The following is a 124,700-nucleotide window of genomic DNA, read 5'->3' as shown; positions in this document are numbered from 1 at the left end:
TTAGCTGAATAATAATAAAAAAAAAAATAATAATAAAAACATTACATACTAATAATTAAAGATAACATTTGACTACAATCTTTACACAACAGAAATGAGATCGCTCAAATAAATCAAAAATTAAATTAAAACAATGTACATTATGCTTGGATAAAAAAATAACATCAAACATTTTTTCTTTAGGCTTATTGGTACTTTTATCTGGCTGAATAATAATTTCTTCAGTTGGTAATTTAAAAAAAATATATTTATCAAATAATCATCATGAATACAACAGTATAATGTTTATACAATTATTATAATTTATAATATTGGACGGATTCAACCGATAGAAAACACTGAATATTTTGTATTTCTAAAAGTAGAAAACACAGCCATGTCTTATAATAATTGCTTACAATAAAGTAAAAAAGGGGGAATAAAAATGTATACAAGAATATATCTAAAGCAATGTAGGTTCCTGTAAATATAATAATCTTTTTGATTTATGAACAATTATTCTGTTTTATCCACAAGTGTATAATATTAAAAATTGTAGGTATAATAATACTATATTATAATATAATATATTAGCTGTTTTAGAATGCAAGCCATTACAGCAGTTATATTTATTGTTGTATTATTGTTTTTAATCATAATTCATGTTTAAAACTTTTCTGAAAAGGTAAAAAGTAAAAATGAAGAAGACAATGATCTAATGGAATAGTTTAACACATACATTGTCTACAGAACTTGATTTACATATTATACTATAAAACTATGTGGTTAAAATAGAAAGAGCTTCCTAATATTATTATAATTATTTTATGTGCACTACCTCTGTATCACATAGGTTTGGAAATTGTTGTTAGTATACAGTTCTTAACGCCTTTTATAAACTAAGTACCTATATAACATAAATTGAATGGGCTCAAAAAATTGAAAAGTACATTGTGTGTTAGTTATACTAAGTTATTATGATTGGGAAAAAATATTAAAAATGTTATAAAAATTAACGTTTGAAAAAAAATTAACAAATTATTCATTCAAAAAATACTACTCATTGACAACAGTTTGATAAGACTTAAAAATTATAAATAAAAAAAAAACTAATAATAATAATGTGTTGTCAGATGCACAATAAACAGGGTTCGCCACACGTTCAGTGCATCTTATTAACTGTCTCTTTAGCGGAGTAAGGCACATTTGCATATTATCTCTGCCATTTAGATGTCTATTGTTTGTAAAAGCATATGTAGCTGTCTGAACACATTGCCCAAGTTACCCTGGACTGTTTGCCTCTTCAGTACAAATGACCTAATATCCATAAGTATGTTTTGACACTTGCGACATTTGTTGTATCTGTAAATAACAAATGGTCAGTATGATTGGATATATAGCTAAAATAAAGTCAATGGGCTAAGGAAAAACAAAATAATATGATAAGTTAGAAAACATAAAAATATTTTGAATACAATACATCTTTACTGATGAGTTGACATAATGGTCCCTAATATTTTAAATTAATTAAACAATTGATATAAAGTTGTACTAATATAAGGTACATAGAATGATAACATATACTCAATTTTATTTATCAACTATTAAGGTAGTAATATTCATATTAACATTTATTTTTAAGTATATACAATATGCATATTATATGCATTTACTGTTATACAAAAGGAGTGTAGTTATAATATTTATTCATGTGTACAAACATTATCTTACATATTACATGAGTTTATAGGCTCATAAGAATAAAATGAAGATAAATTCACATCATACTATCTTACTTTTGAAAAAAAAAAATGTTACCAACCTTTCTTCTTGCATTATATCAACACCTATTGCAGAAGGTGGTCTTTGTATATTAGTCTTTATGACTGGCATAAAATACTGCAGTATGTCTCTTATGGCTTTGAAACTCACATTTATGAATCTGAAAATCAAAATTAAATTAAAACTTAAAGAGATTAATATAAAATAAACATTAACTAGGCTATAAGGTGGTTAAATGTATCATACATAAACTGCATGTTTTATATTTTTTAATACATTTAATCATTTCCAATATTTATAAAACTGAAATTCAAACCAATATCTCATAGGAAATACGTTAAATCTTAAATGTCTTTTGAATTGTAAGAAAATCCAAAAATGATTTAGTTTATGCATTAACTAAGAAAAGTAAGCAAAATTTTAATGAAATAATCTTATTTAATTCATTTAAGATTGGATACAATTTTAAAGGACCTAGTCATTAAAAATATAATCCTTTACTACTAAGTACTTACGCTTCATTGCCACTTTGAATCAAATCTGATATTGAAGGAAGAAGCATACTGCAAACATCTAGACACCAAAGATTTCTGAAATAAACAAGTACAATATAAAATAAAATTAAACACATTTTAACACAGTGGTATACACATGAGAGGTGTTTAGGTATTTGATATCTCTCCTTTATCAGTTTTTTCATTATATATATATATATATTTTTTTTTTTGTATTTAATTTGACATAAACAATTTATACATTTTTTACACAATGAGTTTATATGCTGAGAGTAATTTAAAGACATGCAAGTTGTGAATAAGCAGCCACCCATTAGTGACTCTTGTCTATTCATTATATTAAAAATAAAAATGATCAATGTTTTATATGACTAATAATTTTAATCTAGATAAAAATTAAATATTTATTTAACAAAAGTAATTAATATATAATTGTGTTGAAATTTTAAAAACCTCTACAAATTTATACACACTATTGTCACTGTCTTTGAATAAAAATACATACCAATTGTCTAAGTATGAAATTATATTCTGTTTTAGATAGTGCAATATATTGCAGAATAGTGGATTCTATATAATATTTATATATACAGTATTAACTATTTATATTTATTTATATATTTATAGAATTATAATCCATGAAGTAAGAGAACGTGTCATGGACGGACAAAAATTGGTTCTGTTTGTTTAGAACAATAAAATGTTAATATACGATTATAATATGTTTTACTAACTTAACAATTACATTTATTTTTTATTTTTGTAATGAAAATAAGTAACTAACAGTATTTTAATTAATAAAAGTAATAAATTTCTATTGATAGTATTGAATAAGTTTGAACGAAAATCACACGTCTACAGGCATAATAATATTAGATTTTGATAATGCCAAATAAAGCAAAAAATTATTAGTGTAATTTACATAATTAATTTAAAATTTATTACATAGTCATTAAAAATTAACTAAAAGCTAGATTCTTAAAGAGCCCATAATACTTTGAAAGTTTTGTCATCTCTATAATTTGATTTTTTAAATTCATTTTTTATGTCACTAATAACTAAATAATTCTATTATTGATTTTTAATTAAATCTGTTTTTAACTAGATCAAATAAAAATTAAAACTAATAAGCAATAATTTATGTTAATAAATTTTTATTGTTTCTTTGATAATGATGAAGAATTTGAATCTTTAATTTCATGCTAATCATCATCTTATTTAAAACATTTATTGAGAATAATGCTAAACAATAAACATTGTTTGCATTTGCTGAATGACAGTAATAGGCACAACCAACTTTGATATTAAATACACTACAATCTGGCCAATGTTTTATTGGTTTTTTTTTTTTTTGTAAGTGATTCCTACAAATATTATTTGATATGTACATACAAGTCGTTCAATGATATTTTAATTTTTCAATTTTTAAGATTTCTTTTTTTTTTTTTATCTAAATTTTTTTAGTTTCACAACAAATATACTTAAATATGATATATAGCTAACATATTAAATTAAAAAATAATATCAAAAGAATAAAATCAATTTTTTAAATATAACTTTAATGTAATTCTTTCAATTTCCCCATAAAAATGACTCCCTCTATAGAAAACTTCTGTATACACCACTGTTTAGAAATAATACTAAAATGTAAAATTTATAATTTACGGGCGTTGTGTAATAATAGAAATGAGATCTGATATGACAGCATCATCATTCATAGAAACAGCTGAATTCACAGCACTCTAAAACAATAATTTTATTTATTAGTATACATATATACATTAAGGTATACATTATTATAAACCTTAAAATTTTTGTTAGTCCATAACGTCTGTATAATATTAAGATAACGTTGTCTTTCCTTGAGCACACTCATGGTAGACTTATGATTTTTTGAAAGAATTTCTACTATATCTTCTTCATCATACATGATATTATTTAAACTCTAAAAATAAAAATAAATAAATTAAATATCATTTTTTTTTTTTTGTAAATTAAATACTCATATTATTACTGTTTACAAATAGTTGAAATAGTATATTACACATTACTTTTATTATATTGATTAAAATAAAAGTCGAAAATTGTATTAAATGATTAAAAAAGACATTAAACTAATGTGTAATATTGAATGACAAATTTTGTTTTAAAGTTTTAAAACATAATTTAATACTTTTCAACTTTTTATGTAATAAAAAATTTCGCACATTTCTACAAACATTTTTTAAATCCCCAAAATCATCTAGGGGAAGTTCAAATTTCTTTGAGATGATATCAGTCTTTTTATGTTCCGGTGTAACTAAGAAATCATCAGCCAACAGCCGTTTATGTTGAGGCAATGATGTAATTTCATCTGGGATTATTTTTCTTTGAGATTGAGGTGATGTGTACTTATGTCCATAAGCAAAATGATCTAAAATATTTAAAAAAAATTTATAGTTTTGTAAAAAAATATATACACAAAATTATTTTTTAACCATTTTGTCTAAAGACTGGTAAAGATGATGGACGTTTAGTTAAGCTTTCATTAACTACATTAGAAGATACACTACGCATTGAAACTGACGATGTTATATAAGGATTATGTCTTTTTTCAGATATCTCAACACTATCAGGTGTTGATATAGGAGTTGGTAAATCAGGAGTATGGTAATCACCAGAACTCTCAAACTGAGGTAACTGAAATGAATCGCAAGGAGTAGAATCCACAGATGAAGTTTCAGCTTCTGAATAACTGTTTTGCATTAATCCTTGAGAGAGGTCTAGTTAATAAAAATATAAATTTAAAAATTTAAATTACAATATAGCATAAAATATATAAGAATAATTTACCAATGCTATGTTTTTTTTCCTCTAATTTTGCAGAAATTGATTGATTTCTATTTGCTAAAAATTAAAATATATATTTAGCTTTTATTTTTTATTTATCAATTGTTTTATCTTACCTTCAGCAGTAAATAAATTATTGGAATTATCTGTAAAAATATGTTAACATAATTATTGATATAATTATTAAATACAATATAAATATTTATATTACCATCTTCAGATAACGGTGAAAATGGAGGTGGACTTCTATTTACTGAAAATTACACAAAATATTTAGTAAAAAAAATGTTATATAAACCATGCACTAAAATAAAAATGCTTTCAAACAGATTAAATATATTATTCAGTATTTAGAACAATAATTTAAAATTGTAAGTATATTATATTTATTTTCTTTGAATTTAAAATACATTTTTATTGAAATTTATTTCTTCATTCATTTATTGTTTGTTTATCAAGATTTAATATTTACTTGCAGACGTATCAGATTTTAAACAAATATTTAACAAGCGATCATCGTGCAAGACAACAAATAAATTCACTAAGATTAAATTTTGTTTGTCATCTAAATTACTATTGTATTTTAAATTTATGAAAAGTAATGATTTATTTACAAATAGACATTATATTTATATACATTCAATAACATGATAAACAGCAAAAATTGATTTTTGCTAAATACTGAATATATATATATATTTATTTGCAACTTTTGAATTAACATAATTTGTAAGTTTTTCAATTTATAGATACAGATAAAAATGTTAATATATATTATGTACTTGACAATTTTATACATTATATATAAATACCATTTTTAAATGATACATAATATGAAAAACATCTAAGTAAATAATGCACACAAACACATAAAAATGCTTAAGTGAATGTCAATATAAACATTTATAATAAAATCAATGATACAACATTAATTATTACAGTCTATAATACATAAACTTAAAAGTAAAGCAAAACTCGTTTTAAATTTCTTATGATATATTTAAACTGCTTAAATGTTTTAAGTTATAATTAGGGCTAGCCTTTTAATGCTAAATGTGTTATTTTTTAGATGCTCTTACGCCATGCATTCTATATACATAATTAATTTCATATAACAGATACTTTTCTAAAATAAAACTTTTATTTTGTAATTTTTGCATTTATCAATGTTTGTCAATTTTAAGAGCACTTAAACTATTTTATTATTTTTAAGTGTACATATCAAAACATTATAGGAGCTTTTAGCTTAAAAAATATTGCTTTTATAATACAGTAAGAGTTTACTAATCTAACTTTAGTGGAACCAGAGGTTGTCAAATTATTACCAATACAAAAATATGTTTGTTTATATTTTTAATTTATAATTTGTAAATTAATCAATTTATCAGATGACAAATTAAGAACTAACGAGTGACTGAAGTATTAAAGTGCATTTATTTATATTTGATCAGATGTATATTAAGTGTTTCCAAACCATATCATTTATGAACCTGTTAAGTAAGTATATTATCTTTTCAAATAATAAAAATTAAAATTAAATATATACGGTATGATATATTAATGAAATAAAATTTTTCAAATCAAATTTATCATACTTGAGAAAGAGTAGGGAAAAAAGTGTTGGATTATTGAGATTTCCAGACTGTCAGGCTAACGAGTTTCAAACTAAAGAGCTCTTACTGTATTTGCTTTAATATTTTTTTCAATTAGGTATTTTACATATGTACCAAATGTCAATTTTTATAAATAATATTCAATTTATTTATATATCTCTAGAGATTATTAGATATGTCTTACTAAGACATTAGTTTAGTTAGAATAAAAAAGTGTTAAAAATGCCAAAAGTTCAACAGTTGTTTTTTTCTAATTTGCGTGGTTGGTGTGCAAAAATGTTGGTCATTTTTTAAGCATTATTGCGTCGAAAAGCTATTTTTTATTTTTAAATATTTATTGATAGTTTTTAGGGCATTTAAATTTGATCCCTAAATTAAACAAGTAAAATTTGTAGATAATTACAAACATTAAAATAAATAGACATACTTACATATTCTACTTGGTTTAAATGCTAAATAATAATTTATAATATTATTAATTTTTTGTTTACATAAAAAATACCATTAGATAAAATAACTATACTTACAAGTTCTATTTGGCTTGAACACTGAATGGTAATCATGAACGTTATTAATTACAGTTTGATTTTCATCATCAAAATCAGTTTCGCTTTCATCAATTAATTTCATATTAGTTCTAAAAAATTATATAAATAAAAATATATAGGTAATAATCAATTTAAAATGAATACTTTTATAGAAAATAAATATTGAAAGCTAACATGATTCACAATGCCATAAATACATATTAGAAAACTTTCAAATTTGTTATTTTTTTTAAGTATTGTTTGTCATTTTTTTTTTTTTTTTTTTTTTTTAATTTTTTTTTTTTTTTTAACAATTTAATTTCAACTTTTTAGAAAGTGTTTCAACTTATAAACAATGCTATATCAACTTAAATCATAAATTAACTATTTGAGCTGATTCATATTATAGTTTAAAATAAATTAGTTTACCATTATAAATATTTCAAAATTTATAGTTCCAGTTGGATAAATTTCTTCTAATAATTTAACTTTTATTCAAGAGCACAACAATTAGCTGTTAAAAGAATAATAATTTGTAATTTATGAATGTTTTACATGCAAGGTACAATACTATTTCTTTAAATAAACGCTGATGGAGAATTGTCAGTACAATAGAATCGTTGATCACAAAGTTAAAATCAAAGATTAAATAACTAAATAATCGCTTGGAGCAACTAACAACTTAATATAAAACATTTTAAGCATCTAATCAAATATGTCTGCATGGGTTTCAGCATTGCCTAATAGAGTTTATTTAAAATAATTTCTCTACATATTATTTTTGTTTAATAATACCAGCATGAAAAAAGACCAAAAAAATTAACTAACAAGACCAACATAAGTTATTTCAGTTTTAAAATATGTATATATTTTTGACTTTTGCTTATGTTTAAAACTGAAATAGCCAAAAACTGATAGCTGAATTTCAAACTGTCAAAATAATTTTAAAAAGCATGTTTAAATCAAATAACATTTAAAAAATAAGTTTATCATTTAAAATTTTCAAAAACTAAATAAAAATAGTTTAAAAACAAATAAATTATTTATACTTACTTAGGTTTAATCATTTCTCGTGTTTTCTGTTTATTAAAACTTTTTCGAACACCAGTATCTCTTGTAAACATTGTATTAGTCTTTGATGACTTATCAGGTGGTGAAAATTGATTTTTAAACGGATATTCTTCAGGTAAATTTATTAACCATGTTGAAACATCTGTCAATAAATGTGAAGCACCGACCTATAAATATTAAATATTTTAAATTGTTTACATAAAATCTTCATAGAACATAAATTATAGACATTTAAAAAAATTAAATCAACATCTAATACAATAGAAATTTCAAATACACATTTATCTATGTACTTAACCATATATTTATTGTATTAAAAGTTTACACTTAAAATATTTAATAACTTACAATTCGATTATCTTTTACGACTAACTCGTTCATATTTCCCCATTTTACAACCACTGAATCACATACTCTGGTTGGTTCTACACCATATACCCCAAGGTAATCATTACCACCTCCATATAGAACATCTCCTTTGTCATTAAATTGTAAACATCTAGAGAAAACAATTTTAATCATTATAAACAATAAATGTTTTCCAATTAAAAAAATAAAATAAAATAAAACATGCTTAGTAAAATTAGTATTAATAATAATATACCTAATTATAGATTTTTCTGTATCTATTTGAGAAATAATACTAAATCGCTCCAAATCTAATATATTAATTTTATTATCTGTACCACTACTAGCTAATAAAAAGACTAATGGATGAAATTGAATTGATGTTACAGCTCCTTTATGTAGTTTATCAAAAACATGTATCATGCGTCCAACTCTCAAATCCCATATCTATAAAATAAATAGCATGAGTAAAATAGTTTTAATACTAATACATCAATAATCATACTAATAAAATAGTTATAATAAGAAAATATAAAAAATACAGTAAATTAAACTGAACTTGGAACTATTAAATAACTGTTAACACATTTTGATTTCAAATTACATTTTTTACTATTTGTTTATTGTTATTATTAGCAATATATTTAATACTTTATCGTGAGTTTATAATATAAATCTAGATTTAATTTTATGAAATACAATATATTTCATATAATTATATTAATAATATCCAATAACTAACCTTAACACATCCATCTTCATCTCCAGAAGCAATCCATAAACCATCTGGACTGTACTTTAAACTAGATATAGATGCTTCATGACCTTTATACATTCCTATACAATGTGAATATCGATAATCCCACAACTGTAAAAACAAATATGTTAATACATTATGCTATTTAACATATTTAATATAAGTACTTATTACTTAATTATTAAAACTATACCTTAACATTGGTATCTTTTGAACCCGTTACAAAATATGAAGATGAAGCAAAAGGAAAAAAATCTAATTTTGTAACAGCTGACTTATGTCCACTAAATGTTTTAACCTTTTTTCCTTTAGTTAAGTCCCATACTTTTAATCCGCCTGTTTGGCTACCGGCACCCACTAAATATTCAGATGGATCAAATTGTACACATTCAATTGGAGTTACATGACCACATAAGCTCTAAATACATGAAAATTGTTTAAACAAATATTTATTTTTTTACATAAACATAAGATACTTGAACTTTTTATTGAATTATAACACATAACATTTTAATAGAAACAATTATTACCATAAAACATGTTTCACTGTCAACTTTCCACAAGTTTACTTTGTTATCTGCACCACCAGTAGCTAATACTAATCCACTCTTTTGACCAAGAGCCAAACAAGTAACATTTGCATTATGTGCAGCAAATTCTTCTATATAAATACAAAAATTAATACAGCTATTGTTTATAAAATTATTTTATCATGAAGTTTTAATTAAACCAATATAGATGTATACAAATAGAATAAAAAAGTTTATGATAGGTACTCATCTCAATTATACCTCACTTGATAGTAAGTCACAATTAATTAATCATTTCAAATTAAATACATTATTTAGAAAACAATTTTGAATGGAATCTATATTAGTTGTGATATTTAAAAAAATTTTAAAATCTTAGTAAAACTTCCGTTAATGATCATTATTTGATAATTATTTTATTATCATCCGTATATAATAATAATTATCTTATTTTCTATCAATTATTATGAAAAAATAATTGCATATAGCAGGCATTTTAAGTAACAGTCAAAATATTAGTATCCAAAATAATAAAATGTTAAATTAATTTTATATCATTTATAATTATTTATCAGTTTATAGTTATTCTATCAATCATTTACACTGAAAAAATATACATGATGAATCTGTATGTTTTATTTTTCATTAGTGTTCAATATCAATTGACAAAGTCTCAATGTGCATAGTTTCAATGGTGTTTAAATAAAATAAAAAAAAAACTAATAAACCACAAATATAACAGAAAAAACCAAGCTGTTAGATTTTCACAAAAACTAAAATAAATTGAGAAAACTGTAAACTTAAGAATTTAAGCCACTAAAGAAAAAAAAATGACAATTTTTAAATCATATGAATTCAACAATAATTATGAAATGAAAATTATAAATGTCAGTAAAAAATTAATTTACAGTTATTATTCTTCAAAAAAAAGGGAAAAGTTGGAAACCGCTTAACTATACAATACATTTTGAATGTAAGTACCTCATTAATAGTAAGTCACTATAATGGATGGGTTAAATTTGAAATCAATGATAAATAATGCCATATGGAAAAAATTATGAGTAAAGACATCTGTTAGCCTAGTGCCCTAGTACATATAACCTATAACCTGGTTATAAAATATATACAAGTATATTTTATGTTGTATTTATATTGTTAATTAAGTATAATTTATTTTACCATTAGTAATGTGGTAGATACCATTGTTTTTGCCAAAAACATTATGTTTGAAAATGTTATTACCCATAAATAATTTTCCGAAATTAAAAAAAAAAAAAAAAATAACCAAAATTATTATTCACAACTTATTTATCAAATTGCATAGAAATTTTATAAAATAAAAACTTTTCTATATACTTATTAGAATTTTTGATTAAAGTATAATCTTGTTATGAGAAACCTGATATTTAATTTTCAAAATGTTTGACTTATTACAAAATTATTAATTGACTTTGATAGAAAAAAATTTTTAAATTATTTTAAACATCTTGAATAGAATCGAAAATTTTTGAAAATTATTATGTATAGAAAATCATTATTAAAACATTTGGTGAAAAATTTAAATATTTACGGTTATTGGTTTTTTAATTACAGCAAAATATCAAAAATCATTTGAAGAGAAATAATTATTTTACGGGTGAATATATCCAATGTTTTCAAAAATTTTTACTTCAAACACTCATACAAAAATAATTTGAAATTTTTGTATAAAATGTGAAAATTTAAAAGAAAAATGTCGAGATTTTTAATTGGTAAATGAACAGCTTATGAGAAACTTTGAACTACATTTCAAGCATTTTTACCTAGCAAATAATTTTTTATCAATTTTTATACTCAACAAAAAAATTTAATTGTCTATAAATAGCTCAAAGAGTTAAAATATTTTGAAAATGATGTCATGTATAAATAATGATTACATTTGGTGAAAACATTAAGAATCTAGTATACAGTTATTCATTTTCGAGATATATCAAAAAATTAAAATCGATTTAGTCGAACATTGGATTTACGTAATAATGTCCATTTTTCCATAATTCTTTTTTTGTATTTCCTTATTATTTCAATAAACACTTAAAATTTTTAGATCTAATTAGCTCTTAGACAGTGGCGTAAATTGGGCAGTGCAAATCTACCAAATTTGTTTGTTAAACAAGTATGTACAAAATTATGGTTGTCGTGATTGTGTCTTTTTTTTGTATTAATAATTACGCCCTTCCGTTATTATTATTAATATTGTAATTGTGATAATGTAATATTATAATTTCTTTTCTTTATAGATTGTTATCAACAATTTTACCGCATTACCGCCAAAATAGTATGTTATCAGTTATCACTTAGACAGGGTTTTAGTGTCTTACTCAGATCTAAGGAATCTTAAATGAGTTTGCATATTTTTCAATTAATCATTCAAAACATAACTAAATAATATAAAAATTTGTTTCATAGTACTAGAAGTGTAAAGCAATTATTTTTACTTTGCATATTTTGCATATTGCACTCTTTTTTCCTTTTAGGTGCATTTTTTATTATATTTGGATTTAAAATACATACTTCACATATTTTGTTTAAAAAAAAATTTGAAACAATATGTGACAATAATGTTTTATACGTACTATACAATATTTAATATTAATTTTCTAGAAATTGAAAAAATAGAGTAAAATTATTAAATAATAATTTAGCTATTACATGTTTTCCCAATGATTTGTGTATTGTAAAACATAGTCGGTCGATAAGGAATACACAGAATACAGTCAGTTTATGTCAATTCGTCTGTTGGTATCGTATGTGCTTTTGTCTAACGTTAATATAATTAGTATAATATTCTTGACTGATACAGTTATTTTGTCGTAAAAATTTAATTAAAAATCTCTTATATAATAATAAATAAATTTGTAATTTTTGGTTTCTTAATGAATAATAAAATATTAATAAGGGCGTAAATGCATGCATATTTTAAGGTTTTTTAGAAAATGAAATTTCTAGCCCTTGTTACTACCATTCCATTATTTTTCATATTTTGTATTGTATAAAGTCTAAAGTCTAAACTCTAAATCTTTTAATATTTTACATTTTTTTTCATGATTTTAGTGTATATAAAAAATACATAAGTATTTAGAATTTAAATAGATGAAATGTTTAAAATTCATGAAGTATTTAATTGGTTTTTGTATTATACTAATAGAACTAATAGCACAACATTAATAAATGTAATTAAACAAATACTTTTAAAAAACTATTTAAAAATTGAAGATATACATGGCCAATTTTATGATGAGGCAGCTGCCACGCATGACAAATAGAATAGAGTAAAAGCTTAGAATCCTTGAATTAAATCTGCTAGCATTCTGTGTATACTTCAATGCTCGTATATTTATCTCTAGTTGATCTCACAAAATAATTATTTCTCATATAAGAACATAAGAAATATTTTTGATGGCTTACAATTCTTACACAATTTTATAAAAGTATTGTTCAAACATAATGTAATCTATGAATTTATATGCTCAAACACATCTAAAGTAAATGGTACAAAAAGTTTTAAAAAGTTATGTGAAACAAGATGGAATTGCGGCACCAATGCTTTGAAATCAGTTTATTTAAACTTAAGTAAGATTATTGAAACACTAGAATGTATATATATGACCATGAAGCACTTTCAGGAGGTGAAGCCAATAATGTTATGAATAATTTATTAAATTTTGAATTACTATTTTTTTTATTATTTAAAAAAAAAAAATGTTTTTGAACAAACTCACATGCCATCAAAATATTTGCAGTCCACAAATGTTAACTATTCTATAGCTATTCTAAAAATGACTATGGGGCAAGAACAGTTTAATAGTTAAGTTATTTTACAACTTTAAAAAATGTATATAAATATTGACATAACATATAACGTGAGGTCTATAACTCAAAAAGAGTCAAAATATTTAAAAAATTATATTATTTTTTAATTTTAATATTTATAGCATGCATCACAGTTGTTTTGAATTCTTATAAGAATTAACTTTTTAAATTTTTAATGGTATATAACTATACAACTTTTCAGTATACAAATTTAATAAATGCATTTTTTTTTAGTATGTATATATTATATATTTGGTAATTTTTTTTTAAACTTAAACAAAGTGATGAATGTATTGATTTTACAATATTTTTTTTTTTTTGTTTGTGTACACACAAAAAGTAGTAAATAATATGCTTTGATTTTCAACTTTGAGAATTATTTAGAAAGCATAATAAATTTTAAGGAAAACTAGAAATTGTATACTCTTTTAGCAAAAAAATTTCTTATAATTTTATTACTAATGACCATAAGTACTAGAAATGTTTAAGAAATTTTTAATTAATCATTTTATACTTAGAATATTTTGACTCTTTTTGGGCTATTTATAAACAATTAATTTTTTTTTTGTTTTATATAAAAGTTGGTAAAAATTATTTGTAGGATAAAAATAGTTAAAATTTAAAAACAAAGTTCTTCATGAACTGTTCTTATAGATAAACAAAAATATTTAAAATATATAGCACAATTTATTTTTATTAGCATTTGAAGGTCAAATTTTGACAAAATCACAAAAAATTGCTAAGAGTTTGAACTTTAAAATGTATAAAATATGTTATTACTTATTATTAATGCATATTTAAACCACGAATAATATTTATTATTTTATTATAATTCAAAAACATTATTTATGGGTACATAGAACTTTAGAAAATTATACATTATATACACAATAACATTTTCAAATGCATTGCTTTTGACAAAAATTCAACTTATTTTATCATAAATATTAACATAAATCAGTACTTAGTGATATAATATGTTCATAGAACATCTCCATTCAGAGTAATTTGTCGAATAAAATTAAACATCATCAAATTTAGATTTAATTATGTAGATTTTTAATAGATTTATCCATCACAATGACCCACCAGACAACTACTGTATAGCATAACAGTACCCTATTATCAACCTTTTTTTAAATTTTCATGCACTCTATAAAGCAATGATTTAGAGGTATTTCACTTCTATCTAAGGTTATCTCTATATAATGGTCATCTATAAATAGAGGTCATTTTTTTGATACTTTTGGTGACTATTACATAGAAGTTTTACTATACAACAAAAACTTATAAAAAAAATAATATATATACATATAATTGAAAAAAATGAGAATTTTCAGTATGTAATACAATATTTTTTTTTTGCGTTACAGATATATAGTAATATCATGAACCAAACATTACAAGATTTAAAAAAATATATTTTAACTTTTAAAAATATTATTTAACATTTCTTTTCAAAATAAGAACAATTTTATATAAATGTAAAATGTAATTAATTATTATTTGGCTCATAATAAGTCAGTCTCATACATTTTGTTTTATCTATACTTATAATAGTTATACTTACGTAATTTGCAAATATGTTTGTTTGGGTTTGCCATTTTAAATACATGTACTCTGAAAAATTAAAATTGAATAAATAGTTTTTTTTTATTTAAATCATATAATTTATTGCAAAAATTCTAAAATTTTAAATATCAATTGAATTTTGATTTGTAAAAACACATGTAATTCATGTAATTTACAATTTTCATAAAAATTATATTTTATTCATACATTACTAAGTAAATATTTGGTTAATATAATAATGTGTTAATTTAAATTAATATATATTAAAATTTAAATAATTTATTTAAGATTATATTAAATTAATTTAATGATGGTTCTTTTTATTATGATTTACTATTAATAATTTCAGTAAATCAAAAAAAACTCTCTTCAAATTACTTAAGTATAAAATGTTAAAAAGATTTCCAATGAGTATTACTAGGAATCAATTATTATTTAGAGTTCAAATTTTATAAATGTTAAGAAAAAACTATACAAATTTTGTTATTAATAAGAATCTATACATTTTTCTACACTAAAAATGTATATTTAGGTGATCTGAATGTTTAAATTATTCTTTATTACTTATTAATAATCTATTTTAAATATTTGATGATTTTTACTTTTTTTTAGTTAATGAACAACTTCTGTAAATGCATTACCTATTGAATTAATAGTTTTTTTTCTGAAGACATTTTAAATACAATCTTTTATAATAAGTTTTAATTTTAAATTTAATTTAAGAACTATTAAATCTAGTTCTTTTAAAACGCATAAGATATTATTTTATAAATAACAATATAATTGCAAAAAATTCATATTTATTACGATTAAAAGAATAATATAATAGGAAGTAAAATCATGTTAGTCTTTAAATAACTTCAGTAAAAACTTGGTTCTGTATAACTTTCAGAGGCGGATTTATCTTTTTTTACGGCTCTAGGCACCAAAAATTTGCCGCCCTTACAATAGATGAACAATTATTGAACACATTACCGCAACCATATACCATACATAATATAGAAAAATATAAAATATAAAATTAACAACTACAAAACACTACAAAATTTACCGTCCCCCTCAAATTTTGCAACCCTAGGCCTACAGTGCCTACAGTGCCTAATAGGAAATCTGCCTCTGATAACTTTGATAAATGTTGAATAGGTAATTAATTTTATAATTAATTAATATTAGTAAGTAATAGAAAAACATTTTGTAAATTGATAACATATACTATTAGCTTAAGTACTATTAACATATTGCTATTAGGTATAATAAAACACTTGTTACCAAATTTAATAATAATAATCAATTAAATTTAAACAAGCTCAGCAAACATTAAAATAATAATTAATAACTGAACACCATAAATAAGAAATGTTCTATAGTAGATCATTTATGTTGAAGTGAAAATACTGAAATTTTTTTTATACCTACTTAGTTTTGTTAAGTATACAAAATAATATCACAACAATTTTATTTTTTATAACATAAAATGTAAAAATTAAACATTAAAAAGATTAATGACTTGAAAAATATAAATTTATAATTATCATAAATTCAAAGAGAATTATTATTATATATTTAATTATTATACTATGCAAATAGTTTAAGTTAATTAATAAACAAAAATTGATAGTAACTAACAAATGTTAACAGTTTTTATTTGTTTTTTATACTATTAATAAAAGTTTAGGTATAATATTAGTAATACAATAATGAAAAATGTATAATAATTTATTATTTAATAATATTAATAATATTATAATTGATTATACTATTCCTAATATCAATTTATTGATTATTTTTATCAACAAAAACACATATTCTATTGTAGTAGAAATGTACACATGTAAGGTATGTGTTTATTACTATTTTTTTTTTTGTGTTTAGTAATATTAATATGTAAGGTTTAATGAATAATGTGATAGAAAAAATAAATACTAGAAAATAATATTTTAAGAAACATTTAGAAACTAAGATTTTTATTTAAATTTGAATATTTCATAGATAATAAAAAAGTTAAGAAAGTTTTGTTATCACATAACAACTAAAGTTTTTAATTCATTTTATCGTATAATAATATTAATTTAAATAAGTATGCAAATAATAAATTATGTATGATAATTAAAATTTACTATTTATATGATTATTTAACTCTATAATTTCAATTTCAGACATGGATTTAAAAAAATTCTATAAGTTAAAATTTTTTTCTGCAAAATATGTGCAAGCAGATTAAATATTTTGTTAAAATGTTTATCAAAATTTTCATTGTTAGCTCATTCCTTTATTTAATTCATTAAAAGTTAATTTTATGGAGTCTACCATTATTTCATTGAGAATTTAGTATTAGTTTCTAATTATGAGTTTTAAAAGTGATTATTTATGTTAAGTTAATAATTAATATTTCAAATGTTTAAAAGTTTTTTTGAGTTTTGGAGTTTTATGATCTATATTCTGCACTTTTTTTTTTTGTCTTTTATGAGAAACTTATCTTAAATCTTTTTCTCAAGACTATTTCTTTGTTTATCAAAAAATTTATCTAACCATATTGATTATATATAAAATAGAGTATTTATTTTATTTTTGACCCTAACAACGTTTCTAAACATACGTGATGTACTAGTGTGTTAAGTTTATTTAACTCGTTTATTTCATAACTAGGTAAAAAATGTCTTAAACTTACATTTGCAGAGTGTCGCATAAACATAAATTCGATTGAATATAGTCAAACGATGGATACAAAAGCAGCCCGAGTAGTTGGTAAAGACTTTGACCGCGATTTTGAACGTCGTTTGGATTGACGTTGCTTCTTACACGAGGAAAGGCTGGAAAAAGGTCAGCGAATTCGACTACCACGGATAACTGCTGCAGCTGTGCGTAATTAAAAATTGTATTTTGGCGTTTAGCATTGCCGTTATAATGGTGCACTCGTCCAGTCAATGTTTTGGTTTTTTTTTTTTTTTGATAATGACAACGATGATAAGAAATTTGCTCCGTTTACAGTGATTACGTTTTATCAGTGGTTTGTCAGACGCGCAATCCCATGAAACTCAACCGTACAATAAATCACCACCACCCTCCCACCATTATACCCCACCGAAGATCGGTATGACCGTAATAGTGTAATACTATGTCTGTGTGTAGGACGTAGGTCATGGGTACAAAACAAAATTAAAAATGTACAAAACTTAACTACGAACTAATCTGAATAACCGACGACTGATGTTCTGTATTTCTGTGGCAGTGTGGGCAGTCGTGTGCACGACGTCCGTTTTTCTGTTCACTGTGTTGCCGTGACAATAACAATAAATAAATAATACCTAACAATATTAATATATTGTATGAAAACATGTACAGTATGTCACACTACCGCAATGCCGCCGTTAGGACTGCACGCAGATTTAAGGTCACCACACACGAGTACGTGATCACAGGTGTCGGTTACTTAAAAGTTAAAAGTAATTAGGTATACGAAGTAAAACGTATTCTTTTGAACGATAATGATATCAAATATTGAAATATGTATTAATATTGTCTACAGTTTCCTTTTGACCGCAAAATATTATTAACCGTAGTATCGTGTACCTACATTAACGACGTATAAACGATGTAGAACACTTAATCGTTCGATGAGATTACCTCCAACTATAGTGTTTATTTTTTTAAATGGCCATCAAACACGTTTTGACCGTATACAATGAATATTATGTTGAACTATAATCTATTACACATCACAAACGTCCCAATGAATGTCATCGTACCTATGGTACTATTAGTACTTTTACTTTAGTACGTCCTCGATCAGCGGATAATAAATAAATTACCGGCTTGGATATAATTGTAAATAATAATTAGATATGAACGGTATAAATCCACACTTTATTTATATTCTAATGGAATGTAATAATTAATATGATTTTTTTTTTTAGATGTCTGCAATGGTAAAAAAAGCTTGTTCATCAAAATAAAATATTTTTAAAAACATAACCATGTGTACCGTATTATCGTACTTATGTATTCACTTTTCTAAATTTATGTATGAATATAATTTATAATTATAAAATTTAGATATAACAGTCCAAGATAAATACTTAAACTATTCAACCTTAATTCTATTCAGAGCCAGGGTAATGCCTTTTAGGGGAACAACACAGAGCTGTTGCTCCACAATGTGGTTAATTTTTTAAAAATATTAATTGTTTTAGTCAATTCATTACTTCATTTACTTATTTCTTACAATTAATATTAATAATATTATATTTTAGATTATGAACTATTGTGCTGAGCATTGAATGTATTGATTTTATTTTTATTTTTTTGTATATAAATACCTACACAAAAAGTTGATGATAAAATGCGATTATTAATTAATCTATTTATTATTTATTTTCAAAAATAGGAATGGTTTTGTATATCAGATTGGATTTGGTTTTTACTTTAAAGAACTAAAGAAGACAAACTTAGAAATTCCGAGTAAGTACTTTTTTTTATAATTGAGAAAAACAAACAAAAATTAAGGGAAAACAGGAATTTTTACGGAAATCCAATTTTTGACAAAATCATTTTGTTTTTTTTTGACGTAACTCTAAAACAAATAACTGTTGATACCTAAATTATCCTAACTTTCACCAAATGTTAATATTATTGTTTTCTATTTATAGTAAAATTTTCAAAATATTTTGGCGATATTTAAAATATTTATAGGCATAAGAAATTTTCTTTTTTTTTAGTTTTTTTTTTTATAAATATCGAATAAAAATTATTTGCTGAGTAGAAACATTTGAACATTTAATCTAAGGCTCCTTATAATATGTTGTTAATTTTTCAATTCAAAAATATTAAAAATGTATACTAACAATATTTTTTTATAAGCATTTAAAGTTAAAATTTTTACAATACCATTGGAATTACAAAAATTAGTAAATTTACTTGTAAGTTAGAAATTCATAAAAACTTTTTTTTTTGTATTTAAATTTTAAAAATTTAATACATGATCTTTTATAAATATTTTATACTTTAACCATAAAATCAAAAAAAATGTATTAAGACAATTATTTTTTATAGACATTTTAAGTTTCAACTTAGTCGAAATTATGTATTTGAATTATAAATAACGATATTTTAATCATTTTGTTATAACTAAATAACACTATCAATGGAAACTTAAACTTTTATGTATAATATATAATATATAAATATAATATATATTAGAAATATTAATGACTAATATTCCCTCAATTTTTTCTACTACTATAGTAAGCAATAATAATTCTTGTTCGATGTAATTATAGGTAGTTATGAATGTTATGATACTAAGTTATTACCAATTATTTTTGACCATTAAAATGAGTAGAATCTAATTTATTGGAAATTGAAATTAAAATGGAAAATTATATCATAGTCCACGATATTAATATATATATATATATATACTCAGAATGACGGGATGACTATCGATAAGATTCAAAGAAAGAATAATCTATATATACGCATTAATTAAAGTTTGAATAATTTATTAGATATATTGTACATATTTTATGCATGGTTAGTTTTTAAAGTATTGTTTTACTTGTAAAACAATTATGAATACCGTGAACATCTATTTTATAAAGTCTATAATAGATATCAGTTTATACTTTATAGTTTATGCAGTCAATAATCTAAAGTGCAATTACAATATATAATATATTGTGCAAATTGGTGAGATTATATTATACTCAATAATATTTTAGTATTTACCAATTTATAAACTTTTTGGTTAATTTAAGACACCTATATGCCTATAAATTACATTATATTTGATGGTGCTTGATAGATTACTAATGTGTACGACTTTCTATTTACTAATTTTTCTAAGCACATTCAAATGTGTAACTGTTATCTAAGTACATGCCTCAACGGTTTTCATCAAGATAATAAAAACAATTTTTTACTATACTAAAGTATTAAATTAACCTCCATCCCTCTTGACGTTTTGTCAAAAATATTTGATACCAATATTAAAATTAAATAAGTCTTTAAAAAACAGATAAATGAATAGTGCATAGTACATAAAGTACATTGTAGTAATCGTATATACAATGTAATTTAATTCTATACTGCATTCAGCAGATTTATAGATCATAGTGAAGTAGTATAATATGCTATAATGATTGTTAAGATATTAAATTATTCCATATTATGTTCGGGTGCACTTAGTGTTATAATTTAAAGGCTTAAACTATGAATATGACTATATAATTACAGCATGATTAAAATTTTAAATAAACATTAAATAATTTCATTTGTGAAACAAATGACATAAGATAAGTACCTATCTAATTATTTTTTTATCTATAATATACACGCAGTATTGGCGTATTGCTCGTAATTATTATAAATATATTATGAGTTATATCTTGCATGTTTATATATTATTTTAATTTATAGTATATTAGTAAGTAAATATAGTATTTAATAGTCAATTATATTGTCTACGGTTTAAATATTGGTCTTTAATGGTGACGACAATATTATAATACCTATAAATAATAAATATTACGATCTCATAAATTATAATTGGTATACTTAAAAATTAATTAATATTAAATATGAGCTAATTTATTACAGTAGTATAAAGTATTGATACAATGAAAGTCAATCTGTAATTATAATACAAATATAGTGTTATTAGTTATTACGTCTTATTATGTTTACGTGCCTATACAACATAATCATTTATCATAAACAATAATGTTAATTTATAATTTTCTTACTATGATCAGTATGATCATTGAATAAAAGTAATATATTTCTCACCGATCTATATCAGATTGGTTAGCAAAATAGTTTAATTTTGTAGACAGAGTTCGTAGTCATCATTTCATACATGTAACATGTATGCGTTTTATAAAAATTAAACAAAACATAAATTATAAAAACACTGGAGACTAAACACGAGAGAGCATAGTGATATCAAAACAATATTTATTAAGGTTAACTAATATAAGCACCTAATTATAACAGGAAATATTTAATATTAAGTTTTTTGCACGAGTCTAACAGGTAAAACCATACAACAATATACACCTACATTAGTTACTTTTTTTTCTACATTGTAGGAAAAATAATAGATGTTATAACTCGTGAAAGTTCTTATTTGTACGACAACAAAAATAAGACACCCAATGTGAAATATAATTACATATATAACGATGATAACAATTAGATATCTGTGGTAATTCCAAATCTTATTTAGTAAAATGTGTTGTGTTTAGAAATAATCAACAAACCGTAAAAACTGTAACTAAACTTTGTAATTTTATTTAGTAAATTATATTTCAATTAGGTTTAGTCGGTGCAGCCGTACAGGTACCTACTCTTTTGTTTACTTATAAGTCATGACTGTAATTTTCTACTAAAATATTAAGTTTCTGACAACATAACATACACATGCAAATATCGTATACATTTATTGTTATTAATTATTATTGAGTAGGTATTCAATGTATTTTTTTATTTACCAAGGTCTGATATCGATGTAAAATTAAGATAAATATTAACTTACAGAAAAACAGATTTCAATCACATCAACTAATTAGGTAATATATTTATAGCTTATGTAATTTAGTGAAAACTGATTTTAACTGAATAATGTATTTTTATGACAAAGTATTTCAACTCTATCACTATACATATGTAGATTTTAACAAGAACTAACAAGTAACGTGTATCAAAAATACTACGTAGGGGGTATTCATATATAAAATCCATTTACATAATCTATATCCATATAATATTTGTGTAGAAAATTCCATTATCCTACCTATGGTAGCAGTTATCATTTTTTTTTTTTACTACAATACAATAAAGTTCTTCTATTTTATACATTATATTCTTTTTTTATATAAATATTTATTAATAAATAATTCTATAAAATATAGATAAATTATAATAAATACAAGTACAATATAATGACTATTGTGAAACTGATTGCTCTCTCAAACTTAAATCATATAATTTGTGTGCTACCATCATCACTCATAAATCTATGACTAAAATATTAACTACTTATCTACAAAATTTTACATAAATATAAATGCATAACTATACGCATTTGCATTATTATGTATTACTCATCAGTCATTAGTCATCACTAGGGCTCGGAAGTTGATGCATTTTGCAATTTTTAATTTTTTTTTTTTACTTTTTAAGTCATTTTTTGTCATTTACAGGTCCTATTTTCCTTTTTAATTCAATTTTTGTATTTATAATTAGATTTTGTTAACTGACATCTTTACACGCATAGTTTTTGTTTTACACAAACTGTATATAAGTACCTACATAAAATTTGTATTTTACTACACAAGTTGTATACGGGTTAGGTAAAGATAAAGATTCGATAGAATAAGGCAATTGCTATACTATACTACTATACTTTTGACAGTATAAATATGCTTTAATGGTACAATGTAATAATGTTGAGTAATTTTTTATTATTATTCATTGCTATTCTTTAAAAAAAAAATACATATTTTTACTAATTTTAAACAAATATTTATAATTTTCTAGGTAATTTTTTAATGCTTTTAAAGTCATCATCTTCCAAGCCTTTCTCATCACACACTAATACCACAAATTCCACATAATGTTGTTCTTATTCTTATATCTGTATAAAAATATTCAAAATATAAAAACACAATTTATTTTCCAAAATCGGTTAAAATCATGATTATTTAATAATTTTGTGTAATTTCTATTAATAAATTTATAAGATCTTCAATTTTTATATTGAAGGTTTGAAAATTTAATACAATATACTGATCATAAATAGTTTAAACACAATTATTTTTATAAACATTCGAAATTCAAATTTGAATGAAATCACATAATTAAATAATGAATAATGATCATTATTTTTAAAAACATTTGTGTGGGGACTTAGAACTCTCCATTTCTCGCTACGTGTGTAATATATGCCAACTAGCCAACCTTAACGAAAACATTCAATTATTTTTTATGAACATTCTTATGGTGGATTGTATTGTAGCCTGTAGGTACATTTTATTGTTTATTTAAATATAATATATTCTATCACGGTTCGTTAATATAAGTACCATTAAACCATTTCTACTGCAACAACTAATACCTACCTAGTGTTAATCTGATTTATTTTTATAGTGCCAATAGCTAATAGCTCCATCTATAGTACGATACCCCGAATGCATTATGTAATACCTGTGTATTGATTTTATATTTTATAGAAAGACCGTAAAGCCATATTAATAAAGAAAGAATATTATATAATATTTTATACGACAATAGCCAAAACTTCGAATTTAAATTAACTCATAATTCACTTTTATAATATTTTGTGGTGGCAGAGGATAGAGAACTTTTCAAAACATTTATCTTAAGCCTTAAAAAATAGTTCAAAATACGCTTATGATATTAGGGTAAATAAGACGTGATATGTTAGACTCATGTTGTAACTGTAGACCTCTGACCTACTATAATAATAATTTAATAATCAAAACTATACCTAAGTGCCTATAGATATACATTAGTACAATTTTTTTCCAATATTTTTAAATTGTAGGTTGGTATTCCTAATTCGAGCTTTTACGAAGAACCTTACATTAAATTTTCATTATTAGTGAGTTATAAGCAAAGGTAAAAAATTCAATAATGCTCTATACATTTAAACTAATATATTAAAAAACTATAATAATTATGATAAAAATATTAAAAATGCAAAGTGTTTAATATAATTTTTAAATCTTAAAAATTTAACATGCATTGTAAATAGAAAAATATTATTATTATTTTAATGCAAATTTGACGATTTATTTATTAAATCGATTATACCTAATAACACCAAGTTTGATTTATTTTTGTTTAGTTATCATAAAAGTATTACTATATTAAATTTCCCAGTTACTTACCTATATATTGCATAAAAATTCAAATTAGATCAATTTTAATTATTTGTGTTGACAGAAGAATTTATATAGGTAAGACGTAATAAACTATTTTTTGAATCAAAATGTTTAAAATGCTCAATTCTATTAAAAATGAAAATTTTAAATAATACAAAATTAAATTTGACATGTCCATTTAACAAGACATGAAACAATTTTTTACTAAAATACTAATAAATATTTCTAGGGAAAAAACATTAAAATCCTTCTAGCTCTTATTATAAGCAGATAGGTAAATTTAAGATATACAAGTGGATTGAAGTACTTCTGATATCCCAAAAAATGTTGGCCAACTTCTTAAAATTTTTAAAAAATTCGATTTTTAAATAATATATTTAAAATTTTAAATATAAATCCTCAACAAAAAACATTTCTTCAAGATATAAAATAATATTTTTATTCAAATAAATAACAAGTTTAAAAAATAATCGATAATAATAAAAATATTTTTATTTTTTTTAAATTATGGTTTTGTATGAACTTAAATTATGTAAGCAAATATATTTTCCACATTATAATGCTTTTTGAAGAAATGAGTTTTTAACTTTAAAAGAAATGTTCTGTATACTACAATTTATTAATAAAGTATTTGTTCCAATATTTGTTTATGATTTAAATAATTAAATAGGCTAATATTTAAATATTTTTAGTGCAGTTGTTTTTTTTCTTATAAATTATTGTTTATACAAATTATTTTAACGTAATAAATTCAAAATATTTTTCTATGTAACAACTGTTATCTTGATTATTGCATAAAATGGTTTTACGTATTACTAAATGATAATAAATAGAAATTAGAATATTTTAATGTGAAGGTTATACGTTATGTCTGTAATATATTTTCAGTACCTATAGGCTATAGTAGACAATATAGTAACTACTAACTACCTAATAATTTAGTACCTATACCTGTTTAATGCTTACATTAATTAACTAAATCTACAACTGACTATATGAAAAATGTGGTTAGGTTTTCATATAGTATGTACAATATATAACTGTACCTATAAGTGCCTATATATTATTATAACTTATAATACTGGGCTAAACGTTTTATTTTATATGGTAATATAACTTCAAACATACCAATATTTATTAATAAATAATTTATAAGTTAATTTGTTAAATATTAATATAACCTATCAATACATATGTTAATTTTTATTATAGATTTCGCCAATTAAACATACAAACATAATATTACATACCTACGTGTACTGTACGTATTTAAGTAGGTAGGTATTTCACAGTGTAATGTGTATGTAGGTATTATAATACAATCTTCCTTTTTTGTGTGACTATAAAATATAGAATATTATGCATAGGTATGCCTCAATTATATAGATATTAGATAATAGATACATTTAACATTTTACCTATTTTATTTATTTTTTTTATTAGTTTTTGAAAACAGCAGTATATATTAGTTAGATACTTTATTTTATGTAAATATGGTTGAAATTTATAAACATTGTCCAAAAGGCCACGAGTTACTAAAGTTATTATTATAATTTATTGTGTTTCAATATTTGATTATGATTATATTTCCTGCCTCTTATTGATAGTTCGAAGTTTTACCTAAATATTTCTAATATACATAAAATACTATATAGCTGTGATTAGTTCTGTTAACAATTTTTTTTTTCAATAACTGCGTTTATAATATTACAATCTTTTACAATTATACGTGTATATATTATAAATATATATACATATATGACTAAATAATTGCACCTTAACCATTGTACAGTGAACATCAGACGACTTCAGTTCACATTATTAACATCTTGTTTACTATTTAACAAATATATTGACTATTAAATTCGTTTCTATTATTATCATTTGCAAAACTGATTAGATCCATAACAAACAATATAATATACCATAAGATCATCTATATAACTTTTTTAAGCATAAGATTGCATATAAGCTAAATTAATTCTAAAAGTTTAAATATAATAGTAATAATATAATAACCTAGTTGGTTATAAATGTTATACAATTTTTAAAGAAAATAAAATAAGAGGATGATAACATAACAATTATCATTGTTAAAAATGAAAAAAGTTAGAAAAACTATGTTCTATATTTTTCTACTTTAACATTTTAACCATATAAACATTATCTGGTTTTAATATATCTTTTTTTAGCTTATGCCTTATATTAATTATCATGTATAATAGCTAATAATAGCCAATAGGTGTATCGTAGTTTATAATTTATAAACAATTCTTAATTGTGCAAAAATATTGCCGTCTAACATTGAATATATTATAATATGTATAAACTATATTGTGTATTTGTGTATAATACTACAATACCTACGTGGCTAGTACCAATTACCTATTTAAGTTTTCTGTTTGTGGATCTATATGCCTGCCGGCTATTGATCGGGCCGGCTTTAGTAGTAGTAAATATTATATAATATGCACGTAGTCACATGACTCATTATTAACAATGAAAAGGTATAATATTTATTGTTAGGTAAAGAGTCAAACGATGATGTTATAAAACTATAACGCAATTACACCTGACAAAAACGATATCTGGTAGGGCTGTATATTATGTCTAATATGGAGTTAAAGTAAATATAAAATATTACTGTAAAACAGTATGCATGTTGGTATAAATTGTAAAAAAAAGATCATTAATAAATATATTATCCATTGTCATAATATATACCAGTATTATTATTGATTTGAAGACATATTTTGATACAAAAGGATTCAGCACATAAGGCCATCATATGAATTATGAATTAATCCATATCTAAGATAAAAATTGATGTAAATAAAAAAATTATATTACAATATATTTGATGTATTAACTCAATAAAGTAAAAAAAAAAAAATTTAATATAATAATAAATACAATTAATTAAATATAAATATTTATTTATAAAATAAAATTAATAAAATACATACAATTTTCACCAAATAATATATTTTCTATACACACTATAATTTTATAAGTATTTCGACTCCTTTTATTGAAAATTTATAAATTATTTTAAAGTTAAAAATGTATTAAATATTTAATTTTTATAACTTTAAGGCTTGAAAATTTAACACAAAGTTCCTTAAGAGTAATTCGTACTGATAACCAAAAAATTTTAACAAATATATTAACACATTTTTTTCAAAAATATTATAAATTTAAATTGGAAGAAATTAAATATTTAAACAATGAATAACAATTTATTTTAGTTACTTCACTATAATTTAAAAATATTAGACGTGGATACTAGAAATTCTTAACATACATTATTATATTTTAAGTACAACAACATTATATACTTTTAATATTTTTGGTAAAAATTAATTCAAGCTATTGTATTATTTTAATAGTTAAGTAAATTACTTTAATAGAAAATAGAAATATATTAAGTATTATTAGCGACTGGCAGTCTTCGCTTAGAATCGTTTTTCGTATGCAATTATTTATTAATGAATTCAATTTTAACACATTTATTACAATGACTTATCTACTTAATGACGAAGGGCATTCTGACGCTTATACCAGTCATACAGCAAAGCGATTACCTGATTTTCCTCTTCTTATATATTACTACCTATTAAAATAGTTTATTTTACTAATAATACTACGATAAGTAGGTTTATTTAATTTTGAAAATATTGCATTTATTTAATCAGTATTAATATTTATAGAAGTATATATCAGTATAATTATATAATTAACATATTAAACTATTATTATTTATATCTATTTAATATCGTTTTACCGTAATATCTACAATGTGAATAAGCTTATAGCATTTTTTGGCAATAGCTTAAAATTAATCTAAATATTTTGAAAATGCCATTGCGTGTAGCAAAATATAATGGTACACGTATGAAAATTTCAAGTCTTCATGAATAATATTTTGAATTTTAACAAAAAATGTTTATCGTTTAATAATCTAATTTTATCCAAATTTTGAGTTCAAATGTCTTTGAAAAAAATCTTACTAATATGACATACCTATCTTTATTTTTTTCAATATAGTTATAATAACAACTTATGAGGAATTTGTTTTTGAATTACAATTTTGTAACCAAATGATAAAATCAATTTCGTCAAAAGCTGGCTTTGTGTAAAAATTCCCGTGTTCACTATTAATAACAAAAAAATAAAAACGATCGGGAATTATTTTCACATTCATTAGAATAGATATTGAAGTTTAAAAAAATGGCTTCAGAAATATATTACTAAAAAAAAAAATAAGTAGGTACATTATTGTAAAGTCAATACTTTTCTCCTAATCAAAAACATTAATTGTGTTTATAAATTATAATATATACCTAGGTAATTATAATATATTAATACCTTATATACATAGGTATATTAAATATATATATATATATGTTTTTTTTATATAGCATTATTATACACTATAGTAATTTGTAACATTATCAATAGTAGATACCTACTCAATGTACTTTTATTAGTCAATTACTTAATGTATTAAATGTAACACTATTAATAAAAATTATGATTATTCATTAAAAAAATTAACTTTATAATATATTTTATACCTATAGATACGTTACCTATATAAATTATTTTTTTCTTAATTCGTTACACATGTTATTTACAAGTCCTATAATGGCTATAACTCTTAAAACATCATTATAATTAAATGTTTAATATTTTCCGTACATGATATGTGTTTATAATGTTTATATGATATTATTATTTATTAGGTATATTAGACAATAATTTATATTAGATAACAGTATTTAACCGGACGTATCATCCTGAGCAAATTTATATTGGCATGTCAATTGGTCATTTTAGAATCTTCTTCAGTCCATCAATTATCATAACTAATTTTCAGAACAGTCGCGTATTTGTGAATACATAGGGGTAAATGAGGAATTTATGTCTCCTTCACAACATATAAATAATACCTAACATCTTTATTTCTTCAGTATGAAATCAATTGTAAACTTGTATTCATGTTTAAAAATTTTAATCAATTCAGATTCTGTTGTCTTGAAATTTTTTATTTTAAGTAATTTAATCTATGAAAAATACCGAAAGTTACATAAGATTATATCAAAAAATAATAATATCATTTCTAGTCGATAATTGTATTAAAATATAAATATAAAAATAAAATAATAATATTAAAATTATTAATAAAGGTATTATAATTTAATTAATTAAAATAACTTAAAACCTATATGAGAATATAATTAATGACATTTTATAGTAAATATCAAAGTTTAAGGTTTTTTATTTTTTATCATACCGTGACAAGTTGAAAAATATTAAAAATAGTATTCTAATATAAACATTTATCAATCAAGAAATAATGAAATTCTAAAGAACAATCACAACATTATTTATCTGTTCAGTACTTTGAATTTTGAGTAGGTACCTACTATATTCATAGGTTGATAAACTGTAGCAAATAGTCAATATTTAATATGAACATAAATAGGTAGCCTGGGACCTATTCGTTTCCGTCAGCTATTGTTTTTACCGAATAAAAAAAAAAAAAATCGATTTCCTTTTCCATCAATTTTATTTCTACTATTCAGGATATTCACCTCGCGTTAGGAGGTAAAATATATTTGGTTTTATTAAATGAAATTTATTTCATTTAAAATCTTAAATCATATTACCAAATAAATTTACTATATTTTAAAGGTGCGTATAATGTTAATAAAAGGACTTAGTGGAGTGATGAATCAAAATTGATGATTCGGCTCATTAACATTTTGAGAAAATAGAGCACTACCAAAATCCATTAAACATCCGCGAAATTACGGATCAAGCCAGTCAGGTCATCAAATGCCGACAGGTTATCTGTCTCGTAACTGATATAAATGATGGAGTACATATAATGTTAAAAATAAAAAAAAAAATCTAAAATATCGTTTTGTGGTTATTTTCTCTAGATGTAATAAACTAATAAATAATAATACAAAAATCAAAACCTAGAATATTAATTGTATGAACATAAGTAAATTCTTCTACAACATTAAAAATATAGGTTATAAATTTTAATATCTATTTTTTTTCTTTGGCCAGATAAAGAACAATTAAAAAATATTTTGGTCTACACTTTTACAAATGATCTGGTTTCGTTTATGCAATTAAAATAAATCATGATGTCTTAGTATTTTTTTTTTAAATAATGTTGCTATATGGGTACAACTGTATTTTTTATTTTTTTTAATTGTCATGCAAAAATTACTTATCAAAAATAAAGTAGGTAACGTCTTTTTTATTGTTTTGAAATTTTTGCACAGATATCAGCATATACCTACGACCTACATAAAATATTGATCCGTAATCATTAAAAAAGCTAGCGTAGGTACCATCAATGCGTGGTATTTACTCTATGCTTTTAAATTATGTCGTTATACATATTATGATATTTACACCCTAACTGTATAACAATAAGCAAGAGTATATTATAATCTTGCGTATAATTTTTGAAATTCTATTTATGATTAAAAGTTTTTTCATTACTTACCTTTGTACTTTGACACTTTGAGTTACTAGCGAAAAGCAAACTTATGCATACCTACAGTCTAATTAGCCTATATAATATTATCTACCTATTCGTATTTTGTATAGTCACAGTTACGAACGGTTATGTAAATATAAAATAGTATATAAACCTAATAGGTATACGTTTATAAAAGATTATTAAACTACGCATAATAATAGCTCTATTAAACAGTAGAAATAATTTTTAAATAATATATATACATTTTAAACACAATCTATCCATTAAAAAAGCATCAAGACTCAGTTACTATTGTGCAGTTGGCACAATAGTACAATACTGTTTATTTAATTATTAATACTTATCTCGTAATATAATAATATAGCATTGTGTAAATACACTTGCTCGTTTTATAATTATCTTTCTTATCGATTTTTTTTTTTATACTATTTCTCTTTTCGATATTTCGATATAATGTTTACATTGCGATTACACTTTTAATGTTTATTGTGTATACAATCGACATGTATCGACTAGAGTCTAGACTATTTATCCATATTACTGAAAATATCATACCATCAAACAAATCGTTGTGTGAGATGTAAATTTGTATTATATATAGTCTACACTGGTGTGGACCAACGCAAAGTTACAAAATTCAACGTTAAATACCTATATAAAACCTAGCAAACAAAAAAATATTATAACATAATATATCACTATATTAGCTCTACTAGTTATTACTAATTACCATTTATATATACATATGTATAAGTATAACTGTATAAGTAATGATAAATCATTAATACTGAAGTAAGTAGTTATCTGTTAATCATTATTGTTTTAATTATACAGATACTAAATAAGGATATATAATAGGTAATAAGTAATAACACTCTGAACACGATAGTTCATAAATCGCAATCATGCAAAACCTACTGCAATAGACATTATTTTATTATAGGTATAGGTACTGGGTATGATGTATAGTATATTGCTTAAATGTTATTTTATTTTTTCTGTACATAGAATAAACATCAGTAAGGTCTTTCAGTTCGTGGACTGAATAATCTTTCAAGCATCCTACAAAAAACGTTCGTTCGAATTTTATCTTATTTACAACAATCTCTAAATCCTAATTAAACACAATTTAGATATGATTACAGTTTCAATAAAACTATTTTTTATATTATGGTCCATAGAGTGTCTACCTAATTAATTTAATTTATCACATAATTTATAATTTAATACAGATTTAATTATATGTTTAAATTCCGATAATATTTTTCTTAAGCGTGAAATTGTAGACAGATCGTTTCGATCAATTTAGATTACGAATTATTTTACAGAGAGCGGGAGCTGAAAAAAATGTTTCGCTAAAATTAGGCGTGTAGCACCTTATACTACATAACATTATAATTTTATTTTTCAGTCAACCTGCACTCATTAGAAAGTAAAATACTAATACTAAAATGTGAATGTTACGTAAAGTCAAAATATACCTAATAAATATACAAATATTATCATAAACTATACAGCATTATATATGTATACCTAATATATAAATATAATAGATATGTTGTATATTTTACTGTCTACATAATATATTATGTGTATTTGAAATATTAAATCATTATAATTTAAATTTAAAACAATAATTAACTGAAACGAATACTATAAAAAAGTAATTGTACCTACATTACTCTGGTTTCAGTGTGCTATAAGCATTTGAAATAATTGGCATGAAAATAAAATAATAATATAATTAAAAAAGCACCACAGATAATATAAATATTAATATATATTTTTAAACATCTGTGAAAAGTACTTGTAAGTTATATTATCAACTGTCGAATGACAACATTTTAAGCTGCGATAGCCGATAATTTTCTCTAAATCATTCGCAGGCCCCGAAGACGTGATTTCCGGGGGACTTATGTTCTAAACTGATAATTTTATTCACGATAAGTATTAAATTTGTGGATTTGAATAAGATATTGGCGGGACGCGTTGACCTCGTCTCGAAAAATCGTCGTGTGTCGAGTAGGAGGTAGTAATCGAGAAAAAAAATGATTTAAATAATCGTCAGTAATAGGTGCGGTAGGTAGCGTAGTACAAAAAATGTTTACCGAACAGACTGAACACAACTCACCTATAAGTATTACCTATGGTTTACCGTAAGACGTAAGTTGTGGGTACCCTTGAAACGATTATACCACGCTAATGGAGTAATGACTAATCGGACCTTAGGGGGAGCAGTAATTGACGGTAGAGACAACGGTCGCGGCTCTATTGGCCCGCGGTAGATCAGTTGGCTCTAGTCCCCTTTCGTTTTGCTAATCAATTTGTAATGTTATCAGTGTCCGTGATTTTCCTTCGAAAATCGGAATTGCCTTATTTCTCGTTGTCGATATTCATTATTCAATACTCATAGGTCACCTCGAAGAAAAATGAATAAATTATAATAATGTTTGTTTAGCGTCCTTTCCGTAGTTCTGCCGCGAAAAAAGAATTGTATCGTGATTAAAATACGATGATGGCAATGGGTGTGTACATTAAAGATCGATGCGATACCGAATTTATCATATGGCTTGTAACCGACTACTAAACGATCAAAAGAACTCAAGAAACAAACAAATCAAATCATACCTGTCGAGTAAGTCGTACACTTTTTGATAAATCTTTGGCAATTTCTGAATAGTTAGGCGCATATAAGTAATAAAACATAAAGTGATTACAACTCAGTTTCTGTCCATTATTTAATAGTTACTACATAGGTTTAAGGATAATTTTTAGTTTTATTAATATCGTTTTTACTACTCATAATACCTATTCAGGCCTTTATTTTAAAATATAATTACTGAAATTAATACTTTTATGTATAACAGCATAGAGGAAATTATTAATTTTAAATAATCAATGCCTGTTTTTTTTTTTATGCTTAATCTATATAATTATGAATTAGAAATAATAGCTTAATCTATGTAGTTTGAAATTAACAACATAAGTAAATTTTTTTAAACATACATGTTATGTATTTAAATTGTGGTGTTTGTACTTCTTCAAAATAAATATTAAAATAATATTGAAAATTTATATTACAAAAAATACAATTCACTTAAGTATTTATGTTAAATTTAACTTTCTACATTCTATTTAATGACTAATGAAGTCAATATTGTAGAATTGTGTCGAGAAATTTATCTATTTTCTGGTATTATTGAATCAAATTAGTTAAATAAAATAATGTAATAATTGTACCTATTATGTACAAGGTATATACACTATAAACTTAATAAATTATTAATTTACCAAAATTAATAAAATGCTTAAATAAACAAGTAACACTTTTAGACATTTTTATTAGAACCAAGTATAATGTTTCTGTATTGTATAGCAACATTATGTAAATCTTACATAGCTATAATTAATAATTGAATGTCTTATTGTTAAATAGTATTTTATTAACTAAATATTTTCATATAGTTTGAATATTGGATAATTGACTACAGTTGAGTATATTTAATACTATTTTGAATAAATTTACATACATTTTATTTTGATTTTCTTTAAATATTTTTAAATATTTCAGCAATTAAGCCATATTTTTTACATAAATGTTCTTTTGCTTTCTTTTTTTTACTTTATTAATAATGCAAATATTTATGAATACATAAAACATAGACAGGAATTCAATTAAAAGGCATTTTTAGAAACATAATTTTATCTACAAACTACAAAGGTCATAACCTTAAGATGACACTAATAAATAAATATAAAACTTTATATTTAAAGTTCTAAGGTTGGCCTAACTTTTAAATCAATTAGTTTTAATAATATTTATGATATTGATAATTTAATAACTATGTGTTTCAACAACAAAATTTTAAATACATATTTACTTTGAGCTATCTTATTGACTTCTTTACAAAAAAAAAAAATCTCATTAGGTAACATTTTTTTTATTAAATACTTACCAATAGCACAAAAATAATTATATATATATGATAAAAAAACATTTAATTTATCAATTACATATCCTCAGTCAACAATTTCAAACTTATAAAGTCATAAGCATTAGTACTCACAAATCTTATCAGTAGGGACTGGATTTTAATTTAAGAGAAAAGTTAATAATTATTTAATCATTATTTTTTTTTATAAATTTATAATTGACAAATATTTAACTGGAAATTGATAAAAATTATATATTTAGTATAATAAATTTACAGTAGGAATGCAAATATTATTTTTTAATTAATTACATAATTTATATATTTTTATTATTAGAATTTTACTACTAATTTATCATTTTTATTAAAATATGTTTATTGTACCAATAACATTCTTTGTTTGGAATTGCTGTCATTGTTATTATGTGAAAAAAAAAATATAAGACAATGTACATTTTGAAATTTTTGATGTTCTGTAATTTTCCATAAATGTTAGAATATCCACTTAATAAAATAATTAATAAATTATACTTATTCAGTATTGAATTAAGTTGGCACTTTGGTCTTAACTATTTTATTCCTTAGTACATTTAATAATAAAGTTATGATTTTATAGTTTAATAAATTTCAATAATTGTTTAAAAACATATTAATTTAGTCTAAAATGTATAAATTATCTATAACTTTAAGATTTAAATGCGCATCCAGAACAGCTATTTATAAATGAATTTGTCAAGTTATTGCCAAATTATTATTGTTATTTTGTTCACATGTATGTGTATTTTGTTTATGATTATCATATTGGTAAATTGCCAAAATGTCAGAATATATTGTTATACTCTACAAATTTTAGAATGTTAAATGTAATTTTTAATTATTTGTAGAAATTGTTTTAAATACTGTTTATACGATTCAACAATATTTAAAGTTATGATAAAGTTAATTAATTAATAATAATTGAATAGGCACCTAAGTGCTTAATATTTTTAAATTACATAAATTATATAATATAAAAGTAAAATAATAAAATTTAATTTATCTAAATAGAACTTTATTTTTGATAAGCTTAAAAATTATAATAGTGATTGTTTAGTAAGTTATTATTTTTTTACTAAAATTGTGAGTTAGAAACAAAACTTATTATACTTTTGTGTGTTAATCATATTTCAAACAATAACTTATTCCAGTTTATATGAATATTTTAAATTGATTAACCTCTTTAAGTCATGTATGAATATATTTATTTTTACACCATTTTGAATATTAATTGTGTAGAAGTACTAGTACTTACATGTTTTGATGAATATTTATTAAATTGAAAACTTAACATTAATGTAAATTTTCTTTTGATCGTTGTTAATGTTATTTTAATAGTTGTACTAAAAGTTTAGTAATGCATCATTAATGTATACATAATTGTCAACAACTTTTACACATTTAATATAATTAATTTAAATTTGTTTATATTTAAAATCTTATAATAATAATAATAATATAATATAAATGTATATCATTTATTTATCCAATTATAATAATAAGAAAAAATATTGTAATAAGCTTTTAACTTTAATTAAAATATCAAGAGTATTTATTTTTAATATAATTAATTATCAAAATTAGTGTTTCTAATTAATCTATTTAGTTTTTTAAAATAATAACTATATTATAACAGTATAAAATTGATTGGTACTTTACATAGACCATTATTTAATAATTTAATATTTATAATATTATTGTATCTAATAATAAGGTATTAAAATATATATCTAAAAATATGATGTTGATTGTTTAATTCTAATCTTTCATAATTATTGAAAAAAAATTAATAAGGAACTTACCAAAATTTGGTTCTGGCTAAATGTAATAAAAAGAAATAATTACAAATAAAAGTATTTCATATAAATATTAACTAAATGAATAATTCTAAATAAATGTTTATCTATGTATAATAAAGAGGAAAACAGAAATTCAGATAAAGAATGTATAATTTATTAGTGGTCAAAGGTCATTTAAGATAATATTAGTTTGGTTCATAATTATTTTATTATTTATTATACATTTTAGTTTTGATAGTACATTCGTGTCACTAACACCTATAGGCAACAGCAATGCTCGCTTATCAAATTCTATTAGAATAACTTGTGTCTTTTAATATTTTATTTTAAAAAAAAATAATTATTTTAAAAATATTTTTATTTTTTAAAAATGATCAAATTCAAGTTAAAAAGAAAGATATCCAATGTGTCAATAAACATGGCTTCAGTGTGGAAACGGCTTCAAAGAGTGAATAAAAGAGCAACAAAATTTCAATTTACACTATCATATCATCAAATAATATGTGAAACTACTTCTAAATGGTAAGGAATTTTTTTTTTTTTGTAAAGCTGATTTTCTTATTTTATGACATACTTAAATTGTTAATCATTTATATGATATTTTTTTTTATTAAATCAAAATTAATTTATTTGTATTACATTTTACAGTTGAATTAATATATATATTATTAAACTGTTATAATTTAAAGCTTTAAAATACAACTTAAGAACTTATTAAAAGCTGCTATTTTATTTAAAAATACTACTATATTATTTTTTATATATATATATTTATGAAATGAACAGTTTTGAAATGCTTAATATTTCAAATTATTTGTTTTTTGATTTATAATAAATGCTTTGAATTTATTTTGTATTGTACCATATTATTTTAGGACTCCAAACAAATTGGTTGTAGTGCTAAGTCGCAGAAGCCGTCGTTTTGTTAGTGAAGCATTACCATGGGAACCTACAATGAGAGACCCATTAAGAGGAGTAGTGATATGGCCAGTTCCAGAAAATAAACAGCTGTCCGTAACATTATTTAAAGACCCTCGGAGTAATGAGCATGAAGACAAAGAATGGACTTTTGCTATTGAAGATGTAAGTAATTAGTAACAAGGTATTTTCAGCTATACTGTTATATTTAATGCAAGATTTGTTAATTATTATTATTTTTTTTTTAATATTTTTAATAAATGATGTTATAGTACTTTATTGTTATTCAATATATAGACTCAGTACAATAGTTGAGTATAAACAATAATCAATACATTTGAATTTTATGAAAAAAAATAATTATGTTTCTTTAGGTAGTTTTTTTCATTTAATTGATCTTAGGATTGAAGTCCTTGTTTGATCGCCAGTTTGGTTAAATTTTTAATAGAGTATTTGTAGCTTATGTAATTTAGAAGTAAGGTGGTATTTATTTTTAAACAGTTGCTGCTTACTCAGAGAGATGTTACCTATAAACTAAATCTACAACGGCATATATTGAAATCATGACAAGTCAGTTAAATTATTCCTTCATTGAGTATTAATAATGTTAGTCATCAATGTTATAGGAAAGTACAATTAAAAATTGAATTTTCCTTTGTTCTAGTTAAATATATGTAAAATTAAGTCATTTATTAAATAGGAAATAAGTAGAAAATGAGTTGTGGTGGTTGTTTATTTGTTCGTATATTTTTATTTAATTTTTTAATTTTTTAAATTTTTAAATAAAACTTTAGAAAGTACAAATGTTATAACTATTATTATTAATCTTTTGTAAAAGTGTAACTGCTTATATAGTGTAGTTTTAAAATGTTATTATTTAGTAAATATTTTTTTAATGAATTGAGAGGGTGAGAATTACTTATTTTACAAAATTAAAAAATCAAAAATGTAACACAATTTTTATTTTTATACAAGTCTTAAATAATATTAAATATTTTAGAACTCTTTTGTACTAAAATAAAAAATGTTTTAGATAGTTTGAAAAAAAAAATGAAAACAATGAGATAATAATCCTACAATTATAATTAATAAAATAATATTATCGGGTTATTTTTGTAATCCAGATAATATGGTAATAATGGAAATATATCGACATAATTATTTTTATACAATAAGAGAAATGTGAAATAAATAAACATAAGACAATAATTTAAGGTAAAAGTATTTTTATTTTATAAATGTATGTTAAATACAATCATTCTTTATTTTAAAAAATTTAAAGATTTCTACTGTTAGTATATCTTGAGAGAGGTAAAATGATACTTTTGTCCATCTCAAATTTATTCTACTGAAGAATAAAACATAAATTTCATCAATGTTTTAATTAATATGCGTGATGACATCCATGTATAATTCTTCAAAAAATGAACTTTGCTTACAACTTTCTTTTTAAATACTGTTTTACATTCTGTATATAATGTATTGATAATTTATTTTAAATATTTTTTCTTATAGGTGAGTAATTTAGGAAAACATCGACAAATAGCAGTTGCTGTGTTAAATATGAAAAAATATGCTAGTGTAGATTCTACGCAAAGCCAAATAACATTGGTATTTAAACCTACTTCAAAAAAAATAACTTCTGCATCTCTTGAAATGACTATTACAAGTGTATTCTTAAGAGAAGGAAAAGCTACGTAAGTTATTTATAATAATTACAAAATATTATATTTAATTAAGTTTCTAAGTTCTTTTAATTTTGTTTTTTTTTGTAACTATTCTTCAAAGATTTTTTATTGTTTCTTAAATATCCTTTTAATTTCTTGCTTTAAGTTATAATTTCACTAAAAGTATTTAGATATTTTTCCACTATGATCTTTAAAATTCCATTCAGTGTTCAGGACACATTTTTTTGTATTGATTATTAATTACACTAATTTTATTCTCCTAAAATATTCTCATAAGGGTTAACCTTATTATTGCAACCTACAAGTTAAGAGATTATTGTTTTATTAGTGTAGTATCTAAAAGTTATTTATTTATGTGTTTGTCTTATTAATTATAACTAGGACTTGAAACTTGATGACTTAAAATTTTTTAAAAAAATAAGCATAAAATGAAATGAAAATTTTTATTTTTACCATAAAAATTGATAAATATTATTTTGATACAAATAATAGTTATAAATGAATTAAATAAAACTACATATTATTTACAACAATTAATTATTCTTTTTTTGTAGGTAGGTATTAAAAAAAAAATATTGATACACGCTACTTTTTGTAAAATTTCTACTTAAGTTTAATTTCTTGTGTTTTTTAAACTAATCTGTAACAAAAAAAAAAAAAAAACATGCTATTTTAATTAAAGTAAAATATTTTATGTAATAATTTTTTATATATATTTTTTTAAGTGATGAAGATATGATGAGTATGGCTAGTCTTCTTAGTACAAATAATAGTGATATTGCACCCCTTGAAGATTTTGATGAAGAGGATATTGAAGGTAGTTTATTATTTAGATAGTTTTTATTATTTATGTATATATATATAAATATATATTTATTTATACTTTTTATTTTATTGTTTTTCTAGACTCTTCATTCAAACAGAATATGAACGATGTATCATTTATGACTAATAAAATTGAACTTTTAACAAATAGTTTAAGTGATCCTGAAATTATTAATAATTCTGTTGGTATGTTGTCTATTGGGATAGTATTTTAATATAGAAGTTAAATATTATATTTGTTTGTCTTACCAGGAGATGATTCTTCACGACCAGAAGATTTGTCAGAGAATACTAAACATTTTAATTTATCAATCAACGATAATTCAAATTCTGAAAATAGTTCTACATGTAATAATCTTCCTTACATGTAAGACAATAAACAGATGTATATTATTAAAATACTAATTATTATTATTTTTTATATTATACCGTGAGCAGAGTAGTAAACCAACATTTATGTGGTACCACCATTCTTCTCCACTTACATTAACTTTAAATTCTTATAACTCAAAAACTACTTGTCCAAATTTCGATTTTTATGTATTGAAATATTCTGAGAAATATTTTGCTTCAAAATATAGATTAAAAATATGATAAAGATGTTAAAAAATATTGTTGTATTTTGACTGTAAATTATGTAAGAAAAATATTTTCAAAAACATAAATAGATTTTGAAATAGTGAGTGTTGTTTGATTAAAGAATCACTGTATATAGGTGATATCATTTCCTAGAGTAATTTAAAAACTACATACATTATTAAAAATTGTAAAGTGTATAAAAAATAAATTTTATTAATCAGTTTTTTTTTATGTATTTTAAAGAAATAATTCTGGTTCTGGAGAAAGCATGAAGAACACTCGACCATCATTAAAACCATTAAACTTAAAAGATGTAAGTAAAATATATTTGAAAAACCATGTACATTTATCAATTACATCGTTTATAAGTATTTGAGTTGTTTTTGAAATATAATATAGTATTTATAATAATTTTTTAGGTTCATACTGATAGTTCTTCTAAAGGTATAGAAACTACTACACCTGGTCAAGATTTACTTGAATGGTGTAAAGACATAACCAAAGGATATCCTGGTGTAAAAGTTACCAACCTTACAACTTCTTGGAGAAATGGTCTTGCTTTTTGTGCTATAATTCATTACTTCCGTCCTGATATTCTGTAAGATAATTTAAAATTATTTATATTCTGTTTTTATTCAATGATAATTTGTGAACACTTAAAGAACCTCAGCATAACAGGGTTAACAGACTTTTAAAAAATTCTACCTAAAAAGTTTTAAACGTTTTTATAAGAAAATGTGCAAATTAAAAAATGAAAAGATATTTCAATTTATTTTTAAAATGGTGACTTAAAATATCACTTTTAATTTTTATATGTGAATATAATCCTTTCTATTATTAATATTCATGTTGTGAAAAGAACTTAAGCTTAATTTATATTAATGGAACTTTAATATTCACTGAAGATAGTTGATATATATATATTGTATGACAGAGTAGAGCAATAAATTTAAACATATAAATATTAACAGACAGATATACTAAATGGATAACATAAAATAGATTAAAAAAAAATCAATTATACTAAACTATATGTTACGAGAATTATGATAACAGTGATAGTGATATTAAAGACTTAATTAAACAAATGGTAACTATTATAACTGTGAGATATTTGAAACTATAGATTATAATTTAATGTCCAGATTTTGTATCCAATCAATTTTATCCCTATTAGCTGTATGAATAATCATTTAGAGTACCTTTGAATGCGTGGATTGGGCATTCAGTTGCTATATGGAAGATTGTTTGTGTATCGTATCCATAGTCACAGGAAGAAGTGTAGTATATAGTTTCCATTTGTACATCATGTGTGCACCTTTTGAAATATTACTTATCTATTTTGAGAACTTTAAATCTATGATATAGCTTCTAACTCATAAAAATTGTTTATCACCGTTTTTTTTTTTAAATTTTAGTGAATTTGATGCACTGAAACCGCATGATATTAGAGGAAACTGTAAAGCTGCTTTTGATGCCGGAGAACAGTTGGGTATATCCCGTGTTATTGAACCTTCTGATATGGGCGTTCTTACGATACCCGATAAATTAGCTGTTATGACATATTTATATCAATTAAGAGCTCATTTTACTGGTAAAAACTAATAGTTGGTTTTTAAACATAACTATGCATTAATACTAATTTAAATTTGTTTTAGGTCATGAGTTAGAAGTTCAGCAAATTGGTAAAACAGCAGATGAATCGTCATATATGATAGGCCGATTTAATAATCCTGACAGAGATATATCTTTTAAATTATTTGAAAAAGAGATTTTTAGGACTAATGATTCTAATGATACAGACCAAAATTCGTTTGGAGATAATAAAAAGTAAGATTTTTAAGCAAATAAATATTTTTTTATTCACAATTTCACTAACTATCTTAATATACTACTTTTTAGTAAAAAAGATAATATTGTTGATGATTTAAACAATGGTTATTCCTCGATTACATCTACAAAAGATAATATTACAGATAAAATCTTAAATGGTTCAAAAAGTATTTTTGATAAAGTATTATCTCCATCTAAAGAAAAATCACCTTTTCCAAAGGTATGTTTAAAAAATATTTTTAGAATTACATCCCACAATGCATTTCAAAATTTAAAACATTTTAATAGGTGAAATCGTCAAAATCATCTCAGATAACTAAGAGGCAACTTACCGATCCTTTAACTTCTGATGATGACACGTATGATAATATTAAATTATTCTGTAAATATATAAACATATTAATTTTATATTAAAAATTTCAGATTATCTCTAGTTTCTAGTGAAAGAAGTAAAAAATTAACTAGATCTTTATCAACAATTGAGGTACTATGTTTTATTTCTAACAAAAATATTTAAATTTAAATGTGATTGTATTTTATTTAGAGCTTAAAAAGTTCAAGTTCAGGTGACAAGACTAGTGAACCAAAGTCATTACAGGAAACCTATAAAAACCATGTTTCCTCTAAACAGGTATATTTATATCTATAATGTTAAATAACAGTTTTATATTTACTCATATTGTGTATTTTAAAATAACATTTATTTAAAGGTTTTAATGATGTTTTTTGATTGATAGATAATTTCCTCTTAAAATAGACAGTATTTTATAAGTATTTGTGCTTAACACATTTCATTAAAAATATAAATTCATTTATGTGATTTTTTTTACATACACCACGTAGTTTCTCTTTAATGGAAATATGAAAGTTCAAATGATTATTTAAAAAATAATATTAAAGTCTCTATATTCAACATGGTTATATTTGATTTTATATAGATGAGATAATAATTATCTCTAATTTTCTATAATTACTAATAATATGATGAATACTTAACTTGGGCGTTGTTTATAAAAATTAGATAAAAACTAGATTAATACCCAAATTATAAAATAATTTCATTGAAAATCGTATTTTTAATAAAAATGTCAATGACAATTTAGTTCAGATTGACTGTAAAAATATAAATATTAAGAAACATTAGTAAGAAAATACGAGAGCATACATTAATATTCCCTAAGCCATTAAATTTGATAATTAAGATTTATATTTGAATAACTCAAAACAAATTTTAGCCGAATTTATTTCCTTATACAATGTAGCAAAATAAATATGCAAATGCGTTAAATTCACAACCCTTATCTTTTATTCCTAAAAGTTTACAAAGTATAACATTTTCTTTAAAAGTAAGTTTCAGTACTCTTGTTCAGAATCATCTTAAGTGAATAAAACCCCTTACTTGATGTTCACAATGTGTTACTTTTTTAAATAATATATTATTTTGAATATTTAAAATTTAAAATTTACTAAGATACCTATAACCTATTTTGATGATTAATTTTGCTAATTATTAATTATAGTTTTTATTGATATGATTGAGTGTTGCATGATTTTTATTTGTAAATGTGTAGAAAATAACTACTAATCGTCACATTGAGCTTAGAGAAAGAGCTCGTCAGCTTGTAGAACAAGCTCGCCGAGAAGCTGCTAGACGATCTGTACCTCAAATACCTAGTCAGGTTAGTGTAAATAACATTAATTTTTTTTCATCCCTTGCATATTTGAAAGTTTCATAATCTTTTAATCATAAATAAATATATAAATATTTGATTTTATAAAACTAAAATTATATCTAATAAATATATATCAATTATGTTAGTTTTAAATTATTTAACATGGTATTTAATTTATTTTTCTCAGAATGAAGAAGAAAGGCAGCAGCAATTAAGAGATCGTGCCAAAAAATTAATAGCTGAGGCACGTAAAAATATTAACGTTTCAACCTCGTCATCACCAATCACAAGCCTAAATAATGGAAGTGCTAGAAGTTCAGTATCTCCAGTTTCAGACAGATCTCAAACTAGTTTGTTTAACCTTGACAAGGTACAATTTAATCTTTATAATTTATAATTATAACTATTAAATATATTAACCATTATAATTTATAATTTCTTTTACATATTTTGAATAGTCATATGAGTCTAGTAAGAATAGCAGTAATTTAGCTTTAGATTCAAGTAGCCCTCAAAAACTACAATCTTTCACATCTTTATTGGATGCAAAATCTGTATCAAAAGAAGTAAGATATAAAAAATAAATACTGTTATACACTGATTTTATATTTATTGGTTGGTTTTCCTTGTTATATGCTAATAGAGTTTTAAGAATGAAATCAACTATATTCAAAATGAAATGGAATCTTTAGAACGTGAACAAAAACAAATTGATTGTCAAGCAGATGAATTGGAAGTAGAACTAAGAAGAGTTATGAATACCGGTAAAGAAACAAAATATATTTATTAACTTAAAATTATATTGAATGATTAACATGGTTTTTTTATTTGCTATAGGAAATGATCGTGAACGAGAAGAATTTTTGATGACAGAATGGTTTACACTTGTTAATAAAAAAAATGCATTATTACGTCGCCAAATGCAATTAAACATTTTGTAAGTTGTCTAGGATTAAGTTAATTTAAAATAATTTACTTATTTAGTATTATTTTAAACCCTATCTATAATCATGATTATTATTAAAAAAATGTCTATTTGGATATATATTTGAGCTAATAATAATCAATTTCTTTTAAAAGTTAAAAAATATACAGACAATAATTAATAATACCTTAAAAAATTAGCTAAACATATAATATTTATGTTATCATCAGTCTTAAATATTATTCTATAATTTAATATAATTATTTAAGTATTTACATTAAAATCAAATAAATAATTTATCTAAATAATGTATTAAGAACTAATTATTTTATACAATTCCAGATTGTGAGTTGTTAAAGTATTTACACTATTAATAAATTAAAGTGGGTACTAAAATCTTTATTATTACTTGAAGTATAAATTATGAACATAATATTATATTATAATAAATAACAGATAAAATTTTATATAATTAATTTATAGTATTTTCAATTAAGTACATATTATATTATATTAAAGACAGTTACATTCATTATTCAATATTTTATCACATTAAATACTAGAATCAAAGTATATTAAAAGTTATTAATTTTTAATTGTATTAATGTAACGTGGCTAGATACATTAATCCAATTCAGATGGACCTATCACTTTATAATTGATTAGAAATTCTGTTACATTGGATGTAACATGTAAATCTCCGGCAAAACTAATTTCTCTACTTCAATTTCAAAACTTCCAATTATATCACATCAAAATTGAAACATAATTATATGTTTGTAATAAAGGTGTTTGTCATTAAATTATTATGAAATCATATCATTTTCACCTTCTTTGGAGCTTATTAGTTATTTATATAATATTTAATGAACATATCGTTTGTATCAAAAAAGATTTTCTGTCCCTGAGTTGAACTATCCATTGACTAGCATTTAAAAAAAAAAAGTTTATTAATCAAAAAATTAATATTTGTAATGCAATTTATTAAATAAAATGTATGCTTTAAATTATTTATGGTATTATGTTAATACAATGGATATTTTAAACATTCATACATCATATTATATATTATGACAACCAATAGTGTATTTTAAAAATTAAATGACAATAATGGTGAACAAATTTATTTCTGATGAATAACAATTTTTTTATGTTATTTTACTTTTAATTATTGGTTTCTGTTTATAATTATAAATTATATAACTTAGGATAGTTAACAACTATGCTATTGAATTAATTTTGAACTAGTTTTCAAAAAGTGGACTACATGATTACTTATTTTATAGAGAAAAAGAAGACGATTTAGAAAGAAGATACCAATTACTTATAGGAGAACTTAGAAGTATAATTGCAATTGAAGGTATGATTAAACTAATATTCTGTAAAAGTGGTTCAAGTAATAAGTTAAATTAATTTCTAGATTGGCAAAAGACAGAAGAGCAAAGACGTCGTGAGAATTTATTATTAGCAGAACTAGTGACTATTGTCAATAAACGGGATGAGTTAGTACATCATTTAGATTCCCAAGAAAGAGCGTAAGTAGTATTTATGAAATTTTAAGAAATTTATTTAGTGAAATTATAAATAAAGTAATATTAAAAATGTATTTTCTTTTTTTTATCAGAATTGAAGAAGATGATAAAATTGTAAGGGATCTCAATCGATCTGGTCTGATTCATCAAAATAAAAACTGTGTTATTCAGTAATACATATTATACATTAATTATACGAATAATTATATTGATATTTTAAATAGTGAAATCCTCCTATATCTTGTGAAAATTGTTATATTTTGCAATTTAATTCTTTAAATTCTTTAATTTTTTTTTTTATCTATGTTTAAGTATTTATTGTTTTCATTAAGTATACTGTATACTATTATCTTCGGAATAACTTACATAACTTAATACTGTGAATTGTTTTATTTGAACTGCACCAATTTCTGTTTGATGTTTTAAAATAGATTTTATGATATTCTTATGACATTTAGAATATTTTTTTTTAGCAAACATCTAGTTTGGGTATTTTTGTTTAACAACAAATATTGCTTGTTTAATACTTTTAAACATTGAATATACTCATACATAGTATGTTCATATATATTATGACATCTTAATCATAAATTTGAATTATAATTCTACTTACATCAAATTATATTATATTCGTAATATTTTTTTTGTTATTGTTTTCAATAAATTAATTTAGCTTAGGTTTATTAAAATTATCTAGTCAGTAGTCCTATTTGATTTGAATTAAATTATAGCCATTTAATATCATTTAGTTTTAATATTTATTCAGTCAAGTTTGAAAAATGAGGTTTGCTCAATGATGTATTTTTGTTTTATACTTAATTACTAACAATCCATGATTTTCTGTAATACCACTTTTTTTTTTTTACCATTACTTATACATATTATACTATACTATGTTCGTTTTAATAACTGTGTATTGCATTACATCTCTGACTAAATATTATTTCCTAAAATCAGTAAAAGCTTTATACTGGTCAAATATTAATTTAAAAAAAGACTGTTGTTTGTTAAATGTGATTCTAAATCACATTTAAAAGTTATTTTAATTTAATAAGATTATAGTGGGTAAAATATTATTTATTCATCACACTTTTTAATTATTGAAAAACCTTTCTTGTTTGATTTTACTCAATGCATTTTTGTGTGGTAGAGTTATTCTCTTCTACTAAACAATTGTGTTAGTGGGCTGTGTCCAGTATCATTTTAATCTAATATTTTTTTTAAGAAAATAATTAGAAAATTGGATAAATTAATCATTTAATTCAATTTTTTTTCTTATTTTATTTTTATTACTATTCCTTATTTGATTCAATTTTTTTTAAATTTAGAGTTTTACCTAATCATTTGATGTTAAACATGATTTATTAAAATTTTTATTTAGTCAGGTAAGATTTGTAAATATATAAATATTTTTCGTCTTAAAATTGTGCTACTTATATTATTAATCGACTTCAAAATACAATATTTTTTGTTTCATCACTACTGAATAGAATTATTAATTGACATACCACAAAAATGTGTTTGCTAATCATAGCTTGTATTTATCACTTAAAAATTTTATAATTTATAAGAAATAAAACTAAACATATAATTTTTAGACAGTAAATATTCTTGAGTTGCATAATTGGTCTGTAATTAATGTAATAAACAGACATTTAAAATTTAAAAAAAAATCAAATGATTTTAAATTAGTATAATAGTGAAATAAATTATAATATTATGCAAAAAAATGTTTGTATTAACAAATTTATTAGATATATTTAGATAAGCATTTGGTTTTATTTTTTATATTAAGATATCATTAGGTTAACTACTAACATCAGTATTGTAATTAAAATATATTAAAATTATTTTATTTAATACAAATATTTAAGAAATTTTTGAATTAAATATGATATCAGATAACTTTAATAGTTTTACTATTGATTTACTGATTTAGTTACTAAAAGTTATGTCAAGAATATGGTTAATGCATAATAAAATTTTTTTAGTTTTAATTTCCCTAATAATGTAAAACCAGATCCAAATGACTATAGCCTATAGGGCTAAAAATTTATTATGTCTAAATCCTAACATAAGTTTAAAGTAAGTTCTAATAAATTCAATTTTGATTCTATAATAATGTAAATTTTGATACATTTTAATGTCTTTTTGCTCTTTTTTTAAAAAAAATTTCTGGCAATTAAAACTAACATTTAATAAATTATTTTTTTGGCTGTCTCCCAATATGTGGTCTACTAGAATTGACATGGTTATTATTACTTGGTTAAATATTATAACATTGTAGTAACCAGTTTAGAGACCAGCACGGATAGGCATGTGTGGTATAAATAAAAATATTAAATAATAATATGTAATAACAATGATAGATAATGATGATATGGTACGACCTGTCGCTAATGAAGCTACGGGAAACCATCCATAGTCAAATATAATATAATAATAATTGATATAAATTAGTAAAATACAAACAAAAAATTTAATACTACGTACCTAGTAATAATATAATATCGATAATTTTTATAATATTACCACACTATGATTTTACAAAAATTGAAAACAAAAAAATTTTACTTGCAATATAGGTTATATAAAATATCAAAAAAGTATAATAAAATAAGTATAATTATTATTTATTATTCATTATACACAAAGTATAATTTCATATCTTTTAGAAAATTTTTCAGTTCAAATTTAAAAAAAATAAGTTGTTTCACTATAAACCACACTAAACCGACTACATGTTATTATCTGTTACCTACATGATAAAATATGTATCATGAAAAATTAAGATAAAACATAATATACCATGTAATTTGTAGGTAATAAACTAATAAATAATAATGAAGCGGGATTCCCTGTTATAAGTAGATATAACACATAACATTGGTAGACCTCATACTATACTCATATTTATAGTTAGGTATGACGCAAAACAGAGGTAGACCGCATATTGGGAGACGGCCATTTTTTTCATAATTCATCTTATATATTCAATACGGTCTGCACACATATCACACAAATTCATACTAAATTATAAGTTATAATTTTTTGATTTAAAATATTTTACGCTTAAAATTTTTGTATCTTTTAAATTATCATTAGTGTATTCCTACTTACAATATATTTTACACTGATTTGTTTTGAGAGTAAGTGCGTTAATAAATTCACACCTCTATAAAATTAAAATGTTACTTTTTTTATAAAAACTGTTTTTAAGTGTACGGATACTTGATTTAATAAGATTGTATTTTTAAGGCCAAATGCTAAATATTTAGTACTTTTTTGTCAAAGATACTGGTTTCGATTTATTCAAGCATTTAAATAATACAAATCAGAGTTTGTCACTTTTATTTTAAAATATCATACAAATTAAATTCTTTTTTTAAACATAAGTCATAACCACGATATGTATCTAATAGACTATTTTATTGTATTTTAATAGTATACCTACCTAATATATAAACGTTGGCTGACCGGGATCGAGGATATCGCGTTGTTAACGTAATTCACAAGCTCAACAAACTATTGAACGATAAAATCGATTTAAAAAAACAATGTTGATTCACTGACAAGGCGGCAAACAATAACGTTACTCGCGACTAAAAAAAAATAAACTTTAAAGAAAACATTTAGTTATGTATGAACTCTTGATAATTTATTATATTTCTTTTTAAAATATTAAAACGATACAGATGCCTGTTATTACTTATTAGTTTATATTTTCAAAAATAAATCAATGCTTTTGACGTAAGCATGCGCAGAATTTCAGGTCAGGCGTACCTACTTAACTTATGTAGTATGCAGGTATCTAAACGCTTTTAGTGAATTTTCTGTTGAGTGTTGATTGTTATGTTTGTTACGTAGGTAGATAATCGACTATTAATATACAATAATAATAATATTATATATTTCGTGCAAAAAATAAAAAATACAATAGTCTACACATGAAACTTTTCGTTACCTACCTAAGAAGAATAGAAAAACTACAAACTGCCGTGTAAGCATTACGCTCGTGGTGGAGATGAAATTTGAAAAGTTTAATCATGATACTATTTATTAGATAGGTACTAATTTACTGCTGTTAGTTGTTACATTAATAATATTATAATATCATGTGACTTGTAAGTTATCGGTATCGACGTGCAGCCCGATAGCCGTCTTGAAAACAATAAATTAAAAATTAATATAGTCTTAGCAAGCACAACCGTACGCCCGCGAAGTCTCATTCGTCCAATTCACCGTCATCTTCGTGATATGTTTTATTCATTATACGTCGTATACACACATGTAAATATATGTGTTTCGTCTAGACGGAGACGACGGTGTGTGTGTTGAAAATTAGTGGGTAAAATGGGTATATGAGTAATACCAGCATGACTTTCGTGTACCTATGAGTGTGTACAAGTCATTTATAATGTTTATTAGTTATTACTATACATATTATACTATTTACATTATATCGTGTTGTACACTATATAATATCATTTTGTGGAATACATACGTCGTGGATTAAGGACGTGTATGGTTGCCGTAACGCAACGACGAATAAAATCATACAAATAAGTAATAACAAACATCAAACGACAACGCTGTCACAGAGGACTCGGTCGGTTATTATTGTGGTTTTACAGTCGTTTTTCTAATCGCGCGATGGTGTGGAGGGAACGGGGAGGGGGATCACGCAGCGGGTCGACAGCCACTACTACTGCCGTTGAACACTTCCCGGTTTCCGTCCGATACCACGCGCATTGCGCAACCGCAACGCGCCACCAGACCGTCCCCGCCGCGATACCGTCGACCAGATACCTCGTCGACCGTACCGCTCGGCGGCGGTGGCGACCGCGACCGTGCTACAGGTCGGCCATATCTCCTTCTCCAACCTTACCGCGACACCGATTGATAACCGCCACCACCCCAACCCCCCTCTCAGCAGCGATACAAACTCGTGCTTGCGCTCTCCACGGACCACGATCACCTGGCGCCCGTCCCCCGCCCCGCTTCCCTACTGCGTACGACTTATGTTTTCGGACCGTTTGTCGTCGGGCCCGTCGGAGACTCCGTCGCCATTTCGGTTTGCCGCAATACACGAAAGAAAAGCTAAAAGAATCTGCCGTTTCTGTCGATCACCGTCGTCCGTCTTCGACGTGCGAGAATCGTTCGGGTGCGCGAGACCAAAAAGGCTCAATGACCTAGTTCATCAACCTTGGCACATCGACGCGTTATCTGTTTTCGTGTGTGTGTTTTCCTAAACGCGCGCGTGCGCGTCGTCCGGCCGTCCGTCGACCCCTTCTCCGTTCCTAAACAACAATAATAATAATAATAATAATAGTAATAATAACAATATTGTTTTATATCCGTTCGCGGCCGATAAGAACTTCGGGAATCCACTACCCTTGTCTCCGGGGACTTTGTCCAAGCATCGATCAGCAGCGGCTCGTCGTCGTCGACCTCTCTGTTGTCCAGCTTCCGCAGTTTCCCTGGATCGACCATGGACGGCACCGAACGAGGTAAGATGTCTTATGCTCATCACATAGTTGTACCTCTACATACCATCTTGAGAATATTCATGTCATACCCTTTGGTAAGATGGAAGTGTGCGCGATGACGACGTGATATCCACGATCGGTGTAAGGAATCGTAGTACACGTCATTTGCATCCCATATCGGAAATATTTTAAAATCCTCGGTTGTGAATTTCGTACGTAATGCTGTGTTTCACGTAGTTTTAAGTGTACTCTACGATGGTCAATGCTTTGAGTATAGTTTTTTTTCATTTTTCATCTACTTTATATGACATAGCCTACGTATACACCTAATGTTAACTATATTATTGTAAGTTCATCTAGTTTATTATGATTCACATGATCCGTTAATTCAAGCTACCATGATAAATGCATACAGTATAATATGCTTCCGTTAAGTAATTTTGACTACTATTTAAAGACTTGAGGTACCTATTTACTTATTTTTGTGTTTTTATAAATGTTCAAATTGTACCTACTTATAATATCAACAGTTTTTATTTTTTACTATCAAACTTTAACCTGCTTTAACCCTGTACCTAGGTGTTTAATAACTGTTTTAGTACTTTATATGTTTTATTGTTTGCCAAATTTAAATATAATCCATTGTCATCTTTTGTTTGGCTAAGTAATTACCCATTTCAGTAAGATATTATATAAATAATAGCAACTATTTTAACAGCTAACAGTTACTATTATGATAACATTTAATTAATGAATTTATGTTTATAAAAAATGTAATTTAATATTGCTACAACAAGTTAATAGCCCATGTTTCTGTATACATAAATAGTAAATACTAAACAACTGATAACTGATAGTACCTATAAAAATTTTTATTCTTACCAGACTACATAACATTATTATCTCTAGTAGTTATGATAGTGAATTATTGGACACCTATGTCCTATAATCGTGGTATCTTAATACATATGATTAATATTTATCGAGGTACTCATTTGATATTTTATAAAAGAAAAATTGTTTATCTCCTCAATGATAGTAACGTCATTGGGTCATTTTTAATTTTTGATATACTCAGTATTAAAACATTAAAACCTGTAGTTCAAGTTTCTAAACTTTGTTATTTAGATAAGTTATATAAAAGATTAAAATAAATGTATAGGTATCTAAATTTATAAAAATAATTAATTAATTAAAACTTGAGTTTGAACACATTAACTACATATATTTCAGTATATTTGTGTGTTTATTGCAAAAATTAATGTTTTAAAAATTGAATAGTTAAAATATCAATTTGATAATGTACAGTTTACACATTCATATAAAGTAATATTTAAAAAAACCAATAGTTTGATTGTAATGCTAAATAAATTGTTATGCATTGAATGATAAGGTAGATGACCTCAATTGGCGTCATTCATAGTGAATGTAAAGAAATAGAAATATACTTGTAAATACTGTGTATTTTATTCTGTTAACAAGTTGAACTATATTTATTAATTTATTAAATTGAAAAAATATAACTTAAATATTTTTATTTATAGAAACCAATTTTGTTTTATAATTATATGTAACAAAAAGTTCAAATCTTTTAAGTAACTATTAAGACATTAAAGTAATAAGATATACTTGAAAATAAATTACATATTATAGTATTTAAAAATATCTTTATATTTGAATAAATAAAACAGTTTTTATTTTTAATTGAAGTATCATAACAAATTTGTCAATAACTTTGTCACTATCAGCTTTTATATGAGATTTACATAAAATTGTCATTAAATCTTCAATGCAATTTTGAATCATGGTTTAAAAAAATGCCTATTATTTTCATTAATTTGAACTTTGAAAAGAAAAGTATATATTGCCAACTCACTGGTTGGTCATGTAATACCAATAAACACTAAATAAATGTGGAAATATATTCTGTTATTTTTTATTAATTAAGAATTGTTTAGTTTTCTAAATACTTTGAGAATCATTAACAGATTTATTTAAATCATAAAGCTACAATTATTGATTCATTTTATAGTTTAATTTTGATACATACATAATTGTAATATATAATAAGTAAATAAATAGGTGGCACAGACCTGAATTTTAATTGGTGCCTACAATATTTTTGATTCTTTTCTTTAATTTGGCCATTCTCTTAGTAAGTCAATTAATTTAAATAAATTATTATAAATGATTCTTCATTAGTTAATTTTGATATTTTAATATTTATGTATATTTATAATTTTAATAACATGCACCATTTATTTAAATTATCAAATGTATGAATAACTGAATCTAAATCAAATATGAACTTATTTACTTTTTTATTACCATAAATTAATTAGTTAATTATTTTCTTTTTAAAATTTTTCATTATATTTAGGTATATTTAATAATTTACCTACTATATTATTTATTTGTTAATTAAATAAAACAAAATGTTAAAAATAAATAATAATCAATAATGATATAATATTTACAGTGAATAATAGATACATCAATTTTTCAATACATATAAAATACATTTAATTGTATAGCTCATGTACTGTATACTAATGGTCATTAATTTTATTACGTCATTTAGTATTACAACACAATATAAATCAGTAATAAACTTTCAACTCCTAAAAAGTATTTTTTAAATGGTTTTGATTTTTGATTTTTAGAATTATGCAATAATTTTTAGGTATTTTGATATAGTCACCAAATTTTACACTTATATTAAAAAAAAATATTTTACTTATATAATTTTATTTATTTTTTTTTGTATAAACAATATTATTGAACATGATATTTTACTATAGATTTCAGTAACAATTACATTTTATTTAATAAAATCAGATAAAGATATAAAATACAATTCCCTAATTCTAAAACTAAAAGTTTATGGCTCAAATTACAAAATGTCAGAAGGTAACTCATACACAACTGGTATACACACTTGTGAATTATGAGTAAATATTTAACAAACTAAAATACAACCTTTTAATATATTAACCTATGATAATATTTTGGTAGGTATTTAAATTATAGTGTTACTAAAATAGTGCAATATATCTAACTGTATTTTTATGAAATAAAATAATATAATATTTGAAAATCTTTTAACCAAATAGGCAATTTATCAAATTATAATTATTATTTTTTTCCCTCATAAAATCATAAAATAATCAAACAATTTTTTTTTAATATCTATAATAGCAATATATGCTATTGCTCATTAGTAATTACTAATTTCCATTTAAACTATTAAATCCTTTTAAAATTCTTATGATTTTTACTATGTATTAACTATTAACAGATATTACTTAACTTAACGCTTTTCACAATGGTTAAAATCTATTTGTTGGTAATATTTATTTTTAAATATGTTTTGTTAATTATTGATATTAATATTAATAATAATAATATTTTATTAACGGAATAAAATTCCAATTTACAATAATAAAAAAATAATGACAGTTGCATAGGTGTGTGTTATACTAACACTGTTGAAATTACTCTATTCATTATACAATTTATCTTGACGAGTATAATGCTAAATATTAAAGATAGTGATAATAGATGTAAATACTAACACAATTTATTTTTAAATATGCTTGTAGCCTGTAGGTTACTTTACTCAAAATAAAGTGTTTGTACCTACAAGGCTACAAACATAACTTTAATAATATTATTACTGAATAAAAATTAATTTATTTTAAAAGAAAATTCAACTCCAATAAAATTAATATTTAATGCCAATTCTTGAATATATATACTAGCGAGTCTTAATATAACTTTCCGGTTAGACAAAACAAATCACCAGTTTACCAAGTGTTTCAAGGTAAAACACTCATGCAAGTTTCTCATATTAATAGATAGTTATTTATAGCTATTAATCATCTCTCCAATCAGTATTTAGAATTTATTATATTTACATAATACTATGTGTCTATTGTTAAGAAATAAGATAAATTATGTTTGTTGTCTGTTGATAGCTGTGTCAATCTCTCAGATCTCTGCTGATAAGACAATTTTCATCACTTTTTATTACTTATTAAATTATATAAAATAGAGAAATGAGAATAAGCATATTATGTTATACAATAATTATTAATTAGTTGATATATCACTGTGTATTAGATTATATAAATATAAATGTACATTATCATCGATTTGTACTCACATATCTACTATTCCTTCTTATAATATATAACATATACTACACAAATATAATATATACTACACATTAATCTTTAATTTTAATTTTATCAAATTGAGGGTATTTCTTTTATCTTTTTAATATTGTATTATCTGTTTTCTATAGATCCAAACATCACGCGTACATAAATTTTTTAAACCTAACAATAGGCTTAACCATGATAGAGGTTGGCAAGACAAAAAACTAAGTTATACCCTTATTTTTCACAGTTTATATACTACTGATTGATGCTAGGTACTATATAGTTATGAACCTTGTAGTCACTGAATAGTTATGATTAACTTCTTCTATATAATTATAATATGTTACCTATTTATTAAATAATAGTATATCAAAATATTATGAAGTATATTGTACACATATTGAGTTTAATTCTTTTAAATTAGATCAAATTGTATGTAAAAGAAGATTGATTCAATTATGATAGAATATTTGATTAGTTTGTTAGGTGTTTAAAACACAGACTTAAACTGTGGATACTTGAATGTACTTTGCTTGAATAAATATTTAATTACATTGGTATTTTGACATTTAATATGAACGTATTGAATTAATTAGCAATCATTTATTTAGCATCAGTAACGTCGAACGTCGAATCTAGTTTGGTATAATAATTTGGTTTAGTGGGACGTGTTATAATTTATATATTAAAATTCGAAGTCCAAAATCATTAATCATTATTAATTATTGTATTCTTATAACGTCATTAAATGTATTCAAAACGTATTTGATTAAAAATCAATAGTTGGAAAACGGGAAAAAACGCGGTGTGTGCGAGTAAATACAAATACGAATACGAATTACGTCAAGTCGCGTTGTTGCGAAATGTTTACACAGGTGGCGCATATAAGACGTCGGGAAAAACATTCATTCCTTTTTTATTTTATTATTTCGGGCAATGCAAATTACACGGGTAGGAGTAATCGTCGTCGTCGTCGTCGAAGGGTTACGGGTTCGTTGGGGAGGGGTGGGGGCGATGGTGATTGAAGGTGCATAAAGGTGGTCGGAGGGTTGGTTGACGAAGTATGACGTAACAGATAGTCGTGACAAACTTCCGAAAGTCTCGTGAAAAGAAGCTGCTCAAACATTAAAGACGACATCAAAGTGTCGGCGCCGGCGGTGGCGCCCGTAAACGCGACAACAAGTGTAACAATAATCACAATAATAATAATAATAATAATCAGTAGTGACGACGACGTTTCTCGCGTCGCTTTGATGATGTCGATCGGCGAATGTGGTAGGGCGCGGCGGCGAGGTTTCGTCTCGGGCCGCCGATCGAGCGGCGGCGTGCTTATTTGGTTGCCGTCCGTCGCGGCGCGTACCTACTCGCCGCCGTGCTGCTGCCGCTGTCGCGCCGTCGTCACTGCACGTTTGCCACCGCCGCCACCGCCGACGCCACCGATTCTCCGGCGTGTGCGTGCCTCTCGCGCCAAAACTGTGTCACTGGGTGGGCAGAGGTGTACGTCGGTCGTAACACAGTCGGCAGTCACATATCGGCGTGCGTCGGCCCGTTCGCGTGATCAGTGGGTCGTCCGCGGCGGTCCGGAGAACAGTCGCTCTTGCAGCACGGCACCGTCGTCGATCGCGGCACGATAACATATCGGTCGTATCGCGTAGCGTTTTGCGATTCCGTCGAGACCGCGCGCGCGTGCAGCGATACCGCCGCCGGTTTTTTGTCGCCCGTTCGCGCCGCCGTCGTCCGCGGTCTGTGGCCGCGAGGGCGTGCGTCTCCCGCGCGTGGCCAGCGCAGTACCGGCCGGCTAGAAGAGCGGTACTCGAACGACAACATGTTCAAGAAAGATAAACCCATGATGTCCGTGTCGGCCATCATACAGAGCAGGGCCGCGCACCACTGGGACAGAGGTAAAAAACGCGGCGTCTCGTATACATATAGGCAGTACGTCCTGCAGTGCAGTTTTTTAATAACATATACCTACCTGGCACCTGCCTACGTCTTATAATACGTATAAATCGTTTCCGATCTGTTTATAGATTTAAGTCTGTTCCCGTCAAAAATAATTTTATCGCGGGTAATAACACTTGCAGTGACCTAACCTACCTGTTAAATAAAGCGATCCGTTTGCGCGTTACCGGTTCGACGAAACGTTCGCGGTATATTACCACGGGTGTTGTAAAAACGTGTAATCCCCTCGTTTTTTATTCTTCCCCTATATTATTTCGTATCACGATTTATCGCGTATCATATAGAATTTCGTGTGGTACAAATATTAACGTTTGTGTATCATCGGGTGGGGCATTGACGTCGTTCACGAATCGGATATTATTTGACGTTTTTTTATAGGTGCCTACCGACGTGCCATTCGTGATATCTTCGTATGTATACCTGTATGTACCACAAAAGACTTCGCGGCTGTATTTGTGCTGCGCGGATTTGTTTCATACCGCTGTCGTATATATAACGGTCGAACGTAGCCGCCGGCTCCCCTGTCGGTTCGAAATGGGGAAAAATAGTCTACGTATTATTTATTTACCAAATGCGTGTAAGGCAAGATGAGAATAATATTCAGCTGTGCAATCAAACCGTTCGATGAGTTACGACAGTTACGTTGGAATTTTACTAAAGGACAGAGACATTTGTCTGAACTGCAGGATCGTTTGTTTTTCTTGTCTTCGACGCGACGTCAGCTCTCTTCGATTTTCGTTATGCCCACAGTTTAGGTGGGGTTTTTCCTGCGTTCCATTCGCTGTTTGTAATCGCAACAATATTTCAATCATAATTTTCTGTGGACTACTCAGATTGTATATATTGTTTGTCCTAGGGTGATATGTTAAATGTAATGGTGTTCTACATTTTAGAATTATTAACCTTCGAGTGATATATAGCATATATTGGATTTGGATAGACAGGATAATTGATAATTTCCCCAATGATTTAATGAACAGAGTTGTTGTCGTATGTTAATGGCCATCCAGGGTTGCCTATCGTTTTGATTATTATGAGATGAATTATTATTTTTGTGTGAAAATGGCTTAATTGACAAATCTAATTGCTTATAATAGAAAGCAACTAAATTTACCTTGTCAATAGTTTTTAATTTTTGGTTTTGAAGTTACATTAATTTTATAATAGTTGTTTATTTTTTTCGTAAGCATATTATTTTATAAAATATAAGCATACATATTTGCATTATATGTCGAGTAATTATTTTTATACGCTGCATAAAGAAACTTTAATAATTCTTATTTTTTAACTATAAGCTTACTAAAATCGATACTTACAAGCACAATACAATAATAGTAATAATAATGTATTTATAAGGATATAAAATCGTTGTGAGGGTTCTTTTCATCACCATGCATAATACACAATACATATTTTTGTTCACTCGGTTCATCTATATCGTACTACTCGTGTATAGGAATTTTATATTTCCAAGCATTATATAGTTAATGTAATTTTATGTATATTTTATTCATCATATAAAATGTACGTATCGTAGAATAAATCAGTCGTGATAAAAAGAAACAGAATAATCAATGTTACGAAACCGTTTCGTTGGTTTTAACCACTTTGCTGCATGGCTGCATGCATTTAGATAAAATTATATTTTTTATAATATGGAATTGATTTGATATTCATTTGATGTCGAATAAATGCGCGTCAACACTGCGGTGTATTGGAATATATATCATTATAAAAAATAAAGTAAACCTTCGATCACATTCTTTAATATAAGCTTTTTGAAATCGTCGTATCGCGATCGTAGTTATTATTAACCATTGCTGCTGCCGTATATTTATATATAGTCGTATTTATATAGTAAACCACAAAATATGGTAATTCATAGATGGGAAAACTCGAGTCGATCGGCGGGCGTGTCAAACGCAGCTCTCGCGGTATGGACGTTTTAATAATATTATTTTATTCGCATATGAGTTTAACTATGCGCCCGTCTCAAAATCGTAGGTATTAATAACGTAGTATCATTATTATTATTATTATTATGCTGTACGGTGTACGCGTGTAACCACGATTATTATTATCGTAGGCACCTTGTATACTTCTCGAGGTTGTCGGAAAAAAAAATTAATAGTAAAATCGATCCCCCCCCATGTCGTATTATAGCGCGTATACGAATAACCTACGATCGCGTTTGTGTTGAACACGCATCGATCTCTCTGCAATAGAACGACTATTTATATTATAAATATTTTAACGTTACACAATATGTATGTATGTAATATTGTGATCGTGACGAGTAGCAACACAACGTACATTATAATATTATGTTGTACACCCGTCGTTCACGGTTGTCGTCTCATTATCGTTGCAATTCTCGCGTATGTGACGCGTAGATTACCGTCCATTACGAAGTCGTCGTACTTCTCTACTTGCCTACCTGTAAAAATCTCGTATGGCGTAGTAATGATGTTATAATATAATGTGTATCTTGACGACAATCATGATATCCTACGAAGTTCGGTCGGGGGGGGGCCCCGTTCAGGTCGCGTCTCCGGCGTGGCGATAAAAAGCGGTGCGCGGGAAAGGAGTAGTGAAAAATGATTGACGACGATACGGTCGTTAGCGGCGGCGCGCGCGTTGCCACTTTCAAGGTCGCCACCGCCGCCGCGCTTTTCTCCCCCTCCCGTATCCTCTCAACACCGCTGACCTACCGGGAGCTTCCTATTTCGTACCTCAAGGTCGTCGTCGTCATCGTCATATCTCGCGCGCGGGACGCACGGGGCTCTCCCGCATAGCCGTGCACGTCGTCGCGTACGCGTTTGCGCCCGCGTGCAGACTGGAAAACTCGCGGCGGTACGGGCCCGTCTCTCGGCACCCGCGACCCCTCCGGCGCGATGACGACACCTGCACGGCACGGCCGGCGCTCGTCCGCGTTCGAGAGCACACCGCTATGTCGCAATGCGCGCGCGCGCTCGCCCCGCCCGCGGACGTATAACACAACAAATCATTATATTATTTGTTGTTATTGTTTTATTATTATTATTATTATTATTACATATTATATAAATCATCTGCGCGTTGTTTCGTAACGCGTATCGGCGCATGCGCGCCTCCCCGACACGTGCCGTCGTCGCGACGACGGCTGTACGCGGCCTTTGAGCTCTCTCTCGGACGACGGGTCCGTGTAAAATTGTTTTGCGACCATCGTTAATTCTGAGGGGGAAGCCCCGGTGTCCCTGCAGCGAAACCGCTGCTGCTGCGCGTAAGTCCAGAGTCCGCCCGGTAACGGCTGCCCGGGGGGGGGGGGAGACGTACGCGTGCAGACGACTCCGATCGTCGGTCGAAAAACGCGATCAAATCAAAGTTTCGATGTCGATTGTATATGGCGTTACGCAATAATGACCTTTAGCCAATATAGTATAATAGGTGTATGACTTTTTTAAGCACGGCTGAAGGCGAGTCCAAGTATCAAATTGATATTGTGTTTACACGAATGTCGTATCCGCGGACGCCCCGCGCGAGTAGCAATACACTAGACGTTTGCCCCCCCCCCCCTGGACTTCAAATATAATTTTGAAAAATCATAACTTTTAGTGTTGTTTGAATAAACGTATTTCATTGGTATTTTAGCTACTGAGAGTGTAGATTTATTCTTTTCAATGTATATTTTGCCTTTATTTTGCAGTTTGCAAAGAATAAACTTTTTCAACGCACTTTTTTAGTGTTTAATTTTATTATGCCCTTCCCTGTCCTCGAACTTATCGGTATTATATTATTTTTTCTAAAATACCAAATTTTAACTGTAAACTGACGCCTTTGTACTACTCTATATTGTTTGATTTTCATTTCGCGAACAATTGGTATGGTGAAAATAAATTGGGTAATATGATTATTTAAAAGATGATATGCAATTAGATTACTTTATACTTAAAATCAAGCTCACATGGTCTCAATCACGATTGCGATTAGTATTAGTTAGTGACATTTAAGAGAATACTATCCAGTATTCATACGTTATAGACAATTTTAAAACCATAAAATAAAAATTCAGGGCTGTTTTTCGATTTTTGTGTCAGGCGTCAGCTTATAACTTATAAGTACAATATCTAGGATTATTCGAAAAGTTTAAAGAAAATGAACAACTTGCAGCATAAGAATGTAAAATGATAACAAAAAGATAGTATTTCATTGTGTTTCTGTAGTTTCATCCATTGCCGAAATAGGTTACGTTTTACCGTACAATTGTGATGCTGAGTGTACATTAAGCCGTAAATACAACAACTTTCTATATCCTGATAAATCGAAGACGGAGTGAATTAAATCTCTCAAAACACTTAATTCTGCATTTTAGAGACATAGTAAACATGTTTTCATGAAGACATTTTTGTGTTTGCTCAAAAGTAAAAAACATTAAAGGATGTTCTATTTTATTCCTGTCGTCAGTGACATATCAATGATATACGCAATATCTAAAAAATTGTATTTAAATCATGATTTTTTTGATTCCATTCTGTCTGTACAGTGTGAATATTAAAAAAAAAATTAATTAGTTTAAATATTTCGCCTCATAAATTTTTCTGTTTTGATGTAAACAAATAAACTTACTGTTTCGTCAATTTGGTGTAAACTTGAAACAAATTCATCTATTTGTGTTTTCTATCAATATTACAGAAATCTATGTATAAATGATTTATTCTTGCTGTTCTCGGTTTCTATACATTCGCCAAACTATTATATTTAGACCATCACTGTAGAAACCTATCTATTATACCAGAAAAATTAGCTTTAGTATTTAATATATTATGTTAAACAAAAAAAAAAAAAATGATATGTATGTAAGTTATATTAACACTTCAACCGGCGTTAAAAATTAAAGTTACTCCGCAAGCACGATAAAAAAATATTTTTACTGTAATATCGTATAGAAAATACCTATGTCGTGTACTCACTGTGATTGAGAAACGAACGGAATGAGTTTAGTAATTCTTTTTTTATATCTAGATTTTCGCTGACAGATTTGTCTTGTCAAAGGTACAACACGTGCACACGATAATATATAATAGTATTTTGTCTGACTCTTTTTTGATGCATTTGATAAACGTAAATTTATTTTTAGTCGTCGACGACGCGAGTCCATATTTATTTTACATTTTTATCATATTATTTTGAAATGTATTACCTATACTTCGTCATCTCCTCCTTTTATGTGATTTTTCCGGTTGTTTCGTATCACACGTGTTGCGACGTTGACTCTTATAAATATTTAATATTTATGAGTGGTTTTTTCGTTCACTGTTATTTTTTAATGTTTGGTTATTCTTTTTACGAGTGAGTGGCAGTAATTCAATCCTTGGCAAACACTTCAAATTTAATAGTCTACATTTTTTTTTCTATTTAAACATTTCGCTCACGGCTAGCTTCTAAAAAAATACCATCGTTGAAATGACAATTTAATTGCCCTAACATTTTATTTTTGCTCATGCGCATGAATTATAAACATTAAGCAGTCTTATCATAAAATATAACTTTAGAAATATTATAGATATATGATATATCTTTTAAAGAAATATAGTTAAAATACTAACTAATAAAAACATAGTCATTATTTTCATTTGGAAATTTAATCATCTTGTTCTGGGTACCTATAATGTATGGATAAAATCACTAAATATCACACTTCTCGTTGTTAAAGCATTTTGCAATTTTTTATTTACTCTATTTATTTTTTGTGATTAACTGGTACCCGTTGCTTTAATGTTATTGGTTTATAGGAAATATTTATTTTTATTTTTACGAAGTATCATAATATTGTTCTAATATTTTCAAACTTATATAAGTAATTTAATAAAATTAATACTACTACAAAATACTGAAATAAATTTGTATCATTTTTCATTACCATACTCAGGTTAGGCTTATACCTACTGGCCACTGACTATTGTGTAACATTAGATTATTTATATAAAATTGAAAATATTGACTCTGAAAATAAGTTGATCTATCTATTAGGTTTACTCAATTACCGACACTGGTTTTAAATTTTTTGCAACCGAAATTAATTTTTTATTATCTAGTTCTATTCTAGTTCTTCTTTTCTGTTAGAGAAGCTATTAAAATATTATATAAGATTTATATAATATTTTTTAACCTTTACTACGCTACGCTTACCATTTAACGTACATACCAACTGCATAAGAATTATTACATGATCACTACAATGCATAATATAAAAAATATGAAATCATAAATATCATTTACAATTATAAATTAAAATATACTTATACCGTACCAAACAACGTAGATACCAAACCACTTCCAGTAACTAGTAGCACTAATCTTTATTGTCGTAATCCTATACCAAAGATATAACATATTAACGCATGTAATCGAAAGTTATGTTGGTATATTTAACGAAAAAAGTTCACTGCTGTAGAGTATAGTCAACAACTTATTCTGATCAGCGACTACCCCGTGCACGTGCATTATCGTCATGTAGAATTGTGTACATTATATTAAAATTGTATATGTAACACATTATCAACATTTCGTTTCCTACGTTTCAAGTATACAAGAGGTGAATCAACACGACAACGGCTTAACGCTGCCGATATAATCGCTGTCTCCTCTGGTGTAGTCTAAGTATACTTAATCGCTGCTATTCATTCGAGTTTTGTTGCTGGTAGATTTTTACCGTGATAGACATCTAGATGATCATACGGTTAGTTATTATTAGTAATTACTAATTATAATTACTGTGTATGAATAATGTGCTTAATGCTGCCCTTCAATATGCTTCGTTATTATAGTCATGTGAGAACCTTCTAGAAGGACGTCAAACATAACATTATTGAACATTGTTGATGGAAAATTGGTGCGTTCATCTTCCATTAATATAACCGAGTATATATTATATGGGTTGATCTTTCTATTTTCATATGTTGTTGGAATATTTATTGTCAGAAAATATTACTACTTATTTGTTTAAAATTGTCAGTTGATTACACCGCATTAGTTTGTTAAATGTTAAAATATGGTTAATTCGTATTAGTTACTTTTTAATACTGTTCAATAACACTTGGTGTATTGTACTCTGAATAACAGAGAAAAAACTCTCGGAATATATTGAAGTATGAAATATTGTATTACAGCCATAGATATTTTTAAGATTTAATTGTAATATTACAAGGTATATAGCTGGTCTTGAATAATCAAAGAAATGAAATATGTTGTAAAGGGTGAGGTATTTAACCAAAAATTAGAATAATTGTATTTTATATTAATGTACTTATGTACAATCTAAATTCTTTAAAATGTAAAATGATAATTAATTAATATTTTTCTGAAAAATATAAGAATATATAAGAAACAGTTTAAAAAGAAAAGTCTATGTAATGTAAAGTTGTTTAAATCTGGTAAATAGATAAACTATGATGGATAAAAAGTGTTAGTAAAAAAAAAATTTTAAATCTACAGTATGTTATTAAAATTTGCATGTGCGTGTTAAAGTTGTGATAATAATATTATGCGTACACTAATAATGATCATTTACTGTACGCACTCAACCGTCTTGTACGAATGTTTTTTTTTTAATTGCCTATACTAAACTCCTTAAAAGAACGATACATACTTGCATTTGTCTTCGTCTTTCTTATGCATACTGAAGAACATGGTAAATTATATGTTATTATTAAGAATTAATTTTCTATTATTTTAATGTTTGAGTGAATTGCCTTATTTTTCGATTTTAAAGTAAATTTAAGAATATTACCAAGACCTTACTTAAGGTTTTTTTTTTAATACTATAATAATTTTGTAGCAAGCTATAAACATTTTCAATCTGATAATAGATGAGATAATAGATCAATATATTTTTAATACTGAAAATTACAAATTAAAATGAATTGTTCGTAACGTAAATTTTGCTATGTATTTACAATAGGCACAAAGTATATACTAGGTACATTTTGGATCGATTTTATATCGGTGTAATTATTTTTATATAGTTTTATTACATAAAGTATAATACTCAGTTCCAAATAAGATGACTTGCGTTCGCGCTCGGCGGGTGTGGCTAACGGGCCGCATGCAAACACATCGGTAAAGAAGCACGACGCGACGACCGGTTTCGCTTCGCGGGCGGTGGCAAGCGATCTACTCCGATGCAAACCGAACGTAATTCGGTCGTTTGGCGTTTGCGCACAAGTCATCTTATTTGGGACAGAATATATTAATAATGATTAAATATAGCACCTATCAATAGTAAATAGATATTGTGGATTAAATATTTTACGTATAATACAATTATTCAGAAGTCCTAATTGATTAGTGTATATTAATATATTATACCTGTCACGTTTTCATACATATTTTTCTTTGCATTTGCTATTTACATATTTAAATCTCTGTTTTCATTCTTCGTACAGTGATACTGTCGTGCCGTTGAGGTATTGATTATGTGTATTTTATTTGAATAAATTCTTACACTCAGTTCATTTATAGCTAGTATTACATGAATTAATATTATTTGTGTATTGCAATCTACAGTAGTTGAGATATTTAAATTTTATTTTTAATTGGGCGTGAAATCTTGATAATTGGAATGCAATATAAATTGTGGCTTGTCAAGAAAGTCCGTAGAATTCTTAACTTGTCTTGTGCTTATTGTTGTTAATAAAAATCAGAACATTTAAATTTATCTTTTCTAAGGACATTTTGTGAACATCTTAAAACATCTGTTCATTATTATTTATTTATATAAGTAATATTTTCCTGCGAAATCTTTTTAATTTATAGTTAACTTAATTAAAGACTGCAATGAAAATTCGTCGTCAAGACGTACAACGTTACAACACTACAATTATAATTGGATAGTAAAATCAATTGCGTCATTCAATTAAAATACAATATATACTTCGTTATGTATATTACTATACCTACGCTTTTTAATATTTTATGCATTTTATAATTATAAAAATGCATAGATACAACTCGTATTGTGTCGACTATTGAATCATTATTAAAAAAACATAATATTGTTTGTATTTTATTTACTATATATCACAAATGGACAACACAAACTTACTTACCAAAAGATAAATTTTCAAATTTTCTAGGCTTGTTGTGTAGATTGTATAAAAATTGACTTTTTTTTATCACTTTCTAAGAACTAAATGTTTGTATTGCCATCATTAAGTTGACCATCTCTGGTGTAACAATACACATGATACGTATAGTATTGAGTTTAACTTATAATTTATAAACGTTTATTTTTATTGTTGTCTCGTACGTATTATACTTATAAATTATAGGTACTTGTATAATACCCACGTTTTTGTTTCAATAACGATTTATTTTTAATTAAAAACGATCGATTTGCTATCGTACACATCATGCCCATATTATACATTGTATAATAAGACGTATTACCTATACCGCATGCCTAGAATTTGTAAATCAGAAACGGAATGCATTAAAGCAGATATATCTGAAGCGGAAATGTGGTTTTGACCCTGAATGCTCTGTGTAACCCAATCCTAATACCTACGTCGTATAATAATAATATTACGTCTATTTAGCAATCTGTGTGTATACGGTATACTATATACCGCGACTACCCGATGACCCAACATGTTCGTGCGTCAACGTCTGTTATGGACATGCAAAGCGGTGAAGAGATATTATATTCATACTGTTTCTTTAATTTATAATTTATTTATTTAATACCTATATGATTGCATAATATTATGATATATACTATTAATATTTTACAACAACATATAATAATATATACGTATCGTTTTAATTTAAATACTTATCAGCTAATTAGTATGGTATTCGAATTCGAAAAGCGACATGCCGTCCAATATTGTCGTGTGAGCTCTTCTGACCTTGTACAAATTCGATAAAACGAACGCTCGGTGTGCATTTTTGTAGTGCGCGTGCGCGTACATGCGCTTATAACTGCATTGAAATCTCCCACCCTGCTCTGTCAGAGTGTTGCAGTTAGTTCACTGCATTTCGTAAATAATTAACTTCTACTTACACGTAACACGTGTACATACGAAAGCGAGTATAGTCGTGTGCGACATAATATATATCTATATAAATATATAATATATATATATATATAAAGCTCTCGTTCATTCGTTCCATTTTTAGACGTCAAAATGTCAAGGCCGATTCTCTCTGCATTTGATTTGATTAGGTTACCCCTATACGTGAAAATTTCATTTGGATATGCTTACGTGTGTTTTTTCCTATACCTTATTGTATGATGTTCTATACCGTCAATGGTTCGTACACCATGAATGAATAATACACGATGAAAATAGCCATATAGGTATACTATATACGTTTATTATATTTACATAGTTATACATGCACTTAAACAGTGTAGGTACTGCATGTATATTGCGTATTTTATTCCATCAAATCATGATTATATTAACCTGAAGTATAATTTATTCAGGGTGATCTATTTAACGCGAGACACTCATTATTTCAGAGAATACTTAACGCTTTTCAAAACATTTTTATTTTTTAGATTTTAACTTATGGATGGCAATTAGCGTTCCTTTTTTATAGCATATATTAACTTGTAAGTATTTAAGTTTATGTGAGCAAAGAAGTAGATCAATAATTTACTTGATACCCTTGTATGACTCCACTCTGATCATCTATCTAATTACGTATAGCTCATAATTACTTGTCCAAAATTCGATTTTTATGTATCGGAGTGTTCTTAAAAATATTTTGCTTTGAAATAAGAAATAAAAAATTCATAATGTCTTTAAAAAAAGTGAAAAAAATTTATAATTTCTTTTAAAAAAGGATATTTTTTAATTATTTTTATTTATGAAAAAAATATTTTTAAAATAGTTAACAGTCTTTAAAGTAATAAGTGTTGCGTTAGATCGATTACCGGATAAATTTTTAGAAAAGAAGAGTTAAGATATAAATGTAATTTAGTTAAATATTTCCTAGTGCAAATGAACCTGCACAGTATATGTAGTTAACTATAATATGATATTTTCTACAAAATATCTTTAGTATATGGGGATTAAATGATACTTGAGTCCCTTCTGCGTCTGTCAACTAAACAACTGTTGAAGACAGGTTTAAACTTTATAATTTAATTATTAATTACATCATTAAAATTGTATATAACTATTATAAACTAACAGTCGAAACATTGATAGTTATGTATATATTGTATTGCAATTAAATTATATTATATTATTATAGTATGCGCACATTAAAATGTATCGAACAAAAACAAAATTATAATACATTTTACATGTTACACTACATGCGTCCATTATCTATCTTACCCTCATAAAGTTACATAAAATACTAACGTAATATGTTGCAATATAGGTATATGTTCCTTATTTTCAATAATATATATATACTTTAATAAGTGGAAATTTACTTTGTAATAAAATTTAAATTTAAAAATGATACAATTTTAAAGTGACTTATAAGTATTTTTTAATTGTTATATTGTATCTATACATCTGACTCATCACTTTAAAGTTAAAATACCAGAAAATTCAACGAAATTAAGGATAATGTTATGGTCTGATAATTAGTAAGTTGGAAATGTAAAGCACATATAGTATGTTATTTGTGTGCGTAAGATAGTGATAATGAGTGTGTCGCGTTTTTTAATGTAAACCTATAATCTGGCCTTACTTCTTAAAGTATTAAATTGTGTTATAGTTTCCTTTTAAAATTGGGAGAAGCTATGTAAAAACATAAACTTATTGTTTTGGTGTTGTAATAATCATACGTGTGGTTGTTTTTTTATATCTGTCGACAGACATAGAAATGATAAAATTCTTTTAAATTAATCTTCAACTTCAAAGTTGGTTTCTGGTAGTTAATTAGATCTAGTAATAATTGGTGCTTTGTGGTAAAAAGATATTAATGCTTTTAAAAAAGATCGAAGTGAAACATTTCTAGAAGGAGAACAGTGACACATCATTTTTCGTGTGTAAAAATTTATCTCATTCCTTACAATGATCTATACTCAATAATGACAAGGTACACTTAGAATATAACATTTAAAAGTATCTATGATCTTAAATAACTTTTTGTTTGTATAAATGTTTTAGAATAAATAGTTTTTTATGCATTTTAATGAAAACACAAATTAATATAACAATTTAAAATTGAGCAATTTTGAATACTGCAATTTATCTGATTCTAATGTGTGAATATAATAACCTAATTAAGGAATAGTAGGTATTTATATCCATGTAGATATATTTACATATATTATAGATAGTAGGTACCCCCACCTATAATATTCTCGATTATTCTTCGTAATAATAATTAGCGTAATCCAATAGTTATAGGTACATATAAAACATTATCGCAGACGTCCCATTATTAATGATTATGATTGGTAATCATTTTGAACTTATCAAAATCTTAACTTTGGACATTGTGTTAATTAACACTATATTTTCAGTGTACCTAATTTATTGCCTAAAACACAATATGCATTTTGGTATATATATTATGTATTTATTGGCTGTCGAGTTATTCTTTGTGAATATACAACACAAAAAATATATGATATTATGTGATAATATAAATTAAAATTTGTTTTTATTCATTTTTCTTTCAACGTATTTTTTTATTGTTAACTATATATAACAAATCAAGGGCATACAAGTCAGCGGTTGAAAAGAGGATACCTATTATATGTAGTGAATAAAAGTATTCAAGGTCGTATCATAATGCTACTTACATGCGTTTTTTTTTACATTAAATTTGTTGAGGTGAAGGTCGAGGAGAGTTTTCGCTCTTAATACATTTATACTCGGGAAAACAGAGCGACATAAATGTGACATAATAATATTGACCATATTCATTGCCATAAGCTCATTTTGCAAGGCTAAAATATGGACTGTAAAATTAAAATAATTTCAATTTATAAAATTTATTGGTACCCACTTTAAGTTAAATATCTAGTCATTATTGCTAATGTTTCTATGATTGTCAAATTACAAACTCAATATCCATCTCACGTATATTGCCTATGCAATTCGTTCTCAGCCTGCGTTAGTTTATTTTTGTGTTGAGTTGAATAATATCACAATTTTTATCAATTTACATTTTTAAAATTCAGTTGATATAAATATTTTGCATAATTTCGACGGCATGATTAGTGTGTTAATTTAATATTTTTATTAGTAGGTATATTTTTAATTTATAATATTTAATTATTACTTTTGTGTGAACAGTACGTGTTTCCCGAGGTTACCATACATATTAGTTATTACTATGTTAGTGTAAACATTTTATCATATGGATATTTCAATTTACACGTCGATACTATAATATGTACATTATTATATAATAATAATTACATTGTTATATTATACACAATATTTATGTAAATTACATGTATCGATATGTACAATGTTACTCTATAGTTCCACGATTTCACAGTAGCACGTAGTATAGAATATTTATGTATACAGATATAATGTGTATAATATTATATTATACTACTATAATATAATACATTATAATATATACGGCATTATATTGTTGCTATTTTTGTAAAACATCATTCATAGCTGTGGTATTTATTGCAATATATCGTGTGTACGAGAAATGATGTCCGTGTTTATATGCATAAAAAAAAAGAAATAATGAAAATCGCACGCTGATAATTTTATATTTGTCGCTCATATAGTCATGTATATGGTAATTTTCCAAGAAACATTTAAATGAGATAAGTATAATATAGTGTTTGATTTTAATATATCTAATAATATTATGTCTTAATTAGCTGGTTTGATTTTTTTGTTATGATAATTAATAATAATAATATATTGTTATGCGCGTAGTTGCGAAAATCCATGTAATCAGTATTACCCGTATTTGTATTTTCGATGAAAAGTCCTATCGTTTATAACTCGACTCACGGTTTGATTGGCTCAATCATCAATTGGATTCAATATGCTGATCCAAATGAATGCGTATACTAATACTTAGGAAAAAAATCATTATTTAATTATTAATTTGGTTAGGACCTATTCTACTTCTAACAATTTTTCCGATTTTATTGCATTTAATTTTGACGTTTAATACTATTTTCTGGGTTGATCATGTCAAAAAGTCTTAACGTTTTTAAAAATATTTTTTTCTTACATTATTTTAAGTCATGTGGTGCAAGAAAAAAATAGTTTTTTCTTATTAATGATAACATATTATAGTAGGTACGTAGGTATATACATATGAAATACATATAATAATACAGTAACTCATAGGAATTCGGTCGAATTTGTGTACAATGTGATTTTGCACACATTGCTTGTGAACCCTATGTACATAATATTGTACATGAATTATATTTTATACGATAACAGCAGTTATAAGCTCTTCCCATTCGTGGAATTGTGTGTATATAAATATATTGTACATAGATTAAATTTTATACCTTAAGTCTTGAGTGGGTAGTTAAATTAATCCCTCACGGCGCCCTTCCTTTATGTGTACTGAACAAACCGTAGCTATGTAATAATTAACAACTAATATTGTAGTATAGGTATTTATAATATGTATGTATATTATTCAAGTAAACGCGTAAATTTACATTATGTCGATATAATAATTTAGGTATAAAATACTCGTTAAAATTTAACCCAATCATTTAGGTTGTACTTCTTTTATATATTTTATATTTAATGACTAATATTTTATTCATGTTTTTTTACAGGTTTAAGATTGGATAATAATCTGTCACTGAGTTCAATGGGTCCTCAGTCGCCTTTAGACCTCAAACCCGATACGGCCACTCTAATGGTTAATTTCAGCCCTCCTGGAGATCCTCTAAGCCCTGCAGGGTAAGCATAGGCGAATAAAATATAAATTTACTGTATAATATTTATTAATCAACACCTATAATAAGCAAATAGGTAAATATTGTGTTAGAAAATATTTGTAACTCACGTAAAAGAAGAATAATAACCAATTTATAATTATTTTTTTATATCATTGATAAACATAAAATATGTTATACATTTATACGGTATTATATTATTTATATTTTTTGAAAACTTAATATTATTATGTTGTCATTTATTTCGTTTATCTGTGGATTAGAGGTGGACATGAGGGTTAATAATTTTAATTACAAATATTAAAAACAGAACAAAATAAATTATTTGAGTTGTCCATTTATTATTTGTATTAACTGTTATTAATTATGGTATTTATTGGTCATTCAATTATAAACAATTGTATAACTATTTTTACTAGGCTCAAGTTGAGAGTTCAACTTAATTTAATCTGACAAAATCAATTCTGAAATGAATATACTTGTTATAAACCAAAATATTTCTTATTTCATTATATCTATAACCTCACAATAAGAAATATTTTTATTTCTTACAACTTTATATTATGCATATACATGCAAAATAAAATCGTGTGCATGCATAGTTTACTGGTTTTGTCTCACTCAAGTACTTTTTATACGTATGGAGTATAAGCATGATAGGCTTTTTTATAGAACTTTTTTTTTTTTATATAAAAATCCGGATTCTTGCGTTATTTATCTGCACTGATACCTCCTTATACACGAAGTTTATTTACATATATGTGTTTATGTGTAATGTGTATACCTATCTAATCATAAAACCGGTCGATAAAAAAATGTATAATTGTTCATTCCGATATTATATTCTCATTATCTAATTTTTTAATTGAATTCGTCTGATTCGATGTATACGTCGGTATTTTAAAATGTATAATGTATAGGACAATACATGCAGTTACACGTATACATTAACATTTAATTAAATAGATAGTATTTTATTTTTTCATGGAAATCCAACTTACCATAACATAGGTGATATTCTACAATACTACATATTATTGTAGTGTAAATATTGAATACCATAATATTATCTAATATTCCGTCGAGCTCGATGTACATATTATTAACATTATCAATAATGCGCCGTCGACGTGTTACAAACATAAATGACCTAATATTATAACCAATATAAATCGTCATTGTTGTGTTTATACGATTTTTTTTTCACTAACAAGCCGTATTCATCAATTATTTCGCAATGCTCTCGTCGTGTGCACGTCTCAGTTGTAAATTAATTTTAGCATAGTAAGTACATATTTCAGTGTACGCAGTATATATCATAGTAAACCAAAGACAAACATTTATTTTGGCTGACAAATAATTTTTGCCTGTTTATCATTATAGTATTTGCACTGTTCAACGACCATAATATTTTAATAGTGTGTGTTCAGTTTTCGGCTTTGTTATATACTCAGTGTTCAGTCCAAACAGTGTCTTTCAACGATTATTATTATTTTTACGTTAAATTGGAGTTTTTGAAGACGTTCAAAATGTATTCCAATTCGTACACCATGTATTCAAGTGACAGGTAATTTTTTATGATGGGTCGAATTAACGCTTTGTCTGAAAACAGTATAATTGTAAAAAATTGTTTAAATTTATTGTGGAGTTCTTAAGACATTCTAAGTGAAAATTTTAACTACCTAAAAATATACCGTTTATGATATTTATTGCCTCTGAGAAAGATAATAATAGCATTTTAAATGAAGTACCTATTTGTTTTAACCTCGACTATAGTATTTTTTTTTTTTTTTTTGAATATAATGAACATTAGAGACTAAGTAAATTTAATTAATTTACCTAAGTATACTAATTGTATTGTATTATTATTAAAGCCCATTAAGTACCTACTTTATTTTTATTTTATCACTTGACTTTTATTACTTTAAACCATAAAAAATGATGGATTGCAGTGTTTGTATTTTAACTGTGTTATAAAATAAAATATTAATATAATTGGGTATATAATATAATATTAAATGTAAAAAAAAAAAAAATGAAAATAGTAAAAAGCTCTCATCAGTACTTTACAAATATTTACTTTTCCCCTTATTTAACAATTTAATTGTGAATGATTAGTATTTACTCTTCCACTTAATTAAATACCTCTAAATAAGAGGACTTAATGTGTAGTAAAGTATAATAATTATATTAAATAGTAAATACTATATACATACTAGTTAGTAGGTATGATATGTTTGATCTTTTAAATAAAAATGTCCACATGTTTAGACTTCAAATGATTTTTTATTGCTGCTTAGTAAACTATATTTAAATATTTCTGTGTATGCTCTTACATTTGTAACTGTAAATTCTTGTATTGTAAATAAAATATCTTGAAATTTTTACCTTTGTATAGAAGTTTAAAATGTTTGATTGATCCATTATACTTAAAAAATGCAATTATATAATCAGAATTCATAAACATACTTATAGTAATAATATTATATTTATGTAATATAATTGATTTTATGTAAAATGTTAAAATGTTTAACATATGAACTTTAGTTTTTGCCAGAGATTTTGTTGTAAAATTTATTTTTAAATGTCAATATTTTTCAAAAGTAGTCCTTTTTATGATATTCATTTATAAAATTAAGGCTATAAGTAAGCAGTGGTATACATTTAACCATTTAGTATCTAAATCATATGAAGTTTTACAGTAATTAAATAAATTATACTATTTATTTTTATAATAAAGTTCAAAGTAAAGTACACTGTATTTTATACTTTATCAATGTTATAATTTTTAAATTGTTGAAAATCTACTGTGACATCTACCTCCCAGTTAAATATTGACTGTACTAATTGTACACTATTAGAGTATCTATTATATTTATTATACTTATTAGTATTAGCAAGCTAACTGTCTTAAATATAAATTTCGTTTTTGTATTTAAATTTTTTTAAATATGTTTTTTTTATACTTAATTACAAAGTTTCATTTAAATTTTCTATTGATGAATTATATATACACTAGAAAATATTGTAACTTTTAAAAATATATCACTAAATCCCATTGATAATAAAATAGTGTATAGAAAATATTCTAATACATTTTCCAGATTAGATGGGAATTGTTACAAAATTTGAAAATTAATTTTAGGACATATTGTGGTATATGAAATATAAAACATCTTATTGAATAATTCATAATGTACTATGTGTTTTATGTGTATATATTTATTTATTATTATTCAATCATTAATTGGTATTGATTGTTGACCTATTGACGTATTAAAATTTAAGTATCAAAAAATAAATTTGCATTGTAGTATATGATTATTATACTACTCTTGAAAGTACCAGAAAGTAATACTTTGTACTTTGTATATATTTGACTTTAAAAATAATATATTATTTTAATGTTACATTGTTTATGAACTTAATTAGTTCTTAACAAATAATTTAAAAAAAGAATAATATTTATTAAAAATAAATGTAATAGACTTAATTTGTAGTGAATTTAAATTAAATTTTCTGGTTTATGTAGATTATACACCGTTGACCGGAGCAATATGATGAATAATTCTTGCAATGTACAAGACTCTCCAAATTATCCGCCCAACCATCCACTCAGTGGTTCGAAACATCTGTGCTCCATATGTGGAGATCGTGCTAGTGGAAAACATTACGGAGTCTACAGGTAATGTCCTTGTTTCTTTTTTTTTTTTATGTAAAAGACCAATTAATTAATTTACTTCTCTGTAGTTGTGAGGGATGCAAAGGGTTCTTCAAACGCACCGTGAGGAAAAATTTGTCTTATGCATGTCGTGAAGAAAACAAATGTATCATCGACAAACGCCAACGAAATCGATGTCAGTACTGCAGGTATCAAAAGTGTTTGACCATGGGCATGAAAAGAGAAGCCGTCCAGGTGTGTTATTATCAATATCCGTCTTTGCAAGTAGTTTGAGACAATTTTGTGCTTATATCAGTGGCGTATAGGGAGTAGGTAGTAGATACATTTCATATTTCTAGCCTCTAGGTGTCTCCATTTTGATACTTATATTAAAGGAGTGGATTCTCTGAATTTTTATGATATTTTTATAAAACAAATAAATATAAATAAGTAATAACAATGTCATGAAAACTTATAAAAAATTCCTAAGTTTATAAAAACACTTAACATTTGTTTGTAATTTTACGCTTTTGTAGTAAATAAATAATAAAAATAAATATTAGTTTATTTTTAAAAATTGATATTTTAATGCCATAAAATGTTGTATACCATCTAAATCTGACTTAGTAAAATTTTTCAATAAAACAATATTTATTTTAACTAAATTCATTATAATATCAAAACTTGATATAGGTACTTAAATATTACTTAAAAAACACATATTTAAATCTCAGAAACTGATTCGACACAAATTCCCATATGAATACGTTCATATTAATTATTATTAGTTATTCAATTTTATGAAATGTTAACCTAATCTTGCGCTATACATTTAAAATTCTACAAATAGGGCTGTTTGATATTTATGAAATAATGTCTATACAAAAAGATTAAATAAATAAAATTAATTTTCAATATTTTAACTTTTTAATTGTATTTAATAAATTTTCCTTTAAATGTATATGTATGTTACGGAGGTACAACTTCATTGCTTGTTGTATACTAATTTTATTTAAATATACATTTTTTCTACTTGTAATATGTAAGAATATTGATTAAAATATCATAAATAATATAAAGTACAAAAAAAGTATTTATTTTTCTATGTTATAATTTGTAAGTAATACGTATATGTTTCAATACATTATAGGAAGAAAGGCAGCGTACAAAAGATCGAGATCATAATAATATCGAAGTTGAACCCACAAGCAGTTCTAATACTGACATGCCTGTGGAACTCATTTTAAGGGCTGAGAATAAAGCCGATGCTATAAAGACTGAACAACAGTACATAGAGCAACAAGTAAGGATGTTATTTATTATACTCTATACTGTGAACAACAGTTGAGCTAACAAAACCTTTTTTTTTTTAGCATCCTCAACATACTGTTGGTGCTATTTGCCAAGCAACTGACAAACAATTAATACAACTCGTTGAGTGGGCCAAGCATATACCACATTTTAAAAATTTACCTCTAGGAGATCAAGTTTTGTTATTGAGAGCTGGTTAGTGAATATACATTACACATATTCAAAATTGTTTGTAGCATACAAAATTTTGATTTTTATTACTTTTTATTTTTAGGTTGGAATGAGTTGATGATTGCAGCATTTTCCCATAGATCGATCAGTGTAAAAGATGGTATAGTCTTAGCTACTGGACTTACTGTCGATAGAGATTCCGCTCATCAAGCTGGAGTTGAAGCTATATTTGATCGTGTACTTACAGAACTCGTTGCTAAAATGAGAGATATGGGTATGGATAGAACAGAACTTGGCTGTCTGCGCACTATTATTCTTTTTAATCCAGGTAATTTTCTAATAGTTAATAAAAAAATATCAATTTATCATTTTTCTTTTTTACAACTAATACTCCACATTTTTGTATTAGGTTCAAAAGGTCTACAGTCTGTGAATGAAGTGGAAATACTACGTGATAAGGTTTATGTTGCGTTAGAAGAATATTGTCGCACAACACATCCAGAAGAACCGGGGCGATTTGCTAAACTACTTCTTCGACTTCCTTCATTACGTTCAATTGGCTTAAAATGTTTGGAACATTTATTCTTCTATAAACTTATTGGGGATTCGCCAATTGATACGTTCTTAATGGAAGTTCTTGAATCATCATCACACGATGTTCAAGTAACTACATGATTTCTAACAATTTTGTTAAATAATAATATCATTATTTGCATCTAATAGTTATACATTTAAAAATGATTGATAAGTTTAAAAATTGTATACTCAATTGTTTTTAAAGATTTTTATGAATAATCATTTTTCATGGCAATTTATTAATATTGATCAAATTACCAATTTAGGAATTTATATGAACTAATGATTAATAGCGTGTTTGGAAAACATTGATTTAAAACAAGATAGATATTATTTTATTTTAATCTTAAAATACTTTCATTTCTTTTACAATTTTAAATAGTTTAACAAATAATATTTGTATTTCTTTAGATTAATATGATCCTTATGATTTCAAATCATGCAAATATGTCAGATTTTAACAATTCAACTATCAATACAGTTTATGCAAAACTTACCACCATTTTTTTTGTTATTTACTCTTCATTTTTATGTTATCATATGTTACTATGTCATCTCACATAAATTATTTCAATGACTAAATATGTTATTACCTTGTAACATATTTACTATTCATTAAACATAAATTAATGTTTAAAAATAATTAATTTTTTGATATTAGTATCATACAATTAATTTCCAAACACGTAACTTTGTCACGTTTATATTTAATATTCATGAATGTATATATTATTTATTTTTTTTGATAAAATTTATTATTTATAATGATAATAATGATAATATTCAAATAGGTTTATAGGGAACATAAAAGTGGTTTTTAAAGTTGTTACATGTTTTCTAACTCAATTTTCAGTATTATTCAAGTGTAATCAAGTTCTAATTCAAAGTACTAATAGAAGTTTAATTTGATTGATTTATCATTTTACTTGAGGTTTAAATACATAGTTTAAATAAATTTTGTATTAATTTCAATGATAAGTGTAAATTGTTATTAAATACAAACTATCTATAAAGTTTAATTAGATTATTATAAATCAACCATGATAATTATTTTAAATAGCGTTGCTTCATAATATATTAAAAATATTAAATGTATATTTTTGTTCTTTGAAAATAATTATTTTACTACTTAAATAAATATCTATCCTGATAAAATATAAATATCTAAGTTATTAATATCTTAACCAACTACTTATACTGGCATACATTTACATTAACTAAAATATTATTGATTATTTCTATTAATTATTTGTAAGAATATTAAGTTATAAAATTTTTTTTTGTTAAACTTCTGAAAACTTATCAAGTTGTTACAAACAAAAATTTATATGTAAATGAAAAATTTTTTCTTATAATACATGTAATGAATATCTTGATTTTTTTTTTTTAAATTATTTAATTGCGCTTCTAAATTTTAAAATAGCATTCACTGGTTTTTATATACCGATTACTATTTATATTAAATTAATAATAACTTTATTACATTATTAATTGAAAAACGACCTATTAGCTTTAGAAAAATAAGAATTGAGTGATTGTTCTGTGTGTAATTATTTTCAAAATTTTACTACCTATCTTAATTTTATACCTCATTATGTATAGGAATTTATTTTAAAAATTAATGAAATATGAATAATAGTTTTATTATTATTATTATTATTATTATTATTATTATTATTTGATGTATATAATTTTATTTTTAACTTATTATATTTACTATTATTTTTAATAAAATACTAATCATAATAATATGGCATTGTAAGTTATTAATTATTAAGATGGTTACGGTATTATACTATGTATGAAAATTATGTTAGTTAATTGAGTCTTAGGTTCCTAGTATTTTTTATGTGACTTGTTTTCTTATTATATATATATATATATATATACATATTTTAAAGAACATATTTTTTTTTTATTTAAGTATTTTTAATTTAATCTCAAGTTACTGACATTCGTGAAAAAATGTTAAATTTTTAAAATAAAGAGTTACACTGCAAGTAAAATAAAAATGTAAATTAATTTATATATACGTAAAACAATAAATATTTTTCTTATTTATTTAACCAGGGATTTTTGATAGACGACAAGGAACATATTATAATATACTAATTTATCAATCTTTTATCCATTGTATGGGTTATTTTTGTTAAGCTATGTTAAGTGAGATTGGTTATCACTGTATATATTCTTAAACTTACAGTTTCAATATATTATCTTAAAAATTAAAACTATAATTCACGGTTAGTAATAAATTCAAATGATTATTTTTATTCCTTTAAATATCAATATACATTTATGGTTATGGTTAGGATGTTTCTGACCTTAAAAACACTAAAAATGCCCAATAAATATCAAAATATGCTCTTAAAACATAAAACATGTCATTTTAAAATTGTATTACTTCAAAAATTGCCCAAAAACAGTCGATTAAACTATCATGCGATTTGGTGGCGCCGCTGTGTTCCCCTCACCCATCTCATTTTAAACAAAACCGTGGTTAGGTTTTTGTCATGAGTAGAACAGAAGACTTGTAGCATTTGCATAATTTTTTTGAACAGTCACAAAAACAACGGAGTAGGTACGAAACAAATACGTTTCATGCTTTCACAAAGCTAGTTTTGAAATTTTATTTCGTATATAAATGCAAACCTGTTTTGAGTTTTTTTTAGTTTTTAGGTTTGTGTTTCATCCATTTTATACTTTAAGAAATATCATATTTTTAATAATTTATAATATTTTAATCGACGTGTTTATTTATTACAATTAATTTTCTGTTATTTACAATACAATTTATGTATTGTAAATTTTTAATACCAAGTTAATGTTTAGTAAACGGAGTTCACCCGTCAATAAAGAAATGATAATAATAATAAAATCATACATTAAATATGAAAAACAAAACCCATCACAAACATATATTATATGAGTTACATACCAAACAATCAGCGGATAAGTGACACAATTTTTATTGGCTATAATCAATTACTAGAATTGTGTACATCAATACCTAGTTAATCCATGTAGATATTATCTTCACTACATTTTTATTGGTTCAAGAAGATATTAGTCAAACAATTGCTTATTAAGGAATGCAAATTGCTGTCGACAATCTGAGACTGGATAGTAAAACTTCAAACGGGTTCAATTGATATATATAGTACATCAATGTGCACTATAATTGCTGACAACTAATAGTCAAAAAGAAGCCTAAAGACTAATTACGATGCTTAACCAGACGGAAGTAAATTCTAATAAAATTTAGTTTGGTAGTTGTCTAGTTGGTTTTAATATTCTGAACAAACAGTGCAGAGTATAAAATGAGTTTTTTCTTTTTTGTCTGCATCACTTTATGAAAAAGTAATTTAAATGTACCACTTAAAAAATGGCTTTTGATTGTAAATTAAAAATTATTAATATTTCAAGTTCAAAAACAAAAAAAGATGTAGGAAAAAACTGGAAATAATACGGTAATACTAGTTTTGAAAAAAATTAATTTTGTTAATAATTTCTAACAAGGATTTTCTAGATATGAACTAATAATATTGTAATTTAATTGTTTAAAGAATATATCATTGGATATAAATGACACAAAATAATACTTATTGGCATAGGTAATCGGTACAGTGTTGTTAGCAAAAAAAAAAAAACAAAAAAACAATAGTTTCTATTGAGCTGAGTATACTTGTTGTTAAACTATATAATATTTTAGTACAAATTACAAAAAAAATATAATATATGACATGTGTTCTTTCTAACAAAAACATGTTTTTATTCACATGTGATTAGATTTTCAAGTGTGTATATAAAAAAAGGTATAAGTCATAAAATTATTGATATCTATGGTTAATTGGACACAAATAATGAAAAATAATGAAAAAATAAATTAAAATTGAATACTTAAATATAAACAATTTAAATTTAAAAAAAAAATTAACAATAAGCAAAAATATTTTGGGTTAAACTGTTTTTTTTTTATTTTTTGAGTCCTTATAAATTATAAAAATTAGTATCAATAAATATATATAGAGCAGATTTTATTTATTGGATTTCAAATTAATAAGTTAAAAATTAAGAAATAAAATAAGGAATACAATACTTATCATCAATAAGATTTACAACGATATAATGTAAAAGCTTAAGACTAAGTAGTAAGTACTTATTGGAAACAATTTTAAATAAAAAGTAAATATTAACATAGACAATAAAATGTATTAAATAAAAATTATTTACTCAACTGTTAAAATGCATTAATTTTACCCGTGAAAAAAATTTGTTAGGTTTTGAGACTTCATAAACATATTCAATTATTTTATAATTAAATAAAATGGCTTTTTAGAATTTTCTTCACTCAAAAATTATAGGTTTTTTTGAAAATGATTAAATAAAATAATGAAAGCTTTAAAATAATAAAGCTAAAATATGAAGAAAACCTAATGAGTAATGATGGAAATTGTTTTAGGATTTGAAATCAATTATCATTCAGTGATGAACGACCTTTGATTTTTCCACATTAGTTTTGTCACCTGAAGGACTGCGCTTTCTTTTTAAAGAATTTCTCGGACGGTGGACACCTGTGGTCTGTATTGGAGGGGATCGTTGGGCACGACCAGTTAAGGCTATATAAGCATATAAGCTGGATATGGTAGTGATGGGATCTGGCTTGGCAAATAGTTGAGGCATAGTTGGAGTGGATGAAGTTGAACTGGAACCATTGTCAGGACTAGAGGTTAATTTAACCTCTTCAAGATTGGCGGCTTTTTGCAGAGTCACACTAGAGAATAAATTGGGATTAATGATAAATAAAAAAAGGAAAATAAAATACAATATTAGGGATTTAATGATATCAACATGGAAAGCTCATTCTCAACTATGATTCTGGAAATAGTGTTTTTAGTTTAAAAATAAAGTTATACCTCATTTCAATTAAGTACTTAGCAATTGAAATAGATTCTTTGTTTCCTGTAATTCTTATACGGCGATCTAAATCCTCCCCGTTTTCATTAGTTCCTTCAAATTTATGTATATGAACTTTAGCGCCACTTATTTGTCTATATAAAATAAATATATACAGTATATTATTTACTATTTATAATTTTTTTTAAAAATAAATTAATTAATATCAAATATTACCATTAATTGATTTAGATTCTAGATAAAGAGTATCTTTTTAGTAAAAAAATGTAATTTAAGTATAAGTGTATACATTTATTTTTTTTTTTAAAGAATTTACCAAATAAACAATTGTTTAATAAATATGAGTTAGAAACTATGTTTACAATAACAATTTATAGTAACTAGACCAATTAATGTTTTATTTTATATTTATTTACAAAATAAAATATATGATATAGATTAATCAATTTAGGAAAACAATGTCATGTATGACAAAGATCGCCATAATCATATTGATTAGTATTTACCAATATACATTTTCATATTAAGGCATCGAGTAATTACTTTATGTATTGAGGATACTATGTTAGTAACAACTTACCGAATTTCTGCGATTTTACTTCCTCTTTTACCAATGACGCACCCAATTAATTCATTGGGAACAGTCATTGATATTGTCTCAATATTTGATTTGATATTTTGTTCATTATGTTCTCCACTAACATTTCCGTTTTGACGATAGCCAGTTCTTAACTGACTTCCAGCTAATGCAGTCAAGGCTAAAATATTAGTCTAATTATTACTTATTTTATTTACCTAATTAAATAAAGACTCATGCAAAAAGTAGACTACGTAATATTTCGTTTATCGCATTGAAAATATCAATCTACTTTATTATTTACAATTAAATTAAAAAACATATAGTTATAAAAGTTCTTAAAGAATTGTCCCCTTGAAACAATAATACAATTATTATCTACTAGCTACACGCTAAATGTATATACAATTTAAAAGTAAGAATATTAATTTTACGTTTATAAGTAAGTTTATTTTTGTTGAATTAAAATTGAAAATCATATTACAACATACCTGCTGGATTGATACTTCCAGATGATGAAGTTCCTATCCCTAAAGCTGCAAAATTGGTCAAAGGAATATTGCTTTCTCTTCTACACTAAAGTCAAAAAAATTAAGCAAAAATAATTAAACTAGTATAAATAACTAGAAAAAATTAGTATTTTAATTTTTAGGAAACTTACATCAGTTACATCAATACAAGAAGCAATCCCTGACGTTGAAGGTTGATAAGGGATTGATGCATTACGAGGAGGAGACTGAAAATGTTTAAATTGTATTATGCAGATACTTATATTATTATCATAAAACATACAATAATATCAGAAACAAAAAAAAAAAATAATAAAAAAAATAAGTTTTACAAAAAGAAAAGAAACAATATGAGCATTATCTTTCACTATTTAGTAAAAATATACTAAAATAGTAGCAAACTAAGTAAGTAGCACCCAAAATTAATTTTATATGAGATAAGTACCATAAGACTCATTCTTGGTTAAATCCTTTTTGAGTTATTTACTCATCTACCTGTTTTAGTACTTTATACTCTGCTCAGGATAAGAAGTGAGCAGTGCAGTGATCAGTTTTTTATTGAATAATGATATAAAAGTGAAGTTATTTCAGTTTATCATCACGATGGAGTTTGTTACATAGTGAAATCACACCCTTGCATACAAACGGCCACTGAATTCAGTTCTTATCATGAATAATGTATGAGAGTATAGAAATAAGACTAATTTAAAAATTTAAATATTCTTATTCATTATTTAATAATTATATATAACTAAGTTAAGTTAATATCTGTAAAACAGTTTATATCTTGGATTTATTCTAGAACACAATATTTTAATTTATTTTGAGCTTTAAATAAATATTCATTATTTTCTTACATCCAATAGTATATTGCAGACCAGATAAACACAAAGAGATATTGAGCTTGAAGTACCAGTAATTAAAACTAAACGTTCAGTTGAATTAGCTAACATATCTGATCCTACTAATATAGCAGCACCACTTGATTCTCTAATTTCTTTTATTTTACTTCCTCCTTTGCCAATTATGAAACCACATTGAGATGCTGGTACAATTAGTTGAAGTGTAAAAGGTGATTTTGGGCCATTCCATTGACCATGTTGTCTCTCAAAAAACTAAAATAAATTTAAGAGGTAATTATTTATAAAATTTAGTTTTTTTTTAAATAAAAATTCTTACTTCTTCAACTTTTTGACAAATAAGTTCAGTAGCTTTAAAAATTGTGTTTCTATTTCCAGTAATAAGAACAATACGTTCTAGAGTGGAACTATCAGAAATTAAAATTCTAGCACCAGACTAAACAAATATTTTAAATTATAATTAGTAATATTAATAATAAGTTTAATAATTTTTAATTATTTACCAGGTTTCTTATATTTTTTACAGTGTCACCTCGTTTGCCAATTACATTTCCAACTTCCTAAAATTGAATAAAAATTATAAATTTTATTATAAAAATAAAATGTACATTTTTAGTTTATAATTGATTAACTATATTTTTAAAATAAATTAAATAAATTCACAATAGTCTATAATATAAATCTTAATATTACCTAAGTACCTACTTACCTAAAATGTTTATTATTTTCCAACAGATTGTAACGTATTTAAAAAAAAAAAAATTAATAATATATATAGACTATACACTATAGTAAATAATCTATACACATATTGTCTAATATACACAACACTTAAGAGGAAAGAGAGAGGGTTAAGAGAGTTCTGTTGGTTTTAATATAAAAATTAAAATAAAATTTAATTTACTAATTATCATTTAAGACAGTAACATAAACTGTGCTCTCCTGTTGGTCATATCTAATACCATACTTAAAAACTGAGAAGCATGTAATAGGCATTTTTAATAGATACCTATGTTATGTTAGTTTTTTTACCTGTTACGTTAAACAATATAACAATTCCTAAGGCAAACAAAGTTAAATACCTTGGGCTAACTCTGGACAAACGCTTAACCTAGAGCCCATACATAAAATTGTTAACTCTAGACTTCATATCCTTAGACCACACTTAAAATCCAAACTTTTCCTTTCCAATAAACTTACTATATACAAATCAATAATTCGACCAGCTTGGACATATGGTATCCAGTTATGGAGCTCCGCAAAGCCCTCTAACACCAACAGGCTTCAAACTTTTCAATCTATCTGCCTACGATTAATAACATCTTCTCCTTGGTATTTCACAAAAAATAATTTTCACAAAGACCTAAAAATTCCTACACTCAATCAATTAGCAAAAGCACATTACCTACTCTAAATTTCACTCCAACTTAAACTCTCACAGTAATTCATTAATAAAGCAACTTTCTTCCACCTCACTTCCTGGTAATGTACGCAGAAGACTCAAAAGACAGTGGGCTAGAGACCTACTAAAATAAAAAAAAACTTTATATTACATTAACTATCAAATTTGCTAATTGTACATAATGTTGTATAGATTGTAAATTAATTATATATAATAAAAAAAAAAAAAAATTGTTTGTCTTGTAAAAATAGTTAAAAATAATTAAATTCTTCATTCATAAACTATTTAAAATGCATTCAAGAATCTAAAAAATACCTAATAAGAAATCAATATCTACTTGACATGTTTTTTAACATTTGTTTAATTTTCCTTACTTAATTATACAAGAAAATTATTTTTTTAACAATAACAAATACTAATTAAAAAAATGTAACACAAGTGTTAAATAATATTAAATTAAATAATTAAAAGAAAAAAAAAAATGTTTATTTTAATATAGAAATACACTTGTATTAATTGAATAGTACAAAGTTGTTAATGATTTATGAGATTAAAAATATATTCAAATAAATGTTTAATAATTTTAAATTATAATTAAAATAATATAATGATTAAGCATCAAAAAGCAATCTGAGGCATTACGAATAATTCTTTTGAATTTTGAAAAATATTTACAGAGCATCATATTTTAAATACATTCATTCAACACACTTTATACCAATGGTCGGCAATAGGCAGCCTGTGGGCCAAATCTGGCCCGTGAAGGAAAAATAATTAGACCACAAAAATATTTTTTTTTAATAATGCTGGTTTTCACACATAACATATATTTTATCTATTTTATGATGTATTTGGAGATTTCGGATGGTGTTTATCATTTATTGCTATTTACAGTAATAGTTGCGATAACACAACAATTAATAACTAATATCTGAGTTTTTACTGGCTCTCGAAATTTTTTTTTGATTTTCTGGACATCCATAGAATTTAATTGCCGACCCCTGCTTCAAACGTATAGTTAATTTTAATCTGTTCAGTCTAGTGATGGTACACTATGATTTTTTTCCAATAGCAGTAACAGTGACTATAGAAAAAATAATAGTGACTACTACTTAAAATAATAAAACAATTATTGCTGTTTTAAAATCACTGTGAATTAATATAACTCCTACTCAACAGTGTTATAGTAATAATTCCATGATACTGCAACTGAAAAATAACAGTCACTGTTATTACATGCATTAAAATTAATAACTATTTTAGCTGTTTTAGAATCACTGTGCAATATACATAATGGAATTACTATGTGCTTAGCACAGTTACATATTTTTAGACGTGTTAAAATAATTGTTTACATTAGATTTGAAATTCCTAAGTAAAAAGTAAAAACACTAAAAACAGCAGAAGCAAATACACCAAGTGGCAAGTAGAAGTAACGAACAATAGCGGTTTTTTTTTTTTTTTTGTTTTGCAATGTGACCAACTGCAGTCACCGTCATGTTATTTACACAGGTACTGGAGTAGCAGACGCCAGACTGCGATTGCCACTCGGAAATAATTCACCTGTAAAAAACACTACTACTGCTATTTGAATACCATCACTACAGCAAGTGTCCAATATTCACCTGTGTACCTCGCAATGAAATCAAAACGTGAGAAAAAAAAAATAAAAACGACGAGAGATTAAAAACGAGTGTGATTCGATCGTCGTTCTCCAAAGCTAAATAATAGACATTATTTACACGGGATAAGAAAAAAAACACCAAATCGTTTAAATCGCGGCGGTACGCCGTCAATAAACAATTATTAACGGGCGCGCGCGTGTAAACGTGCTTTCGAGTAACGGTTAAAACGTAAAACGTCGTGCTACGTACCCGGCCGTTGAACATGATCCGTATGGACATGTCGACGTCGTCGCGAGCGTCGTACTTGGGCTCTTCGGCGAAGTTCTCGTCATCGTTTTCTAATTTTATCGTGACGACAGACATCTTCGAGACGGGACACGACGACGTTGTGTTACACACGCTATTGCAGTAAACAGTCGGGTGGGCCGCACGCAGACAGACGATCGGAGACGTTCGACCGCACCGCAGGCCGGATGGAAGTGATGGAAGTGACGGCGAAGACCAACCGCGACGATAGATACGCGGACGCCGATTCACGTTCTGCCGCAACCGTTATTGTCGTTATTGACCACTCGAACCCGCACGTCGACAATAAATTTCTGCACACGCCGTTCACACGGAATCCGGACACCGGACGGGACGCGCTCGTTAGTGCGATTCACGTACACTGCGACTGCACGACGACGCGTCCATGCGCGGGAGGGCCAATAGCGTGGTGGGCACTGGTCAGCGGGCAGCAGTTTTCCCGATTTCGATCAGTATGACCAGTCCATATAAAATCGATGTCACCGTCGGCGAAGACACCCGTCGCGGTGTCACTAGCGATATCGTGTTTACACCGTAAAGATTAGTGACGCCATTCCGCGGGATGCGATCTCGTTTGCTCGTCGGCCGTGTAAAAGCCAAAAGGCGCGATAAGACCCAGATGATGGTCGTGTCTCGTGCTATTATTATTATTACTACTACTATTACTACTATACTATTACTATTACCACTGTTATTACAATATTATTATCGTTTTTGTTATTATCGGCGATTGTAAACCGCGCCCGAAATACAGATAAACACGAAATCACCCGTGTAAATTATTGCACCCGGGTAAAATGTTAACAACCAATAGTAAAATATAATAGTCCATATTTTTGTAAAACTATCTTTAATGTAAGTACTGAATGGGCATACTTAATTCAGTGGAAACACGGGACACTGTCGTTCTAAAAAATTTTGACGAGAACCGTACAACTGTGGGCTGGGTAAATGCGGGGTCTCACATTTTCGAGACAACAACGTCCGTCGAGTACAGGAATTTATGCCAAAATGTCATTCGAGTGAATTCGCCTACTTGCGCGGTTGCACCATACATAATACGTTTTAAAAACTCCTCAACAGATATAACGGTTTAATCCATAATTCCATAATTAACCGTTGTGTTACTGACTCATGATAAGACTCTTATCGGTATCTAGAATATCTAGATTTACCAAATTGTTTCATAGAGCTGCAGTCCAATAGTAACATTAGTAACCCTGCACCTACCAGCTAGTATGTTATCAAATAAAAGTATTTGATATATTAGATAAAATATATGGATATTGGATACATCCATGTGATCTGATCTGCGCGGTTGCCTTTCAAAAAAATTAAATAAACAATGATTGAAAAATAACGAACAGTCATTTTCCAACGCTTTAACCGAGATCAAAAAAAAAACTTTCGGTTATTATTTATCATGTTTCTTCTAGCATTACGTACACGTGTATACTTCTAATTAAGGCCTCCTGTGACGGTTATTTCTTAAAAAAACAAAACATTGGTTATTGAAAATTTAATTCACATATCGTTTCGGCATCTCGGAGTCGCATGATCTTGTCATGAGTGTGTGATAGCGAAATTTCTCGGCCGGATTGTATCGGAATTATTCGAATTTTTTTTACAAGCTAGTGGTGTATTAATACACATTTGTATATACATTTCAAAATTGTTACCTATCATTTCAGAATGCGCAATAAAAAAATACATTGTTTTAAATTACAACATTTATTTTGAACACCATATTCATTATAGGCATAATCTATTAAGATAATTTTTATGTATTAAATATATTTTTAAATTAAAAAATTGTCTGAATAATAAAAGCAGTTTCAATTTTTATAAATAATAAAATTTATCAATATTATTACTTATTATACATAAATATAATCAATAGTTGTACCGATCCGGCCATCCACAAAATATTTCAATAGTTTTGCAGCTCGCTATACATAATATATTAAAAACTAGCTGAATTACATGGGTTCGTCCGTGAATAGTCTTGTTAGAAATTGCACCATATTTATTTAATTTAAATACATTTTTTTCGCTTGTTTTTTAAAATATTAAAATTTATTATTTTTTTTTCCGTCCGTGAATCAGCATTTGAAAAATAATAATAAATTCTGTTTTTAGAAAATTTTCTTACAAAACCTATGATAATACTTTTGGGTATACTAAATTGGTGAATTTTTTATTGGTAGATAATAGAATAAATTGTGCACTTTTTTACTAATCCTTGATAAGAAGACATATATAGTTATCCATGAGCGAAACAATTATTACGTAAGTTTATGCCGACGCACTTAAAAGATTGCCCGTGTATTTAAAATAAAAGAGATAGGGGGCCCAAACGGCTCACGCCGTCCAAAATTGAAAAGGTATGGCTGGTGGTCTGTCGACGACTCTAGGAGATCAGGTGAATACTCAAGCAACCTGTTCCTCCGTGGCTTGTAACTAGCGCACATCGTTTACATACGCAGTGACCCCGAAGTAAAAAAAAATATGTAGGACAAACATTTAAATCAAACTCTTACCCACCACACATTCGGTTGTTTAAGCTACCAAAATAGATTTACTCACCCATCATCAATTTTAAATGTAGGACAATAATTGTCCTACATTAACATAGGGTTTGGCGCCACCGTAACATACGGTCCACGCGAAGGCAAGCGAAAGCCATAAGCCTCGAGTAGACCTACGCGTATTTTTCAGGATATTACTAATAACTATTATTCCAAGTTCCGACTGTAGTTTGGTAAAACATAATAGTACCTACCTATCTACGAAAAAAGAGGTTTATTTTCTTAAGACGGACACTTTTAAAAGTCTAATACAAATTTAGTTTTGTAAAAATACAATAGTTATTTGACTTACCGTTAACAATATTTTATACTTTTTACAATACAATTATTTACAAGTTTTACATTTTACATTTCGTTTTCGTATAATATTTTTCAATTTTAAATCAAGTATAATATACCTAGATAGGTAGGTATGCGTTTTACATTGGGGATAATAAGAATTATTTAATTCGATTAATTTTTATTGGTTACTAATTACATGATAATGTTATTTCGTTATTATATAGATACAATAAAATATGTGGTTTATGTGATTATTGTAATAATATAATAAAAATAATTAATTAATTAGTTATAATTTTAAGTTATCTACCTCATTTCTAACTCATTTCTTAGTCTATTAGCAGTATTAGCCTATAATATTTTTTATTTCTTATTATCTAGGTATAACGATTTTCAAGTTTCAATCATAATAGTTTAATTTTAAACTAAACTCAGGCGCTTTTTTACATAGGTTCTTCCGACTACTCTTGTCATATCCATCTCTTCTAGTCAATCGATGCGCAACGACGAGTTCAAATGCGATGATCCTTGCCAAATCATTTAGAGTATAATTATGCGCAATTGTGTTCATCAGATTTAAAACTACTGCCCGGTTTTTTGTACTTCATACCTACTTGTAACTTATTTTGTTTTTATAAAATAATCAGCTACACCGTACATTGGTTTTGATTTGACATTTATTTACAAGTACGCGCAGTACGTCAGATCTACTCAATAATTTAAGTACAATATCGTATCCTCGGCATGTATTGGAATGCATTAGTCTACGTCGTAGTATGTATCTACCTATATTGTTTTGTACAATGTAGTAAATAATAATAAAATTATTAGTAAGAACATTCAATACCTATTGTCTGCGTTATCTTATTGTTGTTTGCCTAATTACTTATGATATTCATTTTTTATGCAGTTAAAAGTAGATGGGCATATAAAATAATATTATTACTAGGAATAGGTATTTAACGAGTATTTGTAAAAATAAAAAATGCCGATAAAACGTTTTTTTGTTTCAACCTACTGATAAGTAGGTAATCAGTGTGTAGTTAGTACTTATAAGTCACAACAACAATATTGCGAATTAGTACAAAAACATCAAAAAACAATAAATTAGAATCAGGCCGGTAGATATGATACACTATTGTGGAAGTATGGAGTGAAAACTGGAAAAAGCACTTCGGTATTACTCGGTTTAGATCTTTTTTTTCGGAACGCATATCGAATAGCGAGGATTTAAATGGCCTTTCCGTTCTACATTATCAGCGGGTACGAATGACGTAGGTCGTCTGGGTCCGTGGACCAAGTGTGTGTCGGAACTAGTGTACCATCACTGCCCGTATCACGTACAAGGCCGGCCGGACCGACGGTTATAAAAATTTATCGTCAAATAATATTAAATGACAACGGTGATTAACGATTTGTATTTTGTTCCGTGTTCGACAGTCGACGGTGTAATTGAAACTGGAAAGTGTCAGCGTATTAATTTTATTTTATTCGCCGATTCGCCTGTTCATCAAATCGCGTAATCTAATAGTATAGTCCTGTCCGTAAATTCAAAGTCGCCAATAATGAAAACATTGAAAACTGTTGCGAACGAGGAAACCGATAACAATAATAAAGTGAGTTTCGGCCGTCGTTGTGATTATTGCTCGCCTGCGTGAAAATAACATTACGATAATGTTTTTTGTTATTTACATTATTTCAGGTGTCCAAGAAAGGCATGAGGAAGTTTTTGCACAATCTGCAACCTTCAAGTGGTGGCAAAGAAAATTTAGTGGGTGCTGGCAGGACACCGCAGGACATGGCGTGAGTGTTTACCGACGTTATACTTATTTGTTTTTAAAATATTTACATACTTTTTTTTTGTGAATAGGAATGATGTAAAAACTATAAAATCGGAATCGACTTTCGACAAAACAGAGGTATGCGTTAAAGAAACATCTTCTGTTCCTAAAGTGAATTCGTCTTTGTACAAAAAATTACTTACTGAAGATCTCACCTCTGTAGGTAAGTATTTAAAAACATCTCTACCATCCCGTGGAGTCAGATCAATTCTACGTTTTTGATTGTTTGTATTTGTCATAGCTGGTCCAAGTGAAAAATACTGGGAAGTTATCGCTGAACGTCGTAGAAAAGCTTTAGAAGAAGTATTAGACGCAAATGAAAAATTACAAGTCATGGTTATTGCTTTACAAGAAGAAAACATGTCTTGCAAGAAATTGATTGAAAACACTACTGAACTCGTCAATACACTTAAGGTAAAAAAATTACATTTACTGTAATTTTATCAAAGTTAAATAACAAGTTAGTCTTCGGGAATTATTACCTATAGAATGTTTAGTCCCTTAGTTCTTATTTTTTTTTTTTTATTTACCTTTTTAAAAACCTGGTGATAAGATTGTAATTATTGTAATTTTTATAATTAATAGAAAGAAAAAAAAAACTCAAAATTCAATAAATAATTTTATACTATTTTAATGTTTCTAAAGAATTTTATAAAAATATTAATAAAAATCGGGGAATCTAAATTTCTATCATTAATGTGCCAGAGGCTAAAAGTCCTGTGACTAAAATAACTTCCATTGATTAACTATCCATTCTTAATATTTACAAATTACAAAATGATTGTGAATTAATTTCTTGATGAAGTTAACACACAAGTCAGATTTTATACATCAATATTGTAATATCATATGTATGTCAATATTAATACTTTTTACATTTTGGTTGTTATCTTATAATAGTTTAATATTTATTGTAGTACAATGTTAGCTATTACAGTTATAATTTGCTTTGTGTACAATTCTGGTTTATGAAAATATTCTTCCTAAAATTTCTTTTTAATTTTGGTGTAATTTCATGTGATTAAAAGTACATACATTAAAAAGATAATTTTCCTAAATGCACATACATTTTACTCAGACTACCGGACACTTATTGCATTTATCCTCTTAATATATGGCCACTGAATATTAATTAAATAATTTGGCATTATTAAATCTTTAAGACCTTTAACCTTATTTATCATAACTATTATTTTGATGTAATCTTTTTATGTTTTATACAGCAAGTGATAAATGAGAGTCAGACTTCTGATGACGACGATGAGCCATGTAATGAACAGGGAGACAGTGGTTTGAGCACGCCAGACAGTTGTTCGAGTGTAAAACATATACATAAGAAAATGAAGACGTCGCATTCAAATAATTGCTCAGATAGCGATTAAGAAAGTTTAATTGTACCTGTATTTAAGTTCTAAGTTACTAAAATAATAATACCATAATTTATAAAAAAATATCACAAGTTTCTAGTAGGTTTATATTAATTTATTTATTTCTTTAAGGGTATTATATAGTTATGTTTAAAAGGTATTATAAGTGTTTTTTTTTTATTTCACATTCAATCATAATATAATTGTTTGATATATTACAGTTCAATATTATTCGGTAGACCAAATAGTCGTGTTTATACTGTGTAAAAAATTAATAGCCAAACATTTTGATTATGGCATCATAAAATGAATAAATGATTTTGTAAAACTAATGTAGTATTTATTCCAAAAAAAAAAATGTGTTTAATAACATACTTGTGCATGTTTTCAAATTTTAATATACATTTTCATTATATTATATTATATTATATTATATTATAAATCATTATTTTTAAGTTATTACAGTTACCGTGGTAATCATGTAGTCTCTAGATTAGGGGTGATAAATAATGACCTAATTTTAATTGCGCACAAATATATTTTTATTTTGTTATTAAATACTGTATATTTAATGTGAATTAATTCTTTATCATATTTAAATAATAAATACTTATTATAAATTTGGAATTCGCTTCCGGACATATTTTTTACTTGGGAAATAAAAATAAAAAATAGCTTGTTCTATATTTTTAATTTGTGTATTATTATATACAGCCGAGTAGATGTTTATTTCCTACAATGAATTTGATCAAATAAAAAAAGAGAAATATGTATACCGAAGGGTGGCTAGTGCCTCTTGTGTTTTTTTCATTAAAACTAACAAATATTCACTCAATGTATAAAAGAAGTTCATTGGTAAATTGGAATAAAAAAAAAGACATCAAAATATAATGTATTAGGCGAAGAAGTTAAGTCCCGATTAATATGGAAATATTATTAAAATGTTTAAAAATATATACTTTATGTTTAAACATTTCTTTTAAGTTAAGACTTTCTTTACCCTGATCTTGACAAAGTTTATTATTCATCAATTATAAATATAAACATAATAGTGACACATGATTTTTTATAAACTGATCACACAATTTTGACAATTTACCAACTTTGGTATAGATGGTAAATTAAATTGACATATTTTAATTGGTTTTCAGAAATTATAAAAAAAAATTAATTTTCTAAATAAAATATTTTTATTATTATACTTAATATTTTGTAAGTTTTTAAACATTTTATTATAAAACATTACATAAAATATTGTTATTAACTCTATGTGTTTTAGCACTAAACAATAAACTTATAATTTGAACACAAATAGTAATAAAAATTCATATACAAATTTTATAACTCAACTTTTGATTATTATAAATAGCTAAAAACCATCAAAGTCATCATAATATTCATCTTCTTCGTCATCTTTATTCCAACCTATACTGCAGTCTATCGCTTTTTTCCACATATCATACTCTGATCTTTGATCTAAAACATGAGAAATTATTATTTAATTATACTTAATTATACTTAAAAAATTTGCAATTATTTTATAAAAATTTTAAGATATCTAATTAAGTTAATACTTGCCATCTTCTGATAAAGTATGAACAAAAGTGTCACATTTAGATTTAACACTGTGCATGCTCCATATGCCAATTGCAAAGCCAGCTGCCAAAGCAGCACCTAAAGCTGTAGTTTCCACCATTTTAGGACGCACTAATTAAACAGACAAAAATAAATATTAAGTTCTATAGTTATAGCAGGTATAAAGTTGAAGTAATTTTAAATTATTCAAATAAAAATGTTGAAAATGTGACAATTTTTTTTTCAAAACAAAAAGTGTTCATGTTAATGAGTGTATTTGTATTATTGGTAAAATATTAAATTAAAAATGCGTGGAAAACTTTAAGTAGCTAGTTGGTAATTTAAATTATTTTACTGTTAAAATATTATTGGTAAAAAGTATTCATAAAATATTTTCAATATTAGAGAAGTTATAAACTAAATACATGTCATAAAATAAATTTAATTTTTTTTAGAAAACATTGAATATAATATTTTTTTTAAATAGATAAATAATCAAATTATTAATTTTAGATTTTTAGATTTATCATTAAACCAATTTTAAACTTTGCAATAAATTCAGAGAAGTAGCTCTCAACTATTTCAAGTTCAGACTACCAAATGATTTATTTAGTAGGACTATTATGGAGTTAGGTTCAAAAATATAATACTAAAAACATTTTTTTTTTTTTTTTTTTTAAATACAATATAGACTGAGGTTGAGAATTACTGATTTAGAGCACATAGAGAAATATGCAAATGCTACAATCTGTGTGCTTCAAATATTACTCTTTGATAATAATAATTTGCTTTTACTATTACAGAATTATGATTATCTATCAATTGTGTAACCAAATGAATAATTAAGTCAAGTCGAAACAATGAATACATAAAATAAATTACCAACTATAATTTTGTATACATTTTTATTTTATGTACAATTAAAATATTATGACAGTTATCAATTTTTTTTTTTTTTATGAGGATAGAGAAAATATTAAATTTTATTTGATCTAAAATATGATTTAAATAACTTACCAATAGGAATACAACAAACATTTGTGAGAATTTTCAAAAGTGCATTGCTAGTAGACATACCACCATCTACATTCAATGCTGTAATGGGATGGCCAGTGTCAGACTCCATAGATTGCATAACATCTTTTGTCTGGTAACAAATTCCTTCAAGAGTTGCTCGCATTAAATGTGCGTTTGTTGTTTCCATAGTTAACCCTGTGATTGTGCTATTTAACAAAGAAGACGATTAAATTAAATTAATTCAGGTTTTACTTTTAAAATGTTGAATTCACGAAGGTAAAATTATTTCTAAATTCTTATAAAAACAATACAAATAGTACGACATATTTTGTTTTAAATTAATTAATTAAATCAATTTATTGCTTTTCATGTAGAAAAAAATCAATATGTAAACAAATAAAATAAAATAGGCATGTATTCAACAGTGACTGAGTTATTACAAAAAAATAAATATTTTATTTATTGTTATCATATTACTAACCCACGTGCATCACTTTTCCAGTATGGTGCATAAAGTCCAGAAAAAGCAGGAACAAAATGAATGCCATTTGTATCATCCACACTTTCAGCCATTTCCTCCATGTTCTTGAAATTTTCTACGATACCGAGATTATCTTTCAACCATTTAGTAGCAGATCCAGCCACAGCCACAGATCCTTCCAATGCATAAATGGGATCGGTGTGTTTCCCCATTTTGTAAGCCACAGTAGTTAAAAGACCGTGAGTAGAAATTACCGGCTGAATAAAAAAAATAGATTATCATTTTTTAAATATGAGAGAATCAAAAATAATTTAGTCACGAGTTATAATCATGCACGAGTTTTCAGACAGTTTTTGAAGTAGTATGGAAATTGAGTCTAGCATATTATTTTTTTTAAACACAATAATTTATCATCTTTTTAATAAAATACCAATATAATTTATGTTAAAACGAGCTAAGTTAAATTAATATTTAAATATTAAATGTCGTTATTCTCTTGAGTTTTTTTTTTTTTTTAATTTTGAATTTAAACAATTAAAATAAATTATGCTTACCTTACGACCAGTATTGTACAATAGAAAACACCCAGTTCCAAACGTACATTTTGCTTGGCCTGCCAAGAAACACATCTGACCCATAAGTGCACCTTGCTGATCACCAATGCACTATACCAATATATAAATAATGAAAAAAATAAATAAATGAGAATGTACAAAGAAGGTAATATGAACTCTAAAATTAAAAGTAATTCTTTTATTACCCCGGATATTGGTGTTTCTTTAAGTGGTCCATCGGTCATATGACCATACACTTCTGAACAGCTTCGTATTTCCGGAAATAACAGTCCATTTGGTATTTCAAAAAAGCTGAAATTTAATTGAAATAAATTACAATAACATTATTCATAGTAAAAATATTATAACACCTTCATATTCATACTTAATTAATTAACCTAACTAACAGAAATAATAAAGAAAGAAGAATCAATTTACTTTGCATTTTAAGATACTTAAAGTTCAACATCTTCATCACTAAATTATTTTAAGCAGTTTTAGGATAATAGAAACAAAATTAAACTTAGAAAATATTTAATAGAAAAAAAAGTTGAAATTAAAATATTTTAAGTAAATAAACGAATATGATCCTCTTAATAATCAAAACTTCAAAATAAAACAATTTATATATAAACATAAATACTATAAAATTAATATTAAAATCTATCTAAACTTAAGATTCTTTAAAAAATATACATAGTCAATCAAAGCCTTATCCCATCTTAATGAGTGGATATTCATCAGCATGGTCCGAGAAGCATTAGTAACATCAGTCATATGAACGCCACCATTTACACCACCTGTGAGATTCTACAAATAGAAAGTAAAAAATGACCTTAAAGAAAACAACAGTCAGCACAATTGGTTTTTTCTAAGATTGTGTATAATATACTAAATAATAAATCAAAACTAATACTTAAGAGGTATCTTAATAGTTTTTACATAATGCTGCTGTATATTTTTTAAAATTTTATTCATAATAAAAAAATAAAATAAATAAAACATGTTTTTTTTAATTATTTATACATTATTGTTTTTTTTTTTTTTATAGAGCTAAGCTTTTATACAAAAAATATCCATAAATAATTTCAATTAATTTAAAAATTACAAAACTTTTTAATTGCAAATCAATAAGTGTAGTTAAAACTGATTATGTATAATTTTAAAAACATACTACTGATTTATTGACTTTGTTTACAGAGAAATGTGTTTGTCTTGTTAAATCAATACAATTCTCAAGTGAAACCAAAATAAACAGTATAGTCGAATGTAATTATTAATATTTTATTTTTATGAATTTTTTTATCTGAAATTAAAAAGAATAATAATATTACATATTATGTTATGTATAATTTATGGTTTTTGTACACATTAGAGACCCATAAAATAAACAAAATATTATTTTAAATTATAAACAAAACTGTTAATAGTATATAAGCAGTTAGATATCAACAGTTTTACTGAAAATTTTATAAACACAGTTGAAAAAAAAACAGATGACCAGATGTCCCCTTGTTTATTACTAGATAAGAATAAATAGAATACTGTTCAGAAGTTCAGTTTTATCAGGAAAAGAAAATGTGGACTGTGGAGTCATAAACCAAACTTGTGAGTTTTATATTTATTTAGTTTAATTTTTGATTTATTCGATACTTAGTATAATATCTAATACTAAATAATTGTCAATATCAATATGACAAATTTTTAATTGATCAAACGTTGATGGTGGCAAGCAACATAAACAAGAAGTGTAATTCATTATTTGGGATTGGATTTATATGGATTAGCATATTTTTACTGATCAATTGTATTGTATGATAAGTAAGCATAAAACTAGTTTGGTAGAAATGTGTTTCAAATGACAAATTCTTTTAAGTATATTTCAACATTTTACAATTTTTAGGTCATTCTTGTAAAATATTACATAATTTTATAATTTTTAAAAATTGACGTAATATTTCAACAAAATAAAAAGTATAGATTTTGATGAAAACTGTCAATTTAGTAAAACTAATATAGTTAAATTTAAAATCTACCTACCCAATTAATACTGTAAGCTATACTTTTTTTAGAAATTATTATTAGATATATAGTTGTAATATGTATTTTATTAGTAGTAAATAAGAATAAAAGTTATATATATATAAATTTATTTTAAAACAATTTTTTTTATTAAATATACCTTATAGAATTTTCAGTCTATCAACATAAATATTTCAGAGCAGGTATTATTATTAGTATTTTAAGTACAAATAAATCCAAGCCCTGCTTGTTAATAAAAATAAAAATTAATAAATATTAACAGTTAGTTACAAGATTTATTTGCTTGTCCAACATTTAATAGAATAGAATATGTTATAACTTATTGTATTAAGTTTTAATCTTCATAGTTTTTATAACATACAAATTAAGGTGTTTGAAAATGTTTGTGAATTCATACCAATGTTAAATTGATTTGTATTAGAATAAAAATTTATTAGATTTGATAGTTTATTTAGGTTATTAGTTATTACCCAAATTAGCCATGAATCCATTGTACCAAACATACACCTCTCTTCTTTAATAGCCTTTGAAACTTCAGGTACATTTTCTATTAACCACACTAATTTGAATACACTGAAGTATGGATTCATTGTTAAACCACATTTGAATTGTAAATGCCTATTAGAAAATTTACAAAAAAAAAAACATAAGCAAATATTAGTATTAGCATAAGAACTTAGATAAAATTATATGACAATATGTATACTTTTGTTATGTTGTTATCTGATAGTATTAATCTTAAAATGAAAAATAAAAGAGATGAATAGTAAATAATGCAAAATTTAAATTTAAATAGAACAGTGTTAAGTTTATTAAACAAAATTATGTTAACTAATTCCAACGAAATAGTGTCTAGAAATATTAGTTAAATAAAAATATATTAAATCAAGACAAGAGTTTTAATACCATGATTGGCCCAGAAAGTTTGAAAAACTATTTTTTTATGATAGCGCATAATAATATGTTGTTCTATTTAAATACTAACTTACCTTTTTTGTTCATCTGGTGTATGACAGTTAGGAATTCTTTTATTCATGAATCTATCAACTATTGGTTGTGTCCTCATGTCCATCCATACTAAAATAATTTTAGTTATTTAAAATTTATATTTTGTTAATTTAAAATAAAAATGTATACGGTTCAGAAGTTATAGGAGCTAAAAGGGGCAAATTATGCAAGCAAATAACAAATATACACAAGAAAAAGAAACATTATACAATTTAGACAAAAAATACTAAATATGGAAAAAAAATGTAATAGAAATTTTTAACATATTATGGAAAATAGGTTTGCAGTTTGATATCTACTAAACTGAAAAGTTTTTTTTAAAATATTAAATATGTATAGTATGTGTATGAAAACCAATAAAAAATTTTTTTAAACTAACTTTTTCCCTAAAATTTATAAAATATGTAAAATATTCATTTCAAATGTTTGATTTTTAAGCTCAAAATTGTATTACTTGATTTGCTATAAATTGAAAGCATATAGAACAATATATAACTTCTAAAACTCCTAAAGCCTACTTATTATTAATTGTATTTACTAAGAGTTACAAAAATGTACTTACTTATAGCATTGTGTAATGGTTTTCCTGTATGCTTGTCCCACACTAAAGTAGTTTCTCGTTGATTTGTCACACCTATCGCAGCAATAGCCGAAAGTGATATGTTCATCGTTTTGAGTTTTTCGCATGTTACAGCTACAGTTTCTTTGACTTTCATTAGAATTTCTTCTGGATCTTGTTCTACCCATCCTTCATTCAAGGTTATGTTAGTTGTACTCATTTGATGGCTAGCTACTGGCAAGTGAGTTTTAGAAGAAAAAACCTACAAAATATATAATTTTATACAATTTCTTTTTTTTAGTAAATAGTCCTATAGCAGTAGTAAGCAATTTGTAAACTATTTAATTCTTCAGTATTATTTTAATATATATTAAATCAAACAATAATTAGGTTAATTTAAAGGCCTTGTAAAAATATTAGTTAAGTATATTAATTTTATTACTATTATATTTAATACATACCAAAAAACGTGTACTGCTAGTGCCTTCATCAATAGCACCAACAAATGTTTCTTCAGCAGCAGACATCTTTAATATAAATTAATGTAACATAATAAATTATTAGTATTTAACATATTAGAACGGTAAAAATATTTTTAATTTATACTGTACCGATTTTTGTGTATTATTTTTCTTATAACAGATTAAATTATGTATTTTGGACATTGTAACTGGTTATGGACGTTGATCTAACTGATATTATAAACAAAACAAACATGAATTAGAATGTGTATTCTTATTTTTTACAAAATTATTAACCAAAGAATATAATACAAAATTATTTAATATTATGTATTTTAAAGCCAATGACAATAAAAAGAAATATTAAAATAATTGACCAATATAAATTTATATATATATGCATATGCATATGAAGATTTCTTGAAGTATTCGATTCCAATAATGTTTAGGTCAGAAATAATGATAAACTGTAATTAATATAATGTTGTGTATCATACTGTTATCATATGAATAATGGTCCTACAATATAATTGTATATATATAATAATAATAATGCTCATATTATTTAATTACCAATAATTAAAATATAATTAGTATTAATTATACCAAACTATTAATTTTATATACTATAAAATAATTGTTGAAATTGTATTTTAATATGAAAATACTATAAGGATACACAAATTCCTATCGATATTAAACAACGTCATATTATTTAATGACCAAATCAATTTGGATGCATGTTTCTTTTTCTTCATTGTTACCATTTATTTTTATTTTTATAGATGATTTAAATTCATTTATTAAAACATCATTGGAAAATAACCATAATATAATGCAAATTATACAAAATGCAAAGTTTTTGATCTACGTGTATTAAAGACGATTATTTTAGAACCAAGGCTGTTGAAAATACACGAATAAAACAATAGTGTGCAAGACGTTATGAAACACTGATTGTTTTTTTAAATCGACCATCACTCCAAACAATCTCTGTCATACAGACAATCACTTAACATTCAATGAACCAACAGTGCTACTAGCAAACAGTCCCCTCGACACGATCGATCCGTTCAATTTCAGTAGGGAAATGTTAAAAGAATCAATTTCGTTAACTCGACTCGACATCAGGGTCAGAGTCCCAAGACCGATCGAGAATCACATCCACAGCATATTATTCGTTCTACTGAGCAATTTGAATCGAACGTTACAGAGGCCAACGAGGACATATCGATTGGTAATAACGGTATTGCAATGAAACGATACTCACGCGAAGAATATGAAACAACGATGCGGCGTACCGACTGTTAGGTGCCCGGTCTGTGATGGCGACGGCGTACGCGAAACACGCTCGAGAAAAAGATTTGGGAAACAGACGTGGAGTCAGACCAAACTAATATCTCCATGTACTCAGCGATTGCCAGTGGACTATTCGCGCTCGGCGTTTCGGCGACGATTGAACGGTAATTCAACAGCTCACTGGTTTCACCTCACTCGCTCTCGTCACGACGACGAATGTCACCGCTAGTGAAAATAAAAACTCGGTGTCTCACTGTCTCCGTCACGACGACAATACCTTCCAAATAATAATAATAATAATAATAATAGTAATAATAATAATAATAATAATAACAGAAGGAGCCGTCTGCAGTCTGCAGTACCAGTACGGTACCTATTGAAAAAAATAGTATAACACACAGTCACACAATTGTATTCGTCGGCCCGGTGGTCGTGTTTTAGTTTTCTTTTTTTCTCTCTCACCACCGAGTACCAACCTCGGTTATCTGCGCGCGTAGATGTAAGATTATAAGATAACCGCGCTTACGGCTTCGTTCGCGACGGCTGTTGTCGTGTATTGTCGTGTCCAGTGTTGAATAATATAATATTAAAATATCATACAATATTCTCCATCGACGTGTTACCAATGTAACTTATCTACCGTCTCCAGGTATTGAATAATAATAATAATAATAACAATAATAATATTATTGTAACGAACACGACGCGACGATATTATTATTATTATTATTATTATTTATTGTTGTCCGCGACGACAAAGAAACTTAAGAAACGCGGACGATGTGGGTTCATAGATCCGCCTGGCGTAGAATAATATTAAATATTATTTCGTGGAGGAATTCCGTACGCGTTTATCGGCTTGAAGAAATGCACGATTTGATGGGTATACGGAAAAAATCAAAAAAAAAAAAAAACCATAATATTACCGTACGATGTTCGATTCAATCACAGCGGATGATGAACTATAACAATAATATCGTGTGCCATGTCGTTATGCGATATAAACCCCGATGGATTTATTAAATCGTTGCCAATCATAATGCCGCGATCGCGCTATAACCGTAGGTAATTAACTCGGCAAACGTTTATTTATTAATCATGTATTATCTATGGCGGCTATAGTGCAGTAATCATTCTAGTTTTCGTGGATTTATCAGCTCTGGTCTTCGTGGATTTATCAACGTGATAGTGCGGATCGTGAAAACAAAACAAACGATAATAACATTAATAACACGACCATTTGGGTGTTATGTTTCCGTCGGATAACAATTATTATGAATTATGATGTGATTGAAGCCACTCTTTTTTAAATTCGAAAACTGTAACGATTTCGAATTTGCGACGAAATATACTACTTGGCACTAACGCACGAAGACGGTTGATGTGAATCCAACGTTATGGACACAAAAATGATGACTTCAGATTATATTTCCAAGTATATGAATTTGTTGAGTAAGCAACTGCACAACGATCAAAAAGCTTTGGCTCCCTTTAGGGTTTCTATTTTGTAAGTATCGTCTCAAAAATAATAATATTAAGTATAACTTATAGCAATCTGAAAATTCTTCACTAGATAACTATTAAACAACGTAATAAAAATTCTGTCGGTATAGGTAATGTAATGCTAGGTTTAATACATTTTGTGCCAAAAATATTAATAGTTTGAAAGAAATTGTTTATTCGCATATTTATTGTTTGATTCTTAAATTGGATAAACATAGTTTAAATACATATTTCTATTTCATCTAATTTTTTTTCTGATATCTGTTTATAGTTAATACAAAACATGTTTTGAGATTTGATACATAGTTATACAAATTTTAATTAGTAGATACTTTTAAAAGAATTTGTTAGTATTTTAGCATTTGTTAGAGACTTAATACTAGTAAATTCCATTAATTTAAGTTTAAATTAAAATTTATATTAAAAAAAAATGTCGTGAAGAAACTTGATTTGATAGTATTAAATTCAAATTTTATAAATATTGGTATTAATAATTTCTCTCAATAGATAGATTTTGTAATAATATTTTACAAATTTACAAGTCTTGTGAATTAACTTTGTAGTAAAAAACCTTTGAGGACGTTATACTCGCATGCGTTGTTTCTGTCTTACTAACATACCAATATTTCGATTTAGCAGTTTTGTATTATTAGCTTTAATATTAGAGTGAATTGAAGTATTATAAAATTTAAAAGTAAGAACATTATCAGTGTTCTTTTATAAAATATTCATCTAAAAGCTAAAACTAATTCAGAACTATGTATAAATAATATTAAACATGTTAACCTATCATAGTATGAATACATTAATAATACATTAAATAAAATATTATTTACTTATATCTATGTACAAACATACAAGCTTGAATATATTCAAGACAATATATTGCAAAACAATTCTTTTGTAACACCTAAAGTGTTGCAAGTGCTATGTTAACAACACTAATATTACATTATTACTTTCATGAAATATCTGCCTGGGGAGATCCATATGAAATTAATTTTAAAACACATAGTACAACTACTCAAAATAAAAATAAAACTATATTTTACAAATACTGATTTATTCAATAATAAATACAACTTACCAAAAATAACTCAATTATATGTAAAAGCAACTTTGTTACAATTAATAGAAATATTTAAAAAATTATTTTATGTTAAAGAAAGTTAATTATAAAATGCATTTTTATTCAATAGTTACCTGTTCCCTTCATTAATATAAGCTTTAACTTCATTTTTTTTTAGATGTTCTCAGCACAATCAGAACAGTCAACTAGATGAAATCAAATCTATGTACACAGAAAATTGTTGTCAATATTGTTTAACACCTTGGAAGTATGGCAATTTTGTTTTAAAAACTCTTCCAAAGCGAAAATATAAAAATGGCAAAATTCATAAGAAACATTCTACAGCATTTAATATGGTAAAATTTGATAAATATGATTTATTATAACAATAATATATTGATTTATTAAATAATTGTTTTAGATAATGAAATGTTTGGTGTGTTTAAATAAAACCCGTTCAGTGTATAAGAAGAATAAAATATCAAATGAAAAAGCTACGGAAAAATTGCCAAAAGTTTCAACTCTAAATGAAAGCATTGACATAACATCAAAAACCAAAGAAAAAGTTGAAACAAAGGTTGAAAAAAAACCAAAGAAAAAAAAGAGAACCTTGTATGCTGGCTTAAACCCATTAGTTTTTAAGAATTTAAATAAGAACATACCAAAAAAAAAAAAAAACATAACAATGAACTTATGATAATGATTACAAATAAAATCTTTTACGTAATTAAAACGTCTAGTAGTTTATTTTAATAACATAAATCATGATATATAACACTTTTAAAAATATTGGCTAAATTTTTAGTTAAAAATTCAAAATTAATTTATATTATTTATTATGTAATTTATTTAGGTGAACTCCTAAACAATACCTTTTTTTTTTTTACTTGTACTTAAATAAGGGTCTATATTTTAGATCTTTTTTTTATTTACTTAATTTTTATTTCCACAATCTGTTACATACATTTTGAACAATAAGTGAAATTGATGAATTTGATAATTATGGCATGAAGGAAGGATTAAAGATACCTTCCAGTGAAGGCACTTTTACAGATATTTTAGATCTATATATCTAAAGTTAGTTACCTTCTTCCTATAGTATAACTATTGGAAAATTGTATATAATTGATAGTTATGATATCATTAGTGATAGTTTCTTGTTGAAATTTCTAAATATATTTTAAATGTAGGTAAATTAGTTTTTTTGGACTATCAAAAAAAATTCTAGAGATAATAAAATACCACTTATGATTTTGATTACAGTTGCTGATCGATGTATATTTCTTATTTTCCAATAATAGATTATTTTTAAAATTTTAATTGATATCATAAAGTATTTATGTTTTAAAATATTTATTTTTCTTTGTAGATAATTTACATTGTTATATGTTTTTGTATTACAAATAAATACTACAATAGTATTTAAAATCAAATGTAAAATCGTTTGTATTACTGAGAAGAAGAAACACAAATACTTAATAAAAAATAAAATAAAAAAATAGGTTAAATAGTTTTCTAAATTAAAATATTTGTATTTGTTATACCCAAGCAAATAGTTTTGTAAATATCTGTGTTTTGTAACTTAATAAAAATACATTTATTTTACTAAACATATTTCAAAAAATGTTTAAATAAAATTCCTCTTTACTCTGCTAGGTATAGTAAGAAATAATTGTACCCACCTAAATTTCTTAAATATTTTATTTTATTAATTTAAGTATTTATAAAGTACTCTTATATTCTACTTGGGTGACCATAAATGCCATAACTCATAAGTAATTTGATTGAAAAATAAAATGTTAATTAAGCATTGGTGATTTGTGAATGAATGCATTAGATATTAATTATTTTATTGACACTGAGAACATTTTTCTTTTGCTTTTAGACTAGAAATTTGTTTTAGAATGCAACAAGTTAAATTATTAAAAGTAAATTTTATGAAATGATTTTTTTTTCAATGGTAGAACTACATTGGAATAAATCATTTACACAATACTTACCTTATGTGTAATGACTTTATGGGAATATAAATTAAAAAAAGATGCATATAATTTATTTAATTTTAGAATTCTTCAGAACTTAATATATGGATTGTATATTCTTAAAGTTTTAATTATATAGACTTACAAAATTTTCATTATATTTTTGGTAAAGTTGTTCACATGATAAATTAGTAGAAAAAGTTATATTTTTGTATATATAAATTTTTTTTTTTTAATGTCATTATTGATGTGTTTTTAAAATGATTTTTAAGTTCAAATATCTTTACTTTGATTAAATTAAAAATAATGATCTTAACATACTTATTTCGACCTAAAAATTATGAAAAAAAAAAAATAAATATAGAATTAATTGAACAATCTATTGTATGATACCCGCCTATATTACATAACTTTTAAAAACTTATTTTATTTTTATTATTTAGGTAATTACTACTTATTATATTTTAGAAAATTTACTTTTTTTGTGTCTTGATTGCTGTTTTATGATCATTTTTTTACTTTTTTAATCTTCATTATTGAAACAGACAAATAATCTATTTAATTTTGAAGATTTTATAAATAATAATAATAATTATTTACTAAATAAAAATTACCTATCTATACATTAATAAATTAATAAAAACTAATTTGAATTTATTTTAAAATTCATCAAAAACCTTATTTTTATCACAATAATTTTTATATTTACAATTCTATGTTTTTATTTATGATTTATAATTTTCAAATATTGGTTTAAGTTAAGAACAATAGACAAAATAGATAATTAATGAATAGGGAATAAATAAATTAACACTATAAAAGTAAACTATGTCTAGTAAAAAGTACTCAAGTATTACAGAATATGCATTACATAGAATAAGTACCAATTTATTCAATAATTAATTGTATTTTATTAGGTATTGTATTAGGTAACAATACTACATATTTTGTTAAATTATAAGAGAGAGGCTTGTTGATTGTTGCTATACTTAGATTAAGTTAGGTTGTGTAGATCAAATGAAAAATATTTGTTTTCTAAAAAAACCATGTTTGTAAATTGTATAAAATTAATATTGTTGGTAATCTAATAAGTCAATAATGTTAGTATTTCTAAAGGTAGGAAAGCTTATGAAAAATCCACATGAGTTAGTCAAGTCAATGTTTAAAATGTTAAGTTACAATTTGTATAGTCTCCAAATAGTTGATTTAACTCTATAAATTTAAAGTTTAAAGTTAAAATAAAGAAAAATATTAAATAAATTTAATGTAAAAAAATGTCATAAGATTTAAGTAATATTAATTTAGTTTAACATACTTATCTACAATTATTGTTCACCTCAAGTTAATTGAAAATGCCAAGTTATTAAAATGAACAATTAATTTAGTTAAAGTATTATCTTCATTTTAAAAATAACTAAATACTAAATAATAATTTGGATAAAAAGCTTAAAAAAATATTATTTTTTAATTTTTTAAGGTTTAGCTTTATCTAGTTGATGCCATTCTTTATATTTTTTAAATATTATTATCAAATAACTAGGTATCAATATAACAATAAACAAATCTTGGGAAAAATTTGGTAGTAAAATAGTCCTTGAAAAAAGTCTGGTATAAACAGAACAATATTTAAAATAATTTATTTAAAAAGAATGTTTAATTATTATAATCATCAGATCATTATTTATGTACTAAAAATCAAATTAATTATTCATATAAAAACTATTTATTTATTTATTTAATATTAAACGGGTTACAAGTACAATTATGAGAATAATATTAGTAATAATATGGTAATAATAGTAGTAATAGTAATAATAATATACATACAATAACAAATATGTTTATGGAAGAGATAGTAAACTAATAATAATAATTATTGAAATAAACATAATGGTTATTATGCACACATAATATTTAAATGTATATAATAATTTTTATTAATTTAGTGTTGTCTTATAAATTATAAAAAATTCAATAATTATGATTTTTATCTAAATCTTGTCCTAATGGCTAATATTATGACTTATTTTATATAAGAATTTTTACACTGTAATAGAATGATTCCTATTCTTTGGCATAAAGTAACCAGTTGGATTTGTGTATAGAATTTTGTTATTTTTTTTACAGGCTCATCTATCCTATGACAGCTAGTTTCGCATTATCTGTTGCTATTTAAAATCTATTTTTTTATATGAGTGTTTAAGTATAACCTAATAGTCAAATGACTGTGGCCAATTGTATTACTACATAATTTTTAATTCCACTCGCATAGGTATATTATATCTGTTCTGCGATCCCCATAAGTAGTTACTTTATGAACATGCTTTGTATCCGAAGAAAAAGTGAATTGATTTTTTTAAACTTAAATTTGGCACCTATAAGACTATTAGTTAATTCCGTTAGGTAAATCGTTTAATTAAAATTAAAATTTATGTTTATACTAATTAGAACGTTATTAATTGTATTTTTTTTTCATCTGATAATATGTGACTTTTTGGTACCTAGGTACTACCTAGTTAATCATAATATACCTATTGAAATTATATACGATTAAACATACCTATTGTAACATATTAATACAATTTTGTAAAAATAAGTTATACATTTGACTATTGCCTATAGTCATGAAAGATATCTAAAATTGATCTACCTTATTATTTAGTCAATATATATTTGTAACAACTAGGCGCCTATCCTATTAATTTGATTGAACGTCTAAAAATGTATTTGAATTCGTTATAAGTTATAACCATGAGGTTTATTTAAAAACGAACTTTAAAACAAATTGAACTTCTAAACCTTCCAAAATTATATTTTTAAATTTTGAATATAATAATTATTTAAATTTTTAAATTTTTTTATGTTAGTATGTCGATGTCAAATAATTTCAAGACAAGATCAAATAGATTTTCAGAAATTTTTGATCGAATTAATGGTTTATAGTTAATATAATTGGTAAAATATTTATACTTTTAGTACGTTGTATATGGAGTTTTTTTTTTTGTTTTTACCTATTTAATTTGGATAATAGTAAAAAAATACGGATAGATAAAAGAAAGCTCATGTCCATTTAGATTATACGTATTATAATTCAAGTACCTAGGTATATACCTACCTATATAGGTACTATTATTTATTATTATTTAATATTCATTATAATTGTTGAAGCAGCTTAGCAATGTTAATGGATATAGTTATTGAATTTAAAAAAAAATTGAGTATCTAATGATACATTTGCTAAATTTGTAATATGCTTTTTTGATGGTGTTTCTTTGTTGGTAATTTTTCGTCGCGTTTTAGGAAACTATACTAATTATATAGGTACTAAAGCAATTACAAATAGACTAATCTATAATAGATTGTAGGCCAAGGCATGGCTAAATGTGACTTTTTTTCCACAAAAAAATTATCAATAATTTCAAACTTTAGATAGTTAGATGTACATTTACCCATGTTTCAATTGATGGAAATCGAGTACAATATTATTAAAAGGGCTAACATTTTAATATGAGTACGTGCACCTATATAATTATAAATTGATCGAAAATTTCACTAAATACTTAGGTATGATATTAATATTTTATAGTTCCTATAAATATTATTAGCTTACTTCGATCAAAAGATAAATTGTATAGATGCATTGCCGTATGGGCGTATGGCCCGTATGCATTTGTGATGATTGGTTTAAATTTAATAGATATTTATAGTAGGGTTATTTAACTCCGAAAACATTTAGAAACCAGTAGGTACCTATTAACTATCTAACCCAAACATTAATTATTATTCTAATAACAATTAAAAATGAAAATAAAAATATAAATTTTAAAATCACCCATGATCATTTTTTGTTTTGAGGTATATCATGTACTAATTAATAGATAATAATTTTAATTTATAAATTATAACAATATCTAGGTAAAATGATTTATTTTTTGGTGAAATTTCTCAATACTTGAATGGGTTGAAATTTCGATTCTTGTCGTTACACTATAAACCAGTTACAGACGTTACAGTTACGTAGTTATCTCTTAATTAGTAGTTGTGTTTGTAAAATATTTTCAAAATATAAAAGTAAAAACAAAAATAATAGTTTATTGACACTTCTAAAAATTAATTATACAATAATATATATATATAAATGTATAAAGTGCAATGAATTTTTTCAAATTGCTCAAATGTTACTGTATTTTACAAAGTATTTTTCCTACAATCATATTAATATTCATTAAATTAAATCATATAATATTTCAAACACATACAACAAATTTGTTCAAATGAGCAAAATTAAATGTAAAAATACAAAATTAGAAAAAAAATGAATAAAATAATTTAAGTAAACTTATAATAATATTGTACTCATGATAACTATTTGAATATTATTTTTACATTCAAATTTTACTTTCTATCGAATATAAAAACAATGAAATGTAGAGCACGAAACAGAAAAAAATCACAAATGAGATGTCTTTATTTTATCTGACATTCAAGTTAAAACTGTGACTAGACGTAGTGATTTTTGTTTTTATTTTTGAAGTTTAAGTGAACGTTCCGCTTTCTTCTTGTAGAGAATCCGTCACCAGTGGGATCTAAAATCCATGGGTAATAATTGGGACATTCCATGCAGGTGAACAGTCTGATCGTCTCTCCTGGGAGTTCTCTGGTGGTCAATGGGCAGGGATTTGATAGCGAGCAGAACGGTTGTCCTTTGACATCACATTTGCTATTTTCGTCTTTCCATTCTGTGAAATCTCTCATGTTGTCCAGTTCGGTTGGTGTTTGCATCCACTGAATAACCTTTAAAGCAAAATATCATTACGAATTAATATTTTTAAAATTTTTTTTTCCACTGAAATTTGTGTTACGGGCGGCGTCGACTAGTATAATATATGAACACTGTAATATCTAATAACTAAATAGTTTTCTATTTTATTCGCACCTATACCTACACAACAAATTATCGTTTGCATAATAATAATTAACTTATTGTATTTAAGCGAAAACTGTTATTTAAAGTCATTAATTATTTGCGATATTTTATTATTTTTTTTTTGTGCGTATATAGTTAGGTAGGTACCTACATATTAAACTTGTTTGACCATTAGAGATTTTGTATAATTATTGTTCGTTAGTTGTTGTCGTAGAAATACCATAATTATTATTAAACCTATCGGTGTTCTAATTTACCCGGCCTGCAGGCATAAACGAGTAGGTAGGTACACTTACTTGTAACATGTTGACGAAGTACACGTCGTTTCTCTTCAACATTTCTTCGATGAACTTGATCAGTTCATCTTTAAATTCTTTTTTGCTCTTCAACCACGAAGCGTGGAAGTGTAATCCCAACGGGGCACGGTTGGTGGAGAAGTGACGGTTGAAGTTGTGTCTGAGCAAGCGTCCGAACTGTTCGCCGGTTTGGATGTTCGAACAGGAATCGACCATGTGACAACCTATAATAGCACAACAGCGTATTAGTCGTATTATATCATGCTCGGGTCGAGGTGGGCGAACAAACGCGTCACATCGAGTTTATTTTTTTACTGAATTTATATTATGGTCACAAACCTGGCAGAGACTCGTCGAAAGTCGGATCGTCACGTCTGTCCAGCTCGTTCATGACCATTTCCCATACCGGATGGCTTCGGCTAGGACAGTTCTGGGCGTTACCGTTACACTTGTGTGGCATTCTGAAGAACAGGGTGTACGGCCAGATGGGAACGCGGCCTAAGGAGGCGGTGATGGAGGCGTCGTACACGAAGAACTGATGTTCCATCATCTGGAACTGCTTGTTGCCGCCGACTCTCAGGTATGGCGCGCGGATGCCGACGATCGAACCGTCAGAGATGTTAGCGAATCTGTTGGTTTGAGATTTGTAAATAAATAACTAAATTACCATTGCGGGGCATCGTTTCGAAATTCGAGTAAATTATATAGTTAATCAGCAATTAAAAACACCCTTTATGCGTGTACGTATGGTTAACATTAATTTAATTCAGAACTTCAGGAGTAACGTGTATGGACATATGTTTTCAACGCACATTATCATACTTCATAGAAGCGAAATGCTCAACGCACTTGTGAAATCGAATAGTTTTTATTCCGGGGTTAAAAAATTTATAAGAACGACTCAAAGCGTATCAAAACGTTTTGGCCGGTATTTTGATTACCTACTGAAATTTTATACTATCATATACTAAATTCTATATAGTTAAGTAAAATATTTGGATTGCAGTAGTAAAAATAAATAAATGATTATTGATTGAATAATGAATTATTATCACTATTAGTGATAATGTGGTTACAACCGTTTCATATTACACTTAATTATTTTAGTGGGCGCACTAAACATAAAAACGTGTTTAATAATATTGCGTAGGTACCTTTCTGTAATGAGTCTAGCTCCGGCCATCTCGGCCAACCAATCGTCGTAAGATCCACCGGTCCAGTACTTCGGATCGTCTTTGTGTGTCAACGAGAACACGGCGATTTCGTGTCCTTTGCGATGCAATTCTTGTACGAAAGCATAATTGGTGTACTTGTGCGACACAAAGAACGTTCCTTTGATGGAACAACCGTTAGGGTTCATTCGGTTGGGCAACGCGTTATTGAAAATCTCTTCGTACAAATCCATGTTGTCGACATTAACGGCACCGTTAAATGTAATAGTGATCAATTGAGGTACCTATTTACGATTATGTTAAATGTTAAAATACGATTCGATATTCAACAATGTTAAATTATATGTGTTTTTTTCAATTTTTTTTTTAATTTAAAAAGATACATAAATTAAAATCGATTTATATTGACGATAAATAAATATTTTTATTTATTCAAGAAATGATAAATTATTATAAATTTCTCTAACATTGTTTCTTAGAAAAACAAAAATGTCTGTGGACTCAAATAAGTTAAAAAAAAAAAAAAATATTAATATAGGTAGGTAATATTTTGTTATAATGTCTTGAATGTGTTTGATATTAAAATATTAGCCAAAAAAGGAAAATTGAAAAAAAAACATCAGTATTCATTTGAGAATTTCGTAAACAATATTATATTTTTGCAGTTACATACCTGACTAGGTTCCAATCCTCCGGGTATTCTGGTACCGTCAGCTGAGCAGAAACAATCAGGCAGCACACATTGGTTCGGATCACAATCTGGCGCACGGTTCGGGTCAGTTTCCACGCCTAAAGTCACGAATATAAATTATTGTAAATGGTAATCGGTCACGTTACAATTCTACAGTTGCATAATTACTACGACCAATAACACTCACTGCAAGCGTTTTCGTCAGACTCGTCATTGCATTCGTATCTGTCATTACAGAAAAGATCTTTGTTTATACATTCACCACTACCACATTGTAATTGGTCTTTTGGACATACTGGTTCGTCTGTTTTCAAATTTGGTAAAGCTTTTCTGGGTTCTGAAAACAGTCTAGGTTATAGATTTCAAATTTCATTTTATTCATGTCATATAATATTCAACGCCAATGAACATGTTTTTTCTATTTAAGAGTTGACTTCATTGTTTGATGTTTTGAGTTAGATTTGATTTTAAAATTAACATTATGAAACGTATCTATTTCAACAACGATCTCGTTATAAATGTTAACATAATTTCATTTTTCAACTTTCAACTTTTAGCTTTTAACATATTTTATTTTATTATTCTTTATTTTTTCTTGAGTGAGATATCGAAAATGTACAAAAATTCTTTCTTATTTTTTACTTGATTTTTACATTCGTTCTTGAGATTAGGTACAAGCTATAACTTCATAGTATTACATCTTAAGGCGTTGAATATTATTTTAACTGAAGTAGGTAATTATTATTGCTAGTAATTACTAAGATAGTAAAATGTCTAATTAAGAAAAAGCGATGAATAGAATAATTATAACAAGAGCAGGAATATAGATTAACGATTACGCAAAAACATTCTTTATAGGCTAAAAGCATTTCATTAATTTTATAAAAGTATGAAACATAAGTTTTTATTTTAGTAGATATCTAACCGAGTATTTTACAACGGGTACTAACCACCACTAATCTAGCATTACAAATTTAATTTTATTTACTGTAATATATTGCATAGTCTGTAGATACGTATAAATGTGTTATTATCTTATCATATTATACATTTTTATAACAATTTTAAATTGGTAGTTAATATTTTTACAAGGTACTGAAGAAAGTAACTATATTCTTAGTCTAACTGCTACTTTAATTGCTGTTAAATTTATTATTAATTTGTTTTGTAAACAGGAATATTGAAAGTGAATGAATAATGTGCTTTTATACAATTTACAGACCGGTTGTTCTGTTGTCATACCTTCGTGCTGTTAATAATTATCGTTTCGAAGAATAATATATAATGTATTCTCATAATAATATTAAACACCAAAGTCTGTAAAACCAGAAATCGATTTACCTACACTTTAAATCTTTCGATCGATTTGATGATTCAAGTTTAGTTTTATTTTTTAAAACTCGTTTTTAATATAAGTAATTAACTTTTTCTCTAGCTGACTAAATGGAACTGGATTTATGTGATTGCGTATCTGCCTATGTGTTGCATAAAAATGTAAGTCACATTTAAACATGCACGAGATTCGTGATTTGAATATTTGATTGAATATCGTGGTCTCAAAATATTTAAAAAAATTGTAGTAATTTATTATATGTATATAAAAAATATAATTGATATTCATATTTAAGGGCGAACCTTTATTTTTTTGTACTAATAAATAACTTTTGATATCAACATTTATTTAAAAAAAAGTAATATCCGTCATACTGTAAAAATAAATTTGAATATTGAGCAACTTTTTAAATGTTTAATGAATATAATTAATTATTAATCATGATTCATGTAGCAAGCTATAAGCGTATGTTAGTGTTAGTCATATGGTATTTATAAAAGCAATTAAATAATAATTATAAAGCACATGCAAAGTCAATAAATGATGAGATTTATGTTAAAACTGTTTAAAAAATAAAAAATAAAAAAATATAAATATAATATTTATGTATACAAAAGCTGCATGCACCTTCTAAAAAACAAAAGAAAAAATACACGATTCCGGGATTAATTAAAAAAAAGCCTACCTGTGTTTGGCGCACAGGTCTATCAAAACTACTCAACTAATTTTCTTTGGTAAACCACATACATTCACATAGAATAAATAGGTAGGTATAACATATTATAATATGTTAATATTTTTTTTTTTTTTTGCAATGTACAGTTCACACTCTCGTCCTTCACCTCTAAACAGTGATATCACCACTTACTGTCCAAACGGTTACAGTTGGTGACTTTACCCTTCCAATCACACGTCTGCTTATCTATGTCGAACGCCAAACCAGACGGACAAGTGATTTGTTTTATACCAGCTTTAGTGCACCTGAAGGAAAAAATGCGTTCATGCTATTTTTATGTTAAAAAAAAAGACATTGTCAAATTTAACTTAATTTCACTTTTTTATGATGTTCAATCGATGGTATGCTGAAAATTAATTAATTTTAGCCAAAACAAACAGATGCAATGCATGTAAGGTTCATGTAAATAAGACACCAATAAATTTATTTTATATATTATAAAAAAAAATATATATTCCTATTGACTTTATATTATGATGGTTATGTTAGGTATTGTTAGTAAAAACAACGAACACGGGCAAAGGCATATTTATGATATTCGAGGCAATTATAATACTAAGTAGTAGTGTCCTTAGTATATAAATAGTATGGATGTGTATTTCGAGCTGCGCAGACTTAAGATTAGCACCAGGGCAAATTGAATTTTGTTTTATATTGGTTCAAATAACAACAGTAGTGATACGTGTATTGCTTAAAGCCCGTAGACCACCTTCTCCGGCCGTTCGTCGTACTTACTATCTAATTTGTCACAATTTTTCACACGAGTTTTCCAATCGCAAGTCTGACGATCAATGTCAAAAGCTAATCCTTGAGGGCATCGGACGCCTGCGAGACGGGTAATGCCGTTCTCGCCTGCTTGGTCGCACCTATTGTGGGCATCAATCATACCAATAAAAAAAATACAAAGTTTTCGGACATGCACTGAATCGGCCTACGTGTAACGTACAATATTAATGTTTGGTAGGATTTACAAACATAAAAAAAAAAATAAAAAATTTATCCTACAAAACTATTAATTGTTTGATTTTAGTAAGAATTATATATCACATAATATGTCTTGTAGTTCGGTATAAAGTCAGTATATATGTTTTGATAAAATGTACACAGATGTTGAAGAAATATATTTTGTGAAAACAAATTAAGTTCAAGAAATTGATTTAAATTCGTATATAATTATAGTGTAAGTAGATATTATTAATTAGGGTATTTATTAAAGTTGGAATTTATAATACCTTTGCAACTTTGCATTACTGTTTGTTTTTATTATTATATAATATTTATGTATATTATATATTTTTTTTATCGTAAAAATGACTTACATTATATTAAAGCAAAACATGTATGCTGTTTAAACTAAAAGACATTTTCAATAATGTTACAGTACATATATCGCTATATTTTGAGGTTAATCGGTTGTAAAAACATCATAGTAAAGTTTACGTTCACTGGGTACGGTCGTAGTTATACGATGATGTAACGAAATGAATAATTTTTATATTATTTAATGTTTTCAACATTACACATAAAGTTATAAGTGATTGACACGTCTATCTATTACAATTTATTAGCATATAATATATACTATTATTATCAGGGCTTGCATTTGAAAAACAATTTTGTTTTATGTTATTTACAATTTAAACGTTATACAAATTTTGAGTTTATCGTTATTCAGAATTTAAAAGTTATTCAATTTTGCGTTTATCGTTATTCAAAATGAAAATTTTTAATATATTTTATAAATTATAGCTATTAAATAATTGGAAATTAATTATTTCATCAATGATATACTATATTTAACGTTTTGCGTTATGTTTTGTTTTATGATATATCATATATTTTGTTAATCGTTATGTTTTGTTTTGTGTTATTTAACTATTTATGTTTATCGTTTTCCGTTATAATTACATTACAAATCTCAATCGGTTTTTGTCAAATATAACGTTTGCAAGCCCTGGTTATTATTTATTAGACACGGGTTTGATCCATTTATATGTCTTTTAATCATAATTTTGAATATTTACCTTACGACGTCTCTACAGTCACCTTCGATCGTTAAACGAAAGTACTCATCAGCTGGTCGGTTTTTACATAGTTCATCAACTGATTGTTCGTCGCCTTCATCAGCTTGACGTTTCTCTCTTGGCGTTATAAACCCATTGCCTGCATAAAACGAAATTCAATGTTCCTATTGTACTGATTTTCAAAAAAAGTAGGATTTTATTTAATATATACGCGTAATGTCATCCTATTTAAACGAAATCAAACACTAAGGTTTTAAACACTTTCCCCCACTCAAAATTCCAGGTGATCCAAGTTTATTTGAAATGCTAACGTTACGATTTCACTATAAACAAGAATGACTTTATTGATTGTCGTACCGAAATACCGCAAATATCTCATATACTAATACGACGTCATGATAACATAACACGAGCTGTTCAAAAATCCGCAGTTTCTCATAACACGACGGTGGTGCGCACGGCCGTTCAGCCAGTATTTACCTATTAATTGGCTATTATTATCGAATTTCAGAACGGAGATCTGCGTACAGTCGTCCACGTGATGTCGTGTACCTAGTTGTGCAAAGACATTTCTACACACGCTGTTTGAAGCGAAAAATAGCAACGAGAAAAAATATAATTGATCAAGACTCGAGTCGTCCGATCAAGGTTGGCCGTTGGCGTCAGTGCCAATAACACGCGGTGAATAGATAACACAATAATAAATTCTACTATGATAATATATCATATCATACAGACATACCGAGTACCGACAAATTGTCAATTATTATAATACCTATATACTTTACAATGTACCATATAGGTACCTATACGTGAACATTATATTATGCGTGTGTATTAATAATGCGCGTGTGTATGTGCGTGTGGGTGTGTTTGACATATTATTATATTCTGTGTTTCAGCTGTTTTATATACAAGAGTGTCATTATATTTCTCAGAACAAAACACCATAACAACATAATAGTACAGTTCTATATTATGTAGAGCCTGCAGGTTGGGCTCATTGAACGTGTAGCGGCCAAGTCACGTAGTATGGCCGTGGCACCCATTGTTCAGGCGACGCGCGAGTAAAAGGCGTTGGAAATCGTTGGTCGTACACCGGCGTATGTGCGCAGGTTCGAGTGGTGACGAAAAGAGAAAATAATCGGTCGAATCGCGCGTCATATACAAATCGTGCGCCCAGATAGACCCACTCAGATATGCGTATATTCTCTGATATACCTGCTATAGTAAATTTATATATATATATATAATGCGATAAATTATCTCGTGTTCGATACACAAACAAATTAAATCGATACACTTTAGAGTCGGACCGCTTTCTCGAACGATGAGGCGGAAAAACCTGACAGGTTTGCACTGACCCCCGTACAAATTAATTGCAAACGACATAAATGGAAAAATGATTTATATAATTAATATCTGTATACAATTACTCTCTTATTACGGCGGTCTTACACGAGAAATTCATGTTTAATTAATTCAACGCGTTACAAAAAAATAAAATGAAATTTTAACGGGACTCTGTTTACAACGTCCAGTCATTCCGAGGATTAAGTGATCACGACAACTAAGATTACTAAGATAGAGAAAATGTACAGACAATCAAACACAAGGACACACGGGCAACATAATATTTTAATAATAACATGGAATGTATGAAACTCGACATTGATTTTGGGAAAATAGATAAAAATTATAAAAGTGGATCGCACATAAGAACTTTTTATCAATGATGTATATAATATAGGTACGATAAATAATGTTCAAATAGTTTGAATAACTCCGCAATGTCTGCCTTCGTGTACCTATATATTTGATAGTAATGCAGGTATATATAAATCGTAGTTGTGTAACAAACTATCGAGAGCAACGAACTCTATTACTTTTATTTCGCTCACAAATTGCTTTCTTTTTAAACCGCTTAACTAATACGAAAACATTTTAAATTTTCTTCATAGGTCAGAATATAATTATGAATATCAGACTACATCTAGTGATTTTATTTGTCACGAATCGAAAACGATAATATTATGTATAATTTTCTGTGGACACACGCTGTCTGACGACTGACTACAGTTTTTAGTCAATATTTCTACAGAATTCGCACGCACGATCTTCCTACACTACATAATAATATATACTTGTCAGAAAGTAATGAAAATGTGCGTCTTGTGCTTGGAAAAATGCCCTACTGAAAGAATGACGGCGCGATGGTCGCTGGGGCATTTAGGACAGAAATTTTTGAACACGTTTGAAGTGTGAACCTATACTATACGTTTAACAGGTACATAGGCGTTATACGATTGTCCGTCACGTCATCGTAAGTAAATACCAATAAATACGTTACAGTGGCGAATAATATAAGCGTCTCGCAGACGACAAGGACTCTCTCTGTGGATTGCGATCGCAAAAAATCGAATATCATACGATAACGTGTATATTATATTTATAGATATTTGCATATATTGGTACCCATAAGTATCTCATTATTATCGTATAGAACCGTCAGTCGTCGTCGTCGTCTAATAATAATATATTATATATTTTATAACAACATGCGTACACATATATTATATTTATGAGCATATTATAATATACTTACAGTTGTCGATGGCCTGCGACAGGCACATCAGGAGCACGACGGCCAGAGCAGCTTTTCCCGTCATCGCTACTGCGTGTGGGTTCGTGTAATGAGCGGCGCAGACCAACACTGCTGGTTGTATAGGTAGATATCCTCGGTCCCGTCACGATCTGTTCGCCGTTTCCCCAATCGTCTCCGCGGCGGCGTCACGTTATTATACGTGCGACGCGACGTACACACCGTGATAATAAATACACGGGCTCGTCGACGGGTGGGGAAGCAGCTCGGCGCCCGATTTTCCTGCTGACGGGAGGTCTTTTTCGCCTCCCCCGCCACTGACGTTCCTGCGAATACGCCGGACGCGTTTCGCACGCCGCCGTCTCGGGCGCGCATGCGCCACCAGCACGCGCGCACTTTCACCACGACGACGACGCCTTGACCACTCTGTACCTATGATCGTGTGTTGTTGTTGTTATCGTTAGGAGGTATGGGTAGGTGTACCATCGCGCGTAGGCGCTTGCCTCGACGTGCGGTGGGCTGCTGCTGCTACTGCTACTGCTGTTGCTACTGCTGTTGCTGCTGCGGCTGCTGCTACAAGTGACGCGGTGTACACAAATACCTACACACCTGTAACGACTGCGAGACAAACGGTCGGCGATGGGTTCAGTGGTGTTCCCATTAATTTTTTTGAGAGCATACTAAGTTATCGAATACCAAAATATAAACATTTAATATAATAAAAATATTTTCTCATGGTTTATAAAAGTAAAGCCGGCCGGTAAAGAGCGTGTTATTTAAAATGGAAAAATTTTAAATATGATTTTTTTAAATATCCTCTTTATATTATTTCGTCAATATTTTCAAATATTAAAATAAATATTTAAGATATGTAAATAACGTAAACATGGAAAAATTACTTAATTAAAAATGTTTTTGTTTTTTCCTTTGTATATGATTTGAGTATACTCATAATTTTGTAAAAATATTTTGAGAGTTACAATCGCAAATCGATCGAGACTTGAGAGTATACGTATTACATCCATAATATTGAAAAAAAATCTTGAAAGTATACGGCGTATATATAGTATGGGAACATCCCTGGATGTGTTGTTGCAGCAGTAAAACGTAATAATAATGTATAGAATATGTACGGTGTGTGACGGGTGCATTTCAATTACTTATCGTGCGAGGAGCGATTTTTTTCAAAGTCCGAGCGCCGGGACTTACGACGTGGCCATTAAAACGAGTTTACGGATAAAAGAACAGCGCAGTTCGATAACGTTTAGGTACCGTTGTCTTTCGATACGATGCTCAAAACGAATATGCTCACGGTGAAACTTTAAAAACAAAATTATATCGGTACTTACAATACCGATCAA

General features: G+C 26.0%; 8 protein-coding genes across 14 annotated transcripts; 4 read left to right on the top strand and 4 right to left on the bottom strand.

The window, feature by feature from the left end:
* Positions 1-554: 554 nt before the first annotated feature.
* LOC112591301 (katanin p80 WD40 repeat-containing subunit B1) lies at positions 555-18,318 on the bottom strand. Of its 3 annotated transcripts, none has more exons than XM_025335078.1 (20): positions 18,041-18,318; positions 15,371-15,420; positions 9,952-10,082; positions 9,615-9,839; positions 9,407-9,532; positions 8,921-9,111; positions 8,665-8,815; positions 8,299-8,483; positions 7,246-7,355; positions 7,150-7,170; positions 5,317-5,358; positions 5,222-5,251; positions 5,109-5,162; positions 4,754-5,038; positions 4,484-4,689; positions 4,081-4,221; positions 3,942-4,018; positions 2,277-2,351; positions 1,802-1,921; positions 555-1,341 (listed from the first exon to the last, which is right to left on the bottom strand). In XM_025335078.1, exons 2-20 carry the CDS (start codon positions 15,402-15,404, stop codon positions 1,206-1,208), a joined length of 2,340 nt encoding a protein of 779 aa, XP_025190863.1. In that variant the 5' UTR covers positions 15,405-15,420; positions 18,041-18,318; the 3' UTR covers positions 555-1,205. The 3 variants fall into 3 exon arrangements, with proteins under 3 accessions (XP_025190863.1, XP_025190861.1, XP_025190862.1); XM_025335076.1 differs by having other exon boundaries at positions 4,496-4,689; positions 18,041-18,120; XM_025335077.1 differs by lacking the exon at positions 7,150-7,170 and having other exon boundaries at positions 18,041-18,120.
* A 19,617-nt stretch (positions 18,319-37,935) lies between these two features.
* Positions 37,936-47,760, top strand: LOC112591303 (EH domain-binding protein 1). Its single transcript, XM_025335079.1, has 22 exons — positions 37,936-38,089; positions 38,443-38,650; positions 40,001-40,182; positions 40,899-40,990; positions 41,080-41,184; positions 41,251-41,365; positions 41,821-41,890; positions 41,997-42,175; positions 42,996-43,171; positions 43,236-43,407; positions 43,480-43,630; positions 43,699-43,769; positions 43,834-43,894; positions 43,955-44,041; positions 44,982-45,089; positions 45,271-45,453; positions 45,542-45,649; positions 45,727-45,847; positions 45,921-46,020; positions 47,295-47,368; positions 47,429-47,543; positions 47,633-47,760. Exons 1-22 carry the CDS (start codon positions 37,938-37,940, stop codon positions 47,712-47,714), a joined length of 2,712 nt encoding a protein of 903 aa, XP_025190864.1. The 5' UTR covers positions 37,936-37,937; the 3' UTR covers positions 47,715-47,760.
* Positions 47,761-52,472: 4,712 nt separating this feature from the next.
* Positions 52,473-79,907, top strand: LOC112591292 (retinoic acid receptor RXR-alpha-A). 4 transcript variants are annotated; one of them, XM_025335061.1, is made up of 8 exons: positions 52,473-53,050; positions 73,892-74,018; positions 77,547-77,699; positions 77,765-77,930; positions 78,826-78,978; positions 79,049-79,181; positions 79,261-79,485; positions 79,567-79,907. In XM_025335061.1, the coding sequence occupies exons 1-8, from the start codon at positions 53,032-53,034 to the stop codon at positions 79,830-79,832; spliced, it is 1,242 nt and encodes a 413-aa protein (XP_025190846.1). In that variant the 5' UTR covers positions 52,473-53,031; the 3' UTR covers positions 79,833-79,907. The 4 variants fall into 4 exon arrangements, with proteins under 4 accessions (XP_025190846.1, XP_025190844.1, XP_025190848.1 ...); XM_025335059.1 differs by lacking the exon at positions 52,473-53,050 and adding an exon at positions 58,612-59,093; XM_025335063.1 differs by lacking the exons at positions 52,473-53,050; positions 73,892-74,018 and adding exons at positions 75,148-75,298; positions 75,398-75,581.
* Positions 79,908-84,156: 4,249 nt separating this feature from the next.
* LOC112591297 (poly(rC)-binding protein 3-like) lies at positions 84,157-90,507 on the bottom strand. Its single transcript, XM_025335068.1, has 9 exons — positions 89,873-90,507; positions 87,100-87,156; positions 86,916-87,032; positions 86,594-86,851; positions 85,889-85,963; positions 85,719-85,803; positions 85,231-85,408; positions 84,650-84,784; positions 84,157-84,507 (listed from the first exon to the last, which is right to left on the bottom strand). The coding sequence occupies exons 1-9, from the start codon at positions 89,984-89,986 to the stop codon at positions 84,216-84,218; spliced, it is 1,311 nt and encodes a 436-aa protein (XP_025190853.1). The 5' UTR covers positions 89,987-90,507; the 3' UTR covers positions 84,157-84,215.
* Positions 90,508-94,165: 3,658 nt separating this feature from the next.
* On the top strand, positions 94,166-96,131 carry LOC112591299 (geminin-like). Its single transcript, XM_025335073.1, has 5 exons — positions 94,166-94,415; positions 94,502-94,602; positions 94,670-94,803; positions 94,882-95,054; positions 95,864-96,131. Exons 1-5 carry the CDS (start codon positions 94,365-94,367, stop codon positions 96,020-96,022), a joined length of 618 nt encoding a protein of 205 aa, XP_025190858.1. The 5' UTR covers positions 94,166-94,364; the 3' UTR covers positions 96,023-96,131.
* Positions 96,132-97,253: 1,122 nt separating this feature from the next.
* LOC112591286 (glycerol kinase-like) lies at positions 97,254-105,911 on the bottom strand. The gene is made up of 14 exons (XM_025335051.1): positions 105,378-105,911; positions 104,976-105,281; positions 103,856-103,936; positions 103,706-103,771; positions 103,248-103,506; positions 102,667-102,754; positions 102,148-102,295; positions 100,335-100,444; positions 99,841-99,946; positions 99,635-99,745; positions 99,081-99,337; positions 98,600-98,805; positions 97,586-97,714; positions 97,254-97,483 (listed from the first exon to the last, which is right to left on the bottom strand). The coding sequence occupies exons 3-14, from the start codon at positions 103,907-103,909 to the stop codon at positions 97,377-97,379; spliced, it is 1,641 nt and encodes a 546-aa protein (XP_025190836.1). The 5' UTR covers positions 103,910-103,936; positions 104,976-105,281; positions 105,378-105,911; the 3' UTR covers positions 97,254-97,376.
* Positions 105,912-106,384: 473 nt separating this feature from the next.
* On the top strand, positions 106,385-108,279 carry LOC112591287. Its single transcript, XM_025335052.1, has 3 exons — positions 106,385-106,511; positions 107,755-107,932; positions 107,998-108,279. The coding sequence occupies exons 1-3, from the start codon at positions 106,402-106,404 to the stop codon at positions 108,271-108,273; spliced, it is 564 nt and encodes a 187-aa protein (XP_025190837.1). The 5' UTR covers positions 106,385-106,401; the 3' UTR covers positions 108,274-108,279.
* Positions 108,280-113,942: 5,663 nt separating this feature from the next.
* LOC112591283 lies at positions 113,943-123,534 on the bottom strand. 2 transcript variants are annotated; one of them, XM_025335045.1, is made up of 9 exons: positions 123,343-123,534; positions 120,738-120,876; positions 119,449-119,579; positions 116,832-116,981; positions 116,627-116,742; positions 115,936-116,237; positions 115,121-115,410; positions 114,782-115,005; positions 113,943-114,352 (listed from the first exon to the last, which is right to left on the bottom strand). In XM_025335045.1, the coding sequence occupies exons 1-9, from the start codon at positions 123,404-123,406 to the stop codon at positions 114,059-114,061; spliced, it is 1,710 nt and encodes a 569-aa protein (XP_025190830.1). In that variant the 5' UTR covers positions 123,407-123,534; the 3' UTR covers positions 113,943-114,058. The 2 variants fall into 2 exon arrangements, with proteins under 2 accessions (XP_025190830.1, XP_025190831.1); XM_025335046.1 differs by lacking the exon at positions 119,449-119,579 and adding an exon at positions 118,846-118,958 and having other exon boundaries at positions 123,343-123,533.
* Between the last annotated feature and the right edge of the window lie 1,166 nt (positions 123,535-124,700).

The sequence above is a fragment of the Melanaphis sacchari genome, unplaced genomic scaffold (genome assembly GCF_002803265.2).
Source record: "Melanaphis sacchari strain LSU unplaced genomic scaffold, SCAv2.0 Contig130_pilon_pilon, whole genome shotgun sequence".
Taxonomy (NCBI): domain Eukaryota; kingdom Metazoa; phylum Arthropoda; class Insecta; order Hemiptera; family Aphididae; genus Melanaphis; species Melanaphis sacchari.
This window is presented reverse-complemented; position numbering and strand designations above follow the sequence as displayed.

Excerpts from the sequence above, each read along its gene's own strand:
- LOC112591286 (XM_025335051.1), bottom strand. The coding sequence starts at position 103,909 with ATGTCCAAAATACATAATTTAATCTGTTATAAGAAAAATAATACACAA. Across the intron at positions 103,507-103,705 it reads CTAGCAGTACACGTTTTTTG|GTTTTTTCTTCTAAAACTCA; the intron begins GTATGTATTAAA and ends TATATTTTGTAG. Across the intron at positions 99,746-99,840 it reads AAGAAACACCAATATCCGGG|TGCATTGGTGATCAGCAAGG; the intron begins GTAATAAAAGAA and ends ATATTGGTATAG.
- LOC112591292 (XM_025335059.1), top strand. The coding sequence starts at position 59,018 with ATGTTCAAGAAAGATAAACCCATGATGTCCGTGTCGGCCATCATACAG. Across the intron at positions 77,700-77,764 it reads AAACATTACGGAGTCTACAG|TTGTGAGGGATGCAAAGGGT; the intron begins GTAATGTCCTTG and ends ACTTCTCTGTAG. Across the intron at positions 79,486-79,566 it reads TATTATTCTTTTTAATCCAG|GTTCAAAAGGTCTACAGTCT; the intron begins GTAATTTTCTAA and ends TTTTTGTATTAG.
- LOC112591301 (XM_025335078.1), bottom strand. The coding sequence starts at position 15,404 with ATGGCAAACCCAAACAAACATATTTGCAAATTAC. Across the intron at positions 9,112-9,406 it reads ATGAAGATGGATGTGTTAAG|ATATGGGATTTGAGAGTTGG; the intron begins GTTAGTTATTGG and ends TTTATTTTATAG. Across the intron at positions 1,342-1,801 it reads GATATAATGCAAGAAGAAAG|ATACAACAAATGTCGCAAGT; the intron begins GTTGGTAACATT and ends TGTTATTTACAG.
- LOC112591297 (XM_025335068.1), bottom strand. The coding sequence starts at position 89,986 with ATGTCTGTCGTCACGATAAAATTAGAAAACGATGACGAGAACTTCGCC. Across the intron at positions 86,852-86,915 it reads TTTGTCAAAAAGTTGAAGAA|TTTTTTGAGAGACAACATGG; the intron begins GTAAGAATTTTT and ends AATTTATTTTAG. Across the intron at positions 85,804-85,888 it reads CTTGTATTGATGTAACTGAT|TGTAGAAGAGAAAGCAATAT; the intron begins GTAAGTTTCCTA and ends TTTTGACTTTAG.
- LOC112591283 (XM_025335045.1), bottom strand. The coding sequence starts at position 123,406 with ATGACGGGAAAAGCTGCTCTGGCCGTCGTGCTCCTGATGTGCCTGTCG. Across the intron at positions 120,877-123,342 it reads GTCGCAGGCCATCGACAACT|GCAATGGGTTTATAACGCCA; the intron begins GTAAGTATATTA and ends CGTTTTATGCAG. Across the intron at positions 119,580-120,737 it reads GACTGTAGAGACGTCGTAAG|GTGCGACCAAGCAGGCGAGA; the intron begins GTAAATATTCAA and ends TGCCCACAATAG.
- LOC112591299 (XM_025335073.1), top strand. The coding sequence starts at position 94,365 with ATGAAAACATTGAAAACTGTTGCGAACGAGGAAACCGATAACAATAAT. Across the intron at positions 94,603-94,669 it reads AGGACACCGCAGGACATGGC|GAATGATGTAAAAACTATAA; the intron begins GTGAGTGTTTAC and ends TTTTGTGAATAG. Across the intron at positions 94,804-94,881 it reads TGAAGATCTCACCTCTGTAG|CTGGTCCAAGTGAAAAATAC; the intron begins GTAAGTATTTAA and ends TATTTGTCATAG.
- LOC112591287 (XM_025335052.1), top strand. The coding sequence starts at position 106,402 with ATGGACACAAAAATGATGACTTCAGATTATATTTCCAAGTATATGAAT. Across the intron at positions 106,512-107,754 it reads CCCTTTAGGGTTTCTATTTT|ATGTTCTCAGCACAATCAGA; the intron begins GTAAGTATCGTC and ends ATTTTTTTTTAG. Across the intron at positions 107,933-107,997 it reads ATTCTACAGCATTTAATATG|ATAATGAAATGTTTGGTGTG; the intron begins GTAAAATTTGAT and ends TAATTGTTTTAG.
- LOC112591303 (XM_025335079.1), top strand. The coding sequence starts at position 37,938 with ATGATCAAATTCAAGTTAAAAAGAAAGATATCCAATGTGTCAATAAAC. Across the intron at positions 43,408-43,479 it reads TCGTTTGGAGATAATAAAAA|TAAAAAAGATAATATTGTTG; the intron begins GTAAGATTTTTA and ends ACTACTTTTTAG. Across the intron at positions 45,650-45,726 it reads CAAAATCTGTATCAAAAGAA|AGTTTTAAGAATGAAATCAA; the intron begins GTAAGATATAAA and ends ATATGCTAATAG.